Here is a 141,278-nt window from a genome sequence, read left to right on the forward strand (position 1 = left end):
CTTTTTCCGTGAATGAACTTGTTTATCTTTGGGTTTATTCATATGATAATGTGCTGCCGACGGCCATTCGGCCTCAATTACATAGCCAAACTCCGATGTCCGCCAGCGAGCGGAGTATGGCCTACTCTCGAGACATTTTGCTTAGTTACTGTTAAAAAGTATATCTATAAATGTAGGTTGAAAGTGTCCCCGTTAATGTACTACTATCGTATATTGATTCAACGTTACGGTCGATCCGCAAATCAGTGCCCCGACGCCGGCCAACCCTGTCTGTTCAAATTTGACCCATATTTGTCAGTCATTTCTCTTATAAAGCTATCATACCTACCTTGACTTAAACTTGCCAATATTACATCAATATGTAGCCCACTCGTATATTTATGAATCAGAAGTCGACATAGCCATAGCAGCCCTCAAAAAAAGGCCAAGAAAAAACACTATAGTGTTGTTGTTGTTGCGCCAATGAATGTAAAGAAAAACATGGGCTACATTTTGACGTTGATATTTTGTTTCTATGAACTTTAATAGGCAACACATTAGCTGTATTTGAGGATGGATTCCGAAGCAGCGACCCATTCAGCAGGTTAGTTTATAACATGCATGTTTTGTCTGTATGGTTATAACATGCATACTTCCATTGTCTATACGTTATGTATAGCCAGCAGAATAAACTGCCCAGTGCGTGAAAACACTTGTTATGTTATTATGTCATCATTTACAAATATAGTATGAAATGAATGCCTGGGGAAAAAGTCCCAAAACACTTTAAACACTTTGGTGAATATTTGTTCAGGTACAGCCAGCAGCAGCAGACCGTCTGCGGACCCATTGCTGCCCGTGCTGCCCATTCTGGACCCCACTGTGCCCCTGGACAGGCAGCAATGTGTCCTGAAGGCAACCAAGGAGGCCAGGGCCTTTCACAGGCCCAAAGGCTTCCAAGCCAGCGCCGGTCCCAAGGACCTTCAGACGGCTTGTGATGAAGGTAATAAATCTGATTTATTATCCCAGTAGCACGATGGGCATATGAACCATACATATCACTTTACACCTGACCTGACCTGTGTGCTAGAGCTTATAAACTGAATTAGTTAAGAATAACCATTCCAAGAGCCCTTCCTCCGTGTGCAGACAGCCATCAACAGCCTGAAGGGAGCAGCTGGGCTGGATGAGAACCAGGTCCCTCTGTTTAAGGACGCTGCAGCCATCGACCGGGTCCGGGAGAACCAGCAGAAGCACCTGGAGTGCATTCAGGATCCCCCAGGGAGAGACATGTACACTGTCATGAAGGTCGTCACCCGCAACAGTGTGCGCATGCCATACTATACCACAGTGAGAGGAAGCAACAGCCTGGAGGGGATCCACTTCTTCCTGCCCCGGATGATCCCAGGGCCCCACTGTGCTGCCGTCCCCTTCCAGGTATACCTCCTCAGTGGCATCGCACGCTGGAACTCTGACCGGGAGTCAGGAAGCGTTAAAGGCCAGAAGGGCAGAAAAAATCGAGTGTACATGTCTTCCCTGATAGATCGGCTTAACAAGCGGTGCCAAGACCTGTTTGGCGAGGTGGAGGAGATCAACTTCAGGCCTCCAGTTCCTGCTGGTGACGAGCGCATTGGGCTGGAGTACCTCTTTGCCCAATCTTCCCAGCCCTTCAGCGCTTCTGAGCATTACGCTCAAACTAGAGAAACGCTTCAGACTGTGGAGGATGAAGACGATGAAGAGGAGGTTGCTGCCGACACAGAGGAGTCCACGGAAGATGATGTGGGCTACGCCACAGACGCTGAGAGCGACGACCTGGCTCCGCTGAAGAGGAATCTGGTTCTCACGGACCAGGTGGTGGCTTCGGAGCACGACCCGTGTGTGGAGGATGTGTGCGGCCCCAATCATCTCCCTGGGTACCAGCATGTGGAAGAGCTGAGCAGCATTCTCGTTGCAATTGCGTTGGAGGAGGGAAAGCTTGCTCTTAGTGACTCTACACGAGAGAGAGTAGTCAGCGCCTGGAACAAGCTTGACCTCCACGACCGCAGCATCCAACAATTTGACAGCCTCTACTCTGCACGCTGGGGGAACGCTCTGTTTGGCCGCACCAACGGAGATCCGGCCGAGGCCTCTTTGGTGCAGAAGCTGAAATTTAACAAGCGCTTCTCTCCCGCCCACCTGCTTGACTCCAGGAAGAACAGGCTGATGTACTGCATCGTCAAACAGCTCTGGCTTCACCCGGATTGCAGGAAAAAGGCTCGCGGCTCCCCTCTCAAGCACCAGATCACCACACTCTACCAGCGGGTGCAACAGAGAGTGACCGTGGATGACGCTGAACTCAGCAAACTAGGGATTCCCATCCTGAAAATGAACAACAAATCTGTTGCTGAGTTCATAAGGAGACAGGAAGCCTTCTCAGCCACAAACGTGACGGATCGAGGTTTGTCTATCCTCCAGCGTCCGCAGAGCATCACCAGCACCAGCCTACCTCCCGCTGCAGAGCTCCCGGATGAGAGGCCGCACACCAGCCGACCTCAAGTGCATTATGAGGTCACTCCATCTCTGGCTGGCACGCGGAAACGCAAAGTGCCGCAGGACAACCTCACGTCTGCACCCCAACCTCAGCATTCGGCAGCGACAGCGACGGTCACCGAGGCAGCAGGACTCCAGCCCCAGCCCCAGCCCATGTTCGTGTTCCTGCCACTCCGTAGACCAGCTCTTCCCCCCCAGCTGCTGCCGCCACCTGTTTTCCTGCCGCCTCCCGCACTGCCACAAGCCAGATCTTCTCTCTACAAGAGGAAAAAAACAGAGCTGGGCGCTACACGGCCCCAGAGCCCTGTACACCAGCACACATGCACACTTTGTGGCCAGTCCACTCAAGGACACAATAAATACAGGAAAAAAACATACTGTCAGCTATCAAAATCATCCACGTCCAAAGGCCTCACTGGAAAGACTTTTGTCAATATCACAGACTTCCGTATGGCAGTGGACGAGCTTCTGGCCTCTCAGTCCCAGGCCCCTTAGAGCAGCGCTCGAATGCTCTGACACTGGGCTCTTTGTATATATTGTATATATTAATAGTTGACAGACAAAATCATTCGTTTTGTATTATATTTCACTATGCACCTTATTTCTCACTGTTTGAATTTTATATTTTAGAGGTGTTGTTACTGTTGTGCTTGTTGTGTTCTTTGTATATATTTAGCAGATGCAATCATTCTTTTTCCAGTTCATGACATATCTTTATGCACCTTCTTGGAAACTACTTACTTCTAATTACTTCCTTAATTTGCAAATCACAAATGTCACAACTTATCAAAATCTTGTTTTGTGTATATATATATAGATATATGCACTCGTTACCTCTGTCACAGGCATAATAATTCTCTTGCACTACGAGCTTGATGCCTTATACATTGATCTCCAGGACAAGGCTTTATATTCTATAATGTGTATTTCATCTTGATCTTGGTTGTTATTGCTGTTTTAGATTTATATTTTAAGCTAATTTTACAATTATTTATGTTTTTTTACACCTGTGTTTATAAACCTGTGACAACCTATTTTATTATTGAAAATGTGAGTTATTAAAAAACAAAAATTGCACTCCAATAAACCTCTCTGACCTTTATTTTCATACAACAATTAACAGAATATAAAAAATCATAAACATGACAAGATAAGACAGTCAATTCCTCATCCAGAACATTCCCCTATTACAGTAGCAACAAACATAAAGGTGATACGCTGTACTTAAGCTCTGCTAAGGCACTTTTAATGTAAACAGATCCACACCAATGACAGCTTTCCATACAGGTTGTTTTGCCTTTTTTAAACCTTTCAATGTGGAGCTTGCATGAGGGCAAAGGTTAAACTACTTTGTTTGTGTGGTGTTCAGAAAACAATATGGCTTTGAACACCACAAAAACAAAGTAAATCTGTATCTTGCAGGATACAGGTATTACAAAAGACAGGCAATTACACAGTATAATTGCACCCACAATACTAAGTGAGTATACAGAAGATATGTACTTATATACAGGTTTAATAAATAATATACAATATAAATATGAAAACAGATACAGACAGTCGATACAAATACAGCTCACCAGTCACACACAGTCATGATCAGATTCTGCCAATAGAGGGAGGTGTGTGATTGACAGGTGTCCGGTGAACTATCATGGTTTCAGGCCTCAAATTTGTTTTTCTTCTACAATGATTTGTTTAGGGGTTTGCACATCGCCACGGTCCATCGCCGTTCGCAGGGGTCAATACAGCCGAAGTGCAATGGCTATACCTCGCCCTGGGTGAACCACCTTCTTGATCATGGTATCTCCCTTGCCAGGTAAGTATGACTTGTACACGTTTCGTGGAGCGATCCGGTTCAGCCACACACTACTCCCACTGATGGTTGCACGGAAATAAGCAAAGTGGTACAAATCGATGATCGAACTGATTCGATATCAAGAGTCAGTGGTAGGAATACATACATAAAACATTAAAAACTAAACGTTTAATTTGAGCGTTTAGTGAGTTTATATTCTCTCCCACAATGCTTTGCTGTATTGCGGAACAGTATGGTCCAAAAATGTGGGACCACTACCCCGTTCAAGTGAAGGAGGAAGTGGTCTCAGAATTGTGGACGGCGCTGTACGCGTCACGTGGTACGCTACTTCTGGAAACACTGTTTTCACACAAACTACTTCGTTCAGCGGCGCCATAAATTATCTAATATAGAAACTCTACTTTTAATAACTACAAGATAAAGTGGTGACGTTTCCAGGGACAGTTTTACTTTAACCCGTCTACAATAAGAGAAACAACGTAAAGTGACTTCATCTCTATGACAACACAGCAGCAGCTGTGGCCCCATCTGGTGGATGCACACAGTCATTACACAACCATTTAGAAAGTGTGGAAGTCAAAAACAATTTACCAATCTACAAAGGGAGCTAGGTGAGCATTAAGGGGTACATGATACAGAAATGTGAGAACTTATGTTTCTCTTACTCAAAGGTCTCCGAGATGAGAAAAGTCGACCCACCGACTATCTATTGATGTTCTCCTCTGAATGAGGCTTTAATTCGCTGTCAACATTAAATCGTATGTTCTTACACAAACTATTTGGGGGTAAATATTGGCTAAAGAACATTACACAGCAGTTTTAACGCCAGGGTCTGAACAGCCACGAGATGCTAGGCTACAGCTAGCTCCCCTTTACAGTACTCGATGCGACCTTTCGGTCACTTAAAACTAATGTCACAGTCAATAAATGTTCCTGGAAATTTTTCCTCTCACCTGAGAGTTGAAGGTCGACGTGCGCCATTAAAGACATTCCTCCCAACCGCCCCTCCCCCCCATACAAATAAAACGTCAAAGTTTGTCTCCAGCTCATGTTGAGTCCTCCTGTGGTAATAATCGATATATTCTTGAAAGGTTTTCAATAAAAACACTAATGAATTTCCAGATAATAGAGGTAACACGCTGCCGCAAAACACAGACATAGATAATTTTCCAGATACGTACAGGTAACATACAATGAAAACAACAACAAATCCATGTCCATAGTAGCCTAACGGATAAAAATTATGTTGGTGAATTGTGAGAGTGATTTAAGATTTAGCGATTCGATTCATTTTAAAGATGAATACATTTTATTCATAGGAAAATGTGTCATCCTATGTTAACAAAGGCCTGTTGAGTCACTTCCCAGTATTCAAAGCACCTTTATCTTTTAGAAATTGATCTTATGAGTGGAGGTGACAAAACATAACTTGGAGAAATGGAAGCCATGTTTACAGATCACTGCTGTGAGTGATGAAATATTTGTGAATTGATGGAGAGACGGACGAAAATAATGGACATTTGTGGTGTAAGAACCAAAATCAGCCGTGCAAGGTGAAAAGGGCCGATGTGAAGACCAATACAAAAAATGGAGGCTTGTTGGATTTGCCCCAAAATAAAGACAGAAAGTTAAAGTTGGGTTGGAACCCAGTGGGAAATGACTCCTTGAAGGTCAAGTCATGCACACCAGAGCTTCACGTTTTGCTTTCTAATCGTCAGCCCAACACTTAGCCAGGTAATCACCTGTTAAGCCTCTCTGACGGAAGAAGGTCAAGAGAGGAGAGCAGAAAACCGAGTGGACAGGACAGAGTGTAGCCATTCCCAAAGCACGGAGAGGACACGTAGGGCCGGGCTCCTCAATCTCTTGTTTTCTTATCTCACCCTTTAGGAGAGGAAGATAAGGTAAGCAAACTGCACTGAAGTACCTATTTGGACCCATTTGTTAACCCTCCAAAAAACAGATATCAAAATAGTTCTGCTGCCTTGGATACATAGTGTGAGTCCCTGTTCATCCACAGCATGTCCAAGACAGGAGAGAGGACCCCCTCTACAACTTCAGTCAGCTCTGTGGTGTCAAAAGACAGGTACATTTACACTCATGCAAAAGTCTCACTATGCTTTTCTTTATTTGAAACTGGTAACATTCTTTGAAATAAATCTATCCAAGGTGTTTGGTTGACGACCCTGTTAATGTTTGATCCTCCATTTGTATCAAGATAATGCTGGTAACTCTTTTTATACATCTATTCAGAGGCTAATTGTGCGTTAATTCTTTTCTTGATTTTAGCAAAGATGGCGACTCTAAACAAGGCGTGTCTCAAGACTCCCCGACGGGTTCAGTCTCCGATACGCCCAAGAAATCTTCAAAGAAATCCAAAAAAACCACAGAGAGTATGACCAAAGTCTACAACTCCGTGCTCAACAGTGTTTTTGGAGCGGTAAGTAGCTGACTCCCATATTTTGTGAGGCACATGTACTGTATTTATGAAGAGGACACCCTCCCACTGCTGTGACCTTTAACCTTTGACTTCACAATGACTTTAAAGTTAATATGTGGTCGTCTGTTTCATTTTTTACCTTGCTGCCACAGTTAAAACCCTTTCATAAAAGTTTGTTTTTGCACTGATGAAACTTACTGATCGTTACAAGAATAGATTTTTTAAAAAATAACCACACACTGAGAGCAGCTTGCAGATTTATTAAATATCCTTAATTTATATGATTGAGATCTAAAGACATAGATCATTATCTGTACGTCAGACATAGAGAGTCATGCAAAGGTTGAGATGGAAGTCAGGCGATGAACATAGAGCCTTGTTCCTGATCTTTCTGGAGCTGCTAAGCCTGGTGTTGCTACAGCATTAGCAGCTCATTAGTGGGGGATTAAGGTTACATTTCATTAGGGTCATGCAGTTGAAGAGCACCACCAAACAAATTAGTTGCTTCAACTTGTAAATCCACGCACCACGCACGCATGTATCTTTGTGCTGAACGAGGCGATAACAGGATATTCATGATGACCATACTGTGAATGCAACACATTGTTACATATCACCACCTATCCCTGTCATTGTATGCTGTCCTCATATTTAAAGTTGTACAGTGTTTGAAAGTCCAAGACATTGTAGGCCTTACAATTCAATTGTGATATATTCAATTATATTAAATTAAACGTGTTTGAATACTCTTCCTGCAGGAAAGAGAACTGGCTCAGGCTGAGTTGGATGGTACGTCCCTTTGCCACATTACAATTATTAACATGTTAATAAAATAATCCCTCATCTACAGTACTGAAAATATTGCATTAAATAATCATAATGATTATAATCTGTGACGTTATGACCTTTCTCACAGAGCTGCAGGAGGCCTTCAAAGAGTTTGACTATGACCAAGATGGATACCTGAACTACAAGGATGTGGCTGAGTGTATGAGGACGATGGGATACATGCCCACAGAGATGGAGCTGCTGGAGATAGTGCAACAGATCAAGATGAGAAGTGAGCGAATTGTGGTTGTCAAATATTCAGTTGCTCTAGCAAGTTTAAAATGAAAATCTGGTTTTAGACATTTTCTTTGCCCTCTTCCTCTCCGCAGTGGGCGGATTAATGGATTTTGAGGACTTTACTGAATTGATGGGACCCAGGATGATGGGAGAGACTGCTGACATGCTGGGACTCAAGGAGCTGAAATCTGCCTTTCTACAGGTCAGTCGGTCAATGATTCGTGTCGCAATGTTTTATTTTGATTTGATCTGGCAGTGATGTTTAACTCAATTTCCTTTTGTTGAAAGTTTGACCTGGATGGAGATGGAAAGATCAACCAGGACGAGATGAAGGAGGCAGTGAAGACGCTGCTGGGAGAGAAGCTGAAGAAAGGAGAACTGGAGGAGATCCTGAAGGAGCTGGACATTAACTCAGATGGAATCATCGACTTTGAAGGTGGGAATCAGCGGTTGAGACACATTGTGTTTTGAAAAATTGATTATATGTGTTATTTATGTGTGCTATTGAAGATGCATTACAACACAACTTACTGGATGCAGAACTGCCTGAACTCTGCTCTGTCTTCTTTCTCCTTTAGAGTTCATCATGATGCTCTCCATTCGCTAGCAGCTGGAAAGACCGACCACATGGACGCAATACACAAACACGGATAGTAAATTGGAAACCACTCTTTGGTTGCTTAAGTAATGAGTATGATGCATCACAGCATCAAATACACTCCATGCTGTCATCTATTTTTTTGTAGATGCATGCTTTTCATATAAATCATGTAAATAAGACTAACATGTTTTGCTATTTTAATAAAGAAATGTAAATCAATCTTGTTGTCTTTCACTGTAAAACATCCACAACACTGTTTCAATATAATGCAAGAAATAATTCAATTCAGTGATTACATTTAAACCTTTAATACATTTTTTTATTCCAAAAACATCCTCTATTCCCACCAGTCACTGTTAAACAAACTAGAAATGATAAAAATAACTATTATCATCCAGACAATATAAGTTAAGTATAAATTAAATTCATGTCACTTTTAAGCTGTTAACAACAATGCAGCTTTGAGCGTTGTCAAGTTTACTCTCATAGAATTGTAGCAGCTTTGCACATCCAAAATCATGGTGCTTTTGCGTCACATTTCAGAGTAAAATCCCTCATCAGGGCAACATTTGATGGACCAACTATCAGAATATCAAATTATCTTCTATTTGAAAATCTACTGGCATAACACTACCGGTATCTAAATCTTATTATTATAACATCCAACTATATGTGCACACAACTCAGGAACATCTGCAACATGCAGCACATGTATTTGCAGAAATCAAAGAATTGCGGTCATGGAATAAGAGAGGAGAAATGGTTAACCCCTGAAAGTCCCACTGCATTGGTGTCTCAGGTGGAGAGGGTATGGATTAGACCGGTCAGTCAGGACCTGGGTTTTAACACATGCATTTCACTTATATGTTAGTGTTTAGTTTTTTCTTAAAAAATACATTTGAAAAAGTCACATTTATCTTGTTAACAAGCTGTCAGAATGTAGCTTTGATGCCTCTGTCAACCTTCAGCTCTCTCCAATCTTTCAGTTAACTGCAAAATTCACAAACACCACTTATTTACAGTGCATGCAGCGTCAAGATGAACCACTAACAACTGAAAAAACAACAAGCATCTGACATAGTGTACCAGTCCTCTGCAAACCCTGTTAATGTCTGTGTCATGCTTCTCCTGTTCACTCCTGGTATTAACCTCTGACAGATCCAACCACAAGTGGTCAGCTCTAAGTTTGTCAGTCCTAACCTGGCGTTCGAGTGCCTCCTCAATGTGTCTCCTGTGACCACATTTGATCAGATCTCATTTTCAAAAATATTCACTTTGTCTCTGGCTGTGAATAAATTTATCACAAAATAAAATCTTGACTCAGCCACATCTCCTCCCCTTAGGAGAATGTTTGCTCTGTAGCTTTTTTATCCTCTCTGACAACTACACATCTATAAAGCGGCTGTTGTAAACAAATGCATTTAAGTTTTCCCATCATATGAGAGCTTGCACAGTTAATTTGTACATTTTGTCGCTCACATTATTAGGATTCAGTGTGTTCAGGTGTCTGTAGTATAACACACACTAAAAACGCATGAGCTCTCAGTACTTCAGGATGCTGCTTTGAATTTAAAGCCCAAACCAAATGTTAAAATGCAGCTTTGTGAGAATATCATGGATAGATATAACAGTAAATGTATTTGTAGCAAGTTAGTACTTAACCACAACATCATGCGTGGGTGTTTTATCCAATGGTCAAACTGCAGTCACTTAAAATCACATCATAACATCCCTTACTGTCCAGCCCCTACACACAAGCAAGTTGCTTCTACATCTGTACCTCTTGTCTTTCTGTCATTATTAGTCTCCACATACTATAAACCCGCTCAATTTCCTGTTCTTCTTCTTCCCTTCTCTTTCATTTCATTCCTTTCATCTGTTTACTTTTAGTCTCCCTAAATGGTAGATAGGGTTGTTGTCCTCTTGCTCATTGAGCAAGAGGACAACTGCTTGACTAGTAAGACTTGTCGACCATGTTTTGTTTACAACACATTGGTAATCTCATCAGCAAACTCAGCCATGATGTCATGCACCCAGATGTCTCGTTCCTCCTGGGAAGTGTCGACCAGGAAGACTGTCAACTTCCTCTCCCACGGGTTTGTGGCTTCCTGTAGGCTCTCAAGCTGGGCCACGAGTGGTTTCTTCTCCACGTGGTTCCTGAAAACGATAGACGCTTCTTCTGACCACTGCCTCGGCTTCACTCCTGCGGAGAGTAACAGAGAGGAAACAGTCATTTCTCAGATCGACTACACACACACCAATGACACAATATGAACACATCCGTATTTCATAATAGAAACATCTGGCAGGTTATAGCCAGTGTCTTAGAAAAAGAGGGTTCAATAGCGGCTGTGCTGATTGCAGCTTTAATTAGCTAAAAACAAATCTTTACTGTCCCTCTAATTGCTCTTTGCTCTTAAATTTTTTGGCCATTTGTGACTTTATTATCAACCAATCAATCAAAGTTTATTTATACAGCCCATTTTCACAAATCCCAATTTGTCTCATAGAGAACAATTGCATATAGCCCTGTGTAGAGTTTGGATAAGACATGAGCATCAGACTGTATTGTTGCAGAGCTTCCTATGTAGCTGGACTCCACTCACCAGCCAGCTGAGCAGTGCTTCCTTGAAACGGCAGCTGCCTGAACTCCTTGATCAAAGGTCTGAGCTGGGTGCAGCTGACCAGCTCATGTTTACCATAGTCCAGCTCATAGACAGACACCAGGCCATTGGTCAGAACTCCCTTCACCAACACACGATGCCAGCTGAGAGAAGAAAAGGATGAAGATTAGTTACTGGATAATCCACGACACAGAAACAGTTCAGAAGTCTCCACAAATAATCAAATTAATTATTTCTTCGCTTAGCGCCAACTGTTTTTTTATGAAATGAAATGACATTACTTCACTCACTTGTTCTCTACTTTAGCAGCATAAATCTGATTCTTCTCTATACTGAGTGGTTTTTCTTCAATTTTATTGTAGTACAGAATCATCTCTCCCATCAACACCACCAATTTGTACATATCTCTCCAGGGCTGCAGCACAAAGTGGCCCGGATGGCACGCCACGGATACATATACATCTATGTTGTTTCCTGAGGAGAAAAAGATTCAATTAAACCCCTTTAAACTTATTTTTTTCTGATGCAGACTTAGGTGATTCGTCTCTTGGGAATTTTACCTTTAAAGGATACATATTTAGCTTTTTAATTTGTATCTTTCCTCTAGTGTGTTATAACATTAAACACAGGAGGTTAAACCAAGCTTTTCTGACGGAAGTGAAAAGTGGAGTAAAGTGAGGTGTTTTCTGAATATTAGAGCATGTTAACCTTTTTTAGTAATAGTACGAATTTAAATGAAGAACCTGAATATGAGCATAAAATGCATCCTCTAATAACTAACCAATACATAACGACTAAACAACTGTTGTGTTTTATATCATCATTACCAGCTGGAGGCAGCTCTAGTAGTGGTGGCAGCTGGAGAGAGATTGAGGGAGTTGATGGCGTTTCTGGTGGGGTGTTGCTGGTTGTGTTTCCTCCTCCACCTCCTCCGCCTCCTCTTTGACCCGGCAGAGCCCTTCGGATTTGAGGCTTAGCTGGGACAGTAGTTGATCTATTACCGTTAGTGGAGTCGCTGGTACTGGAAGTCTTGGAGGATAATGTGGCTGGTGAGATCTTAGCGGGGCTGTGAAATGAAATTAACAAACAAGTGATTCAGTTTGTAAGGTACTACATAAGATAGACAATGATGCCGAAACAGAGTAAAGAAGAAAGCAGCAGAAACCTGTGACTCGTCAGGAAAACATCTGGTTGATGTTTGAACAGGTCAGACTGCGCCATCTGATGGTTGAGGCTGCGGGCCGGGTCATGGAAGTTCTTATCGGTGAACAGGTAGACGTAGGTGCAGCGCTTGGTTTCGTCTACCTTAGCCACCTTGGGAGCGAATGAAAAGTGAATGACTCAAGGAAGGAAAGTGGTGTAGGCAGGAGGCAACAGGATCGTTTTAAGTCTGAGGTTTGTCAAGCAGACAAATATTTAAAACTTCATTTGTCGGACTTTGTCCTGTACGAATATTGAGTTAGGGTTAGGGTTAGGCTAGGCTATCCGTTCGATTTCAATCGGAAAGGGAATTGCTGGTTGTTGGAACATCTTCAAGCTTATAATAGTAGGAGTGGTCATTATTTTGACAATGGCTGACAGAAACTTACTTTCATGCTGCAGTCAGTGATGTTAAGCACTTTCTCTCGAAGCCACTGGACAGCATCTGGAGTCCAGGACCCAACACTGACAGCCAGGTCAGCTAGAAAGCACTTCACAGCCTACACACAGGTTGTTGTCAGGGCATTCAGATATAATAGTGAGTGACAGATATCTCTGAGTAGTTAGTTTCTATTGGCTGTCTATAACAGACACAGATGCTGACCTGCGGTGGGATAGCCATAAGGTCACGGAGGAATAGTGGGGGGATCTCTCTCAGCTCAAACACCTCCACAGATGCCTGCACGCCCACGTCAATAAACAAGATGTCCAGGACTCTGCTGCCATGCAGATTGGTGATCTAAAGACAGAAATGCATACAGGGAAGGGAGAGCCAGGTAGTGAGATTCATGGCTTTAAAGATATAATGACCTAATATATGTTTATTAATGTTTTGATTTGGAGAACCAGAACATCCAAAGTTACATACTGTTCATTTAAAACTTATTTTATAGTAATCACTACAATAATCAACTGATGAACACTGGATACACTTTGTCAAGTCTTTCTTCTCTGGGCTCATTGAGGCTTCTACAACTGACAATCCTGGGCAATTGTGACCTGATTCCTTTTTCAGGAATAAGCCAAATCAAGCACATATCAACATATTTGATAATGTTTGTTAAAGGTAACAGTCGTATCTTCTCACCTCTACACGGGACCATTTGCCTTTGTAGCGCACCATACATCCTTTCCCACAAAAGGGTCTGGAGACCAGGAACTCTGAAGTGACCTGATATAAAATAAAGAACACAGAACAGAACATTTCCTCATCATGTCATGGAGAAAACAAGAGTTAGTGTCATAGTATGGAACTGATGCTTAAACCTTCGAAAAAATGAAAAGCTCAGACATTGCACCTGTCCAGTCTGCTGCGGTTGTTCTATGCAATCTGACTAGCATATGCAGAATTCCTTTAACGACCTTCTCAACGGCACAGTGTCAACACTGGAGAATAATTAAAAACTTTAAAACTTCTGTTACCATCTTCTAAAGTGGTAACAGACATTGTTACACTAGAGGGGGGAGTACTGTAACAAATAAAGTATGTACCTTTTTCTGGTTTCAACTATTGATGTATTTTGAGCTTTTAACTTTTAACCCTTTCCTCAGATTAGACCCAAGTTATATCCTGCATGCTTGCAGGATATGGCTGTATATGCCCTTTGTTAAAAATAAGAAGGTCAGATCTGTAAAAGACATTACCAGACTCCACGCTGTGTTTTGTACCTTAACACTGACGTAGCTACCAGATAGGACAGCAGTAGCAGATGTAGAAAAAGCACCCGCTCCACCATGCTGCCAATAAATTAAGTGGCTTGGCCATGTCTTAACTCTAGATTATCAACCTAATCTCTATCTGTTCACAACTCCGTCTGAAGGAAGCAACACAGCAAACATTTACACGAGGCTTTCGAAATGAATTAGCATGTTTAGTTTGCTCACACCTGAATAATATGCAGTCTGATTAAAAATGCTCGGCTAAGCTTATTTTCGAACACATACGTAAAAAGAAAGGTATATGCTTTTATCAACACACTTGCATGCACCCCATGTTTTTAAAAGTTTCATCAGATAGAGACGTTGAATGTAGCATGTTATTAACCTGTGAGTGGAAGTATGTCTCTATATTCTCCAGTAACTCATTCAGCTTGGCCAGGCCTCTGGAGGGAAGTTGACAGTAGACGGTTCCATCTGAGCAGACGCTGCTGACGGTTACATTCATATAAGCACTGTTCACCTGAGGAGAGCGACTGATAGAATGTTAGTGCGCTGCATGCTCTCACTCACACACACATTATATACACACATTTGTCTTCTGTACCTGTAACGGGCTTGCTAGCGTCTTTTCATGCAAAGCCTTCATGCAGGCAGCGTTGATGTTGACATCATCATCCTGCGAAGTGTCGTACAGGACGGCCAGAGGGGTCTGCCCTCTCTCTAGGATCTCAGCCAAAAGGATCCTACCACTTGCCATCGTCTCAAACGTCTTCAGCACAGCAGGCTCCTGACAGAATGGCTCCAGACCTGGACGCATATTCAGAAGGTTACATCAGTTTGAACCAGAAACCAGATGATAGTGATGAAGGGAAAACAAGGAGGACTGGGGTGATGAAGTGCTGAATCACACTTACCTGCTAGTTTACACTCGGTTGCCTGGAAAGGCAGTTTGAAAAATTTCTCATGTAGCTCAAACACTTTGGTTTTGCTGATCACCTCGGAGAACCCATGATCCACATAGTAGACCTAGAGAGTCAAAGGCAAAGACCCCGGAGATCTTTAATACCTCTTCTCTCTCATGTATATCATTCATTATCATTATTTTTACACACTGTCTCAAACGTCAAGCTTGACAGGAGTGGTAAAATGAAGTGGAATGAAAAAAAAAGTATATAGCTTTTGTTCTAATCAGATGATTTAAATGATGAAGTCAATTGACAGGAAATCATTGTCCCAAACAAGTCAACCTCAATTTAATTAGTGCACTTTCACTTTAATATTTTCTGTCCTGTATCATTTGCATGGATGTCCATCAACAGTATCATTGGTTATTTTCTTTTTTTGACCTCTCACCTTGACCTTGTCAGCCATGACCTCGCAGACTTGTGCCCTAAGGATCTCCTCTTCCTCCTCAGCTCTGACAGCAACAAGTTGGCCAGAGGATGGAGAGGACAAAGGAGGTGGAGTACTTTGGTTCAGGCCATAAAACTCTCTCATCTCATCCTCCATGGACTCCTGGGCCTGGGAGTAACCCTCACCAATGTACCTGAGAGAGGTTGAGAGACAGTGTTTCAGGAACTGTCAAATCTCACTGCACACTCCCACTTACTGTTTTCTCCTACCTGAGTATAACACTGTTGGTGTTGGTAGCATCCACCACCAGCACAGAGGGGTACTCCTCTTTGGGAATTTGCAGGGAAGGCACCGCCTGGTTACTGAGCCTCCTCCCCAGCTCCTTCCTCACCCTCAGCTCCTCTTCACTGGTCGAAGAGTTCCTCCTATTGCAGTTTTCATCCTCTCCTCCTCCATCTCCTGTGCTGCTCCTCCTGTACAGGATGGCCCTCTTAGGGTTGTCAGGCATCGGGTAGTCAATAGTACAGATGTCGGAAAGGAGATGAAGGTTCTCCAGAACATGTCTAGGCAGTTTTGTCTTGCAAATGAATAAAATAAAACCATTAATGATGTTAATAACATGTACAAGATAGTTTTGTAAAATGATACTGACTTTGTAGGTGTCCTGAAAGAGCTTGGGCAATGCGTGGGCCCATAGACCGTTGGAATACTTCACCAGCAACTCCTCCAGTTTCAGCCTCAGGTCGGGGCTAAGGGAGGCAGGGGAGGAAGGAGGGCTTGGGGACAAGGTGGATGATGGCGGAGACAGAGGAGAGGGAGAACCGGAGCGAGTCAGATGGGTGGTGGGGGGTTTCTGTTGAGCAGGGGAACACAAGGTTTTATCTGTAGGGGGCGTGTTTGATACTGGGACAGGGGCGCTGGTGGAGTTCAGGTTGAGGATTGGTGAAGGGGAGGATGTGGTGGTCTGTTCCTTGGCAGGGTAGAGGAGGAGTTCTGTCGGGTTGCTGCTGCAGGTTTTCTCTACCTAGAACGGGAATGAAAAGGAATATTTATAAACATTCGCACATGACACCAAAGTCATGAAGCAGTTCACAAATATTGTACAATAAAACAATTTTAGACTTCAAATTAATTTGTTGTTGATAACAGAGAGCTCCCGATACAGATCTTTCTCTTTTCCCTCTGAACCAAATTTGTGCCATCCATCCATCATCTATACTGTTTATCCTTTCGAGGGTCACGTGGAGCCGGAGCTAATCTCAGCGCAAGGTACACCCTTGACACTGGCCAGGCCATCAAAGGACCAACATAAGACAAGCAACCATTCACTCTTCCTAACAGAATTATTTGTCACTATTATATAGAGTCAAGTGTAAAAACAAAGATTTAAAGGGTGCATACAGTGCATATGTGTGTCCAGGTCTCCAGGTCTTTGGCAGCCTCAGTGGGCAGGTCTTGTTTGTACAGCTCTCTGTAGATCTGGGGAAGCTTCGATACCCAAAACCCATTGCTGTACTTCCCAAGGATCTCCCTGATGCGCCCCTGGACCTGCTGAGGGTTGTAGGGTTTTCCTTTTCCCGAGCTGAGGCTCTCATTCAGATTCATGGGTGCTGGAGAAAAGAAACACGCAGGAGAGATTACAGACACTCATTTTATAGTATGATGATGCTTTGATTTGTTGCCTCTGAGACTACTGGATTTGTTTTAACAAAGGAAGTTACTAAAAATAGAAGGAAGGGAAAGATTTAAGATAGATAATGAGAAACCCAAGATATTTACATGGAATGGAAATCCTATTTACATTCAAATTAGCTTAATTAAGAGAGGAGATTACAGAATATTTTTAATAGGGACCACATGCTTTTAAACCAGGCAGTGTATCAGCTTTAACTATTTCTGCTGTCTTTCGGAATCTGAAACTTCTGGAAACTTTCAAATATGTGCTTCCAAACTTAACAGCTTATTAGAGGCCAGTGTCTTTCCCCAGGCAAAACAGAACATGACCTTTCCTCAAACAGGCGATGTAACACATCTTTGGTTTAAGTAAAGGCTTGTGGGAGAGAAGTTCACACAGACAGCAAGGACACTCGGGATTGATAACTTTAAACGTGTTTCCATTTATTTCTTTTATACATCACTAAACCATTACAATTGGTAAGAGACGGACGGACACAATTTGATATGATGGACTGATATGATGTTACAGTATGACCACTTGCATTGTTTAAACAGGTTTTGGCAACATTGCTGTTTATTTAGTTGAAGCTTGAGCATAATAAATAAATGGCTTTTCTACTTACGGCCAGTCTGTGGGGGGTTTCTGGAAAGGTGAGCGTGCACCTCTTTATGAAACCGTGAATGCAGGGTCATCCTCTTCTCTGACCTGGACAAAGGAGGACACAACATGGAGGAGGATTACTAGGCGCAGTGGAGAAGAATCTTGCAAATGGAAAACAAGAAAGAAAAGGACAGCAGTCTGATGGAATTAGATTAAAGCTGGCACAAACAGCAGGTTTTCTGGAGCCTTTTACATTGAGGGGTGCACTTTTCTTTAGATCTTGCTTGCAATATTGATAAATGTTATGGCACCTCAGAATTAAGTGTGGACAATGATTTGAACAGTATTTGCTCTTCTTTCCAGGCACAGAAAGGCCTCATCTACTCATGTCCCCTGCGCTGTCATTATAATAGAAGTTAGTTGTTGTAATTCATTCATTCATTATCAAGGCATCCAATAGCACACACACACACACACACACACACACACACACACACACACACACACACACACACACACACACACACACACTGTCCATTGGAAGTTCTAGAGGGATACAGAGAGATGTGCTGATTCACTCTGTGTCGGTTTAGAAGCGCTAATCTACCAGAGAATAGAGCGGGGATTAGATAGGGCTCACATCCCCCCTGCTCCGGGCTTGTGTCCTCTGCCAACACACCAGGCTTCCCACCCTGTTGCCTCATTGTGCTATGGAGAGCCAATTGGCCCACAGGACACCCACAGGACACACAGACAGAGGACTGATGTCAGTTGTTTTCACAGTGGACAGGCGTGCAGAGCCATGGGTGGATGGAAGTGCATTGGAGGACAAGTCAATGAGCTGAATTAATCTTGCATCACTTCAAAGCAAAGAAAATTGATGATATCCAACAATGTTTGACAGATATTTTAACAACAATAAATCAGGTGTTTGACTCAACTTCGTTCAAGGTGCCAATACAAGGTGAAAGGAAGGACGTTGACAGAGGAGGGGAGTTTTTCTGTCCGCAGAGAGAACCAGAATTATCTAGAGAGCACATCAGCAGCCCAGTGCTGAGTAAGCAGCATCAGAGAGGCCGTTTGCTCTCATGAACCAAACACCAAAGGTCAAACAGCCTCCCATTCACCGACAACCTGATTCAGGTCATACCACACAGGTGGGGAGGAGAGGAGACAGGGCTGAAGATAGAGACAGCACTGAGAGACAACACTGTGAGACAGGGAGGGAGGGAAGTAAGCAAAAGAAGAAGAGGTAGAGAGAGAGAGAGACAGAAAGAAAGAAAGAATACAGGTATATTTTTCTTGTATTTTGTGGGTAATCTCGGCGCGCGTCACATTCGGTGTGAGCTCACGATGACAGACTTTGCTTCCCTTTCTATTAGGTCTTTTCACCAACCGAAGTTAGCATGCTACCCAGCTACTCGCTGGCCTGTCTTACTGACAGGGAGTCACTGTATTCAATCTGCCTTGAATAAGCAGCGCTGCTAATAGGGCATATTGTAACATGTTGCACTGTAAATTCAAAGATGGCTGAAGCTCTCGATAAGTGGCCATCCCCACCCTCTTCCGGCTAAAATGGATAAAATAAAATGTGATTTTAAATAAGAAGTCACAAATTAATTTCTTTACTAAATTTGCCCTCTATATCCAGCCTCTTACTCCCATCTTCTTCTAAACCCTCCTCCTCACTCACTTCTCTGCAGGTGGGTTCCCCTTCCTGTTGGGTGTGTTCTGATTGGACATCTTGTTTGGATGCGCCCCAGCCTTGCTCTCTGAATGGCCATCCCTCATATCTCTGGCTTGCCTGGAGTCTCCATGTCCTGCCCCTCGGCCGCCGCCTCCTCCTCTACCCCCACCACGTCCACGGTGGTTCGGCTGCCTCAATGAGGTCTCAGGTTTGGCTGCACATTGAGAGAGGGGAAGCAAACAAGACATGTGAAACTATGGACTCCAAGTAAACAAACAGTGGGACCTGATCCTGAGACAGAGCATTGTATCTATCTAGAAGGAACAGTGTCATTTTTCAGATAATTGATGAATGTACATACAAGAGGTAGTGATGAATTGTGTGGATTCGCGAGCCAGCAGGCAGGAACATCACAATATCTTAAATTACAAATGGCACCTTCCTGATAACTTTGAAAAAAAAAAAAAATATATATATATATATATATCAGCATCATTGTTTTTTATATGCTATAAGATTTGTTAGTTTATTCCAAAGTATATTGTGTGTGGAAGTTAAATTGGTGAATTAAACTACATGAAAAGAGCATATTATCTAATATAGCCTATGATATACATACAGTATGCTGTCAACTAGTTTTGTGTTCTTTTAGCATTACCCTCCTCCATGTCAGACTGGGAAAGTCACTACTAACACTACTGGGAAGAATAAATGTCCATATAACACAGAGCAGGATTACTGTATTTGTTTCATGATTCAAGCACAGCATGACATGACATTTCAGCTGAGTGACATCACCATTAGACCTTGTTCTGCATAGCCCTTAGTCATTTCAACTGCACACTCCTCCTCTACATCGTCCCCCATTCTTCTTCCTACTGTTCCTTTTGTTTTCACTCTTTTCTTCATCTTGCTTTTTCCCAGCAAGGTCTAGAACTTTCTCATGCTTCTAATCGTCTCTCTTTTGGATGAATTTCTTGAAATCTTTCCAGTGAAAGAACAATAACAAGCCAGTTAATCATGGTACACCTTAGAAACTCACTGAGTGGATATACGCTACCCCTATATGTGCTACTAGTGATCAATCAGTAGACAAATCCTCCAATTGATTAAATTACAGAGACCCACAGATGTTACAGAAACTCAGCAGGTAGACACTCAGACAGAAACAAGCTTAATTATAATGCAAATATAAGCAATGGACAAACACACACCCACACACCCTCACAGACATGCATCAGAGCAGACGCCACGTCACCTCACCGGCATGGACACACAATCCTTGGCCTATCTTTGCCTGAATATAAACATCCCCAGACGGTTAAGGAGAGAACAAGAGAGAGTGAGGGAGGGAGAGAGGTTGATTTGCGAATCAGCAGCTTTTCGCGTGCAGCTGAGTCTCAGCAGCTATAGGCTCTATTAGCCTCAAACCTCAACGCTCTACCCCACACTCCCTCTTTCTGACTCCCTCCTTCCCTGTCGTCTGTTCTCCCCCTCCCTTCTCACCAGTTCACCATCCTACTGCCTTTCTTTCCTGCTTGCTGCCACAGCTCCCCTCTCCTTTTCTCCTCCCTCTCGCCTCTCTGCCTCTACCATCTCCTGCATCCTCCTCTGACTCTTTAAAAAGATTCTGCAGCATCACAATCAAATGGAGGTTTATACGCTGCAGTGCATGTATGTGTGTGTGTATGCAGGTGTTTGTATGATTGCAAGTTTGGATATGTGCCTGTCTGGTACTTTTTATGAGTGTGTTTGTGGAGCAGAAATTTAATAAAGGGTTAGACGTGCGTGTGTACATGTAAGTATGTGCGTATGTGTGTGCTGCCATCTTTAAACACATATTAGCCTGATACCTGAGCAGGTTTGAACATAGTGTATTGCTCTGCTTTGGTGAGTGTGTGTTTGTGTGTGTGTGTGTGTGTGTGTGTGTGTGTCTGTGTGTGTGTGTGTTTGTGTATGTTTGTGTGTGTATGTGTGTGTGTGTGTGTGTGTGTGTGTGTGTGTGTGTGAGATATTCTTGGAACTGCAGGTCTCCACAGAGCAACAGTTGAAATAAGCCAGCCAATCACCCACACAAACGTAGAATCACAGTATTTTGCTTATGTTCCATTGTCACAGTACTGATACACACAGGACACTTTGCAATTCTCCTCTGCTGCAGTCCTGGTGCCCTGTAGCTCAAGAGGAGCCAGGGAAAGGTTGGGAAATATTCAAGAACCTAAGTGGTTGTTATGGATGCCAGAGAGGTCACAGGAGAACTAAATATACACAATTCCATGCAAAATCGAATTGCAGATGCACTCGTTTGATCATTCTGATTTGAGATGATTCTGAGCAAAAAAACTTGCAGAAAAGGCAGTTTAGAAACTGTTTAGGCTGACTATTATCTAATAACTTAAAAGTTGTTTCTATTTTCACAAAATCAGGAAAAAGGGAAGTCATGAGGCATTTTTCATTACACCACATACACATCAGTGACAATATTCACTGTGGGTAAAATCAAGAGCTTTCAAAGATGATACATTTGCATATAGGTTTAAGATATAAAATATCAAGTACAAGCTATACTCCTTTGATTTAAGCAGGAACTGCTACATTTAATCTACTACAACTATCCGTCCATTATCTATACTTATCCTAAGAGGGTCATGGAGTCGCTGGAGCTAATAACATTGCGATACCTAACTGATTTACAGCCAACTCGTGACTCTGTACATGTATGTTAAAATGATCTGTATCACTGGAAAGTGCAGTAGGATTGCAGGTGGTGTGTGCAGCTTGTAAACTGGATTACATTCCGGTTGGATAGTGTAATGAAAGTCACATTGAAAATCATATTAGCGCCATTACCTTGCCATTTCTGTTCCTCCCTAAATTACAGTATGCATTAACTTGGCGACGTGATCTGTTTTCAAACCCTCCTCCTAAAGAAATGGCTGTGCAGTAGTGCAACCGCCACCCAATTCTCTGAGTAACTCTCACCATTGAGGGCAAGTGGTGCTGCTGGTTTGACCCTCATCTGTGTGTTGACGAGGTGGGGTCGGCCCGTCTTCTTGGAGCTGCGCTGGCGAGCCACCACCTTGGCTATATGGGACGTCTCATTGGCCCCTGAGGCAAAATAGACCATCTGAAGAGAGAGAGGGTTACACGGATAGATAATATTAGAAACAGATCACAAGGTTGATGAAGCTGTAAACTCCAACAGCAACACATGGTAATTATTTCATGCTACTTAATGGATTGTTTGACCCGACTGGGTAAAGGGGAAACATTCTAACTTATTACTTGGAGATTAAGAAAGTTCGGGTAGTTTGACCGTCCTACATGTTTAATTGAGTTTTGGTTGTGACATACAGTACATGGATACTTTCCTGTATGGGGTGCTCCATCAACACTTAGACACATTTAAAGTGTATCCATATATTGTCAATATCCCACAAGGAATATACCATAATTATTCGGGGGAAGGTCATTACAGTATAGTAGCTCTATATAGCTATCTACATACTACTGATAAGCAAACTGCTGTCATCAGTCTAATTAATTACATCTTTGTTTGGTATGAGCTATATCAAAAACGTTTAGTGGCACTAGTCGAACAAAAGGCGCAAACCTCTCCAGAGCGGTTGCGCTCCATGCGGACAACCGACGGCATGCTAGCTAGCAGTGTGTCCAGTTGGTTGTGTCCCAGTTGTTTGTGTGGTATCTGTTCTCCGTTGAGCTCCTTGTACTCTGACTGTAGACGTGACAGAGACACTCCATTTTTGTTGGCCTGGAGGATGGCCCGCAGCATTTTCTTCACCAGCTCCCCGTCAGCCATCTGAAAAAAGAAGCAGCTGCATAAATAAGCAAACAAAAACTCCATATGAAGCATGTAAAATCCAAATTGAACAACACAACTAAGACAATATGCCATGAATCCAGCTTAAGCTTCCATCACCTTTCATTTGGATTGAACACACCCTATGGGCCACCGGCTTACTCGTTAGACAGGTTCTTTTTATCTGTTCATCAGACTTTCCAAGTAAGTCACATTGAAAATCATATTAGCGCCATTACCTTGCCATTTGTGTTCCTCCCTAAATTACAGTATGCATTAACTTGGCGACGTGCTCTGTTTTCAAACCCTCCTCCTAAAGAAATGGCTGTGCAGTAGTGCAACCGCAAGGAAGGAAAGTAAATTTTCAATTACCATTTCACTCAGCTGTCTTATAAGTAGGCATTTATTTGTGGATTAACTCGTCCAAAGTATCCCTTGTTCTCCAAAAAGTTCAAGATGCTCTGAAATAACTCCAGTTGTGCTGCCAGTTAAACTCCGCCCCTTTAGAAATGAAAAACTTTCAGTTTCTATTCTCGTCACACTCTAGGTGGAATAATAAAACAACAGTGCAAAGTACAAACCAGTAAATATGTTTGATGTAATAAAAATATCTGCAGATTGGAAACCAACCCCGCTCTACAAACAGCTTCAGCTTAACGCAAAGAGTTAGAGGTAGTTGACTCAACGGTCAATATCAGTCTAAAAATAAATTAATTATAAAAAAACGCATAGAAATAAAGAATATCATTTTTTACACTTTATATAACGGTCCTCTATAAGTGTAATGTTGATTCAATTTTATAAATGAATGATGAAAAGTTGTGATGAAACTTTATCTCATCATTAAGTAGCATATTAGGTATGAAATGTCTCCCTTTATAAAAAGCTATGCTTTGAACTAAGGAATACTTAATATAGAGTGAAGAACAATGATAAAGAACAGATTTAAGAATGGGTTGGACTGGAAACAAGTGAACTGTACTTGTCAGATTGACGCTGCCCACTAGCACAGAGTTCCAGCATTGAGGCCACTGATTTGTCCACTTTGTGCACATGAGTCATGACAAATTCAGCACAGCATGAAAGGTCTACCACACCTCACCTCTGTGTCTGACAGAGAACACTCTGGACTCTGTGTTTATCTTTACTATTTGTGTATGTAATGCTTATGCTGCTGCTACAACACAGGAATTCCCCAATTTGGGATCAAGAAAGTACATCTATCTATCTATCTATCTATCTATCTATCTATCTATCTATCTATCTATCTATCTATCAATTTGAAGAATTATAAATATATGGTGATTGAACAGTGATCCAGTTAAAGGAGAATAGTCGCAGTGGGAACCAGTTAGGTGAACTTATTGACACTGTCTACTCAAGCACTGAGGCCACTTGTTGATTTGTTCAGCTCAGCGAAACTACGAGTGACGTAACGCGTCACACTCGGACTCCACACCCTCAGTCGGCACCAAACTATCTGGATGAAGTTTATCTGCCTTTTTTTAGTCCTTCTGACCCAACTTGTTTCTCACTGGTCCGGGCAGAGACAAGTACACACAAACTAAGTTCCGGACTCCACGAAGTGTCGGTGCAGGAAAAAGACACAGCGCGCAACACCGAATTAAATCCTCCACGGCAGCGGCTCATCAAGCTCGCGACCGGATGAGACGAAAATAATGAAGGCACATAAACCTCCTTTTCAAAATAAAACTCTTAGACGCTCACGTGTGGTTGTTGCTATGCATACTAATCACACGCGGTATTATTTTGAAGGTCACGACAAGAAACACATTTTTGTGTCATGGCTAACTTTAACCTTTCCGAGCCATCCTGGCCGGGAGTGTGGGAGAAGGGGAAATAATCACCTTGCAAAACTATGCAAAGTGATTGTTTTTAAAGTCCTAAATACTAATAATGAGGAAAATGTAAGAAAACCCGTCTTACCTTGCTCTGAAGAGCCGGCACGGTGAGGTCAGAACCGGGTCCACTCGCTGTCACCGCCTCGGGGCTGCGGCCGGAGCTCTGTCCCGGTGTGTCTGTCAGCCGGTCCTCTCCGTGCCTCTCCTCCGCATCCTGATTGGTCCGCTGTGGCTGGGCCCCTGTCTGAATACACGTCAACGTGCATCCAGAGACACTTCCCCTGTCCATCACCGAGTGTCGCTGCAGTGTGCTGACATTTTACTTTAATTTCTTTCAGCTCTTACTCACTGCCCTTCAAAGACTTATCCTCATAAAATACATTAGACTATCAAAGTAAAGCAGATTAAACACCAGTAACAGTCATTCCCATTACATATTCATCTGCAGAAAGATGAGATCAGAATAGTTTCTAACTTTGGCCTCTCATTAAAAAAGCTGCAAGCTGGAACTACTTTATTCTATAGTCTATTCTATTTTCGGCAAACTATTAATTGAATATATGATTTTTGGTTGAACACATCTTTGCCACATTCATCTGCCATTGCATTAATAATTTCTGTCACTGACTACGTTTAAACAATGGTTCTGCTCAATTATCTAATGGATAAATAAGTGATAAGACATAGTCTGGTTTAAAAACCTTAGATAATATTGATTAAGCATTTTATTGTGTTACTTTGACCCCTTTCTCACATCAGCGGTCTTGCTTTAGTCACTGTTTTTGCCTAATTATTCTTAACAATGATTAGAATTGAAATCTGACTTAACATACAGCCAGATTAGAGAACAAAAAACTCACAATGTAAACACCCAAGACCCCACATTGATTCCTGTTTTCCTGTATTTTACATTTATAATCTACTCTATAATTTCCCATTTTCTAACTAGATGTTAGCAACAAGAGGACAACAAATAACAATGTTTCCACAGCTTGGGTCCTCGACATTGAAGATGAATGCAAACTGACATGAAGACTTAGTAAAGAAAAAGTAAATCGTTAAAAACTGCGACATAAAGGCAACAATCCCCATCAATGCAGAGGACTGTGTGTCAACAGCTCTGGTTGTTTAATCACGAAGTTCCTGCAGCCACTAGAGGCGCTAGGTTCCTCGTCCCCTTCTTCTTCTATATTATCTGTCTGTCATTTCACCGGAAGTGCCCCGCCAAAACCGGAACTGGCTGGAGGATTTTCCAAGCTAGGTAGCCTAAATAAATAACAACAGGGGCTTATTGATTGTCTGAATGAAAAGCACAAGGAGATTTATTTGAAGTCAGGGATCTCTGTGTATGCCAGGTAAGCCCAGTAACAGCAAGCTGATATTTCATGTTCGCTTTTGAGTTGCTTTCTGAAATTAGCTTCCTTGCTAGCGTTGGCAGCCCAGCTGTCAAGTTGTTTGACGTTGTCAATGCTAACAAAGCTCTTGACTGAAATGCGATGTCCAACTAAAGTGTGTCATGCTTGACTGTCACTGTTATTTTGATAAGGCAAGCTAACATCTGTCCACCGTATTATATCTTTATTGCCATGACTACATGTTTCCTATATCTCCATTTATGGCTCTGCCCTCCTTCCTATGTCACGAAGCGGTCGGCGCCTGTGATGCTTTACCTAACCCATATATTGTTTTATGGCAAACAGAAAACAAGCAATACAAAATATTTCGCTCCAGGCCTTCTAAATAACAACTGTAAGCTAGCCCACGCTAGCCATCGCCACTGACTGTATAATTAAGAGTTCATGGTTGGCATTTGTTAAATCGTTAATCTCACAAGACATGCAATGGCAACAAAGACGTTGTTTAAAAGTAGGGCTAGTTAATTGAGAGCTAATTGAAAGCTAACATCCATGTGTATTCCTGTGGGAGACACAGCAGCTAGATCCCCACCCTCCCTCCTCTTTCAGTGACGTGTTGTGATAGACCTCTAGGATCCCTCCCTAAAATCCTCATGTATTGTCCTTCTCTCCCGGAAAAGAGGAAGGAATATGAAAACAGAGGAAAAGTAGCATTTAAGTCGTATCCTAATTCTGGAGGTAAAATTATACTAATCATTAATCATGGCTATGAACAGGCGACATTCCTATACCCCCAGGGTGAGTAACACGGTCACTTCTCATCAAATAATGTTTTATTTAGTGCATCAATGCTCTTTTGATTTGTGTATTTGAAGTTGAACAATTATAATGTAAAAAGCAAGAGTTTGTGATACTCACCATAAAGTTGTTGTAGGTTTCAGCTTGTGTCATATTGCATCTTCATCAGAGAAAATCTGTACTTTTTTTGGGTAAATCTTGATAATCCTGTACATAAAATGAAAATCCTGTCCTTATGTTCAACCCATTGCTCCTATTTAGTTACTTTTAGTTGTATTTATTTTAGAGGATTCTGTAAAAAACGATCTGTGGTTCTCTTAATCTAACAAAAAACCCTCCCATAGCGTCCACCATAGAGCTATGATAAACCTTTTCTATCCAGTATTCTGCCCTGTAGTTTAAAACTGTTAGTCAGCATGAATTCACATGTCCCTACAGCTCTATTAAAGGATTACACTCAACCACAGTCCTAGTTTGTCCTGAATGAGTATCTTTGTCTGAGCGAGGCAGAGATATGGCTTGTTTATTAGGAGGTCTGCTATTGCCCAGACATATGACTGGGTGTATGAATGTGTTTCTGTGCTCTGTGGCCTTAGGACTCGCTTTTTACTGAACTTTTTTAATTCCTGAAGTTGCTCATAATAGCTTGTACAGGGAGAATTATTGGGCATAATAAACAACGCTATTTATCTGTGAATAGGTCTGTTTGATTACATTAGAAAAATATTATAAGCCAAATCTATTCTATAAAGATTAGTTCACGTAATAAAGATAAGATGTCTGTGGTATTATGGAATTAAAAAAAATAATTCTCAGATATGTAATGACTTCACCTTCCTTCTTTTTTTGCCACGTTCCTCCACCACAACTCATTCGCATTAGTCACCAACCTTCCTCTTCTTTCTCTTTCCCCCCTCAGCTGACCAGCCCACTGATCAGCAAAATGAGCAGTGCAGGAACAGTGGAGAGTGGTAAACCTCCAAAGGTGGGTCACTTCTCAACAAAAATAAATAGAGAAACATAAATGAATAAATGACTATTAACTAGAGCAAAACAACTCAGTCTCTTTTCTTCTTGTCCCTACCTTTCTTCTTCTAGATTGGCTGTACAGTAGAGGTGACAGGGAAGGGTCAACGCGGCACTGTCGCCTACATCGGCGCCACCCTCTTTGCCTCCGGTAAATGGGTGGGTGTTGTACTTGATAAGCCTAATGGCAAGAACGATGGTACCGTGCAGGGGAAACGCTACTTCATCTGTGAGGAAAATCATGGAATATTCGTCAGACAGTCGCAGGTTAGTCAAATAAATATGTTTTGATGTTATGATGTAGTGTTAGTTGCTCTCACAAGGGTTGTGATCATGATGAAACAATGCTGTTTATTTTTGTAAATGTGTTTGTTATATTTCTATAATCAAATTATTTTCGCTTGCAATTTGCTAGTCAAGAATTTGGATTTTAAAAATTGTATATATGACTTGATTTGTTCTTTTAAAACGATAACAGTACCTGGATCTAAATTGGCATTAATACTCATAGTGAAACCCATCCCTAATGCTAGTAGGGAATGTCAGTAGTTTTATAGGATAATATTTTCTAACCCTAACCCTATTTCAGCCTTTACTAATTAAAAAGGAAAATGCTCCTTGATGCTTGTTTGTTGTTTTAATCCCATCCTTGTGTCTGGGTGTGTGTATGCACAGATTCAGGTGGTGGAAGATGGCTCGGGTGCCACCTCACCAGATACTCCTGAGTTTGTGCTTGCCAAGATTCTCAAACAAAAAGGTAAGACTAATCCTCAGTTGCATCTTAAATTCATACCTTAATTAGCATCTCAAAGTGAATAATAATAACAGTAAATAATAACATGCATACTTCATGTGTTTACTCCAGACATTCCAGAGACTCCAAAAACTTCCAAACTGGTAGGCAACGATCTGCTGCTTTTGTTTCATTTCATAATCGACTTATAATTTTTTGTTTTCATAACTCAGCTTTAGAGCATTTTAAGGTAATGCCTGCCCTGTCCAGAGCAGTTATACTGCTTTAAATGTACCGACCTAAATTAATCGGACCTATTAATAGCAAATAAATAAATTTCAAATGAGTGGTGAAATTACCAATCCTCTCTCTGACTTATTCTTTGCATTCTCTTCCTGACCAGAAATGCTTTATGTTAGTTTTTATCTATTTCTCTTCTCTTTTTATTACCTTAGAATTAATTTCTGTTTGACCTCAGCTTTGGGTTGATGTCTCAATTGTGTTTTTCTGAATACTTTTCACAGACACCACTGAATGTGAAGAAGGTAGAACTATTTTAATCTAAAATATATTTGCTTTGGTTGTTGCTATTCATACTAATGTGCCAACTAACATTTTGCATTTAAAATACTCTTTAATGCTTTGCACATCTTATTGATGCCTCATTGTCACAGTTTTCTCTTATTGTTTATGTGCACGAGACGTTTTAGTTTTTTCTCACTTTTACTTTTTTATTGCGTCTGAATCATCCAGCATAAACATCAAGAGAGCAAAACTGTGACCATGTAAAGGTCATCATTGTGGTGTCTTTGTCCACTTGGTCTCACAACTCATTGGAAATTTGCCACAGTTGTGACTTTGTTGCATGACTTCACATGGTCTTGTGATTTGAGTCACGAAGAATAACTTCTTTGAAATGGTGCATGCAGCTATCGAACCTGTGCTCAGTGGATATAAACTAACAGATGTATGCTTACTATCTGCTACTTATCTCTTATCTTGCGTCCCTGCTGGATGTGTGTGTATATCTGTGTGTGTCCATTCCTCTTTCTGCAACTCCCCTCCTCCTCTCCTCCAGTCTTCTTCCCGCCGCTCTGCCAAGGTGAGCTTGTCTACAGTTGACAGGGGAGGTGCATCCAAACAGAATAATTTAAAAACTTCTAAAAAGCTTTATTTCACTTTTTCAACCTTGTGAGGGTGCTCAGTGAGTCGAAAACAGGGATACAGATTTGAATATCTTGAATGCTTCAGAAAGCCAAGGATTTTTTTCTAGTATGATAAGAAGTACGTGTTTTGGAAAAGGCAGCCGGGATTACATTAGTTTAATAAGCACAATATTGAGATTATAATTATGGTTAGAATTTTACAGCATTTTTCCTTTGAATAATGATCCTTTGCATAGTTACATGGCAGATGTTGTTGACATACCTTCCACTCTAGAAATGGATTTATCCGAATTTTGGAAGGCGTAGTGTTCTAGAGGCCCTCCTTTAGCCAATTTCGTACTGCAGAGATAATTGCCATAAATTATATGGTCTTTTATTTTGAGAAAATATAGTGGCAGTCAGATTAGACGTATGCACGTTGTAATAACATTAACCCTTAAATGAATAAACAGTGTTAAAATTACTTGATTTAACAGAAAAAGATACACCGGTATAAGATCCTGTATTTCCTGTTTAATCACCGTTATGTGTACAGAGATAGTGATGATTTCCTGTGACACAAAGCAACATTTTAAGCAATATCATTTGCTTTGCTTGTTTAATGTGCATTTGTAACCATAACATGTATAACATGAGAATAACTAAAACACTGACTCATTAATTTTCCCGTTTAGAATAAATAAACAGTACAAGATTGATTTTGTATTATCAGACTTATTTTGCACTTGAAAAAATAACTGTTTTGATCACACTGGCAGTGGAGCACGCCAGGTCTCACACCTGCCACCTCCCTCCCCTCCCTCTTGGTACGCTCCGCCGGCCGCCCCAGCCTGCCACTGACGGTATGATCTGTCATGTCCGAGTACTCAGGGAGTGGTGACAGGGAGGGGTGAAATGTTTGGTCACAGAAATCGGGTGACTTCTTAGTTTGTCTTTGCACCTACACTGGACTCTACCATTTCACCAAACTCTTACTCGTTTCTTGCTGACCTTCGAGGAAACCTTTTGGGGAAAGGTGAATTGTTTTATCTAGGAATATACATTATCGTATTATCACAAGCTAGTACAGGACGAATACAGAAGAATGGTTTAGTCTACGACATTCCCTTTTCAACTGGGTTCTTTAAAGATGTCTGCTCACTGTGGGAGAAGCACATTTATGTAGCATCATTAATTAATGCCCCTAAATTATAAGTGCATAATTTATAAAATTGCAATGGTTTAACTCGCGCTTTCACTCAGTCCTTCCTTCCTCCTTTTTTTTAACTCTCTTATCCTCCCTCTAGCCACTAACTGACACTTACCGTCCTTTGTCAACAGACGTCTCGTGAGAGTCTGTCATCCTCGTTGTCTGGCGATGTCAGTGAGGCTGGAGTGTCCTCCCACCAGGGTGCACTGGGAGCGCCCATCGTGCCTCAGCCCAGTGGGTCACCTGCGCCAGTCGCATCCGGAGTCCCAGCTACTCCGAGCAAGGTAGGTCACTTACAATGACAATAGCTTATTTTAGTATTTGTGCCATTTTTATATGGGTATTTTTCATTTTCAGTACTTGTCAGTTTTGTCTCCATATTATTTCCTCTATCATATAATAAGTCCCATTTCATCCATGTTGTCATTGTTTGCCCAGGCGGAACCTCCCATTTCCAAACAGGTAGAGTGGCTACATGCATGCTGGTGATACCTGGCATGGGTTTACTAACAAACTCGTAACATAAGTGGGCAAAATGACCCTCAGCGCACCCTTCCAATAATTAATTATGGTTTTGTAATCTCCTCACTGTGGATTTCATGGGGATGCATGTCTTAACTTATGAAACAACGAATGAAAGGCTCAAATTCACCAACGAGGGAATAGATACATATTTCTACATTGTGCATCAATATTTCTAAGTTGTTTTCCTGTTAATTCAGCAGTAGAAAGTCACATTATTGAAGAAAATATAAAACATTTGCATTTAACATCTTCCTCTTTGAAAATAAATGAAGTCCTTTTTACCTTCAGCTCAAGACAGAGCTTTTAAACTGCAGGATCTTTTATCTCACCAGCCTGTTGTGCCCTTCCGTTTCCTGTCTTCTCAGGAGGAGGAATCCCTGCGAGGTCAGGTCAAAGACCTGGAGGAGAAGCTTGAGACGCTGAAGATGAAGAGGACAGAGGACAAGGCCAAACTGAAGGAGCTAGAAAAACACAAGATCCAGCTGGAGCAGCTTCAGGAATGGAAGATAAAAATGCAGGAGCAGCAGACCGAACTCCAGAAACATCTTAAAGAAGCCAAGAAGGTACAAAGAAAATATTAAATACTATTAATAAGTATTACTTAATATAACATAGCTATAAATGAAAGATGCAGCTCCTCAGTTATCAGGAAATCTCTCTGAAGCTACATTTTTTACTTTCAAATTCCAGGAAGCCCGGGATGCACAGGAATCCAAGGACCACTACATGGAGGAGATGTCCGACACGGCCGACGCCATTGAGATGGCAACACTGGACAAAGAGATGGCGGAGGAGAAAGCGGAGTCATTGCAGGTGGAGGTGGATAGTCTGAAAGAGAAAGTGGATGAGCTCTCTATGGACCTGGAGATTCTTAGACATGAGATTTCAGAGAAAGGTTTTTGCACCACTCACTCAATCAAAAAAAGCTTCTCTCTGTACTTCTTTCTGTCTTTGAGTTGAGTATAATACCTTTTCTCTTTTGCAGGATCAGACGGAGCTGCCTCAAGTTACCATGTCAAACAGCTGGAGGAGCAGAACAGCAGACTGAAGGAGGCTCTAGTCCGGTTGGTCAACAAACTCCTTTTGATTTAAGTAGAAAAATTAAAGTATACAGTATTATTTTGTTTGTAAACTGTAGTTATAATTATATAAATACCACATGTTAAGTTAAATTTAGGAACTACTCATCACTAAGTGGATTGAGGGGACAACTAACATTGCCTCACCTTACTGTTGGGTATATAGCATCCCAATAAAACCTTCAGTTTACTGTAGAAGTGAAATATTTGTAGGGCAATCATTTCCATTCAAATCTACATCCACTTTCATGGCATCCTGTAGTTGTAGGTAGTTTGGTCCGCACCTAATAACAAAATGTATTTCAATTTTCCTGTTCCCTCTCAGGATGCGTGACCTGTCTTCCTCAGAGAAACAGGAACATGTGAAGCTGCAGAAGCAGATGGAGAAGAAGAGCATTGAGCTGGACACCCTGAGGACTCAGAAGGAAAAACTGCAGGAAGAAGTCAAGCAAGCAGAGGCCACTATTGATGAACTGAAGGAGCAGGTAAACTCAGGGAGGAAAGATCTGCTTTCATCTGATTCTTAATGTTCATAACACAAAGCTAAATGTAATGGCTGAAATTTCCCCCTCCATTCCTGTGTATGTGTTTTAAAGAAGGGTGGACGGTTTTTGTTTGTTACTCCTCTCAGAATCTAACTGTACATATACTTGCCTGTGTGTGTGGACTTGTTCCAGGTGGATGCTGCTCTGGGCTCAGAGGAGATGGTTGAGACGCTTACAGAGAGGAACCTTGACTTGGAGGAGAAAGTCAGAGAGCTGAGAGAAACAGTCACTGATCTGGTCAGTATTCACATTTCTGATCTACATACATTACTTTGTTTTCATTATGTCAAAGTATTCACAGTTTGGCTCCCATTTGAAGAAAAAAATCCAGAATAAAACATTATTAAGCACAGTTACCAAAAGAAGGGTCTGGTAGTGATGTGTCCTCCCATGTCGAGGCTTTGAAGCTTGTGTTGAGTAATTGAGGATGATTTTTGTGAAGCACGTATCGAGGCTTGGGTAGATGACGTATGTGATGACGTTTGAAGCCTCGCGAGCCGGCCGACCTCGTCACTGATTCAGGAAATGGTTTGCGGGTTTGGTGTGCGATTCAAAACATAAGGGGCCGCGAAACGCAATGGAACCCCCTCGCACTACTTGTCTTGGGACTTTATTGTGCGTTTGCTTGCAATATATTCTAGAGTATTTGGAGGAAAAAAATAATTTATTTCTTAACTTGTACAAACTTGCGGTATCTTTTCTTGTACCCCAGCTTCATCTGTGCGCTGGGAAATGATTGTTTCTAAAGCAGGCGAAATTATTTCTAAAAAAGGAAACACAGCAGTTTTTTTATAAAAATAAATAAACTATTATCCCTATTGTACGTGTTACGTGTATTGGCATCACAAACATCATTAAATCATTTATTCAATTCAAAGCTTCACACACCAAAGCCGTGGTTTCATTATAATTACATTAACATTTAAAGTCCACTTGATGGCGCAGTAGAGCAAATGAAGCATCATGAAGCATCATGAAGCTTCGGCCCATGAGCGAACCAATTGGATGGAAAGCTTCAAAGCTTCATGAAGCTTCATCTCGCCATCACTAGGGTCACCACCTTCAATCTTTACAGAATGTCTGTTTTGTTTTTTTCTTCACCAACAGGAGGCAATCAATGAGATGAATGATGAGCTCCAGGAGAATGGAAGGGAGACTGAAATGGAGCTGAGAGAACAGCTCGACATGGGTGGTGCAAAGGTCAGAGAAGCTGAAAAACGAGTTGAGGCTGCTCAGGAGACTGTGGCTGATTACCAGCAGACCATCACCAAATACAGAGATCTCACTACCAGGCTGCAGGTAGGTGGAAAGAGGGAAATTAACACTTCTGCTGTTGGAAGTGAGTTTGATGTAGACACACTGGCAAGTGGACGTCCTGAAGCCATGTGTCCTTTCTTCCTGCTGCACATAGGATGCCAATAGGGACCTGATCAACCAGCAGAATGCCAACGCTGAACAAGTTCAGCAGCCGCCCGCAGAACTGTTTGACTTCAAGATCAAGTTTGCAGAGACCAAGGCCTATGCCAAGGTAGGAGACCCGCACTAAGACTGATCATGTATGACCAGTTTTAACGAGGTGATATCAGTGTCCTTCATTCTCTCTCTTAAAAACTCCACGTTTGTGTCTCCAGGCCATTGAGATGGAGCTGAGGAAAATGGAAGTGGCTCAGTCCAACAGACAGGTGTCCCTCCTCACCTCCTTCATGCCAGACTCTTTTCTCCGTCATGGTGGAGATCATGACTGTATTCTGGTCCTTCTTCTCATCCCCAGGCTCATCTGCAAGGTATGTAAATGTACAAGACTGTTTTAAAACAAATTAGTTTTGTTGTTCTCTGTCTGTCTATGTAACTGAGCAAGATGTATTTGAATCTTCTATCCTGGCAGGCTGAGCTCCTCAGCAAACAAGCCCAGGAGAAGTTTGATTTGAGTGGGAACCTGGCGCAGGGGACAGGGCTCAGAGGGCCTCCAGGAGAACAGCGCAGCTTTGCCTCAGGGCTGGTGTACTCCCTCAGCCTGCTGCAGGCCACCCTGCACAAATATGAACAGTATGCACTACAGCTTCATCACTTATGTGCCAGAAATAAATAAAGTAGTGTTTCTAAGATGTTGGCCATAAAAGCAGTTGTATATTATATTTGTCTAGAATAATTAGAATCTGTTGCTGAGTTCATGTAACCCTTATTCATTTACAACCTGTGCTCCATCTATTCGTTCCCATTTTCCCTTCTCTTGTTCTAGGGCTCTGAACACCTGTGACGTAGAGGTTTTTAAGCGTATGGGTACACTTTACTCTGAAATGAATTTCCATGAGCGCTCCCTGGATTATTTCATCGACCTGCTGCATAAAGACCAATTAGATGAGACTGTTCAGGTGGAGCCCCTGACCAAGGCCATCAAGTACTACCAGGTAATAAATACAAATCGATTATGTTACCTGAATGATGTATAGGACTTTAATAGTCTGTATCTTTTCAGTGTAAATAGCATTTGCATAAAACATATTAGCTTTGTTGTAGAGGAGTAACTCACTTTTTTGTTTCCCAGCAACTGTACAGTGTCCATCTGGCAGATCACACTGAGGACTGCACAGTGCAGCTGGCTGACCACATCAAGGTACGTGAAGCTTCTTCTATGGTTGACTTATTTCTGTTGAGAAAAGTAGAGCAGAACTGTTTCCTAACTTTGTGTATTTCACAATCTCAACTCCAGTTTACCCAGAATGCATTGGACTCCATGGGAGTGGAGGTGGCTCGTCTGCGGGCGTTCCTGGCTGCGGGTCAGGAGAGCTCTGGCCTTGCTGTGCTTCTGAAGGACCTGGACACTTCAGGCTCGGATATCAGACAGTTCTGTAAGAAGATCCGCCGTCGCATGCCTGGAACAGATGTGGTCGGAGTACCTGCTGCGCTCAATTTTGGACCAGAGGTATGGGTCCAAATGAAAAAAAGGCACATATGCACACAGAAATGTACATACAGAGTTAATTGCTGTATGAAGCTTAATCTGAAATAATTTTAAACATGATTCGTTTCCGTGTTGTACCATTAAACTTTATCTCTTGTACGATTGGCAGGTGGCAGACGCGCTGACAGAGTCTAGGCGTCAGCTGACCCGTGTGGTGGCCGTGCTGCAGGAGGTGGCTGCGGCTGGAGCTCAGATGGTTGCTCCGCTGGCAGAGCAGGAGGGTGTCAACGCTCTCAAGCTGGAGGATATTGCCTGCAACGCTGTGGATCAGGTAATGTGAACACTCATGTGCCCTGTGAGTGATAAGGATATTAAGCTTTAAATTACTGTTTTGAGACAAGTGATTATCTTTTTAATCAAAGAGCTGTTTTCTCCACCAAGGTGTATGGCTCCCATGGCCTGAGTGGCCCAGAGTGTCTGCGTCAGTCCTGCAGCTCTGTCATTGCTACCATGAACAAGATGGCTACGGCCATGCAGGAGGGAGAGTATGATGCTGACAAACCTCAGGGCAAGGTATTTGCAGGCCTTGTGTATCACATAGTTCACTGAAATCAAAGCATATTTATATTCTTTGTCACTTCCTTCACATTCACTCAACTTGTTATTATCATCCCTTCATCTTCAGACCCCTCCTGTGGAAATCAGAGCTGCCACCGTCAGGGCTGAGATGACTGACGCTGAGGGTCTAGGTGTTAAACTAGAAGACAGAGAGACGGTCATCAAGGAGGTCAAGAGGTCTCTTAAGCTCAAGGTAACAGTGAAGAAAACAACCGGTGAAAAAAAAACATCTTTTGTCTGAGAAATCAAGTTTTAATAATAAGCCAATCAGATAGAAATCAGAGAAATTCTTATTCCACCCAGGGTGAGGAGCTGAGTGAGGCCAATGTTCGCCTGAGTCTGCTGGAGAAAAAGCTGGACACCTCCACCAAAGACGCAGATGAGCGGGTGGAGAAGATCCAGACCAAACTCAGCGAGAATCTCGCCCTGCTGAAGAAGAAAGAGAAGTACGAACCATTAGATCCATACACATTTCAGTTTTTATCTTTTTCTTACTTTCCATCGTTTCTCTCTTGCGCTTCCTATTTATCTCCTCATTGGCCTCTTTCTTCCTCGTCTTCAGGGAGTTTGAGGAGACAATGGATGCTCTGCAGGCTGATATCGACCAGCTGGAGGCAGAGAAGGCAGAGCTGAAGCAACGCATCAATAACCAATCGAAGATGACCATTGAAGGCCTTAGAGGCCCGCCTGCCTCTGGAATTGCCTCTATTGTTCAGGGATCTGCAGGAGGTAAATTACTGTGTGGTTATGAGCATTTATTGTACATAGATCGAAATATTATTTACAGGAAAACTGCGTAAGTCAGCTGATAATGAGGTAATATTTTGCTTGTAGTGCTACTGCAACAATGATACAATGACAAATAACAAACATTTTCTTCAAATTCTGTGCGAAAAGTCAATGAAGTGTCAGAGAAGTAGTACAGGGTGTTAGAGATATATCTTTCACTTTGTTCCCTCTGTCGAGCAGGTGTGCCTCTATCCATGGCGGGGCCAGTAGAGGTGGTGGACTCTCCCCTCCTCCGGCAGCAGGTCGAGGCTCAGAGACTGGGGATTAAACACCTCAAGAATGAAAACAACAGACTCAAGGTACACTAGTCTGCCGTTGGTGTCTTTATATTGTGCTCTGCTTGATGTTTGAACCCTGGTAATATTAACCAAAAGTATATTTGACTACAGGCAGAGAAGATGAGAGCCCAGCTGGCCTCCCTGCCTCCACTCCGCCCCCCCAAACTGCCACAATTGTCCAAAGAAAGCTCCATGCCTCCAGAGGGACTGAACACAGGCCTCTATCGCAGGACTGACCAACTGCTGGCGACACTGCTCAAGCTGAGTGCAGAGTCTAAAGTGGTGGACATCACTGGGAAGACAACAGGTGTGAAGCATACATATTTAACCTTTTGAATAAGATGCTTTTTAAAATGTGATTTAGGTCACTTTGCTTTAATTTCTGTCCGTCCCCCTCGCATGTTTTCTTCCAGTTAGTGCCAGTGCCCAGCTGCTGGAGCAAACGTCTCGACTGCAGAACCTCAGTGATGCTCTGGACAAACTCAAGGTGACAACTTCAGAGTCCAAGCTCTTCTCATTAGCGCGTCAATATGCTAACAGGAATGCACAACCAAACATTTGGAAACTTGTGTTTCAGGGAGAAGTAGCTGAACACGTGGTCATGCATCAGCGTGGAGCAAAGGCTTCCTCTGACTTTGCCACCTTCCCGCTGTCATCCTTTGTGAAGGTAAAAGCATACGGCACCAGTTACAAGGCTATGATGTCAGTGAAAGTAATGGATCATGTAAAATTATTTAATGTCCATCTGTTCTTTCGTAGGCCAAGGAAGAAAAGCAGGGGAATACGGTGCTTGTTGGCCGCGTTTCCATTCCATGCAACCGCGGACAAGAACAAGTCCACCGCCTCGTCCTCTCACAGCAGCAGCTGCAGCAAGTGCACAGCCTCCTCATGGTGTAAGAGCTCAGCCAAGATTGAAGGAACATCAAGAAAATCTTTTAATTCTAATTCCATCTTCCACTTGACACCCAATTTCTTTCCTTTGCTTTTCACTCTTCTCAGGAAATTGTATCCAGCATTTTCTAAGTTAAGACAGCACTAATACAAGTAGAGCACAGGTAAAAGTGATTGGTGTTTAATGAAGGGCAAAGTGGATTTAACTCTTTGTTGTAGTCACAGAAAGTTTGTGGGCACCAACCTGCTAACTCTTTGTGGGAATGGGGGAAACTACAGTCATTTTTATTGTGCTCTCACACCTCTTTAGTTTCTTCTTTGTATCTTTTGTCTTTGTAATATGTTATAGAAGTTATTCCCAAACCAGAGCTTGGTATATTGACTAGTATTTGTAGTAATTCCGACAATAAAAGGACGCAATTCACTTCGGAGCATCAATTATGAATGTGTCTGTGTTCATTTTGACTAATGGATTGTAAAGCCTCTTAACTATATGTGTGTTAACAGGCTTTACTGTGTTGTTGACAAAAATGAGCTGCTCAAACATTTACAGCTTAACATAAAGGTCCACTGTCTGGTTTTGAAGATGAACCGACACCTTCCCTCATGTACAGACACATTTTTTTATTCTAATCTCATTATCCTCAATAGATGAACCCTAACCCTGCTTTCAGAGTGACCTGCTACAATGATCTCAGCAGTTAAATCTCTTAAACCGGCTACTGACCCCAGGTTATTGAGTAGAAAGAAGTTCTTCCCTCCAATTTGAGCATTTGATGGTGCCTGGTGTTAGGAACAAATCTCAGTCAAAGCAATTTTCATACCAGAGGGTTTAAATGTTGAAAATTTAGCAGCGTTCCAACAAACGGATCAGATTTCGGAAACAAAATCTTTACATTATGCTTGACCTGATATTTTTTAATAACCCAAAAGCTGTTAGGAAAACTTAGCTTCAACTTTAATAGAACAATTCACCTTATACATTTTAGTGCAGAATGTAAAAAAAATCTGAAATACTTTTAAAAAACATTTTCTTGTCAAGGGAACAAACAAATTCAATCAGAGAAAAGAGAACTAATTTACAATATAATAAAAGATTAAGGAAACTGTATACATACGAGAACACTCGAAGCTGGTTAGATAAAATCAAGGTGTGAAATTGAACACTTCCTCCTGCTTAAAAGCCTGTGTATGGCTTAGAGAACATTGAAGACTTTTGGAATTATGTCCGACAGGATGATTCATGTAACACTTTGAACATTGAGAAACAGCTCAGTAGTAACTGAAATGATTGCCGTATTGATTTGGTCTTTGGTAGGCGTAAGGAGCAACGTGGTGTCTGATGTGTCTGTTCCTCATCACGTACTGATGGGGCTCATTGTAGGGAACGTGGTAAGGGTGAGGTCTGTAGTTGGAACCTGAAATTCATACAGAACATGTCATTTAATGATGATAAAGACCTTCAATAACGAGACCAGATTAACCAAAGAGGTCTTTCGTTTAAACAAATGTGAAAGCATACATGGTTATGAAGTATAACTTGGAAGAGCCAAAGAATGGCTTCCACTGCAGTATTATACACTTACCATTTCCACCCTGTCCATGTTTGTTATACATGCGCCTGTGGACAGGGAGGTGAGGCTGTGGTGGGAGGTGAGGCTGTGGTGGGAGGGCCGGCCTGTGGCGATGTGTTCGTTTCTGCTGATGGTTGTCCTCAAAGTTGAAGCATTGTAAAGGGAGGGGATCATTGCTGAACTCCTCCCTGTAGCCGTTTTCATATCCCTCTGTTGGAGACAAATGGAAAATATATACATGTATACACAACGCAAAGTTGATGACTAGAGCATGATGTGAAAGGAGAGACTCAGTTTATGTTACTCCTTCCTTTACTTAAGCACCTGTGGATGCTTCCCTTTCCATACATGCAGCACAAACTATTATCTTTGTGCCACGCACTGTAACATTTTTATGTTTTAAGAGAAGGGCGATGCCTGGGAAGAGCAAGAAACCTCATCACACCCACTCACTCATTATGAGTTCAAAAGGACAACCTGCTCTATTCACACATTGGCTCAATCGGATATGAAACTGAATTTGTACTAGGGAGTAGACGTCTTAAGTCAAGCGATGTGTGGTTCAACTGAAGGGCGATTGCCTGGGTAATGTCAAGAAAAGGTCAGGGTAGAAGTGCATGTGTAAAAGCTCCTAGTAGTCACATCACTACATGTAAACCTTTCCCTGTAAAAACACAGAAAGTGTTTGGCTGCAACATGTTCCTGTCTTTAGAAATCCTCACTAGAAACCGACATTTGTAGTCTGAAATCACACTACATTACAAAGGAGCTAGAATATTTGTCCGTCACATCAATATTTTAGATGTATCAGCACGTATGAATTAAGTTGTGTTTTCCCCTGACACAGATGAAGCAAAAACCTTGTTGTGTATGTTTTAAACCTCACCCTTGTTGGAAAAATAGTTGGTGGGAAGAGGGCAGTAGAAGTTAGGGGCACAGTCTACTTGACGCAGTCCTGAAAGAGCAGAAATACATGCATCAGAAAACCAATATTATGTTCTCACACCTTCTGCAATTCACCTTTCCAAAGGATGGCAAAAATATCATGATAATTTATGAGACCTCCAACTTGGGTGTTTTGCTCTGTTGCTGCATTATAAAGCTGCGGCTCAGCAAAGTATTGTCCATTAAGTTTTTAGCATCCTTGAGCATAGTCATAGTGAAGACCTCGCAGTTTCAGCGGTAATTGTCCACATACGGTACCTGCAAGTAGTATGCAATGTTGTTACCTGTCTCATGTGAGAACTTGTCTTTCATTATTTTGTCTGTTTACCCGTCACCCGGATCTGTGATGTTTTTGAGTGTGCAGCACGCTACTGTCATAGACATTCTGAGGTAAACTGATTCAGAACATTATGAACCATGAAAGACCTGCCTGATTATAGACTAAATCCTCCCCAGCTCTTTCTGAAGAAATTCCAATAATTACAATGTGATTACACACGCAAGTAGTTTTTCCAAACCTTAAGTACGCTCTGGTATTTATAATTTTCATATGGTCTAATGTTTATTGTGATGCATCACCAACGGTGCTTTGTCCTATACTAATAAAATCAACAGAAAATGCTTTTAAACACATCATTCCCACCTGATGTATGCCCTGCAGGGTTGGAAAAATTGCCATAGACTGGCTGCGGAAGAGCATTTTCAGAATGTTCTAAAAAGAAAAAAGTAATGTTAATATCAAATTATTGAAATTAAATACATTTCCTCTCATATACATGTCTGTCTAGGCACATAAAATATATAGCTTGAAGGCTTTGATTAAAGTGTATTTGATCACAGTTCTTCCTTGAGTTCAAGTGTTAGCTTAATTCCCTCTGAGCAATCCTGATGTATTGTGTTCAAGGTCATTGAAAAAAACGCATGTGTAATAGTTGCCAGAGTAAGGTTCATGTCTGTTTAAAAAACGGCATGTAGAAAAATGCAGTGTAGCTCCTCACCGACAGGGCTCAGTTCACAGGGCATGTTGACGCCCCAGGCCTGTGCAGCGTGGTGTAACAGCAGGGAGGTTATCCTGCGGTGGGCAAGTGCATTCCAGTGGACTCCATCCTTCGTACGATGTTGCAGAGAAAAGCGGAACTGGAAGTGTAGGTCCAACACGTCTAACCCGTAGGCGTCAGCCAGGGTCCCGCTATAGAAGTTAGCTTCGATCACATCATAACGCAGATGGGAGACCTTGTGCTCAATCTGAGGTGAAAGAAGGAGAGGCGACACATGGTGTAGTTAAGGCTGGGTAATAAAACAATATCAATAATGGATGCAACATAATTTTCATCAATGGCGATATAACTAAGGTTCAGTATACATCAATATATTCCTTATGCACAGTGAGGAGGTATAGCACATAAGTGATCTACCTCAGATTGTAAAATGTTTTGTTGTATCAAGTGTTTGTCGTTTTCTGCTCATTAAAAAGATTAAAACCACCACCTCCACTCAGGACCGAAAGCCTTAACAATGTGATATTTACTGTGATAATGATCAATATCAACTAATATGAAATATGAAATGACTAATATGTATTCTTCTTGAATAGTTTTGGCCCTAACGTACGGCCCTAAATGCAGAGATACAAAAATTCTACCTGGAAACATATTTGCATGGTGTGAACAAAAGCAGGAGGGGGCAGTAAAGAGCTTAGGTAGGATTGGAAATACTATAACGTGCAGGAGTTAGCCACAATAGAGGGTTTTCAACAGCAGTTCACGAAAGGTATAACAATTATAAACTGATGTCCTTCCAGCTCTTGCCGACACAACGGCCTGTGTGCCATATTTCCATGTCTACTTACGATAGAGTTGTTTGGTGATGACATACCTCAGGTACCAGGAAACCACCTTTGATTCTCTCTGCTAAAGGCATAGTGAGGCTCCACATGACCAAGGTTTCCTTGGGCAGGATCCCAATCATCTTGTCAAAGAAACTACGCAAGTTCTCTTTGTAGTCATCAATCCAACCGGACCTGTATCTACAAACCCCAACACAGATACAGACATAAATCAAGGAAATCTAAGTTTACAACAACCAGCTAAACAGGTGCTTATCATGGTTGGGGGTTCATGATTGAGGTGAAGCTTGTTTTTACAATTCCAAAAACAAATTTGTTGAACTTGTTCTGTTAGCCCACCAAGCACAATAAAACATAAAAACTATCATTATTTCTACTGGAACTATAGTTATTCTTTTGTGTTACCACCTTGAGATATCCCAAACGCAGGAGTTGACGATGATTATGTCTGGTTTCAAGCCATTGCGGAAGTCATCTATGATGCTCTGCATGTAGATAGAGAAGATGCGCGTCACAAAGTAGAAGCGGACCAGGTGGTGGGCGGACTGGAACTGCCGGACCTCTCTGTATCCTGTTCCGTTGTGCAATGGGCTTAGACAGCCCCCTTCTATCAGGCAGTCCATTTCAAAGCTCATCTCACCCTGACAAAAGAAAGATGTAAGAGTGAGGACAAGATTAACAAATCAGGAAAAGGTCTCATGCTAAAGAAGGGTTGCTACTTCTAGATTACAGCTTATAATGACGACTACATTAAACCAATAAAGTCATGCTTTTAAAATCAGTACATAAACCTGGTAAATATTAGTCCTTGCCTTGCTCCTGAGTTGTTGTAAGGTGAGATACTTATCCTTCTGTAGCAGCAGAACAAGGTCCTTGTACACAGATCTCTGAACTGAGGAGAAAATACAGTGGAAAGATTGGCAGTGTGATGAATTGATCCGTTGGTAAAATTTAAATTTAATTAAAAACATTGTCTGTAAACTTTTCATTTCAGATAAACCAGGTAGGAACGAACACAAAGTTTTCTAACTTCACTCTGGACCATGAACTGCTGATAAAAAGCTCGGCAAGCAACGTCCAGCACACAAACAATAAGACAAAGTGACAGTAGAATGGAGGGTTGAGTTTTAACTTACTGGAGTCTCCCAGCACCACGATGAACTTGTTGTGGAGCAGCTGACGGGCCTGCAGGTGGCTCACACACCTCGTCGGCTCCCTCTGTTCACCATCACACAGAAAATGTTAATTTAACCACGAGATAGAAAAGTTAACACGAAGTGAGTCAGGGCTTTTGAAATGCTGAAAACTAAGCTAGTTAAGCCATCATTAAAACTTGCATTGCCCAGTTAGCACTTTAGCATCTTTATGAACTTCCGACAGGAAAAATAAGCTTAGTTTATTGACTCAAGAGGCAAATATCAGATTTAATTAACAGATACACTATTTAGTTGTTTAGAAATAATTTAGCTGTAATTTTTCAAGCTAGCTAACGTCTGAAAGTTTGGGGTTTCAGCTCCTGCATTGTCCTCACCAACAGGCCCCTGGTTCTACAGCTGTTTATCGTCGAGCAGGTTAAAGATCATGGAAAAAACATTCACTTTGTCGCTAAAAACAAATCATGGAAGAAACTTGTGACTCACAGTTCTCTTCGAATCCGCCATCATCCCGTTACACACAGGTGCCCACAATCAGACGACCCCTTCGCTGACCGTGGGAAATGTCACAGTTTTCAAGAGGCCTCTCCGCCAGGCTGGCCGGGTCTGTTTGGAAAGACATGAACGAACAAACAGCCTAAAATTCTAATCAATGAAACGTAACGTGCCTCTGTCACACGGTATCCCTATCACCATGCCTCTGAGGCCATGATTGTACCAGTTTGTATATAAACGTTCACTGTGACTGATCCGTTTTTATTGGTTGAGGGTTGAAGGTCAAGCTCACGTGACCTCTATATATCAAGAACAAAGAGAGGGAATTTCTTCAATCAACAGATTCAATTTGGGTGCTTGCACATCAACAGAAAAGGCCGTGGGGACATCATTTACTTGTGAACTGGATATGACCATGAGAACCTTTTGGAATTTCTCGACATCTGGCGCAAACGTTCACTTGGACTAAAGGATGACCTGATGGGAATTTGGAGGTCAAAGGTCAAGGTTACAGCGTAATCATAAGATCGCCTCTAATACAATTATGTATATAGATATTATCAAGAAGATGATGTACAAAATGATTTGGAAGATGGAAATAACTGTTCGTTAAATGTTAAAATCCCCGAAAAGAAAAAGGACAGCCTCAAATGACTTTCAAGAATGATTCTTTATTTCATTGCTATTGCTACAAACAAGGAAAGGTCAGCTCTTTCACACGCTAAAAACAGTTTCATAGAGAAAACAACTTTTTTACTTTCTTTAGAAATCACTGTCCTCATCATAATCTAGCACTTGTATCTGATCTTTTTTCTTCCCTTCCTCTTGCTCCACTTCTTTCTTCTCCGATTCTTCTTTTTCTTCTTCTTCTTCTTCTTCATCTGTCTCGTCTTCTTTCTTGGTCTCATCTTCCTTGTGAAACTCCTGGTATATCCCGGTCAGAGCTTTTGCTGCCTCAAGGGACACTTTCAGATTTCCTATCACCTCCTTGTCTTCATCTAGACTCAAGACTGGAGGAAACAGAAACACAGAGCATGTTTTTACAAATTATCAATAAAGGAATATGAAAGAGCATGCCCCAAAACCTGGAGGCTGGAAATGAGAATAAAAACATTTGGTAAAATAATTAACATTTTTTGGAGAGCTTCAGAGGGTGGGGGCTGTCCCACTGAACGCCCTGGCCATATCACTGGGTCACCAGGATGGAGTATAAGGGTGGAGGAGGTCAGAGAGGTAACAAGGGGCCAGGGGATGAAACCTATCACACACTACCAATACCTACTGTCAATCTCTTGTTCAAGGACATCATTTCCTGTGAGCAGCAGTTCTTGTAGGTCGAGAGACGCGTGTCCCACTTCCACACACTCCTCCTCATCATCATCATCCATCGGCTCACTGACGACTGTGAACTTTAACCTGCCGCGAGTCAGGCGGACAAACATTGTTAAATACTGTGATTTGGTTGTACAAGTAAAAGGAGAAGACGTAATGAGCTGAACAAAAAAAAAACAGATGGTTTTACCTGCCCTGGTTGGGGTCAGTGCCCTCCAGCATGGTGTAGAGATACTGTCTGAGTGGAGCCGACCGCGATCCGTCCACGTAGATCACTGAGAGAGACCATGACAGAGCTTTGTAAAGGAGCGGTGAAAAGAAAAACTGCACAGAAACACGAAAAGATCACCAGCTCTCACCTCGTGTGAAGTTGTAGTGAATCTCCTCTCCCTTTGTGGGTTTGCGGAGGGACATAGGCGTTTCTGTCGTTTCTATGGGGACGCCCAGCAGCCGGTATTCCACATACACACGCTGCACCGACTTGTCCAGTGCCACATGTGAGGACGGTTCAAAGGTCAAGGACAGGATCTCGACTCTCAACTTTTCTCTCTGAAAAGCACAAAAATTCAGTTGATAAATTCATTGGAAGCAGAGGAAAAACTAACATCTGACTGACACATTTATATTCATATTTGTGGCTTTATTTATTTTATAAATTTTGACCAAACCTACAACATATCTGAAGATGGACAAACAACAATAATAAGAAAGCTTAAGATTCCTACTTTGTTAATTCATTTTCTCTCTCTCTCACTGATTTAAATGTACCTTTCTTATTTTCCGTTTAGGAGGAATGATGATCATGTCACTTTGTGAGGAGCTTGACTCTGAAGACTTAGCGACATCACTGTCTCCTGCAGCAGCTGTGTCATGAAAAAAAAAAGAAGATTTATTTCATTTTAATTTCCATGGTCTGGGATACAAATTAAAGCTTCATATATATGGAATAGGTCATTTTCTAAGATGAATCTCTATATTTTGTAAGAGTTTCGAGGTCAAATTATTTGCGATGAGATGTTTTTTCTTCTCGGTTTCAAATTACTGAGAGAAACTCAAGGCAGGTGCGTGTGTATGTGAATAGTTACCACTCTCACTCCTTCCCTCCTCTTCATCCTCTGACACCTGATCCACAGAGATGAGGTCCTGAGAAAGAGAAATGAACCCACACACTCTTGATTCTCTTTTCACAACAGTTAGTTAACTGGTATTTCTTCTACAAGGAAAGAAAGGTGTTTTGAAGAGGCAGTGAGTTCCAACCTGAGTCCTGACATCGCTGGCGGAGCTTTCCCTCGACAGAGTGGCAGGTGATTGCCTGGGAGACCTTCCCTCTGAGGAGCTAAAAAGAAATGTTTCAACATATTCTTATTATTTAATCTTAATTCATCCAGAAAACATTTAAGAAAGTACAGATGGTATACCACATTTGTTCATATGACATTGATTGATTGATATAGGTTGCATTGTTTTTAGCTAATGGCTGTATGGGGATCTTATTCACTTATTTGCCCTTCTATATAAGAATGTGACACTTGAAAAAAAATCAAGCCTTACAATATCAAAAATATGGAATGGATTTTTGCATCACCCAGCACTACTTTAGAACAATCAACAACTTACGTCCGAGATGGCAAATGAGACTCAGGTGTAGGATGGGTTGTGCCCTGGTAAAGGTCAGTTGACCTCTTGGTGGATCTCTTCCTGTCTGTGGACTGACGAGTGTCCAGAGGTTTCACAGAGATAGTTGGCTCAGGTCGTGTGTTCTTTGAGCTTTTCAGTTTGACAGCTGTAGGCTTAGGCTGCAAACAGATGAACATACAAGTAAACAAAATGATCACAATAGCACTCAGCAGTCGAACCTTTGTAGGTGTTTAAATCTCACCCAGGTTTTTGTCTCCCTTTGCACTGCTTTGGTTTCTCTTGCAGCAAGTGGCTGAGTCTGGATCAAAAGTAAAAAAAAAAAAATCAAGCTGGTGAATTGGGGTATATTTAAACATCCATTTTAGCTTTTACCATAGACTTAATATAAAGTTTTACTTCAATGATGCCAGATATGAATGCTGCCATCTTGCGGATTGGGATTGGGATTCAAATTTTCATTGATTTGACTCGCTTCATACATCAATTAAACAAATGAACATAAGATACATGTCTAGTTCCTGGGAGCATTGCGATTCCTAAACTTTTTTAGAGCAAAATAAATAAAATTTAGAGCAAAATAAGAATGACCTTCACTCTGGGCTTGGCTATGGGCTTCTGTGACTCCTCCTCTTCTCTCCTCCTCTCCTCCCTCCCAGTGCTTTCTGTCGCTCTGTTCTGTCTTCCCTGTTTAACCAGTGAGTCGTCGGCCGTTGGCAGGAAGGGGTACTTCCATTTTATCATGATCCTGACCATGCCCCGAGGTCCTCCAGCTGGATCCCTCAGAACATAGTCACCTGGCAGGGCAGAGAGAAAAAAAGAGATGAAAACAGTAATCATTTAACGTTAAGTATTTATTCTTCTTTTGTCTCCCTCACCTCTGATCTCCCTGCCTTTAGCCAGGGCTCGCAGTGGGATGGGGGTCTTGGCCAGATAAGTTGGTGGCACTTGGTCATCACCATCATCAAACACGTACACCCAAAGACTGCTAGACCTGGGCAGAGGTGAAGTTCAATCTTTTTAGTACATTACCAAAACACGGGTTCTACAGTATCAAAAAATAATTGGTGTGTTCTAATATTTTGTAACTTCTACTCAAATACATATTCACCATACCTCAAGTAGTGCAACACATCAGCTGTTACTGCAAGCGGGTAGCTGGTTGTGTCATTGAACACCGGGTCAGCAGCGCACTGGACCGTTTGAGAGACGTGAGGTGGCAGGTCGTAGAACCTGTAAGTCGCGTAGGCGTCAGGAAGTAGTCCTGGCCAACGAGTATTGAGGCCCATGCAGCTCTCCAGCATCACCACCAACTCATTGGGGATCCCTCCGCCATAGTCGTGTATCTCCTGTAGCAATTAACCAATCATGTAAGAAACACAATCCCATACATGCTGAAAATGTGGCAGAGCAATGACTTTGTTGAGTCTTGTAGACACCATGAGGTTATAGACCAACAGAGACTCACAAAGTCACTGTTTTAATTAAACTTAGTCAAGGTCAGATTTCCGCTTTGCAAGATGGGGCGTATTTTCTCTGTCTTACCTCGGAACATGTCTCTTGCCAGCCATACGAGTAATGCACAGGACTCCTCTGTGATGCTGTTCTCCTTTCACCTTGTTTCTCTACTTCAATGCAAATGGGCTCTGCAGGAGGGAACAGACGCACCCAGAAATCAACCACGCCCACAATTTCAGCTTCAGAGCCTTAGAGAGAGACAGAGAAAAGTAACGGTTTTGACATGAGTTGATGCATGTATTTTAAAAGAAAGAGATGATCAGACACAGGTAATAAGTGGGATATTAAGGTATAGAACATCTTCTAAAATTCCTTACCTGTGATATTGAAACGTCCACTGACACGCTGCCCTCTCCTCTCCATGGTTCCCATGAGCGACATCTGCCCACTTCCATGAGTCACAAACTTGACCCCTCCTATCGCCTGGTGGAGCTCCACTCTGACCCTTGACCCCTGACCTCCCAGCCTGCCCAGATCCCGGGCTGTCAGAGCGTACCGGGACGTGAAGCCGTAGTTGGGCTGACAGCCTGACACGAGGGGAGTGGAGTGCACCTCGAAGTCCAAGAGGCCGTAGGTGCAGAAGGTCACAATGTCCTCGCTGATGCCCGTTCCTACGCTGAGCCTGCTCATCGTCCGCTGCCCAGCAGGTGTGTAAGTGGCAGCCTGGAGGTGCAAAAACAGCAGACATCAGTATCTTGGGAAACCTGAGTGGAATTAGTCGAGATAAAAACCACCTAGTTCAGATAAAAGGTCTGAGTTTTCACCTTAAGGTGGATCTCTAGTAGTGACTCCCCTGCTCTCAGCTGAGAAAAACCCATGTCGTCTTCAATGGGCTGTACCACCTCCTGGTCTCCAGCTGGCCAGGTGTACTGCATTGGTATGGTCCTTGTATAGTTCCTGGGGCTGTATACTAGCTCTTTCAACTGGGCTTTAGAGGACAAAGAAGAGCTGATAAGTTCACTTTTTTCTCTAATGGAAATTACTAATCCAAACTGACATTCATTCTAGTTAATTCTAACCTTTATTTTTTTTACTGCCGCCAAGGGGGTTATGTTTCTGTTTTGTCTATAAGTAGTAGCAGGATTACACAAAAATTAGATTATCATGAAATTTGGTGGAATGATGGGTCAGGGCAGATGCCATTACATTTTGAAGCAGATCGCAATCAGGGGGTGGATCCAGGGATTTGTTTTTCACCTTCTTTGAGGTTGATTTTCAACACTTTAGTTGATATCCATAAGAATAATTCATGGATCTTTATGGAAGAAAATCCGGCATGTTTAGGACAAATACAAATCCCAATCTGGTGAATTTAAATGCGATTTCATTAGCGATCTGTTGGACCTTGGCAGAGAGGTATTTGCTCTGTGAATGCTCTTTTGATTTATGCTATGGGATTATCGGCTTTCCATACCTTGCAGAGTGTTGATCTGAATGGCTCGTTTAGCTAAAAGCTTGTCTTTCGCTGCCATCCTACTCCTGCTCTCCCCCCTTTCTCTCTCCATCTTCTGGCCAACTGTTTGTAACTCTTCCTTGGGATTGAAATAGAAAAGAGAAAAATCAGAAACAAAAGATCACAAAACTGTCTGTGCTGACTGTCAATTCAGTCTTGTTCGCATTTGCGCTATATCCACGTTAACTTTGATGTGTATGTGGATGTACCTTCAGGTCGTTACTGATTTGATGCTCCAGCAGTAGCATGTTCCTGGTTTTCTGGAGCTCCAGCACAGTCTCAGCATGTATCGCCTGGATATTTACCATTTCACGGGGCAAATCCTCTACCTTCCCATCAGGCCAGAGGAAACGCAGACTCTCCCTGCTCTCCTGCTGCATCCGGAATGTCTGTAATTAGAAGGAGACCAAGACACAAGATTTGAAAGAGATTTGGTTCAGTCTTTTCAAGCAGCAAAGTAAAAGAGAGGACAAACCTTGATCTGCAAAAGAGTGTCACTGAGCTCCTCGACACTCATGTCAAACACCTAGAAGAGAGGATGAGCTGTGTCAAGATAACACACAGAAAGCAGATCAGAAGCAGATGTTGTATAACAGCTTTAGGAGTGATTTATTCAGTTCATCATCTCTGACCTTAGTAACAGAGTCCAGTTTGTCCTGCAGAGCAGAGACCCGCTCTCTGTACTGGAGAAGCTCCCGCTCTAGATGCTCACGTTTGTCTCCCGTCATCACTGAAAACTCTAAAAGGAAACATCACAGGATATATGCTTTTTCCAGGGAATTCATTTGCTTTTTTAGCAAATGACAGATGTTTCAGATGCTGTCAAAATTGATGCTCAATGGTGAATTACCATTGATTATCTCAAAATTGATTTGTTTCATCAAGCTGCAGCAACATACTGAGACTCCTACCTCTGTCCCGCTCTCTGTGCTCCTCTAACATCTTCATCTCTTGCCTCAGTTTCTCTTTCTCCAGCTCCAGTCTGCCTCTCTCCTCCCTCTCTGCTCCCAGTGCCTCCTCCAGCCTCTGGATATCCAGCCTGCACACGTTTGGCCCCACGTCCTGACTCTTGTGGTCCACTACACTATGCACTTCCACGCGGCCGTCGTGGTTGGTTTGGGTATACAAAGTACTAGGGAAGAGAAGATACATGTTGTATGCTCTATTGTAAAGTATTCATTGCACTCAGAGTAAACCAAACCATTTCAGAAGTCTCATATATATATATACGCACGCATATTCATCTCAATTTCCCAAAACAAAGGTTTCATCCTAACAGCCTTCTGATTAATGTGGTGTATTATATCTGAGCGACTCTTACCTCTTTAGTAGAGTGTCGTAGCTTTCTTTTATCATGTCCCTCTCCCCTTCCAGGTCTGTTATCCTCTCCTGTAGCTGAAAAAAAAAAAGAGTTAAAATCTTTTGAAGATGTTACAGGATCTTGAGCTACCTTCTTGTTACTATTGATACATGCAGATACAGATACAGTTACAGATGCAGTACCTTGTCCAGGTTCTGTAGAGACAGGCTAGATGTGTTAAACTGTCCCTGCAGTGCCAGCGCTCTTTGTTTCTCCTGCTTCAGCTCTTCTGTCAGCTCCTCCACTTTCTCCAGCAGAGCTCCCTGGCTTTCCCTCAGCGACCTGTGACTCTGGGGTGGAAACATTACACACTCAATATAAATCCAACCAGTAATGAATCGACTCTGAGTCCCTGCTCATGTTGTAAAATATTCAATGATCTTTTGTATTTGGCAAGGTTTGTACCTCATCTAGCTGATTCTCATATGCCTGGAAAGAAAGACATAAAACCGTTTATCTTTTGAGGTGGAATAAATTAAGTGCTGAAAAGAGAAAACAACTGAATTGATAACTGAAGAACAAACGACAAATGTGCTCAATGAATGACTGACAGGACGGCCATCGTACTTCTTGCAGGTCGTTGAACTTCTCCTGTGAAACTCGCAGAGCAGTGCTTTTGTTTGAGAGCTGATTTTGGAGACGAATCAGATCCACATTCTCTCTGATAGTTATTCTGACAGAAAAACAAGACATAACAACAATAAAGTAACATTTCATTTACAACGTTGTAACACAAAACACTATAGGTAGCACATTTCACCATACATATTCTCAAACTGTAGATATTTAGTTTACATTGTATATATTCGTTTTATATTTCTTTAGCACCTGTGTCTGTCGGCCTGCTGCATCCTCATCTCTTTTACGGTTCCCTCGATCTCCTTCTCCTTCTCTCTCAGTGTGTCTCTGAGGGACTGGGCAGTCATCTCCATCTCGGCCACCCTCATCTGCTCTGTCACACTGGACCTGCTGGATGGGAGAGGTGCTGATGAGGTCAAAGTCGAGGCATGGGAGGGAGAGTGATGATTTTTTTTTCTGTATTTAAATTGACAAGTGTGTAGTTAGAAGTAAAACAGTGAGAGGCTTTGGCAGGACTTTGGTGATATAGGAAATTGCGCTCTCTGTAATGTATGTAGCTGTTATAACGATCCACAGGTGGATGTTCACACAGACCTCAGCAGAGGACGTAATCTTGAGAATTGTGAATAAATGGTTTTCCTGTTGACACTTACAATCTCTCCACCTCCGCCCTGCTGTCATCCATCATGGGGCCATAGCGGGCCGGGGCTGTCTGGGCTGCCCTCCTGACTGTGCCCTCCACTTCCATATTTTTACCTGTAATAAAGAGGATGAGGATGATGACACTAGAGGAAGGTCAGTGATAGAGGAGGAGGCAATCAGGCTTGTGTGTGCTTATAATCTTCACCTTTGTTGAACTTGTATGGGGTGCGTCCCCCCAGGTCCATAATGTGCTGCTTAGCCAAGCTGAGTTTGTTCTGCAGCAACCCTTTCTGGCTCTCCAGCATAGCAACATGTGCCTCCAGCTCCTGTATGGTGTCCTCCATGTCTCTCTCCTTCACACCGGTGGACCCAGGACGGCCCTGACGGAGACGCATTAGCCTGGTGGACATCCTGGGACCGGGAGGAGGAATTACATGAGCCTCATTTGTGCGCTTGTCTTCATCATTTATCTCTTGTAATAACATTCTAGTGCAGTGACATAGAAAAGCAACCTTGACAAATGAGATGCCCCAGATATCTGGCATTATATTCATTAGCTCCACCAATGACGTTTTCATGTGTCTGTGTGTTCGTTCATTTGCAACAAAAATAACACTAAAACAACTGAACAGATTTTGAGGAAACTTGGTCAAAGGCTGAAAACAGAAGAAATCATTCAATTTATGTGCAGAACCGGATTAGGGGGCAGTTCCAGGAATATTTGTCTCTTTCTTTAACATTCTGAGATTTTAAAACCTATTTAAGAAACTGAAAACTTTGAGTGTGTATAATTAGGCACAGCTTGATCAAATTTGATGTGCTATTCTAGTTATGGTACGTATACATTTTTATGTTTGAATGTGTGTTACCTGCGCAGCCTCTGTTCCTGTGTTCGTGTGTGTTGCCTCAGCACACTGTTCTCCTCCTGCAGCCGCAGACACAGGTCCTCCAGGTGCTCTCTGGGAAACCGAAACAGGCGTTGATGGTCTTAGAGAGAGGGAGAGAGAGAGAGAGAGAGAGAGAGAGAGAGAGAGAGAGAGAGAGAGAGAGATTCCTTTATTAATAGGAAGAATTATTTTGTATTCCTTTCATTGAAGATCACTTGAAAAGTGATGAGTTTTGTAAGGAGTTTTTACCTTTTGTCTTCATAACATGATGCTTCTTCCACAGTTTCACATCACGAAGAGTATCTAGGGGGGGGAAATGTCAGGAAGGTGACATTTACAAAAGTTGGATTAAGGCCCACAAAGGTACACTAAGAACTTCTTGTGCAGAATTCTCAAAGACCTACAATAATTACCCCTTGTCCTTCATCCACTTTCATCATTCATGTCTATTCTTAATCTTATCCCCGCAGCCAAAGCTAATTGCAATTTTAACTTTCAAATATACACTCGAGCTTTGATGAGAAGGTAGAGATGACCCCAGTTCAACATCAGCTCTGTTGCTCTGTGCTGGAACATCTGCATTATCTATGCTGATGAATATCAAAATACTTTTTATGGATGATATTGACAAATTCTCCAAATTATAAAATTGTAGAGAATGCTGTAGAGAACATGAACATTGAATAATTGTTACTAAACTAAACACATACAGAGACCATTGCACACAAACCTGGGACAGTTGGCATGAGCCGCCCCCTGATTAGCCCCACATCTCTGACTGGGAGATCCTCTGCCGTCTCGTCCATGACAGGTGACATCACGCCTCTCCAGTGGGACTCAGCCAATCGGACAGGTCCAGTCTTCCAGGATCACCGCCGCAAATTTGTCACATTGATATCAACTGCTGGTTCACTGGCTTCCATGCAGGAGAAGTTACAGACTGCCAAGTGGAAGGAGAAAAATTATGTTAAAATCTATACGAAAATAAACAGGCAACCAGTGTAGGGGCCAGTGTTTCTCTCCTTTCTGTCCTATTCAGCACTCGTGCAGCAGAATTTTGAAGCAACTGGCTGATTTGTTGTAATTATTGGTAGACCAGAAAGAAGAAATGGGCTCACTTTGGAAAATGTATCATCCCCAACAGTATTATCTTGACTATACATCTTAATGACACTCTTCAGCAAATTGTGACAATCCCCTGGGCTTCTCTGACTGACAGTTCTGCTGTGTGAACAGTGGGCAGCATACTGGTAGAACAGGAGCACATTTAGCTTTCCCTCCATATACAACATCACTGAAACCTATAGTCACTAAACATTTGACTTACCCTTGTTTGCTGACTCTCCAATGTAGTTTACCTTCAGTAAAGAAATGTGTTGTGTTCCTGCTCCAGCCTGGTGTCCATTGTAATCTGCTTCTACATGTAGTGTCCCCGTCCTGTGCTTGGATGATATCAGATTTAATCCCTCTTCATCCCTTCCTCCCTTCTTCTTTCACAGCCTCTATTAGCTTCGTCTTTAATGACACATGTCCTGGAGGAAATGTGTTCACCAATTCACACCAGTGTTAACTGATATCTTGCAGTGATCTTATGTTTATGTGAATGCATGCATACCTGTGAGTGAAGACTGGTGGGCATAATTCCTTATCGCAACACTCAGTCTTGAAGTCTGTCTCAGTGCTCCATCTGCCCAGAGGATAATCTCGTCTCTGCGCTAATCTGATTAGCACCACTCAGGTTCTAGTTTGTGGCCTGTAATAACTACAAATAGGTATAATTTGAATAGTGTGTGCTGAGCTTTTTAATAGAGCACAAGCAAAAGGAATATGAATAAGGAGATGGAGGTCATATACAATAGCACACTTTAAAGTTTATTGTTAGAGGGAAAGAGAGAAGATAGAAATAGGACATGTATGAACCAAGTGTGAAAGTTGTACTTTATGTTAATGAAACATCAAATGTCAATGAAGAGCATGAGTTATCGTATCTCTGTACAAAAGATTTAAGAAATGGAAGCAAAAATGTGCAAGATTTTTTTTTTTAAAACAGAAAATCCTGGCCTCCGTTGACTCCACTGACAGGACGGATGATAAGTGGTGATTTGTTGTCGGCACTGTCACTCATTTCTGGGTTAAAAAAGGGAAACATGGCGTCTGTGAATTGAATGTGTGTAAAGGAATAGATGTGTGACTGGGCCTCTGCATCATAAAATGACAGTGTCCCATCCTCATAGTCCAAAAACATGCCGATGACCCGCGGCCTCTCAGAGACAACCAGCATCTCTGCCTGTTCTGCACATGCTCGGTACTCGCTGCCCTTCCTCAGACAAACAGTCCAGTAGCCGTCCTCCGGGCAGAGTGTAACCACACCTTTCCTGTTGACTGACTTCTGAGCTACACCCAAGTCCCACGCTGTCTTAACTCCAACATCCACCTCCCAGTAGTGCCTCCCTGTGGTGAAACCCTGCGTAGCAAGAGGGTATCAAGTCAATATCTCAGTGTGAAACAGTAAGACATAACGTTCCTACAGGGAGAAATATATCCAAACAACCATCTTATTCACCTGAGAGGCGAGGACACATGGTGCTGTGTCAAAACGCTCTGGAATGTCCACCAGGTTCTGTTCAACATCTCCATCCCACACCTGTCTCCCATCCTGCGATAGTACCAGCCAAGTGTTGGCTGTCCTAGGGTCCAGGTGAACATCAGCTGCAGACATACACAGTTTACATGTTCTTCTCACTGTGTTAAGAAAGCAGGTTATATCCTGACTTGCCAATTAAGAGTTCTTAATTACACTGGCTTTTCTGTGAAATGCAACGATGACAGGTATTAAAATGTGTTTGAGACTCTCTCTGACTTTGCTTTATTTTCTATGTCAAAATGTACCTGCATACTGCTGCATCTTCTGGTGCTCTGGAAGTAAATAAGAATATATCAGCCAAAATTAGACAAACGTTTGTTTATTCTGATTTTGGTGCTGTTGCGCAGAAGAACTATTCATCTTTCGAGAAGGCCGACCTTGAATGGAAAGCTTTTTCAAAGCCAAACGAAGATGCTCCTCAGTGTTGGCCACAGCTCTCCTCAGATCCCCCAAACATGTGTGTGAATGGACAATGATGTCGGAGCAGGATTTGGTGAGGTGTGGAGGACTCAGAGCTGGAAACCTCTGACATTATGAGTCAAATAGGAAAGAACTGGCTTTAAACCAGTGATTTGACTGGGAAATATGACAGGAAATATTGATCCAATAAAACAGCCCTTTAGTTTGTCTTCATGCTGCTATCTGCTAACTGTTTCTGCAGCTTTCTGCTATATTGCTCCCTGTATCACATTTAACACTAGTGTAAAGTAAATTGCCTAAACATTTGTCACAAGAACTGAAAGCAAAACTATGACAAATTATCTTTCACCAATTCAACTTCTAATCTCTCCAAAAATGTTTTCAGGCGAACGTTGATCAAACTGCTGTGAGTCGACTCCTGACCTGCAGAAGACGGAGGTGGTCCTCTGAATGAGAAAGCTGCTCCATCTCACTTCTCCTCCTCTCCAGCTGAGTGATTTCCAGCTCCAGCTCTGTGATGAGCCTGGCTGCCCTCTGCTCTGCTGCCGTCTGCTTCTTCTGGATCACGTCCACCAGCTCAGCCTGGCTTCTTTTCATTAAGCGGAACAGAACAGAGAAGAGCTCCGTACTATCCTCGATATCCCTGTTTGAATTTTCCTGCAGACAATAAATAAGGACAAAGGGTTAGGCTAATTTAACTGCTGCTATAACTGCCCTAATGAAAACATCGAATGAATCCGTTTCATCCTCTGATGTCAACTCACTTTGCTGAGCTCCACACAGTGTTTGAGCTCCTCCACTTTCTGCAGCCGGTCCTGGATCATCTGCTGAACATCAACCTCGTTCCTTTTCATCTGAGCCTGAATATCACAACAACAGGAATCAAAATTAAATCTGGAATCAGCCGAGGATCAGAATGAGGAGTTCAGGGCCTCACCTTCTTCTCCCGACTCTCTCGCTCTACTGGGACGGTGTCATGACAGCGGTGGTCCGTCTCGGTGCAAAGGACGCACACACACCTCTGGTCACTCCTGCAGTACAGCTCTAGGAGCCTTCTGTGACTTTTACACATCCTGTTCTCCAGCAGTGCAACAGGTTCAATCAGTTTGTGAATCTTCAAGGTGGCGACTCTCAGGTGGGGCTCCAGGTGACTCTCACAGTATGAGGTCAGACACACAAGGCAGGACTTCAAGGCCTTTGTTTGCTTCCCGACGCACACATCACAATGTATGGTTTTCCCCACCGCTGACATGATGCCGTTCTGCCTTCTTGCTCGAATCTGCTCGGACATTTCCTTGGCGAAATAGTTCTCACAAAGCTCTGGACGGCCCTCGAAGGCCGTCTGACATTTGGGACAGCTGATGGTAACGCTGCCGTCCCACTGGGACGTGATGCAGGTGAAGCAGAAGCTGTGACCACAGGGGATGGAGACTGGCTCTGAGAAAACATCCTGACAGATGCAGCACTGAAACTGAACATCTGACAGGTGGATGATGGGGGAATCCATGACCTGAGAGACTAAGACAGGTGTGTATTAACTTAGGAAATTAGATCTGGTAATATTATCAATCCCCTTTAAAAAAAATTACATTTATAAATGATACATTACAGGGCACAGAATCTTTCAGAGCTTTTGTTCTCTGTTGTTAATGCAGCCATTAAATGTAATTTTGTTCCAGCTAGAAAAATCTCTACTTCCTTATAATTTACTTTAAACAATTCATAACTGCTCTGTGGCCAAAGTCCAGTGGAACAGTAATGAGTCAGCTTCTCCCTCTCAGTTTCAACCAAGGACTGAAAACCTCCATTGAAACTAAAATGCAGGCTTTTTTCCATCTATGCATCCTGCATCTCGTAAATGTAACATGTTACCACGATTCAAAACACGCCCTGCAAATATGCAAACATATTCAAATATGATTCCCTCCTTAAATAATCATCATATTATACCTGCTTTAGGGTTAGGGATAGACACAAGGCCTGACACAAGACATAGCATAAACATGAATATGACTTTTTTAAACATTTCTTGATTTTTCTTGATCTTACCTTATTGATCGAGGTGAAAGTTAAGTTCTGAGAAAGCACTGGTAAACACTGGGACAAAGCCGAAGTCCTCCTCGCTTTGCTGTTACCACTCCCTCTGGGACTTCGCCCCCCTCCGGAGCTGTAAAACCCCCACACTGCTCCAATGTGGGAGGAGAGAAGCTTCAGCTTTACTGGGTTTGTATTGCCCAGCATTTCTGTGTGGCATTTGTGCTGTTTAGGAATGCATTGAGCGAAAAGAAGGAAGTACCTGGATAAAGGTCAGTCACCTTCACAATTTCACCACTCCTTTTTTTCCAACATGCAGGAAAAAAAATCACACAAATAGTGTAACATAAACAGAAATTCACACAGCTATAAACCCTTTTTATACAGCAATATATTGACGTCCTAAAATCTGCATACTAGTTTTAAGAATGATCACTGCAATGATAACACCTACATGAAGTGTGTAAAGTAAAACACAGTTAAAAAAAAAAAAAAACTCTGACCTAATTCATCAACCATCACAGCATTTCTAAAATCCTAAAAAAACCTAAATAAAATTACTTTAAGCTTTTACATTGAAGAACCATCCTCCATCTTTTCCATTCTCCACTTGGTCTCATGCTTCAAAATGCCGCCAAACCTTCAAGGACAACGACTCTGGCAATTTTTTTCAGCATTACTTACTGGCAGCAGACCTTTCATTTCCTATTCATTGTCAGGTGGGCAAACAGGTGACCGGGGGAAATAGTTTAGATGGGAACATCCAGTCAAAATCAATCATTAGTCCTCTGGTAAGAACACTAATCTACATTGTATTAGATAAGATAATCTAATGAATAAGTAATAAAATACAAATTTGATGAAATATAAAGAATACCACAAATAATGTTGAAAAGAATATATGCAGTGTGAACAGGATTGGTGATTTATATATTATTGAAACGTCACATATATTGAAATTCCACAAAAATTACTGCACAATTATGGAAGTTACAGCTGAGTACACGAATTTCAGTCCCAGAATGTGGAGTATGTGGTAGATTATAAGTGAGCAAGCACACCGTTCACTAGATCCTCACACTGCAAGTATAGAAGTAAAGTGTAACACTGCTATTTTTATAGTAATTCACTGTTGGCTTTCTTGCCTGGTGTTGTATGTGCCTGATACCTTTCTTCTGTAATCATGAAATGTTTATGCAGAATGTTTACAACCTTAAATTAAAAATATACTTGTGTTATTTGTATATTTTAAGGAAATATCTTCTGCACAGATGTCTGATGGATGATGTTGATGATGGCCAAATAAAATAATTACATCCAAGTATTACTAAATGAGCCTCAGTTGTCCTTTATGGAACATATGAATAGAATAGTGCACAAACAGTATGTGAACACATATTCAGGCTCGTTGTTTTTTCTCCCTCTGATGATGCACCACCTGCTGGAATTAATTCCAGCAGGGGCTGCTCACAGTTAGATTTATAAAGTGGCCAATTACAATATTCGCAATGACACCAGAGGAAATATAAAAAAGATAGCCAATTATACCTCACATTAAATGCTAGGCTACAAACACAAAAATTACAAATCAGTAATATTAGAGGCACACAACAGTGGGTCAAAAAGTGAGTCACAGAGTTCTATAATGAAAAGGACAGAGAGAAGAACTGAATATTGGCAAAATAGCATAAGACAAGTAAAAAATCAGATCCTTTTCACAAAAATATCATGGAAAGCAATTTGCACATAGCAGTGTACTCTGTAATAAGTGATTCAAATGTGACACATCAGGCTACAATGAAATGGCAACTGAGTGTAACACACACACACACACACACACACACACGCACACACACACACACACGCACACGCACTTTGCTCATCTTCTTTGCGCCTGTGCAACATGCTGCCTTCAAGGCTTAAGGAAAAACAAGTATCTGAGTTACTTCATATAAAATCTGAAATCCTCAACAGATTGGAAAATAAATAGCCAGCACCTTTTTCCCGTGTCTTTCAGAATTACGGACAGATATTGTAAAGAAGTTGTCTTTAAAATACAATTTCCCTCAAAATCTATTTGATATGTATTTTGATAATGTGTCTAAATTGTGAACATGCTGAAATGCTGCATGGAATTCATTTGTAGAAAATATATGTAGATTTTGGTTTAATTGTAAAACTGCAACTGTACTTGAAATCTTTTATTGAATTTAAATGTTTGGTTATAAAGTAAAAAACCTGTCTGCGGCTATTCTCCCTGTGGTGTAGTTTTTCCCTTTGTTTTGCTTTAGACTTCATGTAACTTCCTGTTAATGATTTAAGCTACAATCTGAAAATGTTTAATACAAGTTTCACCACAACCATTAAATCCGAAACACTGCATAAACCTTTATGGAGAAAACCTTTATTTGGACACCTCACCGATGGCCTCCGTCTGTTAACCCAGAAAGGAACGATTTACTTCATGAAACAGTAGAAGAGATAAACCAACTTTACACTAGTGTTACCCTCACGGTGCCAAAGGGCTGACAAAGCTAGCAACAGAATGTTCAGCTAACTGATGAAAACAATTAGCTTACCGTTAGCTAGTGAGTTTGTCAGCACCATACCGGGCACAGTGTTGTTATTGTTTATCTTTCCACATGTCCCTCAACCAGGATAAGTCATGTGGTTCGGTGCTCATTAGTAGGACTCTCCGCTGAGCTCCTGAACGCACCACGACAACTCCAGAGGAGGAGAGTAAGAGGAGGAGGAGGTGGAGGCAGACCGAGGGGAAGCATGAAGAACATCCCCGGTATCTGAGCTGACAGACGGGGAGAGCATCTCGTCCTCCCTCGCTCGTACCGGAGGCGGCGGGAGTGCTGGCGACAGGATGGAGGAGAAGAGTCCGTTTCTCTGTGGGGTGGTGGAAGGTAAGAGCATCCGACTAAATAACTGACCTCCAGCCACATCATGTGCTTTCTTCTCTTCTTCCTCCTTCACCTCCGATAGTTGATTGTGAACAGACCAACGTTTGACCTACATTCGCAACCCGATGTTTTGTCACCGACTGCCAGGGGGGCGTGGGAGTCGGGATCTGTGAATGGAGCCTGACGTAGGTGGAGGATGTAAAGGTCTTTATGAGATGATGTGCTGGTGATCAGTCAGGCGTGAAGTGGAGATCAGGCGGCGAAAAGCGTTCAGTCATGTCTGGTTCGAATTGGCTGCAGCCTGAAGGGAAGAAAGACTATGATGAAGAAGATGAGGATGATAACAACCATCAGGGTGAGGATGGTGATTAAGATAGTGATGATGAGGAGAATGATAACAACAAACAAGGTGAAGATGGTAGTGGTGATGATGATGATGTTGAAAATGATAACAATCAAGGTAAACGTGGGGATGAAGACGATGATGATAATGACTGCAGACGTTTTTGGGGATGACAGGACAGAAACATGATGATGATGGTGGAAAGAGCTACTCAGGATGTGAGTATGAAGGTGGATAGAAAGATGATGAAACAAGGAAGAAGAAGAAGACAATCTGATGGCCCCAATCAATATAATCCGAGTGTTTTCACATATAAGATGACCATGGTGGACGTGATGGGGATAATGGTGATGAAGATAATAATAATGTGAAATGTAATTTGTCAAGTTAACAAATTCGTCCTTAAATATTTTGCTGTCTGACCAAAACAAAACCCACTAATATCCTAATAAATCATAAATCAATGAAAAGCAGCAAACTTTCACAGAGACGGTGGAACTGATTGTTTGTCATTATTGTTTTTTAAACCCTAACCCTAACCAGGATTGATTATTCAAATAAATTCACTAGGGTCACCATGACCCACTTACAGTACACACACATGTGAACAAACAAAAACACATTGGAAATTCAAAAGCAGAAAGGTGGGAGAAGGACCCTGGGGATGCTCCCATTTCTGAGAGTGCAGCTGGAGATGAATTATATCTCTGTCAAACACAGAGGTCAGAAGTAAACTCTGCAGAGAATTTTATAATCTATTATTAACTCCAACATATGGTGTTTGTATTTTTTTCATGTCCCTGGTGCATCCTCAGTGAACCTTTTTTTTAAATCTGTCTCAACACGAATAGTAATATTTCAGCAAAGATGACATTCCTAGTCTAAATCTGATTCCAGGCTTACACACACATCAACCTAGGACAGTGTGTGAGTGTACACACAGAACTATAGGAGCAGATCCCCTGTATGACTTTGTAGAACTAATTAGAGTTAGAGTTTAGGTATCAATTATATGTGAAGGATTTACAGCTTCACTCTCTGCATCAGTAATGTGTTTATACACGTGTCACTTTTATGTTTTTAACTTCAGGATTCTATGGGAGGCCTTGGTCTATGGATCAGAGGAAAGTTCTCTTCCAGTGGTAAGTGTGTCAACATGCACTGTCATCAGCTGTTAATTAACCTGCCGTGGGTTCAGTGTGTGATCACAGGTGTGGCATACGCTCTGGGGCCACTGATCTGACGCCTCAGGGCTAAACGCAGAGTCACATGTTCATTCCAGCCCCAGGCAGTCCAGAGAGGAATCACTGACACAGAATGACACCATAGCAAAGGGCAGACTCATCCTCCGTCCTGAGGCCCAGCCATGGAGGACAGGAGGGGGCGAGGGAGGGAGCAGATAATAAATTCGATATTGCTTTAAGCCTCGCAGCTGTAAGGATGGTACTGTCAGTCTAACACTTTGAGTGATTGAAGAGTGAAGTGATAAACCACCTAGAACTGCATTCAGTAGATCGCTTATCTCTGCCAAGGCCCAACAAGTCCCTTTAAATTCAAGCAAGCTGCATATTTCCACAAATGCATAAATATTAGCTCCCTAAATATGACAGTTTTTCCATGAAATTTTCCCTGAAAGAACGATGAAAATGTTGATAAACGTGATATCTCACATTAAAGGGAAAAAAGACATTCCTGGATCCACCACTGATCCAGATCTGCGCAATAATCCAAAGGGATCTTCTTTAACCAAAACCACATTCTTCCATCAAGATTCATGGTAATCCATTCAGCTGTTTTTGTGTAAATCTTGCATACAAACCAACTAACAAAAACACAGACAAGGGTGAAAACATAACCACCTTGGCGGAGGTAAAGGAGACTCTTCATCATGTCAGCCTCCAACCTCCACCCGGACTCAAGGATGACCTGATGCGTAGATACTGTGGCAAAATCAAACAAAGCAACTTTACAGTCGAATTTGATCAAATAATGAAGTGACGACATTTCATATCCAAAAGGTCAGAGGTCACTGTGACATTATATCATGAAAAAGTACTTTTCAGTAACTGGTTGGTGGAAGCAAGCAAGGCAGTATTTATATTCTATCTATATTCATTGATACAGTACATAGAGAATTATTGTTCTCTTAACCTTGACTGAGTTAAGGCTGCTGAGTTCCAAGCTCTCTATATAGCAACAGCTTTGTTCTTTCCATGCAGCGACCTTCCCACCAGGGAGCTGCAGGGAGTCTCCACCCATTCAGCGCCTGACTCTTTCTTCTGAAAATCACAACAACATAAAAAACGTGGACAAAAGCCATATAAAGCAGATGAAATCAACACTCAAGATAATCAAATGTCGCCCGCAGTATGAGTGCTACACGAATCAGCAATTAATCCGACATGAAGGAAACAGGGTCATGCGTCGAGTCTCCTTTTGACTCAACCACACAAAGGCAGCTCTTCACTTAGCCCCCGCAGCAGCATTTTATATTAAAGGTTCATCATCAGCTCACAAAGAAAGACACACATTTCAGCATGAATCAGCTGAATCAGCCATTTCCATGCCATAAATGATTATTTCAGTCAAAGAGCGATTTGAAGCACCTGCAGGCATTACAATAAGTCATGTGTATACGTTGTTGCTATAAGATAACCAATACATTTTTGACGATACACTAATCTATGAGATATATTATGAGTGGAACTGGATAAATCTCTGATGGGAGCTGTGACACACTTTTATAGTTCAACAGCCAATAGTCACAGTCGACTGTTTCCCCAGAGATCTGCTGTTCCCTCTGCTGGCTGCTTTCCCTATGCTCTTAAATAAACAGAGAAACCATTATACTGCAGCAATTCTTTTCCTATTTTTAGGATTTGATAAGATATAATCCGATAAGATATGATATGATATATGGATATAGTTTCATTTTCAAATATTTGGAATAAAAACATATAATCCGATCAAGTTTGATCTACGTTACGTACGCATGGTGTGTGTTGTGTATACAGATGCAGCGACACTGTTGCACAGACCATCACTGTTTTTAAAAAGATGCTGTGAGGATGAATGTGACTTCCAAACTTTGTTGGTGTGGCAGGAGCTGAGCGTGTGGGCTCCAGGTTTATTTTTAGATTTGCTTTTTTAGACTCAAGTGTGGGGTGCCGGCAAAATTCACTGAGTATTGCATAAGTTCGGCAAAGCAGGCTGTGGATTGCTATAGGACAGTTAATATACAGTATGTGTGTGTGTGTGTGTGTGTGTGTGTGTGTTCATGTGTGTGTGTTTGAGAGAGGTGGGTTGCTGCTTTGTGGAGGCGACTTACAGTATGTACCATCTGTCCAGGAAATGAAGCACAGGGAGAGAAAGGGAGAGAACACAGCCCTCCCACAAATGACTCGGAAGACAAGAGCTGGTCCATGTCCAGCGAGAGAGAGAGAGAGAGAGAGAGTGAGAGAGAGAGAGAGAGAGAGAGAGAGAGAGAGAGAGAGAGAGAGAGAGAGAGAGAGAGAGAGAGAGCAAGATTCATGTTTTTGTACACGCGCATGTGTTTGTGTGTGAATGCACGCTGGTGTCGATGTTGTTTCACTCCTAGTACTATGCTCTATTTATAATTCAGGTGGTCATTTCCTGTAACTGAGGTGGCCATGGAGCACTGCGATCGATATACTGTATCTATTTTCTTGCTGTTTGTTGTTGGTTTCCTGTTTTTTGTCCCTCCTCCTCTTCTCCTTCCCTCATTCATTCACTCTCAGCTCTTCTCTGTCTCTACAGGAGTCTCATCCCCTAGTATGTAGAATAATAAGAAAATGTAATAGAAAAATAATAAACTCTATTACTAATACAATTATTGTAAATTGGTTTGATCTGGATGAAGATATTATTTAGTGAGAGTGAGCAAATTGTGTGACACTTGAGACTGACACTTGTTTTCTCCTGACGCTGTGGTTCTTTGTCCACCAGGATGCAACACTGGGGGCTGAACACCTACCTGTATGGTCCGAAAGATGACCTTAAACACAGACTGCTGTGGAGAGAAGTCTATTCCCCCGAGGAGGAGGGTAAGGACACCCCATTTACTCATCTGTCAGTCTGCGTAGCTGAGCAGTCATCCACCCCAGTGTGCAAACAATTTATGCGGCTGAGATATGAATCTTATTGATTTCAGTGTGTTTGTTGTGAGTCTGACATTGTGACAGACGTGCAATTGTAAATCAGTGGGGTACCTCAGCACTACAGTAGTAATGCTGGTGGGATATTTTTGTGGGATATTTTGTTATATTATTATATTATACACTGTCTCAAATATGATACAGCCCTTTTGAAATTACCTTTACGTTTAGTTTTAATTGCAATAATCAAAGCATCAACAGTTTTATGTTGTCAATTATAGTATTTTTATCTCTGCCAAGAAAGTTAGGTTTTCCCTTTTATTATGCAAAAACTACTAAATGGATCAACATTCTGACTTGAAATGTCAAATTCAAGATCTCTTTTCTCTTCTCTCAGGTCAGTTGCGTACTCTCATAGTAGAGGCCGAGTCGAGAGGCCTGAGGTTCGTTTACTCCCTCTCTCCTGGTCAGGACATCGTCTTTTCTTCTTCCTGTGACCTGACCCTGCTCAAACGCAAGTTGAGACAGGTACACGTGTATAACATGCAATAAGATACTCAATACAACTGAAATGTAATTGTTGCATGGTTTGACCTATAACCTCTGTTTCTTAAATATCTCATTTATAACCTCATCTCTCTCTAGGTCTCAGACCTGGGTTGCCAGGCCTTTGCCATTCTGTTTGATGACATCGATCACTCCATGTGTCAGGCCGACAGCGAGGCCTTCTCTTCATTCGCCCATGCTCAGGTCAATGTAACCAATGACATTTATCGGTTCCTGGGGAAACCACCCGTCTTCCTCTTTTGCCCAACAGGTAGGACTTGACATTGAGATGTGTGCGATACAGAATGTAAAAAAAAAAGTTATTTAATAAACATCTCTCTCTCTCTCTCTCTCTCTCTCTCTCTCTCTCTCTCTCTCTCTCTCTCTCTCTCTCTCTCTTCCTTTAGAATACTGTGGTTCTCTGTGTTCTCCCAGTGTATCCAAGTCTCCCTACCTGCAGACTGTTGGAGAGGACCTACTGCCCAACATAACAGTGATATGGACAGGTGATAAACAAACACAAAGCTGTATTCTGCAGGCACACAACAGGGACTTTAAGTAGAGTTGTGTTGTTTGGTTTTCTGATTTTTATGACCTAATTAGTTGACCTGTACTTCCATTGCCAATAACAGCACAAATCCACATACAACCTCCTCAGCCTAAAAAACAGCAGTAGAAAGACATGCGTCAAAATTTAGGCAGAATGACTAAATGCACATTTAGTGACCTAGCTTGCAAACTTTAAACTCCCTGGGCAATGTCTTCAGAGTGAATGGTAGATTTGGGATCTGCAACCGTTTTTTAATTTCTTTCCAACTTTCTGATAAGGAAATTGAATTAGGAAATTACAGCCAGGCTGTGGAGATTTGTGTGTTTCTCAGAACATTTCCCTTCTTCCTGCCAACAGGCAATAAGGTAATCTCTAGGAAACTGTCAGTAGACTGCCTGGCAGAGGTGGAGTCCGTCCTGCAGCGTCCCCCGCTCATCTGGGACAACCTGCATGCGAATGACTACGACTCCAGACGTCTCTTCCTGGGGCCTTTCAAGGGTCGAGAGACCGGGTTGAGGAGCCACCTTAGGGGCCTATTGCTGAACCCGAACTGCGAGTTTGAGGCCAACTACATTCCACTGCACACGCTGGGGAGCTGGTACAGAGCTGGGGAAGAGGAGAGGAAAGGTGAGGGGCGAAAAATGATACAGGAAATGTCTTGAGTTAATGAATGAATGAATGAATGAATGAATTGGTTCTGCCAGACAACAGCCATGTGCAGTTAGTCTCCTTGCTTCAGCAGACACGTCTAATAGGCCTGTGTTGCTTGGCAACAAACACAATTTGATCCAGCATAAAATAACATTTGTCTTATATTACTAAATTGTATACTAAGAATGAATTGCTCCATCTGTTATCCTGGAGAATGACGCTTACTGTGCTTTCAGCTAGAGTTTCACAGAAAATATAAAGAATATTCCCCAAATACTGTAATGGTGGAGTTGTAATACCCTTGCATCACCTTAATTAGACCATTGGTTCATATTTATTGTACTTAATTTACACTGACAGTAAAAAAACAGCTAGCACAAGAAAGAGGGAACAAAGGAGATGGAAGGGAACTTGCAGGAGAGAAACCACTGTGGCGTGCAAAATGTTCTGAGTACTAAGTGGAGGGAGAGACAGTGATGGAGAGTAATTGCATTGTGTGATGAAGGAAGAAATGAGATGAAGAAGGAGAAACAAGGCACAGGCTTTAAGGGAAAAGAAACGAAGGGCAGCCCTGTGATGAGGATGGACATTTTTGAGGGAGGAATATAGGCTGCTGGTTGTATGTGACCTTATTACTGGTTGTAGTATTTTATATTATTACTATTATAGTTAGGATCCAAATTTGAGAAAAATAAGTAACAAAACAAGACAAATGTCTAGTCAAGATCAGTAATGGTGTTTTTATCTTTAGTATTTAGACATCGACATGATGTGTATCTTATTTATTTTTTTATTTTTTAGTTTAGACGATGTTTTAGACAATAAATCTGGGGGAAAAGTGTAATGTTAAACAACAATCCAGGGCACAGATGTAAAAAATGCTTCCACAGCTCAGCCTATCCAGTAGCTTTAACAGACCTTCAAACACAAAATAAGTTGTGTTCTGAGAAAGTGGTAAATCTTCTTTTGTGCTGTCTTGTGTATTGTGCACTGTATGAATGTATGTAATGTAGTATCCTCTAATATAATGACACCATGTTGTTCATACTCTAGATGAGGAGTGTGAGTACTGTCCTGATAGAGCTCTGTCTGCTGCATTACAAGATTGGATGGAGGAACTCAACCAGCCACTACAAGCAGGTAACAGAATATAACTTAGTGTCTGTGTGTAACTTTCATGATTTTTTATTTTGACCACAGGGTTAAATTAATGCACACTATGTTTTTTTAAATCATGATAGGTCGTCAGTGCTCACGAGCAGACCAGCGTTCCGCTACTCCGACGTCTCGCAGTAAAACTCCTGACAGATCTGAAGGCCCCTCTGGATTCAGAGGATCCCCTGCTGTGGCCAAACTCCCGGTCTTCCCCCTGAACTCCGGCTCACCACCAACATCACCCACTAAGGTTAATGGGGAGAGGGAGGGGCAAGACGTGGATAAACTGAGAGCAAACCCGCCTTGTCAACCCAATCACCAGCCTCCAGGATCCAGACCTGGTGCACCCTCAGGGGGAAACCGAGGGCAGAAGGCCCAGGGAAGGGGGCTCTGTCTTGGGAAGGGCCTGCTAAGTGAGTCCCAGGTGCGGCTGCTGGTTGGTCTTCACTATCTCCCCCACGAACATGGACCATCTGCCCAGAAACTGCTACAGGATCTGACCTGGCTTAAATCCAACTGTGACCTGGTCAGCTCGAACAGCAAAAAGGCACCTCTGAAGGTTGGTGTCTCTTCAGGGTGGATTTCTTTTGGTGATATGAACTTGAATAATTAATAATATTACCTTCTTCTTACGGTCTTCGTGTACGTGCATATCCTCAGGTTGATGAGTGGCGTGGTCGGGCCTCTAGGTTCCTGTCGCTGTGTGAAGACATCGCTCAGCTCCACTGCAGCGTGGTGGGCGGGGCCAACAGGGCTGTGCTCTATGACCTTTACCCTTATGTGTGGGATCTGAGGAACACGGCTCTGGTGGCAAAGGCCTTCATATGCTGGCTAGGTAGGGATAATCGAATATAGAGTAAGAAATGTGTTTTACTCTACTGTACTACTGAATGCTATGTTGTGGTATAGTATAGTATAATATACTATAGTATAGTGCTGTATAGCATAGTGTAGTGTAGAGGTGTGGTATAGTATAGTACAGGATAGCATATTGTAGTATATTATATAATAATTAAGTGTAGCATAGAAAAGTCTATAGTGTATAATATAGTATCGTTTATTGTAGAAGTCTAGTATAGTATAACATAGTGTAGTGTAGTAAAGAATCGTGTAGTTCAGTACCTAGTGTGGTAGAGTAGTATAGTATTACATAGTATAAAGGAATGTAAGATAGTATAATACAGTAGAGTTTGTGTAGTATAGTATAGCTAACCAGTAGTACTCTACTATCTATACTTTTCTACTAGTATACAATAGTAAAGTATGTTATAATTAATGTATTCTATAATCTTTCAAAAGACAAGACTATAAGTGTATTACTATAAGAGAGAGAAGACGTGATAATGGAAAATTGATGTGTAGATTAGTGTAGATTAGTGTGCTGTATCTGTCTCATCTTAATTACTGTGTCTGTTGCCTTACACTCCATCCCATCCACTACCTCTCCTCACTTAGATGGGCGAGTGTTGGGTGACAGCTCCACCCTGGGCTCCTGGAGAAACTGTTTCCACTGTGAGTAGTTGTAACCTTTAAACTCTTTGTCTTTCTGCCTGTGCCTGAAATAACTAACCACAGGTAGCCCGGGCTGCACAAGTCATTCTTACCTAAAGTAAATCCTACCTGACAAATTACCACCCAACAAAACTGCCTTTGGCAACTCTGCTGATAACTGTCCTGGCCTTTTACTGACCCTGACCACATGACCACCTGACATTCAGTTCTTGCCTCTGGCAGTGTGTGGGAAGACCACTGGGGTGGACCTACCAGGAGTGGAATCCGAGCCGTGGGCGTTCAAAGGGGGCGTGTCTGGGGAGGTGCAGGTAGGACGTATGTTTGTATAATGTCATTTTAAAGGGATTTGGTCAACTCCTCCTGTTTTAAACGGTATTTATTCTTTTGCCTCTGCTGTTTCTGTTTGGCGTGTAGATGCTTCTCCCGATAGGAAGCAGCAGTGAACTCTTCAGTCATCCTCCTCCTCTCTTCCCCACCTCTCGTCTCTATAACGTCAGGCCCTACCACAGCAAGGACAAGGTGTGTAGTCAAACCTAAACCCATCATTATTTCAAACCTAATGATCTATGAAATATCATGGAAGTCACAGAGTTGCATTCAGGATTGAGACAGACAGGGAATAGTTGTGTAACTTGTAAACAATCCATGGCCACTGAAGATTTTTCAGTAAATCTGCTTTGGAAAAAGAAGCTGGAAGCAAACCAGGATGTAAGAACATTTTAGGTCATGCAGAGGTTTTGACTTAGTGATGGAAAGTCATGGATACAGCAAATGTCTTAATTTCATTATTGCTTATTCTGACTATGACCTTACTCAGGTTTCGGTAATCAGAAATTGATGTTTATATGTCTTTTTCAGACTATTGTCTTAATCAATATCGGAATAATGGTGTCCATGTAAACAAAGACACTGATTTAGTCACTCACTAACTCACTCACAGGTGTGGGAAAACAGAAATAGCCATCTCTCAAACTGATTATTTGTGTATGTTTTTGTGTGTGTGTGTGTGTGTGTATGTGCATAGGTGGAGTTGTATCGGATGGTCCGGCAGCTTCACCTGAGGACTCAGGGTGGCCAAGAGTCTACTTGTGCTCACCCAGATATCATAGGAGACAGGTTTGTGTTTGTAAGAGAAGAGAGGAGGCATTTACACGACAGACATTAAACAGTAGACTGTATTGCACACATTTTCATGCCAGAGCTGAAGGTATAGTGTGTTTTTGGTTGTCTATTCATCCGTTCCGCACTTGTGAACACAATATCTCAGGTATAATGTAAGGTAATTTGAACTGATCAGATTTTGTTGCTCAATGGTCAAGGCCACTCTAACCTTGCAACACAGAGTTTCAGCCATAACTCAGAAATACACAGCCATGAATTCATTAACTATACCACGTATTATTTTCATGGGTTGATGGGGGAGCTGGAGCAAATCCCAGCTGACATCAGGCGTGTGATACGACCTGGATAGGCATTCATTCTCAGGATGAATTTAGAGACTTTAATCGACCACACCCTAATCTGTATGTCTTTGGGCTGTGTGAGGAAGCCAGAGTACCCGAAGAAAACCCACACAAACATGGGAACAACATCAAATCTAATAATCGAATCATATATTATATTAAATATTATTATTAAATATTAAATGAGTCTGAAAGACATGGATAAACTCAACCTTGACCGTGGAGACATCTACTAAAACAGAAATTATTTAATTTTGAAATTCATGTTTCTTAATTTCAACAGATGTCTCGGACCTTGCCTGGCGCTGTGCCCCGAATACAGCTTCATCCTGGAGGATGAGCTAGGTGTATGTGGCTGTGTGTTGGGTATCCAAGATGTCCGGTCCTTTGCCAAGCGCTGCCAAGCTACCTGGCTGCCTGCCATGAGGGACAAATACCCAATCAAAGGAGGCAACACACACCCCAACGTGCAGGTGAATTTGTGGAGACGTCCCCTTTTTTTTATCCATAACGTTTCTGTCATTCTTAAGAGAACACAAGTCCGACCATTTTACAGAAACTCACCTGTAAAGTTAACAAATGTTTAGATATATCAGTATCTGCAGTCCCATCATCTGATCCCTCTCTGACAGATTAATATCCCACTGAGAGATGGATGGCATACATAAACAAATAACAAAGTAGACACACATAGACATGGTTTAGACATGTACTTTGACTAAAACATGTCAAACTACATGTCAAATAATTCTCTGTCATATTAGGCAGTTCCTGTCACTCTGATGCATGTTCTAGTGCTCATCAAAAACAAGGTGAAACATAATGATTGACAGCTGAGACTGACTTACAATTGGTTGAGGATGTGTATTGGTGGTACCTCACTACTGTGGCCCTGTCTCCTAATCGCTACTGCCTCCAAATGTGTAAAATGGCAGTGTTCGTATCCAGGATGTTTTGACTTTATTTCTGAATATTGAGAGGAGGGAATCTATATATTAGTTAAGGTTCTGATTTTTTCACTATGCAATATTAAACTTTTTGCTAATTACACACTTGTGAATATTCAGCACTTTACCTCAAAGTATTTTTGTTGAAAGTATGAGGATATAACACACAGTGCTGGTGAGAGTGTAGCCAACGTGACAAACGGTCCAGTGATCTCAGGCAAAGAGCCAAAAAGTACCGGTGGTGAGCAACTGAAACAGTCACTCCCAGACATCTGTGGAGGATTTATCTGCCTGCTCAGTGTGTCACAGTGCACATAGACACACCCACTTAGGATGACTGTGGTGCTGACGCAGTTGTATTGACTGTTTATCAAAGCTGAACTGGTCAGACACACCGAATGATTATTGGAAAGCATCTGTTCCTGCTATATATAATATATGCAAATCTAAGTGTTACTCATTCATACAGTTGCCTTAATATATAATGTAATGCCTAAAAACTCTTGGAAAACATAATTACCAGCTTCTCAGATGGGAAATTCATCAGACAACCACAGAGGTTGGGGTCTACAAAAATAAAGCTGATGCAGCAGCAGGTGGCAAAGCGTTTAATGTATACTGAAAACTAATATGGAGAAAGTGTCCCATATGGCTCATTAGTATCATCTTGTGGCAACTGTGTGAAACTGCAACAACATAGCAATGTCCGTTCCGAAACCTCTGACAAACTTTCCATGAGGAAAACTGTTCATCACCCACCAATCAATTATGCTGGAAAGGACAAAGATATCTTATAGGAAATGTAAGGATCATTTAGCACAGTGAGAGCGCCAATGATTCTTTGCTCTCCTCTAGGACCTGATCCAGATGATGGAGGAGGACCAGGGCGAGTACCCAGACTCCCTCCTCTATCACTTCCCCTCCCAGCTGCGCCTGGACGCTCTGCCTGAGCTGGTGGACGTCAGCGTCAGCCGAACGCTGCTCACTGCCCTCCTCACCGCCCTCAAGGCAAACGGTAAAGACAGAGCCCTGAGAACTGTATATAAGCGTGTGTTTAACCCTCTTGCTGACAAGTCTAAACAGATGATAATAATCTCTTTCAAACCTTTTTCTATGTGTAGGTTCTCAGGGTGTGTTCTGTGAAGTGCAGCCGACAGACCGCCAGAGGCTGGAGTTCTTGACCAAAATGGGCTTCCTGGAGATCCTCAGAGGAGAGGCCAGGAGCAGAGAGGGAGTGGTGCTGGGGAGGCTGCTCTGAACATAGAACACGCACAACAACACACACAAGGTCACACACATAAACAACACCACACACACGTGAAGGCACTTGCACCCAGATGCAGTTACAGACACAAATGAGTTTTCATTTTATTTTCAAGAGAGAGAACATTTCTTATGGGACGATGCTGGATTTCTTAGATTCTGAGTGGCAGTAAAGAGGGTGAACCCACTTATTTCTGAGGGATTTACAAAATATAAAATAAGCCTTTAATGTAAACCCTCAGCGGATCTTTGCTAATCTGTCTGGGATTCTCCCCCTGGCTGAGGATTGTGAGTCTAGCTTGACATGAGAGCAGAGAGCTGGAAAACAGCAGCAACGAACTTCTCTTGTGAGGGACATGAGTCATTCAATCATATTCATATTTTGTTTAATGGCTATAAACAATATGGCTGTTTGATGACGGTGAATCCACAGTGAAAAAGGTTTGTTTGCAGTCCTCCTCGGCTCTTTGGAGCCATTTTAGCCAATTATTTCGTTTTTCTAGGCTCCATCTTGTGTGATGCATTTTTTCATTTCATTCAGGCCTCCCGTTAGTTTTGTTTCCAGATAGGTTAAGTTTCAAGCTCCTATCCTGCTGTTTGAATAGTTTGCAGACTCAAGACCAGACCAACAACCTCACTGTTTACACTCGCTTCGTTTGGATGAATGTTAACATGCATGATAAATAAATCATTGTGTGGCTTTTCACAAAGTGGAATTACATGCACTGACACTGGCACAGACATCATTTCAATGGAATGATCCAACATGGCAATATTAATGAATATGTTCATAGCTATAAGGTTTTAGGAGAAAAAAGCAATTGCATGCACGCTAGAACTCATCAGAAAACCCCATAAACAATCATCAGATTTCTGTGCATGAAAACTATCATTCAGACATGAAAACGATCATTCAGAAAGATAAGATACACAAAACACACACACAAAGACAGACACACGTACACAATTATCTAAAGTTTACACTCGGTTCTGTTGGCTATAAAAATAGATACCTCTCCCTCATTCAACACCATTTACACTTGTCAGATACATTTCCTGTGTGTATTTATGACTTTGTATGAGGTGTGTGTGTGTGTGTGTGTGTGTGTGTGTGTGTGTGTGTGTGTGTGTGTGTGTTTGTGTGTGTCAAATATACAAACTAATAAACAAATCATTCTGCCTTTATTCCAAAACATAAAGAACACACACACACACACAGTCATAATAAAAGAAGCACAACAGCATTCACAATCAGATCCTAAACTTAAAGTATGTAGAACTACGAATGTTAATTTTTTGTAAACACAAAAGACATTTAAAGTATTTATACTTCTACTTTTGATTTTTGTTCTTTTTTATTATTATGCTCGATCAATCACAGACTGAAAAGGCACTTTTATATGTCTCGTCTCATCGTCAACCTCATCACCATCTTCTGTGAGAGTCTAGTCCCAGAACTTAAAACAATGTAAACATCTACACACAAAAAAAGTCTTAAAGCACTGAGATAGAAATGCATGATGTAAAGAAACCTTTTTGAAAATACGTCATTGTTTGTTGCAGAGGGTAGTACACAACACGAGGTATCGTCTACTTAAAAAATGTCTGTGAATGTGGGCATGTGTGGTTTGGTAATGGGCAATAAACTTAATTTTACACAGGCATTATGAAGCACTGTGAAAAAAAATTGAATTAACCTATGACCTAAACACACATTTTGTGTCGGAATAATAATAAAAAAGGCTAATATTAATAGTTGCCATCAAACTCCTGGATTAAGTGGCCGACCACTCACATGACCCGGTGTCTACGTGTACTCATTGTCTCAATGTCTGCCTGCACTGACATGTACAGTTTGTTGTACAGTGAGTTCCAGTAGAGTGCTATTTAGTATGTCTATGCAGAGTAATGAAGGTTCAAACTAATTACTTTAGAATTCATTGTGTTTTTATTGATAAGATTAAAACTGTCATTTTAACAGTGAATTACTTCATTGATCTGATGAGTTGATTTAATGCCGAATTAAAAGATCCTTTCTTTCCCCTTTAACTTGGTTGTTTTTTTGTCCTACGCATTTGTTTTATAGTAGTAGGGAATACAATACTGATAAAAGACATACTGTTATAACTCAGGTGGCCAAAACATGGTGGAAAACTTGACACATTTAATAGAAGTTGTTTTTGTTTGAATACGGAGGTGCAACAACTTTAAAATACTTCATAAACATTTTATTCCTTGCACTGTACTGCCACCATGTGAACAGAAGAGTGAGGGATTCCTCATAGTGTTGACATATGTTATGGTGTCTTTCCTTATCATTTAGAGAATTGGAACAGCTCTTTTTTTCGATTGCTTAAGCACGATTTTCAAAAGAGGTCCCGGTGTTTCAAACACTAAATACAATCAGCACAACCACACACCCAATCAGCAGAACACCTCAGATCCTTTGTGAAACACTCTTGTAAAAACTATACGCTTATTTAGCAGTTAGACACTGCTGTTGCTAACCTTAAACACTTTTAGCAATTCCAGTTCTCAGTGATTAGACTACTGTAAATGAAGTACTCTGAGAAAGTGCAAATATACAATAAATTCAAGTCCCATGAAAATTGAATTTATTTCTCAAAATGTCCCCAAATCTGTCAACATGTCAACATGGACTATCAAATAAAACATGTCCCCGTTTTCATGCTACTACAGGAGTGTGCCTTACAGTGTAAGCTCGACAAATATCAGACAAGCAGAAAATTCTGTATTCAGTACAGGTTTCAATGAGGGGTACCTGAGCTTGGGGCCGGAGATCGTAAACCCTCCACCGCCATGCCAAGAAAAACTCTTGGATTTTCTTTAGAGATGGAGAGTATGGTGGAAGGTATGGTACTGTAAACTGTGGATGGTGTTGAAACCAGTTCTTGACCAGAGCAGAGCGGTGGAATGACACATTGTCCCAGATGACAATGGATTGCATCTGGTGCATGTGGTTTACTGCTGTGACGATGTTGTGTAATCGGTCCAAACATTTGAGAATGTGAGGTGTGTTGTAAGGGCCCATGTTGACTTGACGGAAGTGGACCCCATTCTGTGTAGTGGCAGCACAAAAGGTGATGTTGCCCCCAAGTTGCCCTGGGACATTGATTATAGCCCCGTGGCCAATGATATTTCTGCCTCTCCTTTTTGATTTTGTCCTATGAACCCTGCCTCATCTATGTATATGAATTCATGCGATTTCCTCAGCATCCATCTGTAAAACTCACAGTGAAAGACAAGATTGTGTAGTTAAGCATAGGTCTGGAATACAGTACATTTACATTATGAAAGTTGTGTTTGCAGTATGCAACATCACACACAACATCATTACTCATGCCGCAGCCGCAGCCTTCTCCTCTTGTGTTTGAACACCTGATGGCTGTGTTTAACCAATTGGCCCATGGGGTGGTCATTTGATAGGCAGTGCTTAGGAATTGCAAGGAAGTGACATCTTGATATACTTCTGTGTTTAATGTATACACGTGTGTTTAGCGTTTTGCAAATCACTGTGTGTATTGTTTTACAAAAAGTGTGAAGCTGACATTGTGCTTATAGTGGTGCAGATCTGGGCCCATGTTTTGCTCCTTATATGTCAGGTTGGATAATTGTGTTATACTTTTGATTTTAGTGTTTATGCAATTGAAAAAAACTGTAATATGGCGGCTGCTGAAATACTTTTGAGTCATTTCACTCAGTTGGAACAAAATGTTTCTTTTTGAAATTCAGCCATAATGTCGCTATTACTTCTTGTACATTTTTGGGAACAAATTCTGTAAAACTAATGTGTTAAGTTTGGGTTTGTGTGCGTGTGTGTGTGTGTGTGTGTGTGTGTGTGTGTGCACGGTGTGTTTGTACGATGTGTGTGTGTGTTCTCACACTACACAATGCTGTCTCTTTCTAGGGTGTTCCCGGCTGTCCACTGGCGGTGGCCAGACTTCAGGTTGTGTTCAGGGGCCTTGACCTTTCCGATAGGGATGCTGTATGCTGCTAAACTGCCAGTCAGCAGCAACATCAATGTAGCTGTCAGAGTAGCTGCCCAACTGCATGCTGGAAGACCCACCTAGGCAGCGAGAGAGGGGAATGAATGAAGTGACACAAATGGCTCAAGGAGACTATATGTCTTGAGATATCAGGTTCACAAGAGTAAGACGGGCAGTCTAATAACATGAAAACCCTCCAGCCACTGGGCATCGCCGGCACAGAGGCATACAAATATTCCACTTGGACATCACAGTCAAAGTCGCAGCAAACATTCAGCTCAGAGGGCATCACCCACTAAGTTGTCATTGTTCTGCAAGATTGCTTTTCTACTGAGTATACAAAACCCAATAAAATATCAATCTACAACTGAGAATATCCAAGGCCTCCCAGTGGCAGCTTTGTGTGTGAGGTTTGTGTACTTACAGTTCCCATCAGGTTTCCCAGAGCGATGTCAGCATATGCAGAGAGGAAGGCTGAAGGCAGAAGATATTTCATTTACACCTAATTTATTCTTCACACACTTCCCCAAATAAAAAAACTCTTCCCTCCTTTAAAAGAGAAATCTGAGAGTCTGATTGATAAAGGAGATCTGATCTGAAGTATCTGAAGTAGTTTGCCTTGTGATCCAGCAGAGGGCGCTCACTGTCAGCTTTACCTCTAAGTCAGTAACGTTACATTAGCTGCGTGTCTTTACTCAGGGGCTGCATCCTTCAATGGCTCCATTTGATGACCTACTGCGTCACAGCAGGTTGACTGATGACAAAGTCTCATTTTGGTTTGGCCTTGGTGGCCCTCAGGAGTAGACCGCGTCCTCAGAAGGACGCAACCCCTGATTTAAGAACCAGCCATTGTTTTGCTATCAAAATGGAAGACACACATAATACTCTATGGAGTTGAAGTAGGGTCACTAACACTGATGTTAAGTGCTTGAAACAATATATAATAGCAACTGTGTGTGGGTATGTTTGTGTCAGTTTTTTTTTTTTGTGTCACCGCTGGCAATGGAGAAGAGGTTGGTCGTCCAGCTGAAGGTGAAGAATCCTCCAACGGCCATGCAGCCCAGAGCTCCATTAAACCCAGACAGACCCGAGTACAGAGAAGCATGACTCACCGCCATGGATAAACCTGCCAAACACAGACACACATCATAATCATGTCCTGCTGAATCTGCAGTACTAGAATCACCCTAGCGGTGGTGGTAGACACATCCTGTTATATGGGATCCTTTAGTGGTGCATTTCATTTGTTTGTAGCCTAATAAGGACATTTCTTGATTTTCTTTGTCTATTGCACCATTTTACCATAGAGGAGATACAAATCCAAACATCAAAACAAAGCATCATTCTGTTACTTCCAGGTCCTTGGCGTTCTGATTAACAGTGTTTACAGAATACCATGTACCATTGTTAAAATGTCTGCTTTACTTCATGATTTTTTCCAGTTTGGAATAGACGTGGTGTGTTCATCCAGTAGCCACATTATGATGGTAAGTGGCGCTGGACCGAGAGTAAGTAATAATAAAGACCTTGCAAGTCCCCAGTGAAATAAATGATTTTATGTTCTAATAACACCATCTCAAAAATAAATCCTGAGTAGGTGGATGAACACGGGGTCAGTGCCCCCTCAAACCACCAACACAACACCACACAGTGAGGCTGAAGACTGCACAGGAGCCATAATGACCCACATAAATCTCTGCAAGGCCTGAGGCACTTACCCTTTCTCTGCTGGCCTTCAGCAGCAGCTGCACTGTGCCCAAACCCACATTTCCCAGACCATAACCATTAAGTCTCAACTACATCAGGAGGACAAAGCTTCAGTTCAGCTGAAAATGCCAACGAACTTAATTGGAACTAAAATCAGAATGGTAACACACATATATATATATATTTATCTTTAACAGGAATCCGTGGAGTGAGGACCTCCAACATATCTGGATCGGCATCAAAATTCTTTAAAAGCTCTTACATGTGCTACATGTCAAAGAAGGTTAAGACATTACTGCATCCCCATCATCTCAGCTACAAACTTGAAGCAGTTGTAGGTTTCCAGCCCTAACTTGTACCATTCAGTGGGGACATTGAAAACATATTTTCATTGGGGGGAATATATTTAGTTTTTGTTATATGGGATTTCATTAACTTCTAAATATGCCTTTTTATTTTTTCAATTCAGAAACAAACAAAGATAGAAACCAACAAACTGACAACCTCTTGCGTCAAGGTAAATATACATATTTTGTTTTGTGTACTGAGTTTTAGTTGAATTCATCTTTTAACGTTTCGTTGCCAGTGATGCTGTTTTGAAGTTATATAACATTATATGAACAATGTATTCACTAGCCCTTATGTACACTTTGTGCAGCTTCATTCAGCAATGCCGCTCCACAACAATTTTAAACATATGCAGCACACGAAGCCACAAGGGACAAACCTGCATGTGTGCGTGTGTGTGTCTATGCATAGGCCATCACCCCTGTAGCCACACCCATGTTCAAAATCGATTCCCACTATTCATCTGAGAGGATATTTTTTTATTTTAAACCTGCTACTGACTGTTTCATTGATATACAGCGTACTTGTGTTTGTAGGAGCAAGGACCTTGCAGCAGAAATGTTATATTTTACTTTCTTGAGTGAGAGCAACATCATAAAAAATTACTGAACACTGCCTGACTGCAAAGAACAGTGACCTCCCCTTGCTCTGGCTGTGTACTGTATTATTTAAATGCAGAGAGCTGAATGTGCTAATGGGCGTATTAGAGGGGATTATCATTTACTCCCTGTGCTTTCTCATTTTCAATTTGTTGACAATCACCAAATTTTGTGTTACAATGCTGCAGCCGCTCTACCCTGAGTCTCCCGCTGCAGGAATTTCCTCTGGGTTCATCTGCATTAGCTGTAAATTCTGGGAGCTCTTCTGCAGTTACCTGATCCTCAGGCGGTGCTGTGATTGATTTCCTTATTACCAGATATTGTGGGCTGCAGTTTAGCAGTCTGGTCCTGAAGCAGACTGACCACACCCCAAGGCTGCCTCCTCCCTCCGTGTGTCTGCTGGACTACTCTGCCATCCACTCTCTTTTTATTCGTCCCTCAGTCACAGCTCCCCACTCCTGCAGTTGGTTTTTAAACGCCCAGGCTCCCACTACACTCGTCTTTTCTCTTCCTAATTCCTCACCTGATTATCTTCCTCGCCACCTTTGTTTCTCCCTCACAGCACTTCCCTCGTTCCATTCCTTTCTTCAACCCCCCCCCCCCCCCCCCCGGTCTCCTCGTTACTTCCACACATTAAAATGTCACTGAAGGCTGAATGCAATTTAGGAGGGAGGCCCAAAAGGATATTAAAAAAGGTTTGTTTCAACGTTTTTTCGACTCTGTGTATGAGTCTCATTACCAGTGTGTTGTTGTCTATGCTGCTTACAGAATGAGTCAGAGAGCTCTTATCATGTCAAACAGAATCTCTCCTTTCCCATCTGACCAAAATGACTGGCTGCAGACTAAATTAAGGAAACTGAAATGAACTCTGGTTTCAGTGTAACGGTCGTCCTTCTCTCTCTGTGTGTGTGTGTGTGTGTGGGTGTATTAATAGCAACATCTCTTTTACTGTCAGCCTTATCTCAGATGTCGTATTAGACTCTTTCTTTGTCAACACTTAAAATGGCTTTAGTAACATCCTGTGCTATAAATTATATGTTTGTATTTTATCCGTCTATCGTTTAAGTTCTATCAATAAGATCACTGCTCTTTTTAAAAAGTTAAATCCTTTCTTAGGTGCTTAAGTGTACTAACATGCATGCAGTAATAATAGAACCAGGACATTTTAACATATTGTGTGTTGGCATAGTAACATTTGCTGATTATAACATGAACTTAAGTCAATCTACGAGTCACAGTAACGTCATTAATTTGAATTTTTTTTCATAAATTGAACAGTGAAACCCAGCTGACTTCTCAGACATGTCTTTCTTCCTCTCAGCCCACTTTGAAGCGTTTCTACAGTTATTCTCCTGCAACATGTACGCAGCAGAGGGAGGAGGCTCTGGCCTACATACAGCCTGCGATCCCCCTCCTACACAAACCCCCTCATGGGAATACGTTAACACCACAAAAGGTATGAGTGGCAGCTCTAAATGTGGCTTCACACTTCTCTAAGACCGACCCATGCCGCTTCATCTCTCCTTCATAGCTGTTCCTTCTCACAAGCAAAGTATGCCTTATGGTGATGAAGGCGACCGACCACCCACAGAGAGCTACAGAGGTTTCCACTGTCGTTTGACGGGGATACACACATCACACATTTGCCGTGCCCCTGCTAACAGATGGTAAACAGTGAAAACTCTGCTGATGTTTTAATGTTTAATGCCGATTTGTTTATGAGGCTCGTTAGCTTATTAGCCAAATATTAGTTTACATTATTATGACAAAAATACTGTACATTTTATAAACTTTGACGTGAGAAGGTAACGACCAAAGACATCCTTCAAAAGATTAGAGCCACATGCAAATCCTTACAACATGTGAAGAAATCCAAGGCTACAACATGCCTGGTTACAGTTGCTTAGCTGATTGGACAATCACTGATTGAGGGTGGGGTTTAGTCCACAGTGATTAATTCGTGTCAGTTATCAACACGCACACTAGCCTTCTCTTTCCTGAAAGAGAAACAAGTATCTCGTTATCCTGAGCATTCCAGGAGCATCAAAGGAGAAACTGGAGAGACTGATGAAAGTATAAAGACTGATGAGGAGTATTGAAGGATGATACCAATGGAAGGATTAAAGAAGAGAGAGAGAGAGAGAGAGAGAGAGAGAGAGAGAGAGATGTAGAAAGAAGGGCTGTTCATCAGAGTTGGGGGACAATAAATGCGGCGCCAGAGCAGGAGTTGTCTTAAGTGTTAAAGAATATGGTGTCTTTTCGGGATTTACTGCCCACCTGTGGTTCAAGTAGGTCATTGTCACTGTAAGCTAGCTTCACCACTAACCTATGCAACTCATTGCTTCTGTCAAATTCCTGGGTGTGACTAGGTCTTATTTGACACTTTGCATGGACGGCAATATTCCTCTGTCTATTAATAAAATAGTCTCTAGTAGTGATTGACTACTATACTCTGGGCTTGCGTGTAATGTCTTAATCAGACTATGCTTTGTAACATGTAAAAAGGAATATAAATGGACTACTCTATAATATTAGCAAATCATGAAAACATCATCGAAGTGAAGTCTTTTGTGTGCAACTGTGGCACTTATTAATGCACAATTTTTAGACAATGCACATTTTAAAGGTGCAAATCATTTGGTATTATTATGGAATCTTTTGAGAGAAATAAAAATACAGCCCATTACCAGCCTTATGCTTAAGACATCCAAAGTCCCTGTAAAATCCTAAAATTAATTCTTAAACTCTAAGGTAACTACAAAAGAGGAATAAGACTGTGGCTAATGTGCTCTCATCCCTTGGAATTAGTTAAAAAGGATAACAGCTGAATATGAAATGGAAAATTGCTTCTGGTGGAACCCTGATTCACATGCACCCAGATGTAAGAAATTAAAAAGAATCTTTAGCTCAATGTACGCTACAAAAGATTTTGCTTAAGTTAAACCATGTGTTGAAGAAAACTTGCTGGAAGGTTAAATAGGGATGAATGGATGCGATGTAATGTTGGCAACAAGACAATGCACAAATGGCAGCTACGGAGACTCTATTTGGTATATTTGTTCATATGCAAATTGATTCCTTCGAGCTCTGTTGCCTACACAATCTCATTCCAGCCGAATCCCTTTGATCACTTTGTCACACTGTTCATTATTAGAGCAGTAGTGTGTGTCTGGGCGTATGTGTGTGTCTGTTACTGTCCCTTATAGCATTGGTCTAAGGTTTTGTGCAAGTTTGTGTTTATGTACAAACTTTTCTCCATTTTATTTACAGTATGTCTCAAAACTACACACACACACACACCAGACACACAAAGTTGTTTGGGACACTGCATTGTACTTGTAGCAGCAGATGTAAGCATTGTGTCTCTCTCTCTGTATACATAACGCGGATGCAGTTGTAAAAGATACACATGGCCACAGGGCTGTGTGTTTCAGAAGCACCCTGGCTAAATAGTGTGTTTTTTGGAGCAGCTTGTTTTCAGTTTGATATTTAGCATTGCTGGTGCAGTTTGGTCTTATGGCCAGTCTGATTCTTAAACCTTAAACGATTTTAACCTCAACACAATCTCCTGCTCCTCCCGGGCGTACTGATGACATTTCTAACACACAACATGCACAAAAAATGAAAGAAAAGTAATATTTCTGCCTGAAAAAAGGATGCTACACGCGTAGAGAACACAGATCAAGATGTTCAGAGAGATTTTGGCGATAAGAGCCTCAGGGACACTATTGTGACAGTTTGAGTAGTGGTCAACATGACTAGATAGTTCTCATTTAAGTAATGACACCTCAAACCGAGTGTTACACAGAGCAATGCTGACACTGAATGTGTGAGGCAAATAGACAATGATTTAACCTCAGTGTTTATTTTCAGCCCTGATTTGTTAAACACACATAGCCAGGTTTAGAGGTTAACAATCTTTGTAAAACTGTGTGAAAATGTGAAAATGTAAACAGGCTTGTGCTACATTATGACCTAAAAATGACTTCAGTAACATTCCACCACTTTACTAGCTCGCACTCCCACACAGAGATTGAGACTCACCAGCCAGCGTGCCGACTGCTGATCCCAGCAGAGCATGGGCGGCCAGCAGCGGGGAGTAGAGCACAACGGCTCCCAGGATGAGAAGGGAGGGTCCCATCGCGTCACAGGCAAAGATCTGACCCACACCAAGAGGGATGCCATACAACACCTGTGTGGACAAAAGAGGCAGTTAGAAGATGGGGTGATTTGTTTACACTATTATGAGGAATATTGCACAGTTGATACAAAGAAATGTTCTGAAGCTGATTGCGCTGCATTCAACAAATGACTGTCGACCAAGGCTCTCGTGGACTCCTCGACTAGCTGACACTGTTCACAGTTGTAGACTTTTTGTTCATTTACGGTTTTAGCAGCATTGTCTATGTGCAGTCGTCTTTTCTATCATGCATCACCCACTAGGAGCTGACAAGGGCGATTCAGGGTTCAGCCAAGCACGGGCAGCATGGGATCGAACCACCCTCTAGTTAGTGGACGACCCACTCTACCTACTGGGCCACAGCAACCCCAAAATGTATATAGAATATGCAACAAAAAGATGCACGCACGTGTCATTCTATGTGGGTACATGTGCGCATCTGTGGAGTATAGTTGCTGTGGCGGTGCAGCCAGAGCCCCCTCCTCAGCAGAGAGAAAGCTGAAGACATTAAATATAAATAGGACTGACGTCATCACCATCTCCGGAGAGAAGCATAGAAAAGACGAGAGGAGGAGAGAGGAAAGGAACAAATGAAGATGGGTGGAGGAAGGAGTGCAATTGAAAAGAAAAAATGGGATTTGAGAGGGAAAAAATAAAGACTAAATATAACAAATATGGAATGAAAGACAGAGGTGAACAATGGGGAGAGATTGTTTCACAAGGACTAAGAAAAGACCTATCATGTCCTAGAAAATGTGATTATATGGTTATGTATTGTCAATTGAGCTACGAGGAAGGAGAAGAACGAAATAAAAAAGACAGATGAAGGAAGATGGAGAAAGTGGGCGAAGGAGAAGGAGATTAGCATAGAGCAAAGAAATTTACTGAGAATGGAGAGAGGGAAATCTGGGAGAGAAAAAGCAGGATTTGGAAGTTTTAAATCTCCCAAGTCACAACTGAGAGTAAATTAATAACATGACAGAAACCTCATTTACAGGGCGGGAGACAGACAGATGGAGGGTAACAGGAAGGAGAATGTGAGGAATATTAAAAAGAGACCCTGAAATAGAGGAAGAGGGCTGCAAGTTGAGGAATGTAATTACTGAGCTTAGAAAATGTTTGTTAAAAACTAGAATGGGCCTCAGTAGAGTGGACAGCTCCACCAAGGCCCAACATCATTTGCCTTGCATCTTCAAAACAGTAAAAACATGGTTAAGAAATTTAAAAAAAATTAAAGAATTCAGTTCACTTCCACGTCTGAGCAGCAGTTTTTTGCGAGCCAGTGCCTTTAATGATCCTTTACTAACCGCTAAAGTTCTGCGGGAGCTTCCCAAGTAACCCACGTCGAAAAAAGGGGGGGGAAATAAGCACACAAACAGAATCAATCTCTGTTATTCATTCACTTGCTCTCCGAGCAGTGGCAAAGTGCACATGTCACTATGGAATACAATCCTAGTGTATCCCTGCATCAGAGAGTGTGGTTTTGTTTTGTTCCATGTCATCAGCTGTCAGAACAACCAAAATACAAATGGGAAATATTTCTGTAAACGTGCATTTGGTGGAAGCTTTTCCTGATTCAGACCACATAACTCGTTCTGCCTGTTTCAAGACAAAAGAGCGAAGAATAAAAATTCTGTTGCTGTGAAAACACTGAAACGCCAGCTGGCTCGCAGAGATCAAAAGCCAGCTGCAGCGGGTGGTGGGAGTCAGGATCCATGAGAAGCAGCTCAAGGCAAGAGCATTTCACAAGTCACGACTATCTTTTCGAGGCGCACTCTGCAACAGCTTGCATTGCAATCATCTAGACTATTAGTAGCATATGATAATAGGCCCCGAGGTCTTATGGCTATTCTTTGTTGTTTTTTGATCCACTTGTTTCGATGCCTATGAAAAACGATTCCCTTTCACTTTATCCTTCCTGGAAATCGGACCGACGCTCATGATGTTTAAATCGGAGCTACCACGTCCGTCACAGTTCTACAAAATCTCAGTCCGCAGCAAGTGAACGAAATGTAACAAACACAGAGTCTCAAAAGAGAAAGCTGCAGCTTGACGAACAGTTTCAATCAACAGAAGGATTGTTAATTAAAACAGTTTTCCGCTGATTATAATTTCATAACAGGAGCTCCAACAGTGACTGTTGCTAAGTAACTGGTGAGTCATAGCAGGCTGATCTTATGCAGACTGTGCACCGATCAGTTGTGTGTTCACTCTGGAGACTGGGCTGCAACATGGCAGGATGAGTCTGGCCTTGCTCCAGCTTGGTTTTTCTCTGTATTCCTGCTTCACTATATTGTCTGTGACGGCTAACATTTCGCTTCGAGACGACTGATGAACCGCAAGTGCTGCTCTCTTCACGTGACATGACGGGTCGCCGCTGTGTAAATATCACTGCAAATGTCCCTCTGACAGGTGCCCTCCTGTTGGAATGCTGATTGGGAAATAATGCAAAGTGTGTTTTCCCTTCAGCCTGATCAGATACTTCGAAAAGTAAAGAGGATAAAATAGAGAGAACACATCAATTAAAGACAGAGGCTCTCAAGCTGTTGAAGCCATCATCTGACAAAATACTGTTTTGTTTATACTTTAAATATGATGCTTAATGATAGAATGTAAAGTGAATATGAATGTTGCAGTTTCAATCCAAACATTATCTTATGAAGAATAGTTATACTGTCATTCACAGAAGAACCTGGATTTGGTTCAATGTGACGACCTTTGTTGAAGTGACTTCTATCACATCAGATAAAAAATGGGAGCAATCTGCAAAAAAATACTGATTATTTTAATTCAATTTAAAGCACCACATTTGGTATTTATTGGTGCAAATGGGTCACAGCGAGTGGGTTTTTGTGGAAATTGTGCATCTTTGCCCCCTGAAAGTGAAACCTCAACTAACAAATCACGAATTCATAAAAATGATGTGCCCTTGGCTGCATGTTTCAGCTGCTTCCTATTGGCTCCTGGAGTTTCCTGATGGCTCAGAATCATGGCACTATTAAACTGTCACTGTGCGGAAGGTATACTGCATTTTAAGAGCTATTCAAATCTGTCTGGCCTTGATCTGCACTGAATCCCAACAACCCAGACATGGCCACAAGTATCATAACAAAGTTCTCAGTGCTCTGGTTCCATATGTGCACGGTTTAACTGCACTTTGAATCAAGAGATTAAAAGTGTCTGAAAGTTTGAACCTGTCTCTTCTGCAGTCTGCTGTATATTACATACATGTTTATCAACAGGATATCTGATGCTTGAGTATCAGGCTGTTAATCTACGGCTCACTGGTTGAAAAACCAAAGGGGCATTCAAACTTTCCCGTTGTGTCCAACTGCAGCTCTGTTGCTAGGTGACAGGAGCAATGGACAACCATCATAAAATTATAAAAATCCAGAAAAAGCTGAATTTAACAAAAAGGATGTGCAGAAACATCCTGATGCAGTGTTTTGTATTTCAAAGATATTTTTGGTTACTTAAACGTGAAAGGTGGAGAGAGAGGGGAAACATGCAGCAAAGGGCCGCATGACGCACTTGTTTTCTGAGAAAGGCTTCTAGAGGGATGACGTCACACAAGGAACCGTTGATATCGCTCAGCAAAGCGTTCCAGTAGCTCATCCTCCACGGATCCAAGTGAAGTCGCTCCCTTACCTCGACTGCAATGACATTGGTTCCATTCGGTTGCAGCACCCCTGGTGGCACAGCTGGGTGGTGCGGAAAATAGGGATTGTTCGGGCCCGTACAAAGGAGGTAGAGGATGATGACAATGTTGAATGGAAACACAGCCACAGGTAAGTCCCAGTGGACCAACAGTGATGTGAGACCACTGTACAGAAAGACACTGAGGAAAGGGAAGGAAGACAAAAGTGTGGGGACACTGATCACAGTCTTGCAATAGAATTTTCTGACTATTAAATATTAGCCTTTACATTAGCAGTTGTGTATTTTGGTTTCCTTAGAGGAGAGAGTGATTCTTAATTGTATTATTCTTGATAAAGCTTACAGTTGGAGCTAATTAGTGCGCCAGAACTTTACTTGTTCTATTTTATGACACATGACACACGGAGCTTCTCTTTCCAGCTTCTCCTTCCTCTTCTCCATCCCTATCCCCTTCCCCGGAATCCCTTTGCTTTATCACCCGCAGATCCAGGGCCTCTGTGGCCGCACCATGGATTGCGGTTTGTGGATCGCGCACCGGGGGTCGCGGTGTTGGATCCAGTGTGGTGGATTCTGAACCATGTGGGCTGATCATGGTGCTGGTGGCGGACCCTGTGTCGCGTTGGCATTGGGCACGGGCGGTGGACCAGGACTGCAGTGGTGTCTTGTGATGGGTCCTGGTGGGCGGCGGTGGGCGGTGACTGAGGACTGGAGTGGCGTCTGGTCTGGATGGTGGATCTTGGTCTAGATGGTTGCTGAGCATGGACTGTGCTTGCAGCGGGACTGCTTGGCATGTCATGTTGAGGTTGTCCTTCGGGATGTCTACCCTCATCAAATGCTGCTAGAGACTTTGATTATTGATGATGTTCTTCTGCACGTGGCATCTATTACACTTCTGTCCGTCCTGGGAGAGGGATCCCTCACATGTGGCTCTCTCTGAGGTTTCTACATATTTTTACCCTGTTAAAAGGGTTTTTAGTAGTTTTTCCTTACTCTTGCTGAGGGTTAAGGACAGAGGATGTCACACCCTGTTAAAGCCCTATGAGATGAATTGTAATTTGTGAATATGGGCTATACAAATTAAATTTGATTGATTTGATTGAATTTGATTATTCATATCATACTGCCTGTTAAATTTTATAATGAAAAAAGAAAAACTACACTGTTTCTTACACAGACACTCATTTGCAGATATGCCACGGCAGAGGTATAGCAGAGACATTGAGTAAAGCGACAGCCAGTTGCATTAGTGAGTTATAACTGATGACTTTTCTGTATTTACAGCAAAACAGAGAGTGTTCAGTCACAGATATCACGTAACACATTTGGAAATCTGATTACGTGCAGACAGATTTTGATCACAAATTATTTGTGGATTCCTGTACACATTAAAAATCTCAAGATGCATTTGTGGACAAATTTACACATATTTAGATACAGTTACAAAACACTACACACAACACATACAAATTGTATTGCTACAATGTTGGCCCCATAGAGACGACCAGGACTGCATTGTACTCTCTGTGTTTGTTTGTATGTGTGTGTGTGTGTGTGTGTGTGTGGTGCGTCTCACCAGGTCACTGAACACAAGCAGACAGGCAGCAGAAGCCACCAGTACCAGTCTCCAGCCGAGCTAAACACTCCCATCAGCAGAGACACCAACATGCCGTTAAAGCCATGGAGACCTCCTGACACCTCAGCACTACACATTAAACACACACGTCACAAATACATCTTGCATTTAAAGACAAAAGAATGCAACAATAAAAGAAGAATAGTTGTCATGATCCAAACATTACCACTTAATTTTTATGAGCCCTCTTTGTACCAACTGTTCAGTTTTATCAGGAAAGGGTCCTACGGTCACATTTAAAACATTCAACTTGTCAGACGTAAAACATTAACGGCCCCTGTACGGGTGCAATTATTTTTTTAAAGATTTTTAAAGGTTTCAAACTAGCATATAGTTATTTTGGGACCGGTCCTGAATTAAGACTTGCTGTTTGGTGGGTGTGGGTGAACACAGTGCTGTCCATCATTGAGCTGTTATTCTCATTAATTTTAAGTAGGGGTCCCAATCAACGTTAGTCGTAAATTATTGTCTTGTGTTACAGGGCACGATTCCAAGCAACAGACAAGTAATGTCCATTACCTATGTACATACAGAATAACCAACTAATTTCTGAGCTTATGTATCATTTCTGTGCGGTTGTTCATATGCCTCCACCTGTCTTGTCCCATGATAACAGCTGTTAGCGTTGAGGCCAGTATACCCAGAGTTCCCAGCAGGCCCTGCCAGGGGGAAGCCCAGTATAGTGCAGCCAGGATGAGAGCACCGCTCAGCGGGTTGTTGGCCAGAATCACTCGGGCCACCCCTCTCAGGCCCCACACGGCCAGCTGCAGCACAAATGACTTTTCTAAAGGACAGGAGGAACATATTTAGTTTTTTACTGTTTCGATTTTTTACGTTATTATTTACTATAAGGCACTAAACTAGTCTCTCAGTCAGATTTCCTGATGCCTGGTCAGGGTTTTTTAAAACGGTTTACTGATGATATTTTACATGCATAAGCATTCACTGTGGGAGCTGTTCGAATAGTGCGTCTGCATATCTTAATGGAAGTAATCTATTCCTGTAAATATAGCACTTTGATGCATTTCCAGTGTTTTCAAAAAAGTTCTGTGACATCAGTCATATTATGGAAATCAATTATGCATTTCTAAAAAAAACTTTCTATTATAAACATACTATTCATTATATAAAATATATTAAAATAAATATTTCAATATAAGAAGAAAGCTAAACTTTCAGGATGCAGGAGTTTTTTACCCTTCATTTGCTCATCCACGTGCTCCATATCCCCAGTGCATAACAGCAGAGCATCCAACACACGACGGCAGGGTCTGGCCCGTCTCCTGCTGGCCTCCTCTACCTCGGTTTTGGTTTGCATCCTAATCATATCAGGCGCTGCACCACACCGCTGTAAACGTTATAAATATGTTGTAGTAATGCTGCAAAAACAAAGCTTTTCTTCACTTTGTCGGCTCTTCATGTTCTCTTCACTCCCCCCTATGCTCTGCTCCCGTTTCTTTCTCCCCTTCCTCTTCAGTCATCTCTTGTCCCCTTTCCCCCACTCCTTCTCTCCTCCGCTGGTGAGGTTTAAGGGAGGTGGTGTATTAACTGTGGAACCCGGTAACATATTTACATTTTGACCGGCCTTTGACAGAAGGAAAAAAAGTCCAGCCCTGTCAGGACTGGTCAAAGAGAGGAAGATTGGTCCGTCCCTCGTCTGTTTCTACATTTCTCAATCACCTTGAAATCCCTGTTCAGTCTTTCTGTGTTTTCTCATCTCATTAACCAATGTTTGGCCATTTAAGAGCACAGGTATTTGTCTTTCCTTTATTTGTAAAGCCATTAGCCTTTTTTTATGTTTTTCTCTGAAAGCATTGTCGAAACAAATGGTTTTATAACTTTTTTTATGTTAAACTAGTTGATGATCCATATAAAATATAATGTCACTTACTCTTGGAAAAGTGCATTTCTTCAAATGAGTGTAGTTTAGTTAGGGAGCACATGCATTAGCAGGCTCAATGTGCAGCAGGTGAAGACAACAGTCGGATAACATCACAGGGAGAAACTTTTTCACTCTGAGCCGGTGCAGCAGGGGTTCAAAAGCCTTGTTTTTGCAGGTGGCAATTGCTCTCCCATTCAAGAACCCCCCCTCTCCACCTCTCACTTCCTCTTTCCCTCTCATTCTATTCATCTTTTATATGCTTCAATAAACACATCCACCTCCCTCTGTCTGTCACTGCTCCTTGGCTCCTTCCATCAGTCTCACACTGTGCAACCGGGCTGTGATGGGGAGAAGAGATGCAGGTAAATGTTGAACAGTTACTTTACATCTAGTTTTGTTCAGGCAAAATCCACAGACTCACGCCTCGTCTCGTCTTATCGTTCCATTCCAGAATGATTGGAACGCTGGGGGAAGGTCAGTGGAAGCATAAACACGACCCAATTAGAGGCTGGAACCGTAGAGTGCAGTGCACAGCATGTTTCACCTGTGTGTCACTGAATCCTGACACCACTTATATCAATTTGCTCAGAGGGAAAACAAATGTCACCACTGTCAGTTAGACAGTTTTGCATCAAGATTGCACAATCGCAAAAACTACACATGTAGCTACACTCCCACGGGTAACAATCTCAATGTCTTTTAGTGATATGCTGGAGGAGTTTAGGCAATAAAGATTAGAGGAATTTGCAAGTGTTCAAGGCAGTTCACAGGAAGTCTGAAAAGCTACTAAAAATATCCAATTACTCAACTGCCTGAATAAAATCCAATCTCCAGAGTAAATGAAGCATGAGGCCATGATCACATCACAAAACGAGGTGCAGAAATTACAGCCCATCTGGACTCTACATCACGGTGCTCGGCCTCAGAGTTTTCCCACAAGTCAACGCTAAATGGCTAATTGATCTGTAATACCCTGCATTTCTGTGTAAACGGAGCTTTAGTCAAACTCCACAGAGGACAGTCGAGGTGCGAGAGAGGTGCACCCATGACACACACTGATAAGGCAGAATATGGGATTACCGTGTTATCAGCAATTGGAGAGTCTAAGCGATAATCTCCCCTTGTTGCCATGGTGATAAACATTTCTCTCATTGTTCTTTTTCTACCTCTTTTTCAGTTTCTCTCTCAAAAACATGCTGGTTTCAGGAAATCTGTGACATGCACACTCACTTACTATCATGGTTCTTGGAATTATAAAACACCGAAACATTAGAAGTCATGACTGAAACTTAAACAGATTAAACTTTGCACTTAAACATACACAGACTAGTGAGTATAAGCTGACCGTTATTCCCCCAGCCATTAGGTTACTAACTAGCCAGGAAGTGAAGTCTAAACTGTGTAAATAGATGGATTACGCCTCTTCACTTCTGGACACTGGCTAGACATTAAAACTAAATATCCCAGATACAAACACTGCTTACTTTTGCATTTGGAGCCAGTTTCTGGGCAGCTGTGATCAGAGGATGGAGCCGTGGTAGCAAAGTCTCACCAATATACACGTTCGACCAATCAGGAGTCAGTCTTAGCTATAAAACACAAAATTTCACACAGTTTTAAAGGAATTGAATAACTAAATTACAACAAAACTTGGCGGGACATTCATCAGTGTCATAAGAAAATCAAAAGACAGAAAGCATCTTTGAAAAAGTTTGACGTTTTAGTTTGGTCCATGTCCCTTTCACTAACAGGGCAACACGCTTTGGCTTCTCTTTAAGGGAGCAATCTTATCGCTAATCATTATAAACAATCTATGCCAATGACTCAAATGTTTTTCCCACAATTTTTCTATATAAGGGCATCAAATCATAATTTTGTGTAGAGCATAATCAAGAGTACACACACACACACACATACTGTGACCTCTGTAGGTATAAACATCATTTCAATGGGCTGTCTATCCTCACAGTCCATTAGGAAAAGCAATGGAGAGTGGAAAAGGGGAGAGGAGGGAGGACGACTGATGGACGGATCATCCATGCTGCTCCAGTGGAGAGCCCTCTGGGTGATGAGTGGTACTCCAGTCTCCTGTGTGACCTTCTCACCATTCCTTCAAAACACATGCCTCAGTTCCCCCTCATTTTCTCACATACCTTTTCATTTCTCGCATATACCTCAGCAAGTCACTATATACTTACAGGCAAGACAGCCAGAGATGATCAGGAAATGTTTATCTGTGCTATTACTTGGGGCTCCATGTTCTGGAACAACACTGGTATGAATCATTCCAATGACTTGAGAGTTAAAAGCATCAAATATTTACATCATGACAGCTTGCATCTAACAGCTTTGTACCAATGATGTTCTCTCTTTTCTCCCACTTACATACACAGAAGTCATCTCAAATACATATTCAGAGTAAACTGCTCGTCAATAGCAAGACAATTCCCTGCATAGTTTCCGTTTAATCTTGCAGTAGAAGCCCAGAACAATCCACAGCCACAGTCAATGGATCCGTTTTGGACAATATGGGGAGGGTTCTGAATGACGCTGCCCCCTCGCTCTGGACTTCTCCCTCCACGCTTGTTTCCTTGTTTGGCTCGTGCAGAATTGAGGACAACCGAACCTAATCCAATCAAATGAATATACGACATGAGGGAAAGAGAACAGACAACATGGAGGTGGTGAGTGACTGCTGTGTGCTGGTGACTCACCACCTGAGACTATCGAGCTCCTCAGCAGGATGTGATGCAGCAGAAACACAAAACTGCATGGATTAGCCGGCTGTTTTATATGGGCATGAATCATATTTAACAATAACAATGATTCTCAAAATAAAATGCTTTAGGTTACTTATTATGCCTCAAAAGGAGCTGTTACTTTCATAAATGCAGTTTCCAAACACCTTTATTCCATATTGTTTTTCTTTCAACTGTTTGCATACAATGGAGGAACGGCCTCTCAAAAGAAAATAACTTCAGTTATCATTTAACATCAACTAAACGCTCCAATTCAATTCCCCAGACTAAATTCACAACCGGCGAATTCAACCAGATATACTTTTCACAAAAATAGGATCACAAAGTCATACCCAACGAAGAGCTGACGCTAACCGGGGCGATCAAGGGCTGTTTGATCTTTGCAATGAAAGCAGGATGAATATAAACTGTACTGTTCTGGTCCAGATCAGAGGATCTATCAGTTTGGACATTTGAAGAAGAGCCAGCAAAGTAATCTGGTGGATCTTGCTGCATTCCCCTACAAGGGAAGCCCAGAGTAGATTCAGTTTCCTTATCTTTTAACATGTCCTTGAAAATGGCACCAATCAAAGTTTCTCCGACCAACATAAATGTTTAATGCTCTGCATAATAGATCACATATTTAATTTGTTGGTGTCCAGCATACTAAGGAGGGAGAACTCCTGCAGCGGCCATGGGTTCGGTTCCGACCCAGCCCTTTGCTGTGTATCTTTACCATTCTCTCTCCCCATTTCCTGCCAATGAAGGCGAAATGCACCAAGGCCACTAGACGTCTTATAACAATTAAATGCCTTTTTTAATTTATTTTTTATAGGACAGATTCGCAATCTGAGCCATTTTGAAATTCCACAGCTCAATTTAAGCTCTTCATGCTGTGTGAAAAATAACCAGCCAATTTATATGCGCCATCAAAAGCTCAGCGTCCTGACATGAAGTCCTTGATCTCAAAATGCTTTCTTTTTTTGAGAGTTTATGTCAGCTGTTTGATGTTGGGCTGTGAAAAAAGCAGTTTTCACTGAGAGCTTGAGTTTGGAATGCTTCGCCCCAAAAGCCTTTGCATTAGATCAGCATTTTATCTCCTTTCCTCAGAGCTGCTGCTGAAAAATCAAGCTAAATGGAAACAAATTAATAGAGTGAAGCCTGGCTGGAGAGAAAAATTACATTTCTTGTTTGGATTTTATTGGTGGTGGAAATGAGTCCTTAGCCCAAGTGAAGGAGTTTAAGTACCTCGGGGTCTTGTTCGTGAGTGAGGGTACTATGGAGCGTGAGATTGGCCGGAGAATCGGAGCAGCGGGGGCGGTATTGCGTTCGCTTTACCGCACCGTTGTAACGAAAAGAGAGCTGAGCCGCAAGGCAAAGCTCTCGATCTACCGGTCGATCTTCGTTCCTATCCTCACCTATGGTCATGAGGGCTGGGTGATGACTGAAAGGACGAGATCGCGGGTACAAGCGGCCGAGATGAGTTTTCTCAGAAGGGTGGCTGGCGTCTCCCTTAGGGATAGGGTGAGAAGCTCAGTCATCCGTGAGGAACTCGGATTAGAGCCGCTGCTCCTTTACTTAGAAAGGAGTCAGCTGAGGTGGTTCGGGCATCTGGTAAGGATGCCCACTGGGCGCCTCCCTTGGGAGGTTTTTCAGGCACGTCCAGTGGGGAGGAGACCTCGGGGAAGACCCAGGACTAGGTGGAGAGATTATATCTCAACACTGGCCTGGGAACGCCTCGGGATCCCCCCGTCAGAGCTGGTCAATGTGGCCCGGGAAAGGGTTAGGCCCCCTGCTTGAGCTGCTCCCCCCGCGACCCGACCCCGGATAAGCGGATGACGATGAGTGAGAGATGAGTGAGTGGTGGTGGTTACTGAAGTTTACTGCCACATACAGATGGAAAGACTAATGGAGGCTCTACATTTAAAGTAGGGATGCTCTAATATAAATAATCAAACTAAACTGCAGTTAACATTAAACTGTAGCAACAGCTACACAACAAACATCCTGATAGTCTTATGTGTAATTCAGGTAATGTTTTAAACTCCTGTTTCCAACGCATCTTCAGTCTTTATATTTTAGCATCTATACCTATTGAGAGTTAAAACTGCCTTGAAGTAAATCCTTTTCTTGTTCTAATCCGATGACACGTTTGATTGACCCCAGCTTCTGTTACCCACGTATCCCCATTACAAAAGCAACACGCTCTCCGGAGGCATGTCATTCTCCTGTTCATGCCCATCACAAAGTATGACTTAGTTTATAAAAGCGTGATCAAATCATAAAATAGCTTTATGGTAGATAATAGATAGTGAGTTTCTTCGGAACACCATGACCCAACCTCGTTTCCGTGTTCGCTTAGAGAGTTGTGTGAGTGGGATGAGGGACAGCGTTTTGTCAGGTCGCTCGATAACGTTCCATCTTTCCCTCCGGCGGCTGAGCAATTAACCAGAAGCAGCAGATGAAGACGAGAGATCATTACGGAGGCTAACCGCTAACGATCAAATCTGCCTGTGTGTGTGTGTGTGTGTGTGTGTGTGTGCGTATGTTCTTGAGTGTCTGTGTGCTTGCTGTTTGTGGCTCTTTTCCCATGTAAGGAAACATGGAGGTAATACTGCAGTCGACAGAGAAAATCATTAACGCTCGCTTTGCCTTCCTGACTCGAAACCTCAGCCCTTATGCTCACCATCCATCCTCCCCCTCTCATTAGATATGACTGAATCCAATGCAAAGTCAAGCTGGAAAGTGCAGACTTTAAAGTTTCATATATAATATAATATAATAAGAAAACCTATTTTGTAGTTGAAGAGTCCAAGACGTATGACCTGGAAAACCTATATGACCTTTCTATATACAATGTGTGACCTTTCTTTTACTTATTGACTGTCCAAGAACCTAATGGAAACAAATGCAAATCATTTATTCCTGTGTCTTAATTCTTGTGTCAAACTGCGCCTACAGAACCAGTCTGAACTGGCTCAGACAAACAGCCTTAGTTCTCCTATATAAGATCCTTGTATTTGACTGTTCATCATCTTCACTCTGAGATCACTGTGACTCTCTGTGTTGATCCTTTCTGCAGAAAGCCCCAATCAAATACACACAGACAAATTCGGTGTTCCAGCCTCTTTTCAGATTTCCATCAATATGGCTTGCCTCTGTATCCTCATGGTTCATTCCACAGCCTTTCCATGTAGCAGGGAAATGCAAATTTGTGTCTTTTCAACAGCTCCCGGTTGCACCATCAGCACATTCACAGAAGTACAATGTGTCAGCCTGAATCATGTCTACACTCTCAAAGTCATGTGCACCCCAGACGAACAAGTGCTGACCCTCCCTTAAGCCCACAGCGCAGTTTACATGTTGGCTTATATTTACCTCCAGGTTTTCCTTTTGCCAAAACTGAAGGACAGGAAGTGGAGGAGGATGGATTTGGTGGGGTCAAAGTAAGAGTTGCTCTGGTGTCGTTGCGTGCCTCTGCTGCTTGAGCTGAAAGTAGACCATCTTGTTGGCCGTGACTTTTTTGCAAATTAAGTAGCGGCACAGACAGGACCCTGCAAGCAAACAGCCTCTTTAACACCAACTCAGCTGCAACAGCGTGCTTCAGCTGCTAATCCACTGGCACCTGTGAACCCTCCAGAGCCTTTTTCAACAAAGTGTTCTGTGATCTGATCTCCACAATGTCCGACCTCAAAGAAATCAGTGGGACAAAATATAACCAGGAGCAATGGCACAGCTGCATGCTGGGAAGTTTCAACACAAACATACACTGGTACAAGCAAAAAACTAATTTAATGCTATTGTTAAAATGTGTATTACAGTAGACAGTAAGTATTTAACCTTTCAATATTTAGCACACACACACACACACACACACACACACACACACACACAAGAGGACAGCATGAGTGATGGTGAGTCAGCAAAAGGTTAAGCATGTGATCATACCGAGCTTAACCTTGAACATGGTCAGAATATAATTTGTACAAGAAGTGTAAGAGAGTGTGTGTGTGCGTATCTCGACATGATTGTGTGTGCGTGTCTACGTTGTCACTTGCCGTGCAGGGGCAGGGCTTCAGTATGTGAGTCATGTTAAAGGTTGTAATGTCAGTGTCGTCAGTATTTCCCTCATCAGACTCAAGTAGAGATTCAGATGGAAAACACGATGAAAAGACTGAGGAGGGACAGAAGACAGAGAATTGAGTGGCAATCGATGGAGGACCTATTATTTCTGGTTTTTTTTACAGGTGACTGGGGTTAGAGGTCAAGGGTGTGTGTAAGTGTGTGTTTGTGTGTGTGTGACTGACGGCTCTTCACAGCAGGCTACTACCCAGCACAAGTAATGTGGTGAGGGGGAGCGCGGTTGGTAATAAGAGCTGCCTCTGAAAGATGATGTTTTGAAGCAGAGGAGAGGATGTGTTCTGAGAATTGCACAGAGAGGGGCTGAATGAGAGCGATAATTTAAAAAAACGTAGACAAGTGGACGTGAAAGAGGAGGAGGAGGAGGAGGAGGGGGGTGAGGATAGATGGAGGAAAAGCAGGAAGTGAGGGAGAGGTTGTTTGAGGAGAGATGAAAAAGGAGTTTTTCGCCACCTTCGTATCTCGCCTCAGGCTGTAAAAAAACAGTCACAGCGAATCACACCAGCCTCACACGGTCCTATGTGTTCAGATTCAGCTGCTGTCTTGATCCTCCTCTTCCTCTCCGCAGACCATTAGCCATATAGCTGCCCTCTGTCTCTGCAACAGCTGAGGAGAGACAAGACAATGAAGAGGAAAAAGGTCTATCAGAGTGGAGATTCAGCTTTATTTTGAAGGCAATGGATGTTTTGTATATGATCCATTTTAACCAAGGAGGAGGGCCAACCAGGAAGATGATACATATTTCTTCGTCAGTTTATTTGTTCACAACGTATTGTGGCACATAAAACACAAAACAAGACACAAAACAATACAACTTAATTTCATATTATAAAATTATGATTATTATGATCACTTTAAGGAAAACATTTAATTTGATTAGGAGAATAAAGTCATTATTTTAAACACACACAAAAAAAGTTTAACCTTTCACTGTATGTGGTCATCATCACCTCATAACTTACTGGAATTTAAGTAATCTTGTGCAGAACAGAAACCTGAGCTGATACTCTATTGATTGGATAAATATTCTGTAGCGAGGTTCTGAGACTACAGCTAAAATGTTGTGGATAAAACGGCATCAGCATCTTCACAATGTAACACAAATATGCAACTTTTCTTTTCCAATTCCATTTTAGTAAACTTTCCTTCATCACCCTTAAGGCCAAAAGAACTGAAATTAAATCCAAATCAAGATGCCTGCAGGTGCATGTATCTGCTCAAAGCATTCCTGCAAATGGTTTGCTCATATTACTATCTACAGAAGAAACAGGATACATTTGAAGGGCCATTATCTAGATGTCATGAATGTGCCTCGTGTGATAAGATGACATATCACAACAAATATAGCTTTGAATTTAGTGTGATGAAACATTTTGGTTGAGATATAAATGTTAGTGACTGATGTGTCAATTACTCAAAGATGGTAGATTAGTCCTCTTTTTAATAAACATGCGTTTTTATAGCAAATGCTAATACATTTGCCATAATTCATTCTCTTGCAAAGGGATTATTATAACGCTAAATGACAAGTCGCAGCATTTAAACCTGCATCTACCCAGCAGCTGCTCCATATGTCCCATGTTGCAGGTGATGAATGTGCAGCCTTTAATGGTAATGAGCCATCCGAGCTTTTGCCATGTGATCGGATTGAGATGTGAAAGTGATAATACACCTCCTCTTTCTCTCTATGAGACACCAGCTGTTGTGTGGTTTAATCCCACCACTTTTATCTCATCCATTTTTTTCGGACTTCCCTCTCACCTCTCCTGTCCTATTGTACACATATTTTTTGTTTTGTGTGTTTTTCAGACGTCAACATCAACTCTTTATTGTTAAAAACAAGGGATGGGTCTTCAGCGCTGGGAATTGTCACTGAAAGGAAGAACTTATCAGTGCAGTCATGCCAACCCTCTTCCTTTCATGCCCATTATCTCAGGCTGCCTCCTGTTTTTTTCCTCTGCCTTCCTCGCCAGGCCAACAGAGCTAGACTGCTCGGGCTGGTCAAGCTACCCTCCACACCCCCCCCCCCCCCCCCACACCCCAACCGCAGTCTCTCCTTCCCACCTCCGTTTCCCTGTCCCATCAATCTTTTGCCTCACGCGCGACATTCCACCTGCTTCTCTTCCAACTTCTCCCCCCCCCTTCCCTTTGTTTTCCTCTCCCTTGGTAGCTCAGGCTCCCACCGCCCTCCTACCTCGGAGCCACTACAGCGCTCTGTTGCCATGACAGCAAAGGTGATGTTGAAGGGAGAGATCACCGAACCGGTTTTTCACCTTTTGTGTTTGTGCGTAAGCAAAATAACAAGCGCACACACACACACACACACACACACACACACACACACACACACACACACACAGAGTGTCCTCAGGTGTCTGAAGGACCTTGTCTGACTTGTTTTTCGTTTTTCTCAATAATCAACACCTCTCGCTTCATACCGTTGCTATGGCAACTCATAGGAGCCTTTACTTGATCTGTCATTGGTTGCAAAGCCGCAGATTGTGTCTATGAGGGGTGGAAGGTACAATTTGAACATTTGTCTGTTTTTCAGCATACATACAATGCAACACAACAGCTTTGCAACAACAGGACACTGATTAACCCAATGACTAAAAATCCAGCCTTGGAAAAGAGACTTACTAGAAAATTATGATGTGTGAGTCCATGGTTGAGTCCAGTGACTGTGGCTGGTCCAGACAAGTCTGTAGTTGCAGATGGTAGAGACATGTTAGACAGCATAGACTCCAGCTGTAACTTAAGAAGGGACAATGTTGGTGAATGTAATGGATATGAATAAAACTAAATATGATTGTATAAATGTGCACGCTGCTGCAAAATCAGTTTGAGAATTAAAATAGTAAATGCAGCAATGGGTCTCGTAGAACACAAAATGGACAGTAAATGTGAGGACTATGGAAAATGAAAGTAATGATCATGCTATAAAATGTAAAAAGTGACAGCCTGCTGGTTGGTACCAGGTGGCTGCTCGGCCTGTATAGATGACATTTTTATGCCCCTTTAAGAATGACCAAGTTACATTTGTATAGTTTTTAAGTACTACAATCGTCCAGGTGAGGGATGGTGCAGCAGTACGTAACGTATAATAATGTTTATAGCACATCAGCACAAACTCTATTGACATGTTCGTCAGGGTCTTCTTTTTGTAATTTTTGAAATTGTTGCATCTGTTGCATGTTGGAAAAGTCATCGACACCCCTCCGGGAGGATCTCCTGCTTTGTTCTCACATGGACTCCTGTGAAGTTCCTGCAGACGTAAGGGGGCCAGATGGAGAAAGTCCACAGAACTCTGGAGGCTCTCACTCTGACAAGTGTGTGTGTGTGTGTGTGTGTGTGTGTGTGTGTGTGTGTGTGTGTGTGTTTGTGTGTGTGTGTGCCTAACGTGAAACTTGTCTAATTGTCTCAGCGTGAAGGTCACTTCCACGATGACTCATCCCCTCTTTCCCAAAGTGCACTGGGGACATATCTTTCCACAGACAGACCGTTTTAATCAGGAGATAAATGACAGACTACAAATGGCACACAGTAGTCACTGTGACCTCAGGGCAAAACATTCAACTCATTCACTATTTATAATGTAGACCCGAAAGGATTTTTAACAAACTGTTGCCACAATTCTACATTACACCTGCGGCCTATATGAGGAAAAACAGAAGGATCTACCTGACACTGGGACATTGTTGGGGTCTTGAGGATGTAGCGAAGCCTCAGATGTATCTCCCATATCATATTGGAGCTGATGGTAGTGTGTGCACAACTGTAGGTCTGATAGACAGAAAAAATCAAGTCAAACTGAAAGAAAAAACGTCCTTATTAAAAGCATCATATCAAGTACGGTAGGATTGATCATTTTCATACTTATGCAATGCGGAATTCGGAGGTAGAAAAAGATGTACATTTAAAATATGTTTAAAATGTGATATCAAAATTCAACTTTCTGCTTCAGCCTTCTTTCACTTTTCTACTTAGGTAAAATCGAATCGCACCTCTTCCAGACAAATACAATAGAATAATAGGAATCATATAGACAGACAACAGTATTGGTGGTTTGCATTTTTAACTCACAAGTTGATATCAGGTCTTCAACCTGCATGAATTTCTTCCAGACACGTGGATCAGGTGCAGCTCAAGTGATTCAGTGCCTCTGATGCTTGTCCTTTTCTATGCATCAGCCTCAGACAGAGTGATTCATCAGCGGGTAACCTCAAAAGGATGGCAAAAGCTCTGGTGCCCCATGACCTTGAGCAGAAAAAGGCAAAGATAATGAATGAACCAACAGAAATATATGAATGTCATTAAATCGTTCTTTACCATGAAATAAACTTCAGGTTTACTTCTTAATCATTTTTCTCATTTCAGCTTCTTCTCTTCCGTTTCCTGCTCATTTTTTAATCTGTAAATGTCCGATACCCGATCAGGTGGCTGTTTGCAAACCCACATACATCAGCTATTCGCTGACTCATCTCACCGAGCCCTACAATAACTTTCCCCCGCTCATCTTTTACAATTCAGTCCTCTCTTACACATCTACTTCATATCTCATGTCATTCCTCTCAACCACCTCCCTCCACTCCTATCAGTCTGTCCCACACTTGTCTCACCTCATCCTCCCTCCAGCCATCTATCGACTTCCCCCTCTCCTCCTCCTCTGGCTCACTATTAATACTTTCCTCTTCCTCCCCATTCCCTCTGCACATCAACTGTGTGCTTCAGAGGTAATAAGTAGTAGGGTAAAATATGATATGCTACAGCTCAGACATACCAGTGGCTGCAGGCTCATAAGAAAAGAGGACACCGAATATATGTAACTGAGCCAACGTAAACTTGCTAAGGTTAAAACTAAAGAGGAAGAGGCGCTTTTACTAGTTTTTGTTAACAATGAATGGCTTTACCCATCTTACCTGGCAGACATGGATAAAACACATGTGCTCGGTCCCTGAGATCCTCTGTTCCAAAGCTTGTGACTGTTCCAGACGTCAGAAGTAAAAGAGACTGAGAAGCAGCCTTTGCAAATAATACCTACATTTTACCTGATGGCTGTTTTATCCAGTCCAATTCCCACTTAACCTGCTATTTAAATAAATTCTTCTTATTTCATCAGATGTTTTTTTTTTATTGTTTTTACATAAAGCACTTTGTGATGCAAATCATGATTTGTGCTATACAAGTAAAGTTATGGCTTGATTTAAAGAGACTGTTTCACAATGTTAACCACTTCCTTACAGAAAGCCATGTGCCAAACAGCCCAGCAGACATGTTGTAAGATTAGCCTTGATTTAAAGTCCTGTTTCTGTCTTGACAGTTAATTTAAATACAAAATTAATTGTAGATCAGATACAATTGTAGACAATGGGCATGTACATTTAATCAGAATAACATGCTTACAGTCTGTGGGAGGCAAGTGAGCAGGCAAAAGAATTCCCAAAAACTTTAAATTAAGGCAGCAAACGTGCTGGAAGGGAATGAGATGCAAAGAGAAACTCAGAGGAAGAAGCTGACAGAAAAACAGGCAAAGTGAAAATGAATGAATCTACAAAGTGACACAGGAGTGACAGGACTAAATACACACACAGGAAGTGATTGAACACAGTTTAAACCCATCAGTGTCTGGACTCAGACAAAGAAGCAAAAAAATCAAAGACGCTGAAGGAAATAAATTTCCAAATAAAACAGGAAACTTAAAGAAATCAAGCAACTGAAAAAGGCCTGTGAATCCCCCCCCCCCCCCCCCCCCAAAAAAAAAAACAAAATTAATCTTAATCTACAAATCCAAACTGGTTTAGCTGGAGGAGATGAGGAGAAGGTGGATGGGAGGGCTGATACGCGTGGTCCACGTTTATTTGATAGCTTCACAGGATGACAGCCAAAATCATAGAGAAAGAACAGAGCGAGAGAACCTCCTGCTTCTCCAGAGGCTCCACCTCCAATCACATGACGCAACTCGGTGTAAGACTGCAGGCTGGAGGAGAGATGGAAAGTGGGGCGACTGAGGCAGGATGCAGAGAGAGGTGAGAAAAATATGTTCTGGATGTATGAGAGAGAGAAAGGGGGGAGTAAGCAACCTGAGCCAGCTGTCCTCCCCCCATCTCCCCCTCCCCCCTTCACGGGACCACTTAGCTGATATCAAATTCAGATACGATGACTTCATCCTGAGCACTTAGCAATTTAGCAGACATGACATCATCAGACTTGGAGAGGAGCCCGATACAGGATTGCTCTGTCTGAGGCCTGCACCTCAGACAGAGCAATCTTGTAAGACATTTTCTGCAGAGTGGAGCTGCTGCTGAGATCTTACAATATCCAAAACATTCTGCCAAGCTTTAAGGAACAAAATGAGTTTTTTCCTGATAGTTGTTTTGCAAATATGCTTCAAAACTAATATCTTAATGTGTGGAGGTGCTGTCAAAGGCTTTTGTGACCCAAAGTCATTGAACAGCCCGGCAGCACTGCAGATAGATTTTGAGTTTTTGGGTGTCCACACCTTGCATTTTGTGGCTTCAACTCTTCTCCTGTATAAACATGTTCTCAATACACACACACAATATAGCTGGGGCCCCATCATTCACAGGGGCCTCAGTAGAAAGAGAAGTCTGGTCTTCGAATTTCCGTCTTGTGTCCCCAGCTCATGATAAGCAGTGATAAGCCCGAGATGGATTCACCCGCTGCAGTAATAGGACGTCTCTGTTGACCTTTGACAACCCTGTCGCGTGACGCAACCAGTCTTCAAATGCAGCCTCTGAAGAAAGTGGCCCCTGAATTGGGACACAGTGTATATGTCACATGTAGTCATGTGAAATAAAGACTGCAAATTCAGTTTACTTTTCTCAGAACTTGCCATATTTTATAGTAAGGTACATACATTTACATTTCAGCTGTCTTTGTGCTCACAGTAAAGGGGACAAAACACCTACAGTAAACATGATGTGGCTCTCGTGTTTCCAAAGCTAACACGCACACCCACACACTCACAGTCGCGCCAGCACAATCACTCTCATTCCGAAACACACACAGAAATGCGTCCACAGTTACAGTCCCCGGATGCACTCAGTCTGTCCCGGGCTTTTCTCAAACCACCTAATTTAGGCTTTCCTGTAATGATCTATGAAATACCACTTATACTTACAAAACATGTTCAATAAATCAACCAGAAGATAACAAAACAAAGACCGTAAATAAAAACAATCTACATCCTTATGAGGAAAACATTGTCATTACAAAATAAACTTTAATTGTCAACATTTTTTACAGCATCGTCGGGTGTGGTTTTCATACGATGGACTAGGTTACTATGCATGGAAGGAAGAGCAGCAGAAAGAGAAGAAGAAGAATCAGAAGAAGAAGAAAAGAAGAAGAGTAATAGTGACATTTAAGACATTCTGCACAGCACATGGTTACCGTGACAATTGCTTGTTGCCATGGAGATGGTGATGCATGTTACCAGGTGGTTTTCGGTGACAGTCTTTGGGATCGTTTAAAGCTATTGGGTCCCCTTCGTCATGCCCCGCCTTCCCCAGTGAACCCCAACAACTTCAAAGATAAGCAACTGAATGATCGATTGAATGATGACATCTCTTAAATGACCCTCTCCACAACATCAAAGTCCCCTCCCCCTTATTTCACACCCGCCCTCTCTGAAAGTCCAATGGGTACTGGCGAGCAAGACAAATCCTGCACATCCTCATTCCATCCCTCTCGTAGATGGACCTGATAGGATATCGACACCAGAATCCGGGGGTTCTAATCCTCCGACAGGGCATGCCACTTGGCGATCTGGCGGCGCGGGTGGTCACAGATCTCCCTCCAGTGCTCGCCAGAAGTGCTGGCCGCAGACGTGCCCAGCACCAGGCGCCCGAGGACGCTGTTGGGGCTGCGTGAGTTGCCTGTGTCTGAGTCCATCAGCAGCAGTTCCACGCTGGTGTCCCTGAGACCCTCGTCGGAGGGCAGGTCAAAGACAAAAAGCTCATTGAAGACGGGGTTGGGGGAGCACTTCTTCACGTGGGTCTTCTTCTTGCACACGCGCTTCTTTCCGTGGTACATGTTCACCTTGACGTACGGATCTAGAGAGGAAGAAGCACAAGCACGGATGAAGAAAGTACACACAGAAGAAAACGGGAATGGTGGATATCCATCCCTGCAGTGTTTGCAGAGTGGCAGATTATTCCTACGCCAGATCAATACAGTGATCGATGGAGCGGAAGTGATGGATGATAGAAACAAGGACAAATGAGGCTGGTTGTGCAAACACTTTGTGTACGTGTGTGTGTATATGTGTGTGTGTTGAGCTGTCTCTTAAGTGCTCTCTATCACATCCTGATCAGATTACTTATTTGCGGTGGCGTCATTATAGCAACTATCACAGCTTCCCAAGTGGTCTGGGGACAGGAAGGGCAGAATAAACTCATTCACAAAAATGTGAGAGTTTTATTTGAAAGGAAATGTACCTGTGGGTCCATTGTTTTCAGTCTTCGGCAGGTGGCGAGCCTTGAGGACGACCACAGTCAGAGTGTTGGTGGTGGACTGGTAACACAGGGAGAGCAGTAGCTCACCGCGGCCCGAGGACTTCTGTGGAAAGACGGACACAGAGTGGTGAAAACCTAATGTTCAAACCCCGTGAGTTTTCTACATCATAATTACAGTATAACAGTAGACACGGGTTGGACCACACCCATCTTTTAACTGATCTCAACTAAAACGTTTTGTGACTGCATCTTGAAAGTTTGCTACACTGTTTGAAACGTGCTGGGCACTCAACTCACAGACACACACAGGCATGGCAGGTGTGAAAGGAGACAGAAGTGAAGAGACCTTCAGACATCAGAGCAAAATGAAGAATCAGACCGTCAAGATTTCAAAATATCAAAAATATGTTTTAATCCTTTTAGCACAATGAAATTAATTAGGAAACAATGCAGTACTGGGAAGTAGTGGTTCCCAGTACTTTTTACATTTACATTTTCTGTTTAATATTGCAGAAGTTATAAATTAAGAAATGAATGCAAAATGTGTATAATAAAAAAAAAGCACTATATAATATGTTGTTATTGAAATTGTTGTGATGACAAATGCAGCTATGCTAAAAATGGCATCAGGGCCTATGATGAACGACATAATCAGCCCCTGCCTATGGGGCATATTCTCATTTCTTCCCAAGCCACTAAGAGGCTCCCTCATCTTACTCTGCATCAGAGCCGTCCCTGTGTTATTGTTCTACTCTGCACACACCCGAGAGACTCGATGCTGTGATCACATCTAACGGGACATCACGCCTCGGCTCACGGTTGCCATGGTAATGAGGAGTAAAAGTACACCGGCGACGAGTGACTTCCACCCCTGACCCATTGTCCCGCTCTCTGAAAATACATAATGTGTGAACGCTAGCTGTGTTTCTCTGTTCCGCTCCCTTGGGGATGCTGAAGAATAAGTGCTTGTATTTTATTCTGGTGTCATCATGCAGTAAACTGGGCAATGTACACAGCGCCTGTAACATGTCGTATCAATTCCAGGGAGCGCTATGGCTCACAGGCACAAACACACACACACACAAACACAAAAGCATTAGGACAAAATCTTGCCATGCAGACAAAGAGAGCCACCACCCCAGTTTTCAAAGAGGTGCCTCTGATCACGAGTACAAAGGGGATGTCACATAAGCTGAACAAACAACTAATAATCATCTTAGAAAACATCTCACTGTATATCATAAACATAACCACAATTTAAACATCAGATGTAATACTCTGTGAAGTATTCTGTCTATTCATTAGTTTAAGTGTGTAACACATCAGGGTGTGGCAGGGCTGTGCACCATCAACACTCAATACGTGCACTGCACAATGCACCAGATTCACAGCAATTCAATTAAAGAGGTCAAGCATTTTTTCTTCGCACCTGCCAACATCAAACCTCTTGCAAGTAAGATTCTCTATTGTTTGCACAAAATGTTCAACTAGGACGAACTCCTCCCTACAGCTGAGGTTTATTAGATGTGTCTCTCGCGGGACCCAAATGATAAAATAGAATTTAAGCCAGCAGAACATAGTTTAAGACATATTGTCCTCTTGTTGATGAAAGTACAGAGGTAGCTCTGCAGAGAGGGAATAGGGCTTTTATATTCCTCTGAATTGAGCCATGTTTCCCAGCACTGTTAAAGATATTACAGGTATCTACTTTTCCTCTGGGGAAGCTGAAATGTGCAAGAACATATCCGTTTCATCCTGTTAGGCACAGAGCTGCTGTTTTAGCAGAGCTCTGCAAAGTACCACATCAACCCAAGTATTTATAATTACATTGATATCAAATGCTCAAGCACAGCCAAATCTAAAAAACAGGATGTAGATATCACCTTTCACTCCATCCTTTAAATTCAACAAATGTAATGCAACCCTATCTGTTCCCATAATCCTAGTTCCGTGCATTTATACTGTTTCTGTACACGTGGGCAGGGAAAACATACTACAGTGCATGACATTCCTCTGAAACAGGAAATGAGCTATCGTACATTAGTGGCCCTCACGGTTGCCAGGAACAGCTCGGTTGGAGCAGAAGATTACTGACAAGCAGCCCACAGATCCATAATAGTGTGGTGTGGATATCATTCCATTTACTCTACGAGGAGTGTAAATGTCCATGTGAGTCTATTCACTTTCAAACTGGACCTTGTGTTACTTCTCTGATGCTGTTTGGATATGAAAATGATCACTAATTAAACAGGAAATTAACTTGATCAAGATGATTCAATTGTCTAAACCTTGTTTGCTAAGAGGAATGTGTTTGTGTCTGAAAGGGAATGTTCCACGTCATGTTAGATCTGGCATCTTGGGTTGTAAAAAAAAAACAGGATGATAAACTGAAACAAAATGCATAACCCCTGGCCTCAGTATCAGCTCGTAAATCCATAATGGTGCAACACATAAAGTCAATATGTGTCCCCACAGAGACACAAACTTCTCGTCTGTTTTCTCAATTGGCTTAATTTAATAATGACTTTTCTACCCTAACCAGATAGAGACACAATGAAGTGGATTCCTTCTTATGTATTTGCCAAGAAAATGTTACCTTTTATTCAAGATGCAGATTTTGTGTGAATATTTTAGTTTTCATATCTTTATCAAAACTGCCTTGTTGCAGTGTTCTTAGCAACTGGCGACGCAGGAAGTGATGTACCATTGAAAATAATCAATATTGGATAGAACTGGATTATTGACTAATTTTGGAGCTGCTGCAAAATCAGCTAACTTACTGTGAATGTGAATTTTGTCCGAATTATTCCACTGAAATGAAATCCTCAATGGATTGAGGATATCAATGGTGATATCAGATCAATTCAAGTATAAGGTTGAAGTTGAAGATTTAAACAGAACAACACTAATCAATCTCCTCACATCTTACCTTTACATTCCTCTTGATGATCTCTCGGCTCATCAGAACACGCCCCTCGGACAAGTCGATCCCAGACAGGGGGACGAGGGTCTCCCCGATGACCTCATCGCGGGAGAACCTGTCAAAGCTGAGCACCATGAAGTGAAGGGCCAGCTCTGACACTCGTGCCAGTGGGATCCCGTAGAAGCTGAAGGTCTCGTCAAAGGCGGGGTCCAGAGTCTTTCTCAGGACTCTGGTCTTCACCCGGTACTTTTTCTCCGGCAGCAGGGTCAGCTTGATGTAGGGGTCAGAGGTCATTGACTGTTCGTCAGTCGGGGTCAGGCCATGGGCTTCCTGGATGAAAAAGTCAATTCAAACAATCAATTATTTAAGATTTGGTATCTTTTTCAGGGTTATAAATAAACTCGTTGTGAGGACACACACTAAAACACAAACAGCACCTTGATATGGACGATGAATGCCTTCCTCTCTGGCTGGTACTCCAGGGAGAAGTGCAGTGTTCCCAACCCACTCTCCATCTCCTCTCCGTGGGGCTTGTCCACAGCTGGGGTGGGCGCCTGGCTGGAGAGGGTGCTCGATGGTGAAGGGAGGTCACGGCGGTCCATTATCCCGGGCTGGGTAAACCCTGCATGGGGAGACGGCAGCTCCAGGTCTGGGGAGCTCCGCACCTTATGGTGGTGGTGGTGAAATGGTTTGGTGGTGAAGTTGCCATTCAGATCCCGGTTCTCCAGATCCAGATGCAATGCCGGTCGGGAGCCATTTGGACTTGACGCCAGTTTGCTGGTGCCAGTCGGACTAATTGGCGCCATGGTGTGGCAGTTTCCGTTGACATCGGTTTTACCAGTGTCGTTTGTCGTATTGGCGGCAGCCGTGCCGAACTTCTTCTTGCCACTGAGGCTCTCCGGGTAGATGTCGACCCCTTTGAGCATGTGCACAAACTTGTAAGGAGGAGTCTTCTGTGATTTGGTGTTTTTACGCTGGCAACAGATCCACGCAAAGGCTGAAACCGTGAAGACGAGGCCAAAGACACTCACCATGGCCACACCTACTGGCACTGCCACTGCAAAGGAGAACAGGAGGGTGGAGGGAAGGAGAGTAAAAATTAGATTAATATAACAAATTAATGAAAAAAAAAAAAAAAAAAGCAGCAGTGCAGTAACAGATGTTACTGTACTGTTCCTGACTGGCAGAGGCGACTGTCCTGAATCAGATGGAGATGAAAACAACCATCAATCTGTTCAGCCCTGATTAAGAATCATCATCACGGTGTTCGGATATTAGACAGGGCCACAACAGTTCATTAGGAGACAGATGGTGGAAGTAATGAACTGCTGTAAAAACTGCGTGCCGTCCTGATGGCAGATTTATTAATGGCTGAATGCAGATGCACAAATGGAGAAACAAATAAGCTCATTCTGATAATTCAATACTATCTCCATAATCAGTCCATCATATTCAGAACTACAGTGTAACAAGTAAGGGAAGATTTTTTGCCGGAAATACTACAACCAACATCACAGTACTACGCAGATTATTTTTCGTGCGGAGCATCATCACAGAACAGTACAGGAGGGAGGAATTTGCCCAAAGCCCTTTTCTTTTCAAAAGTGTTGGGACTTTAATTCTTTGAATGGCAAAGTCGTATCCTCTAGTATCACTTGAGCGTTGTTATGGAGACACATTAGAGGGATTTTTTGCCACTGAACACTCTAGTTCTTTGTTTCATGGTGCTGAACTGTGACTCGACAAAAACAGTAAAAGAGCTGCCTTCCCATGCAATTGAATAGGTCTATATTAGAGGAGGAAAGGCCCGGACCATATTTCCTGCAGATAGGAGGGTGGCTCAGTGGAAAAGCACTGAGGTTAACACCCTTTCAGAGGGAGAGGGATGGAGCTGGGGTGGGGTGGGTGTATTTCACAACAGATAATCAATATCGCAACATCTTGATTATATATTTACAGATTTATCATACAAAAGCCTGGTTGCCTGGCTGCATTAAAATACATGTAAACAATATGTATTTTTCTTTACAAGTAAAAAGTGATGTTAAATAACAGCCTGACGTCTTTGCTGGCATTTCTGACCATTTGAATTCATATTCTGCATGGCATTTACTGACTTTCTCTAAGCCTGATTTGCTGTGATATTTGAAGGTGTGGCATCTCTCTGACATGCATTACTCATCTGATCTCATTCAGACTCATCCACTGGCACAGAGGAGAGGCAGTCAAATCACATCCTTCTTACAAGCCTGTTTTCTCCCTTTCCCTTCATCAATATTTCAGTCTTTCAAGACAATAACAACAACAGACAGCAGCAGGATATCAGGGGAGGGGGGGAAGACTCCTCTAGCGCTTCGGTAACTCCTACTCAATTCCAGATACAAGTAATATAAATACCAAAAAAAAACTTGTTTATATTGTACATGTAAAATACTTCCACCCTGCTGGTTCTTTTTCCTGATCTTCAGCTGGAGCTATAGCCGCAAAATGGAGGCTGAAAGTCTCCACAGACACAATAGCCAGCAAAATAAGCGCTCAAGTAGTTTCTTGAGTATTATTACTCCAGTACTTTTTGAGTATTAATCCATATTTTTTAAACAAAAATCTAAATTCCACAGCCTGGAAAAAAGGTTTTTGCGGTTGAATCAAATATTATTATTATTGTTATTAACGAGCACCATGAACCCCCCACACTGTCCAACCCGCAGCCCCCCGGGCAGGTGAAGCAGAGATCGGACTCACCGAGCTGGGCCGCCTCCTCCACCACTGGCGCCATGGTCGCTGTCCGAGGTGCTGAACTGCTCCGGCGCTCCGCTTCCACACCGAGCTCCCTCTCTGCTCTCCGGCGGGGTCGCTCTCCCGATGTGCGCGTTTCTTTCTTACTGTGCGCGCGTGTGTGTCTATCTCCGCAAACTATTCAGCTCCGACGAGGTTTAATAATTTAAAAATGTTTCAATGATTCAAACACAAACAGGAGGAGACGCGGAGGGACGCCCTGTTCTCACCGCGCTGCTTGTTCCTCTGTGATGCGTGAGTGTGTCTCAGAGGCGGCAACACCCTGCTCCCTCTTCTTTCTCTCTCTCTCTTTCCTTCTCTCCGTCTCAATCCATCTCTTCCTCTCTCACCCACACCACCTCCTCCTCCTCCTCCCCCCGACCCCCTCCCTGACAGTAACGCTGAGCTCATCGGTGCTGACGCAGTTGTGACGGAGGCTGGCTGTGAAATCAGGACCCCCGGTGAAGCATCACAACAAGGCTGCCAATCCCACAGATTGATGGTGGGGGGACTGAACGGGTTGATAGTCTGCGTCTCTCACCTCCTGTGTGTGCCACCTCTGTTGGACCTTTTCCAGGACCAATAGACCTCAAGGGGACCAAACCCTGGTCCACAATGGGGCAACAATGTTTGTTTAAGTCTATGGATAACATTTGAATTGTGGTAAGGTTATGGGTTATAGGTATGAAGTTGTCATGGATTGTCATTGGTTGAGATAATTTTTTTTTTTTGGCTATCGATGAAGCAAATGCAAAGTCCCAGTAAGGATAGCTTTGTAAACCTGTGTGTGTGTGTGTTTGTGTTGTTGAGGGTTAAAGGGATAGGTCACTGAATAATGAAAATGTATTCATTATCTACTCACCACTATGTCGATGAAGGGGTGGGTGAAGTGTTTGAGTCCACAACACACTTCTGGAATCTCAGAAGAAAACTTTGTTGCAGCCGAATCAGATATAATTGAAGTAAATATTGACAGAGACTTCATTGGACTGATTCATTTAATAGTCTGAAGTGTTGTATATAGTATACACTTTATCTGTAATGTACAGGTTATAATAAACCTTCCAAAACACTTAAGTAGTGTTTAAGAGCCACCTGCCCTTTCAATGATGTTCTAGGCCTATGCCATGCGGAACACTATGTATTTTATTACAAATAAAATATTTTACATAATACAAGGAGAGACAGAAAAACTAAGACAACAAATCAAAGGAAAATAAAATAGATAAGTTTGAAATATTTTGGACAATAGGGGGGGGGGGGACAAATGCTTTTTATTTTATTTTTAGGATGTGTGAGGGCAAACAGGACTTTGCCATTGGAAAACAATTTGTACACTCTTCATGTTGCCCAATGATACTGTGGTGTGTGGTCTGAGTCATCTTGTTAAATGTAATGTAGTTTGTCCAAGTAAAATAACCAATATGATATAAATCATTTTATCTGTGCAGATATTGTGTCTGTTCTGGATTATCCACTGCTGTAGCCTTTATTATGATCAAACACTGACCCCTGGTGGCCACAGTAAAGAAAATAATTTTGCAGCATAGGCTCTTGGACAATTGCCACTGTTTCTGGCTTTTAAACGAAGAGGTTGGAGCCTGAGGGTGTTGCATGTTTGCACAGTTTTACAGATTTACGTGTTATACATATCTCATAGATTTTGTTGGTGTTTGAAATGCAGAGGCTCCAAAGAGTTAAGAAACTTGGCTATGATCTTGGATGTGCCATATTTCATTTTGGGACTGTTTAATATGAATAGAAATGAGAATTACACTCTTAAATTTGCATTTGCAGTAAATTAAACATATTTGCATATGATCTTAAGAAAATGTTGGGGCAAGTTATGCCCAAATATGAGTTGTACAATTATGGTTGCGAGATTTTTTCAAACATCAAAATGTAATTGCAATGACCTTGGCTCAGCCCATAATGGTCAGCCACCACAGTGGAAAAGCCAGATTGTATACATTTTCCAATATAAAACATAATCTATTTCAGCTTCATATTCGTAAAATTGTATTTTACATAGTTGTACAGTTTGCATCTCATATTTTTAAGTCTTATACCGAGTTTGAAAGATATGAAGAAATATCAGAGTCCCAGAAAAAAAGGCCACCAAAACCTTTCTAAAAAAACGAAGTTACATTAAATGAACGTTTCCATAATAAAGAACTACTGAAACACAATTTAAGACCTTTATATAATATTTGAGCCTTTATATGGTGTAAAATTCAGATTATTTACAACAGACTGACCCTCCTGAGATACAAGGTTCTTTTACCTATGTACATGGGTCGTGATATGTACATTCAGCTTTGGGAAAATATAAAAACCTCAGTGTATTCTAGTCATACAGCTTTCGAAGGATTGAGGAAACACCTTGAACTGTGGTTTTCCGTTAACGCCATCAGTACAGGTTCAGACCAGTCTGAGGGTCGCATCTATTTTGGAAACCCTGCCAACCCTGTGATAAAAATTAACATCAATTCTAAACAATGAATTATATTTACAAAGTGTCTGAAGGGAAGATAAAGTCTGTTCCTGAGCTGAAGGCCCATTTTTTAAAACACGACCTCCCGAGACTGGAGTCTTGGTCCATGATATCTTGATGGCCTTGGTTGCTATGGCAACTGCCACTGGGGAATGGGCTAGCTGGATGCTACTGGTGTGTTCTCAGCTGACAAACGATAAACTATTTCTTCCACCATGTGGACTCTGCTACTAAATATGATCTAAATGTCTAAGAAAGAAATGTGCTGAAGGAGGAAAAAGCAAATCACTATTCCTTCACAATAATCAAAACACAAAATGTTGTCACTTCATCATGTAAACTATAATGTATGTTAACTAATGTAATGGAAATTGACTTAATAACTTCTTAGTTTATGCTTACAGCCGACATTTCCATCTAGGGTAAAGCTCGACATAAACTTTATGATGCACCAACTGTAGCATGTGAGGCCATTGTCTATTCATGTCTTGCAAAAGTTGAGGTCACCTGAATTCTATAGTGAGCCTTGCTTTACTTTGTGGTTGGATTGGGTTTGTCCTTTATTCAAATAACTCAGCTGACCGAAACAACACCCTAACCTTTCATGATGCTATCTCCTCGCCAACACATTTCGGATGCAGCCGTTAAGTCACATTTCTTCATTGCATCTGCATAAAAAGCACATGCCTGAAACCTTCATTGCAAGGAATAAAATACTCTTATTCTCAAATCTCTTTATTTCAAAAGTCTCAACAGGTCAAATTTCTATCAGAGAAACAATAAGGTGTGATGGAAATTCATCTTGAGATTTGAAATAATGAAATTCTCAGAATGGAGTTGCCATTGAGTCTTTATAATAGTAAGCTCTGCAGAGTTTACATAACAAGCACGGGTGCTCAGGATGGACCAACTGGCTGCAAGTGTGAAAAAGCCAGGACTTATACAGAGAGGCGTTTCACAAGACAATATGAAAAACAAAAGACATGCCAGAACTAATACAAAGAGGTGCTTCATAAAACGTAATAAGAAAAAAGATATGAAATCCTCCCCTGTGTCTATCTGCTGTTTCCGTCCGCTTCAGCAAACTCCCTGTTTGCCAAGGCCACAGCAGTGAGAAACCTGGTCAGTTGAATTTTCCCTTACAAAGGGAACATTAGCTTTATTGTAGCTCTACAATTCAATAAAAGTCCCTGTTATGGAATTTTAGAGTAAAAACATCTTTTAATTGCTCTAATATTGTGTGTGACCTATACTTTCATATATATTACACATGTGGTCAACCTGAGGCCTCAGGGCCCTCGAGATTATTAGGTTTTATGTGTTAGGAGTTGCCGGACCCACAACACATCACATGAGATGCAACAATGACCAATGTGGAGAGGGAACATCAGATGATTTATACCCGTTAGCTGGATCACATTTAAGTCAATGCTGAGTCATGCATCATCATCACTATGAGTAAAGCAAATAGTTGGAAAATAGATCACTGCAGCAGCCGGCAGAGAAGAGACCCAATGCATCGTGAAAGTCAGCTTTTACATGGTCTCAGATTGAGGAAGTTGTCCACCTGATGTTTGTATGCACAACAGACTGCCCCTCCTGAGATACAAGGCTCTTGTTACCTATGTACATGGGTCATGGTCTACACATACAGCAGTGGAAAAATATAAAGAAACTCAGTGTATTCTACTCATACAACTGTCGTCGGATAACCTTGATTTACCCATTGGATTTACTTATTGCAAGAGTTTGCTGCACACTTGCTTTAGTTTGGCTGAGAAACTGTAGAAAATAGATAAGAGAATTGTTGTCCATAATCCTTGTAATGGAAAATTCCACTGATCAATGTCTTACTGTTATGACTGTGCAGCTGGGTGCTGGGGGGGGATTCCCCTTTCTGTAGCAGCAATAGCAGCTGTTTCCTGTCGTTTTTCTGATATTCGTTTGCTGTTTACCACAAATGTATAAAAACCTTCTACTATAACCATTCAAGGTTTCACTCTGAGTATGAAAGGGCTGGTTCCCTCAGTTGACTGTCCGACTTTAGCAACACATGCTTTCTTAAATGGAACAGAGAAATGAAACCAGAGAGGGGATAAACAAATGTCTCCCACATTAAGTAAGCGTATGATAAAGTTCAAGAAAAACAAAGATACAATTGTAGATAAAATTTGTCACTGCATCAGTAGAAGACGCAGACAAAAATTAGTCTTAGTTAGACTACTGTATTACACTTTTCTATGTGATTTCATTGTCAGCATTTGTTTTTCTTTTTGTATTTTTTGGCTCATCAGTCAATTGTGTAGCTATTTGGACAGCACTAGCCTGTATGAACGCTTCCAGTCATAGAAAATTGGATTGATCCATTTATTTTACCTACAAGTAGATTTTTTTCTCTAACAGTAATTCATGACCGCTCAGGCATTTCTGAGAAAATACTTTACACTACTAGCTAGCACTGGAAATGTATATCAAATGAATGTATATCAAAGTCTGGCCTTTCAGTTCATACAATATACCCTGTACCACAAATGTATCTAGTGTGGTAATGTATATAATCCCTATTGGTGTCTAAGGCAAGCCTACTTCTGTAGTAGATCGCCTCAAAAGGCCCAATAGGGTGATACATTATTTATCTATTATCTTATCTATTAAGTTTAACCTAAAAAGGAGGATGAGAGACCCACCTGTTTGACATACACAAATAGGAGGTGAGTTTGGGCTGTATAAAAAGGAGTACCGAGGTTTAGTCTTCAGTTTGGTTCTGGAGCCTCAGGTTTATCTCTTGTGAAAGATAAACTCTATTGGGATGAACTCTGATCGTCTCCCCTGAATTACTTTGAACAATATTCCATATATTATATACAATATATTCTATTTTAACCCCTCCAGGATTTGTGCCCAGTAAAATAACCAATATGATATAAATCATTTTATCTGTGCGGATATTGTGTCTGTTCTGGATTATCCACTACTGTAGCCTTTATTATGATCAAACACTGACCCCTGGTGGCCACAGTGAAGAAAATATTTTTGCATCATGTACACTCTTGGACAATTGCCACTGTTTCTGGCTTTTAAACGAAGAGAGTGGAGCCAGAGGGTGTTGCATCATGGCACAGTTTACCTCTTGTTTCTTGTCTTGAGACCCTATTTACTTGTTATACATATCTCATAGATTTAGTTGGTGTTTGAAATGCAGAGGTTCCAAAGAGTTGAGAAACTTGGCTCTGATCTTGGATGGGGCATAATTAATTTTGGGTCTATTTAACGGGAATAAAAAAGTGATTTACACTTTTAAAATTGCATTAACAGTAAATACAATATATTTGTATATGATTTTAAGACAATTTTGGGGCAAGTTATGTCCAAATGTGAGTTGTTCAATCATGGTTGCGAGATTTTGGCAAACATCAAAATGTAATGGTCACATTTGCAATGACCATGGCTCAGCCCCTAATTGTCAGCCACCTCAGTTGAAAAGCCAAATTGTGTCAATTTTCCACTATAAAACATAATCTATTTCAGCTTCATATTCATAACATTATATTTAACATAGCTGTACAGTTTGCATCTCATATGTTTAAGAATGTTAAGTCTTATATCGAGTTTGCAAAGATATGAAGAAATATCAGAGTCCCAGAAAAAAAGTTTTATTACCTTGACCTAATAACTGTATTGTTATACATAAAACCACAAAACACATAGACATTAAAATCCATCAAGGCCAACAAAACCTTTCTAAAAAATGTTATTATAAAGCATGACAGAAGTAACATTAAATTAACGTTAACATAATTAAGAACTATTGAAACACAATTAAGACCTTGTATATAATATTTTAACATATTTGAGCCTTTATATGGTCTAAAATTCTGATTATTTACAACAGACTTCCCCTCCTGAGATACAAGGCTCTTGTTACCTATGTACATGGGTCATGATCTACACATAGAGCTGTGGGAAAATACAAAAAACTCAGTGTATTCTAGTCATACAGCTTTCGAAGGATTGAGGAAACACCTTGAACTGTGGTTTTCCGTTAATGCCATCAGTACTGGTTCAGACCAGGTCTGAGGGTCGCATCTGTTCATCACAATAGAATGCTCCCACACTAGAATGTTTCGTGCTCAAGGTGAAGGAAAGTTCATGGAATAGAAGGACATTAGGTACAAGGTTAAAATTTCCATCAAACTCAGCAATGCATACTTGAATACAGAAATAAACATTTGTTCTCACAATGATCAAATATCTATTTTTCCTCTATGGTACATTTTGATAACTTGGAAACAAGAGACAATCATCAATGTTGATAGCGTGTTAACTCTGTTGGATATATATGTATATATATATATAATAAAACTTTTTTTCTGGGACTCTGATATTTCTTCATATCTTTGCAAACTCGATATAAGACTTAACATTCTTAAACATATTAGATGCAAACTGTACAGCTATGTTAAATATAATGTTATGAATATGAAGCTGAAATAGATTATGTTTTATAGTGGAAAATTGACACAATTTGGCTTTTCAACTGAGGTGGCTGACAATTAGGGGCTGAGCCATGGTCATTGCAAATGTGACCATTACATTTTGATGTTTGCCAAAATCTCGCAACCATGATTGAACAACTCACATTTGGACATAACTTGCCCCAAAATTTATATATATATATATATGTAATTATTATTGTGCACTTATAATAAACTGCTGCAGTTGCTCTGTAATGGTCAGGCAGTTGGGAGACTACAGGGGGAGGGATGTACCACCCGCTCGGATAGTCGAACCAATCAGAGAGCTCAAAACATCCCTTGGACCAATCCCAGTTAACTGTACTCTGCCTGGTCACAGCGATTATATTTATAAATGTTCATGAGCAACAGGATGTAAGTGTATCTCACTTCTCTGTGCCGTCAGAAGTTCACTTGTGAAAGCATCCACCGCATAAACGGCTGATTTCTTCATCGCAACGACTCAGGTGAGGCTACGATGCAGAAACAATGTCAGATTTCATGTGCCAACGCACTTGACTTTCGGTATCTCCTGTGTTTGTGATGTGCAAATGTTTCCTTCCTGTTTGAGCTGGAGACTAAACTTCAGCATCAGACACAAACTGCTTCTATTTCACTACTGCTCCTCATCTTTGTTACTTCAAACGAGCATCTATTTGTGATCTTGAATTAACTACAAAAACTCTAGTTGTAACGGGATGTCGTTGCACTGTAAATACAGTGACTTATTACTTTACGGAGGTGCTCTTTTCATCTCACTTCCAACACTGAGGTTATTGATCTTACAGATATTTATCATTGCCTTATAATTAATTGCCGTATTGCTCATTACTACATTTACCCACTTGATTTATTCACTGCAAGAGTTTTGCTGCACACTTGCTTTAGCTGGGCTGAGAAACTGTAGAATATACATACGAGAATTGTTGTGGATAACTCCTGTAATGGGAAGTTCCACTAATCAAGGTCTTGCTGTTATGACTGTTGCTCTGCACTTTGCTGATGCAATGTCAGAGTTCATGCCCATGCAACGGCAGCTGTTGAAATGTAGAAGACGCAGACAAAAGTTAGGTTTAGTTAGACTACAATATTACACTTTTCTATGTGATTTCATTGTCAGCATTTGTATGTCTTTTTGTATTTCTTGGCTCATCAGTCAATTCTGTAGCTATTTGGATTGCACTAGCCTATATTAACGCTCCCACACGCATAAAATTGGATTGATCCATTTTTTTTGACCTGTTCAGGCATTCCTAGCTAGCACTGGAAATGTATATCAAATTAATGCATATCAAAGTGTGGCCTTTCAGTTCATACAATGAACACTACCACAAATGTATCTAGGTTGGTAACATATATAATCACTATTGGTGTCTAAGGCAAGCCTTGACATCTGATACCAATAAATTTGGCTCATAAGGACCAATAGGGGGATACATTATTTATCTATTATCTTATCGATTAAGTTTAAACTAAAAAGGAGGATGAGAGACCCACCTGATTGATACATACAAATAGGAGGTGAGTTTGGGCTATATTGTGAAAGAATAAACTCTATTGGGATGAACTCTGATCGTCTCCCCTGAATTACTTTGAACACTATTGGGACTCCAGTAATTGTGAAGTTTACGTGTCAGAAGTCCGGACTTAGAATCTGTCCCTGTGCTGGACTTTTATCATCCAACAGGCGGTGCCCCTGCTCTCCGTAATTACAAGCCGCCGCTGGACTTAGACCGATCGGTTTGAAGTTGTTTGCTTCCAGAAACTCTGTATAAGAAATATGTAACCTTTGTTCTATGAGACTCTTTACTGACTTAATTGTGGTAAAGCTTGTCTCCATACATTATATACAACATATTCTACTTTGACCACTCCGGGATTTGTGCCCATTTGTGTATGCATTCATCAAGAGGTTCAGATCCATTTCCAGTACACTGCTGTTGCTGCGTTTGCTTATGTAGAGCAGACCAACAGTATGGCTAAAAATGTACTATTTAGCAGAAATGTGGAGGCTGCAGTCTATTTAATAATAATATAAATAATCATTATAAAACTTTACTTCTATAGCACTTATCTAAACAAAGTTACAAAGCGTATCGTATATCTTGGGCAGCCAAGAGGTCGATGATGGTGAAGTTGATGCTGAAGGAAGAATTCTCCGCAGACCCAGAACTTGCTTGTATAGTTAAAGTTTATTACACAGAAGTCTTCACAGGTCAGGGCGGACTCTAGAATCCGGAGACATTCACACGCCAATAGTGAAGCCTGCTTTGCAGGCGTCAAACATACAATATATATAGGGGTTGCCTACGCCCATGGCAACATCCCACATCCCATGGTTGAGAGGTGCATGACTACATCTGTTTGAACACATAAAATGTGAATGTAAGGATGAATTCATAACATCATGCCTCGTGCTTAATAGAAGAAAACCCATTTTCTACACTCATCCCTTAAGGGGTCAAAGATCATACCCTAGGGGAGAGAACTAACAAGAAATGCATAGAAGAACTACTGAGAGTGTAAAGATGGGGCCTCATGCTTAAACATGTGATTTCTGGTTCATACTAAGGTTAAAACTAGCAGAATATTCTACAAGCGCTTTGATAAGGAAGAAAAGAACACTTAATGCCCTTAATATCAGTTGCAAAGGGTCTGATGGTTTATGGTTTACGGGTTAATCACACACCTTTAGCTGATGTAATGCTTCAGTTAAATGAGAGAAATTGATGGAAACATGATTATTAGACCTATTCGCTCACTGTGACTTTTCTGTTTCCCTACAGTTGAATTTAGGCCTCCAAACAAAACAGTGATGGCAGCAGCAACCTTAACCAGAAGCACCAGAGTCATGGGCCTAATGCTCGCCACGATGAGTTTAGTTTGCTTTGCAAACTTACTGGTGGTGGAGGAGAAACTGGTAAATATATTATTGGTTACCTTTTATGAAATGTGTGAGTGGCTAGAAAATGTCAAAGTGAGCGCATGTGAGAATACAGAAGGAAAATGCCTGGAAAATTACGTTTCTAAGTCTAATATTGTAATTCAGCTAAAAGACAGTGATCATACACATGGGTGTATTCAGGAGATCTTACATATAACATCACGTATATTTTTACCAAGATGCAGCTGTTTGTGTCCCTCAGGGTACCTTTTCCCCTAAACTGCGGTTCCACTCTTTGATCTTAGCAACAACTGCTTTCTTAAATGAAAACAGGAAATGAAACCAGACAGTATATGCTAAAGTGCGGAGAAAAGACAATTATTCTCAGATCTCTTTGTTTCAGAAGTCTCGCCAGGTCATAATTCCACTGAATATAGGCCATTTTGAAATGTAGTGTAAGATCGCAGCACAAACAGAACGGACAGAAGCCGATTTTAGTCAATTTTGTGTGCATGAGGATGTGAAACAATTGGCCTTATGCCAGCATGCTACAGAGTATAACAGTGTATCTATTGTGACCCCTGAATTACAGGAGATAATAAGGGCACAGTTCAGGAACAATGAGAAATTCCTACAATCTGAAAAGGTGAGTCGTTAAATCCCTTTTATTGAAGTATTAAGCCACTATATAACTTGATCACCCTTTTTAATTCTCTACCCTACAGGCTAAATTTGAGTCAGAGCGTAAAAGAATCTTGGAGATGGCGGACTGCAACATGGCCAAATTGAACATTTTGAGAAAGCTTCCGAATTTGTCGGCGTCTGAGTTGAAAGATATAGAGAACCTCACTCTCACCACCGACGCTTATGTGAGAAACAGGTTCAGAGATATGGATAAGGTGGTGGAAAACCTTGAATCAAAGTCGGAGGAAATGAGAGAGATGATAGAATATACAGAGTTGATGACTCAACTGCAGCCTGACTATTGAGTGGCCTACATGTAACCTGCATGTAAAACCTGCACTTCCTGATGTCAGGTTATTGTGCTACATCCTCATTTACCTGTGCTCTGTTGATTTCTCCTCCGTAACAAAACCCTAGTAACACAGCACAGCATTTCTTTTATTATATGATACAACTGTGTGTGTGTGTTGTGGTGGACTTTTCTTCTAGTGCTCTTCTTTTAATTTTGTCTGCACTGTTAACTTTGAAATAGTCAACTTTCATAGCTATTACTTCTGTTTGGAATTCGAGGTTATACTTATCACACATTTTGTTGAGACTTCTATGTTAAGATTTTCTTAATTTGGGGCTTACAGTGTTTCTATGTGATTAGATTTTCAGTATTTATATTCATTTGTGACATCAGTCTATTGTGAAACTTTTTGAACTGCACTAGCCTGTATGGACGCTTCCAGAGACAATAAAGTTCGATTGATTCATTTATTTTACCTACAAGTGCATTTTCTTTCCCTCACAGTATTTCAGGACCCATTTCTGAAGTGTGGTATTTCAGAACTCAAATGCAAACCAGTATTACCCGTCTTTTGCTGTGATAATATCAAATGTCATTTCCTTGTACGCTCATATCGCCATGGCAATAAACAAAACAGCACACATAGTCATGAAACACCCACTTTGTGTATTAACAAATCATGGAGTTAGCGCATATGTACAAACACTCCCCCTTCATTATTGACCAATCAAATTATACCTACTGTTATACCTACTGTTATAATTCTGTTTGATGCGACTCGTGACTCTCCAGTGCTGCTAGAGTGCCGGGACTGTGCTATGGGTGCCCATTGCTTAGCTATAACTTTTCATAGCTTTCATTGCTTCTAAATAAATGCTTGATTGAACCAAACCGAGACCAGCTCTTCTCATATTCAGGATAAACGAACACGCAACGACATTCATTAGCGTAGACTGACATACAATAAATCCAGCTGCCATGGCACTATGCAGAAGAATGCTGTGGACCCTTGGATTTCTTGGATCGATTTTTCTCATCATGTCCGTTTACGGATGGGACAGGTTCCACCGAAAAATAGGTAAAATGTGTGTTTGTTAGTTTCTCACTGTTCCTGCTGCATCCTGCTCTTGGTTTAAAACGCATTTTGTTCATTTTATTCATTGTTTGCATTATGCTCTCCACTGCTATTGAAATGGGTATTAGTAAATGCAGGCACGTGCACAGACATTTTGGGGGGCAGGTGCTCAAACCCCAAAAAAAGGGCACCCATCGCCAACATTATTTATGCCATATTGAATAACCAAATAATATGTTAGGTTTAGGGTTAGAGTTGGTGATGTGATGGGCTCCCCTGGACAGGTTAGGGTTACTGATTCTCCCTCATCTGTTTAACTAGTTGACAGCCTGATCAAAGATAAAAGAGAGCTGCTACCCTGAGCTGCTTGCTGCAGTTCCCTGTCCTTCTGCTTTTAGAGATCCTCTTTTCTTGACATTAAGCTGCAAATTTTGTAAATGAGATAAATCAATGTTGTGCATAATTATCAAGAGTGACTTACATAATCTCTATAAAGCTGACAACACAGTACACAATTTTTTTACTGTTTTCTATCAGAGTTGAAGCATAAGAAGCATCACACTAATAATATTTAACCACAATTTACCTCACCAGACTGTCATGTAGCTCATCTTAAGACCTACCTTTCATTTTAATAATTACGATTTTAAATGAAACAAAACTAGTGAACTTGTCTAATTTGTAGAACAGTAAAGCTGCCCTTCTCTGCCTGCCTGTCTGTCTGCCTGCCTGTCTGTCTGTCTGTCTGTCTGCCTTCCTGCCTGTCTGTCTGTATATATCTCCCTCTCTCTCTTCATTAAACATGACAAACATCAGTAAACAGCTGGACAAGACTTTGAAATCACGGATTTCGAGAGTTTTTTGTTTGTTTATTATTTAGGAAACGTCGGACCAGTTGCGACGTAATGTTTTCAGCGGCACTAATGTTGTGGTTCATTAATCACCAAACAACGTTGGGGGATTGCACAATCACCGTCATAACCTGGTTGTCTTATGCTGCGGGTCAGAGAGGAAGTAGCTGCAACCGTTTGGCGCTCAGCTGCATGAGGAGGAGAAGGAGGAGGTAGAGGCGCTGGGGGGGGGGGGGGGGGGGGGCTTGTGAGAGCCGCGGAGCATATCAGGGCGAAATTCTCACAAGAAATCAAATAAATGCCCGTCAGATATCAAAACACATTAAGGGGGAATTGATGACAGAGAGAGTAATTTTTATTCTTAAATATTTATGAATGAAGAAAAAATTGGTCTCCAGCAGAGGGCACTTTTCTCATCCAGGGCAGAAGGGCCAATGCTTGAGCACCACTTGGGGTCTATCTGTGCACGTGCCTGAATACATGGACTGGTAGATGGTGCACATGTGACCTCAGCTCTGATTACTTTTGGATTATCATGTATTACATTTCTTTACCTGACTGAGGCTTTCCCCAAGAGAGATATTTTCCTTCTGGTTTTGTTTTGGCCGAACCTATTTTCTCTTTGAGTAACAATTCAATGCTAAAGCTATTGTTAGCACTAAACACTTTGGATGACTGAATGTATCTTCTGCTTCTCCTTGTCAAAGCTGAAAGGATGCATAAATTACAGGAAGGGAGAAAACAGCTGCTAAAAGAAATCTGTGAAAATGACAAAGAGGCCATTTCTAAGCAGAAACGCAGTCTTGAAGACTTGAGTGACAGTGAGCTGGAGAACCTCATTGTGGATGACAAGCAGGGCATCATCTACTGTTACATTCCCAAGGTGACACGGACATGAACACACAGCACACAAGATTGTTTAGGAACATACTTTATAGCTAAATACCCCGCTGGCTGCACACTCTGTCTCTCAGGTTGGATGTACCAACTGGAAGAGGGTGATGTATGTACTGAAACACGGGGAGTCATATCAGGAAACTAGTTCCATATATGATCAGTACGTTCATGGCCTTGACACCTTACGTCTTTTAAGCAGCTACCCAAGAATAGAGAGGAAGGTGAGTCCATATGGTGACCTCAGAAGTATGTTTAAACTTACAAACCAAAAGTTTGTCTGGCTATGAGTTGATTCAGTTTCAACACAGTCAGTATGACAGAGTGTTCATCTCATCATCATCACATCTCATTTTCGTCCGCTTATCCGGGGTCGGGTCGCGGGGGGAGCAGCACAAGCAGGGGGCCCCAGACTTCCCTTTCCCGGGCCACATTGACCAACTCTGACAGGGGGATCCCGAGGCGTTCCCAGGCCAGTGTTGAGATATAATCACTCCACCTAGTCCTGGGTCTTCCCCGAGGTCTCCTCCCCACTGGACATGCCTGAAACACCTCCCAAGGAAGACGCCCAGCCACCCTTCTGAGAAAACTCATCTCGGCCGCTTGTACCCGCGATCTCGTCCTTTCGGTCATCACCCAGCCCTCATGACCATAGGTGAGGATAGGAACGAAGATCGACCGGTAGATCGAGAGCTTTGCCTTGCGGCTCAGCTCTCTTTTCGTTACAACGGTGCGGTAAAGCAAACGCAATACCGCCCCCGCTGCTCCGATTCTCCGGCCAATCTCACGCTCCATAGTACCCTCACTCGCGAACAAGACCCCAAGGTACTTGAACTCCTTCACTTGGGCTAAGGACTCATTTCCTACCCGGAGTAAGCAATCCATCGGTTTCCTGCTAAGAGTCATGGCCTCAGATTTAGCGGTGCTGATCCTCATCCCAGCCGCTTCACACTCGGCCGCCAGCCGATCCAGTGAGTGCTGAAGGTCACAGGCCGATGATCCAATGAGGACCACGTCATCTGCAAAAAGCAGTGACGAGATCCTCAGACCACTGAACTGCAACCCCTCCCCACCACGACTACGCCTCGGACTATGCCCGACCGGGCTCCGTGGCAAACCCGGCCACCAGGCGCTCGCCATCGAGCCCTCCTTCTGGGCCTATCTCCTCGTTTTTCGCTATTCATTGAGGCTTTTTGAACCATTCTTAGTCTGGCCCCTCACCTGAGACCACTCTGCCATGAGAGACCCTACCAGGAGCACAAGGCTCCAGACAACACAGCCCTCAGGTTCACAGGGACACGCAAACCTCTCCACCACGATAAGGTGACGGTTCCAGGAGAGGAGAGTGTTCATGTGTATCCTATTTGTTAACCACAGGCAAAGCTGAAGCACTACACCAAATTCCTGTTTGTAAGGGACCCGTTCGTCCGTCTCATCTCCGCCTTCCGAGACAAATTCGAAGATTCGAAGAACAACCACTACTATAACCCCCTCAGCCAACACATCCAGCGTCTCTACAGCAGCCAGCCTTATCCGCCATTGCTTACTGGAGGCAAATGCATCGTCTTTGCCACCCCTGCCTCATACAGTAAGGACATTTTGAATGCTACAATGATCCTGTCCTCTGCGTTGTTGATGGAAATTTACCTAAAGGTTGATACTGGTTGGTTTTATTTCTCAGGTATGATTTAATTGGCCATGTGGAGACTCTACAGGAGGATGCTGAACAGCTACTGAACACCTTAAAGCTGCAGAACGACATTAAGTTCCCTCCTTCCTATGTCAACCTTACAACTGCTGAGTCTGTGTCAGGCTGGTTCAGAAAAGTGCCTCTAGTGGAAAGGATGAAGCTGTACAAGCTCTATGAAATTGACTTTAAGCTTTTTGGCTACAGAAAGCCAGATGAATTGCTTGATGGTTGAGAGGAGGTCATGAGAACTTCACTCCTCTCTATGAAACCAATAAGCACAGAAACCACAGCAGTCACTGCTCAGCCAAGAGCAGACAATCGCTTTTGTTATGAAGCGACAACCATTCAATAAATGTAACTTAATAAAAGAAGCAAAACAAAAGACTGTTTAATTAATGAAAAAGAATTGCAGAGAAAATCTTTCCCAGCTGGAGAAGATTAGAGCTCTCATACCTGGAGTGTATCAGGAGGTCTGACTGCAAACATACAAAGATAATACATCAGAACATTAAGTCATCTGTATAATATTCCTGTGAGTAACTGATGGTGAAATGTTCGCTCTGCTTGAAGTGAAAACCTCTTTTCTCAGAGTGTCATTCTGTTTTAGACAGGAATCTGAACTAGGCGCACAGAGTACCGTACAGTCTGTGTATCTACTACAATAAATAAAGTTGGTGGAAAGAGAACACTGAATGTGAGTGGAGTCAGATTTTCTCTGAACCATGGTTCTCCTTTCCTAACTCCTTTCCTAACTCCTCATGGCTTCTCCCTCAATGCTTTCCTTGACCTTGTGAAGTTTCCCATCAGGGTCAAGCAGCAGTGGTTGAGAAATTAGTTTATTTAGATTTTCCGAACGTTCTCCATGTAAGATAGTTCTCTCTTTGTAACAGCTCTCTGCCACCTCTTAAATACAGGACAAAATGTATTCATGTAATGTGGGTCTAGACACAGCATTAAAGTAATGAAGTTATTCTGAGAAGTGATGGCCTATTTCAATGGCAAGACAAAAAAAATCTACAGAAGAATGAGGAAGTGTAGTGCATTCACTTGAAAAAACACTATATTATCAAGTCCAAATACCGTTCAAGAATGACATTCTTTTACATGTACATTCCTGTTTGAGAACAACACTGAGTCATTCAGTTTAGATTAAGATTAAGATTAAGATGCATTTACTAGTCCCAAACACATGCACAGACATGCACAGGCACACTCATGCAGGTAGGGAAATTTAACCTCTGCTTTTGACCCATCTGTTGCAGGACACAAAGAGCAGTGAGCGACCATGTATGGCCCCCGGGGAGCATATGCTGGGGGAGTAAGGTGCCTTGCTCAGGGGCACTAGACAGGGTAGGGAGAATCCACTTGGTTTTTTGGACAGATCAATCCAGGTTTGTCTTTTTGTTGTTTCTCCGTGGAGTCAAACCAGAGACGAACCAGAGACCTTTTCTGCCCATAGTCCAAGTTTCTGTCACTAGTCCACCGCCTCTCCGCAACCTAAAGCACTTTATCTTTGTCTTTTAGGATGTCACATCTTTGATGGTTAAAAGGCCTATGTGAAAACTCATGTTTGTCCAGAATAGGCATTGTAATTTTGCCAGTTGGTGTTTGATTTTATATTGTTAAAAAAACAACCTTTTGCAATAAAAATGTCAATTAAGATGATTTAGTCAGAGCCCATATTTGTATGTCTCGAATAATCCGAACCCCAGAAGGGGAGGAGGGTTGATGTCTGGACCTCTTGCATTTTAGTTGAAGACCCCTGGACTAGAGTGCGAGAGTGCAGCCGTGCTTGTGAACTGTATGTGCAATCATTAAAAACTACGCAACTGGTTTACATGCGGAGTGGGACACGACCAAAGGAAGAAGACATTCAATTTGGGTGTAGATACATATGGGTCCAGTGATACCAGGTAAAGGGCAACTTTTGTGTCTTTATTACAAAACAACACATTTTTACGTTGAAATCCAAACACAAGGTGATTGTGGCTCAGAGTCCATTATGCAGATTACTTCCATATCCTTGTGGAAAATCATTTGCCTTCTGATTAACGTTACAGGTGAACAGTGACATTTCTGGGCAGCTGTAGACTCTCTTGCTGATGGGTGAACTTGAACCTATCATCCACTTGCCCTCTGTGGCAGTTTAGGCCGGAACAGCCCCGTCGCGATTCTTTAGTCTCTGACATCTATTTGTCTGAAGCCCAGGGGTGGGCAGTCCGTGGCTCAGCAGTCCTTTGGTGCCTTTGGCCCCTCGAAAGATTTGAGTGGTGTGTCAGAGAGAGAAATAGAAATACAGAGACAGAGAGAGGTGCCCAAGGATGCAACGTGCACTCTTCTGCGGTGCCATTACGAGAAGAGGACGAGAGTGCAAACGACAACAGACGCTAAGGACAAAGACAAAATGGCTTTTGGTCACACACGTGGCCTTTGATTCATTGTGACATCTGAAATGCCCAGCGTCAGGCTCACTGTCCTGTCCACAGCTTATATTTACAGTTTTATTTATTTACATCTGATACATTTATGTAGCTGTGACAGTTCAACACTCGCAGCTCTCTCTATACGTCTCTCATACTCACATATTTTCCTCACGTCTCAGTAGTCTCTCTTCGAGCCACAGCTCCCTTTCAAAGGCATTTGGCAGTAGCCATTTTGCATCCCTCCCAGCAGTACTAAGTTTATTTGGAGGAAGCAAAAATGGTGCAATTAATAATATTTTTGTATCACTTTGTCATATTGAGCTTTCCTCACACTGAGCCAGTGGTGCTGGTGATTTAAACATGGGAAAGCTGGCAAGCTCCTCCTCTATTTCTTTTATTCCTTCCCCTAACACGTCCCCCAGCCCTTCATCCACCTCGTCCCCCTCCCCTGAGTCCCTCTGTACCACCTTAGGCCTCACTCTCTCCCCTGTCCTTGCGTCCAACATGTCTGCAGCTAGAATTTCGGAGGTAAGCTTCAGCCCACTCGTCTTGCAGTTGGTGTACAAGGCGTTCCCGTGGCCATTGCTTGGGTTGCTGACAGGGGTGGACTGGGACAAAAATTCAGCCCTGGCATTGTCTGTCCAGACCAGCCCACTACATTATCAGCGGACACCACATAGAAGTCCACAAATCTCGCCGCGTCTTCTTTCATGCATACTACTGTTACCACCTAGCTCAAAGACGGCAACAAGAAGGGAGGCTACACACAAACCTCTCAAGCCAAAAGTAAATTTATTTAACTCCAAATCAAGATAGCTCTAACTACGTAGTGGGATGTGTAAAATATGTTACGTGTCAGTGGTGTTAACAGTGTTTGGATGTGTGAAAATAAGGTGTGATGTATGTTGTAAGGTGCAGAAGCAAAGAAAAACAAAGGCTGAGGGCCCCATGCCCCTGGAGGCAGCCTTTATATCTGCAGCTGAAGCCCAGCCCAAAAGGGCAGGCCCAAGGTGACGCCCCTGCCAGCTCTACCTGTGTCTGGAAAACAACTCCTCAGGCCCTCACATGTCAAGTGGTCAACCTGAGAAGGACATGGATACATTATAATGTCTGAAAAATCAAGAAAATGTTTTCCTCTGTGCTGCACCTAGAGTTGGAACTTTTTGGATGTGTGTTTCTTTTAAAACCTTTTGAAAATTATAATAATTATGAAGTATGAATTTATACATAAAAAAATACATGATAAACTTACCAAATTCTAACAGTGGTCCCAAATGTCCACATATAAAACAGAGGGAGAACGACAAATATATCACAACAACCTGTAATGGAGAATAATTGATCATTTAGTGTACATGATCACACCATTAAGGATCAAATAAAACTTCTGAAAAGAATTATTAAAATGACAAATAATAAAATACTACATCCATAATGATTATAAATGATTAAGAATGACAATGTGTGATAGCCACTGCTAGCCCTCTATAGCCAATTGGCCGGCCCAATTGGAGGGAATTTAGAGAGGACCAGACCGGCCCACATTGGGTCAACGGCTCACCGGGTCGATGCCCGGTAGGCCGGATGGTCAGTCCAGCCCTGGTTGCTGTGGATCAGGGTCCCGCTGTAGCTGTTACCATGGTGGCCACCATTCCCCTGGTTGCTGAGGAGGGTGGTTGACGTGGTTGTGGTCGCGGTCCCGTTTCGTTTCTCCGTTAGCCGAAATCCCTCCGACAGCAAGCTGGCGCTGCTCGGGGACTGCAGAGTGGCAGAGGAGCCGAGTAGTCCTGCCCCTTTCCAGACGACAGCGAATTATTTGGCAGCTGGTGGCCCTGGCGTCCAATGTTGTGTCGCCTGGTCAAGAAGTACAGGACACACATACGAATGCTACACCCGCGCAGAAGAAAAGGATGTAGACAGCCAGGACGTGACGCCCACCGGCTGTGGCTACTGCTCCTCCAGCTTTAGGGCCTTTTAGTGTGAGGTGATAGGCTGCTCTACGACAGGGAGAGTGGTCTCTGCTACCTGGTCTCACCTCCTGGAACCAAGATGAAAAGAGCGAGAGTGTGAATTGACCTGTACGTGGCGTGAAAATGTAAGTATAATGAAGCATGAAGCAACAGTTAAAACAAAATAAAGAACTTGCGGTTGACATCAGTGCAGTAGTATCTGGCATGTGCAGATGTATTTCCCCAGGCTCTCCCCTGTGACGGTCACCTCCAGGTCAGAGTGATGTTGCCGGGTGTGTCTGTGGAGAGGATGTTCCCAGCTGCAGGGCCTGGGAGTCAGCTGGACGCACGGCAACAGGAGGCAGGCTGATGGAAACTTGCAGCTCCCTGGTGGAAGGAGAGCAATGCCCTGGAAGAGAGAGAGCAAGCGGCGAGACAGCAGAGAGGTGAATAACAGGAGACGGGGGTATATGATACTACCAGTTGATGCTTTACTTAATTTGCATTGTGTGTGATCACCACATGAAAGTGGAGTACACGTACCCTCCTTTAAATCACATTTCCTCAAGGCCTCCTCTACCGAATCACCTGGACAAGGCCTGGACACACACACACACAAAATGTAGTCAAACCTTTGCATCAAAGGTTTAAGAAGGAACAGAAGTCTTTCCTTTTCCTTTGCATTTAAAAACAGATCCACAAATAGTAAAAACAATCTATTAATGATGTATCAAGTGTGATATGATTAGTGAAGGTTGCATCTCTTGTTTTCTGGTATCTACCCAACATCATAATTAGACGTTTTACTTCAGCTCTGCTCATCTGTTTTTTAACAAAAAATTACTTTAGTGTTTCCACTATCAACTAATGTAAAATAATAAACACACTGATCAGAAATATCTACATTTTTACACTTAACTCAGCTTTTCTAAATCAATACAGTTGCTGCCTGCCTGTGATTTTCATTCCTGGAAGCCTTCCGGTTCTCTGTGTGTAGAGTAGTACTCACTTTGCTGACGTGCTCCTGCAGGCTGCTTCCTTCTCGCTCCACACACAGCCCAGTCCTCTGGCTCTGGCACACAGCTCACAGTTGGGATACAGCGTGCAGCCTTCAGCCTGGACACGAGCCAGAGACAGAGGGCTGCCCACCAGAGCCTGGCCCTGGAAACAAAAGATGAAAGCTGATATGTCCTGGAACTGCAGGTTACTTTGTTTGTCAAGGGTGTGTACGGATGCATGTAGTTTTACCTTGTGTAGTAATATATTGTTGACAGGTTAAGTTGAGGCGAACAGAGGAATCTCCTGCAGAAGGGTGGTGTTCTGGCCCACTACCTCCACCTGGTGGAGCTCCCCACGGTCTGCAACATACACGATCACATGGTGAACTTTTACATATCATCTTTTAACAAACTATTTGAACTATTTTTCTGTGATTAATTCCCAAAGTATTAAATATGTCTAGAAAGATGCTGTTAGCAACATTAAGGTCCTTATATCTCCTCACCTGTTCCGAGGTGCAGCACCACTCCTGATGGCTCCGCTCCTGTTTTGGTTACAGCCAGCTTGGTGTATCTTGTCCCCTTGCGGACCAGCAGGGGTGCTGCGTTGACGCTGTTCTCCGTCAGAGGGTGGTCCCTCACGAATGTCAGCACCTTGTCTGGGAGATTTAGAGATGATCAAATCCTTCGGCCTTTAATGCGTTATTTAAACACTTAAAAAAGTGTGGAGGGGAGAAGATATACATTAAGAACGTTGAAGGAGGCATTGTATAAGAGATTGATAGAAAGATATGGGATAGTAAAGCTCAGTACCTGGCCAGACCGGGGTGTGGGGACATGATTCCAGCCCTCACCGGTCTTCTTCAGCTCTTTAAAGGGGGCGTCCATCACTTTGATGATGTCAGACTGAAAACACACACTGCAGACAGCTCCTCACGTTCCCTGTGAACAACAAGTAATAAGAGTTAATTTCTCATGTCATCAAATATAAATTTAAAAAGTTTTAGGGGAAAAGCCTATTAAATTTGTTACTGAGAGTGTTTTTAACTTCTTTCCAAGAGTGTCAAAAAACATGTGCACGGTTCTGCTTGTTCCTCATCTTACCACTGGGTGGTGAAGAGTCCATAGAAGTGCGTGCTGCTGGGTTGCCTGGCGTGTGCCGCATGGTGAAAACAACGGTCAAGATGTTGTAGCGCTGATCACATGGGTTTGGGGTTGCTTCAGTTACACAACATCTAGATTCATCGTACATTATAATAAAATCTGGGTAAATGAGAGAAATACATGGAAACATGATTATTAGACTTATTGACTCACTGTGACTTTTCTGTGTCCCTTCAGTTGAATTTAAGCCTCCAAACAAACTGATTTTCCTGGCGACTTTTTACTTTTACTCGCTACATTCTTACACAAATTTCTTTCTACCTCATATATTCTCAAAACTGGCTCGTAACTTGAGCGAGAGAGAGGCTACGCACGGCGCACCTCTCTCTCGCTCACTCTCGTGCCCGCTGCCTCGGGAGACGTGCAGGTCCGGCGGTGCAAATAGGGTACTGTTAAAAATATGTTCTTACTGTTTGTATAACAGAACACGACAAGGATATCCGGAAGAAGACAAACACATTTGAGGCATAACCAAATATACATAAGGCGTTTAAGCTGGGCCTGTGACAGGTACTCACTCTAGTCATTTCTGCGAGTCCTCTTTTCAGTTTTATGTGCCTAGAACTTGTTTCCCTTTGCTGAGTTATCATAAGGGGAATTGTGTATCACTCCTGCTACTGATGAAAGGTCCATGTTTAGTGATATTTACCGAATTATGTAGTGGTTATACTGTGGTCTATTAGTGGTTTTAGGTTGAGGCAAGAGGCACTTGTTTATTCTGTTTTGTTGATTATTTGTTATCCCTAGAAGTTCAAATTTACTAGTCCAATAATATTTGAACCTCAGCATCTGGGGTTCCAAATTTGTAAAATTATACATTATATGTATATTGTTGTTGAAGAAAAAAAAAGTAGAAAACCAGTATATATTTACTCACTGTTTACTTCTTATTTACTCACTTTTTTCCAAAATGTATACAAAGTAGCCTTTATTTTTGACATAAACATTTCTGAATAAAAATATATGAAAGATTAAAGATATGAAAAGTGAAGTAAAAAGAGAAATGCAAAATGCAAAACAGTAAACAGTGTCCGATTGCAATATGCAATGTAATGCAGTATAATATAATATGAGATAATGTGTTAATTTAACACATCCTTGAGGTGTGGGGGCGGATAAAAGTCAGAGTCAGGTGGGGGTCCCGGGCCTTGTTGATGAGGCCATCCGATCTTGTGGCGGGCGGTTTTGATGGACCAAAACCACCCGCCTACAGATATTTGTACTTTCACTCAAGTATGACTTTCAAGTACTTTATACACCACTGCTTTTTTGTGTCCCTCAGGGTACCTTTTCCCCTAAACTGCTGTGATAGAAAATTTAACTAAGAATGGTTGACAAACTATTTTGAATTTAGATAGTAAGCATTTTGAAGACTTGTAAAGAGACTTTATGATTTGAGCTGTTTTATGGTCGGCACTGTTTGTGTTGAAATACGGTTAGACCATTTGTGACTTAATTACCCATCAAAGGAAGTAGTGAATGTCTTCTTATCACCTTAGGAAACACATGTGAATCAGCTGCTAATGTTTAGATTCCTCTCCTTCCCCCACCATGGAACCAGTCTGGATTGGTTCAGAGGGACAGCCCTCAGTCCTCCTATATAAGATCTGTGTTTTGGACTGTTCTGCATCCTCATTCTCAGACCCTTGTGGTTCTGAGAACCACAACGGTCGTGATCCGTCCCATGCGTTAACTTTGCATAATGAGGAAACAGATATTTTGGCAGACAAGGTTTCTCCCCAGGGCCCACCCACACCCCGTGTCTGTATGTGTGCAACCACTTCTCCTCCAAAGTCCACGCTCATCCGACGTTGCTCTAAGTTGAAGTTCTTGCAGGTCAGCCTGGGGTTGGTGGGGTCGACCTGTAAGAGAATGTGTGAAGCAGATCGACCAGCTGCTTTCGCTGCTGCATCCAGCGGGCATTTCCCCGGGCCGCATCCGGCCTTTTGGCTGTCTGTGACCGGCCCGCGTGAGGTCAACGGAATATTAGGAATCATACGTAAATAAGTGAACATCATGCAAAGAATACAACAACATTTATTTTATTTTGAAGGTGCCTTTTTAACATTTACCTGACGTACATCCTGAATGTACGAGCGAATGATGTGTTGGCGAACGGAGTTAAGAAGAGATGTGAGTTAGCTATTAGTCCGCAAAAATGTCAGCCCACGTTATTAGACAATAGACAAGAAAGATAGAGTTTTTAACGAGACATGGACAGCTTAGTATTTATTTACCGAAGTCAAAGGGAAAGCCGTCTGCTTAGTTTGCCGAGAAAAGATCGCTGTTTTTAAAGATTACAATTTGAACCAGCATTATGAGACAAAGCACGGAGAGACTTTTACGGACGAAACGTCCAAGATAAATTGAGGGAAATTAATCAACGGCCATGAAAAACCTGGAAAAGTCATGAAATTGTTAAATGTTTATTTTCAGTCCTGGAAAAGTGCTTGAAGAAAATTAAATACCCTAACCCAAAAGTTTTGGAGAAGTCATGGAAATTTGTTATATTCATATTGTCATATCGTTCATTTACGCTGAGTTTTAATTAATTAAAATGCTTATAAAAGAAATGCGCTTTAAATATAAGCAGGCATACCATCTCATACTAATTGAAATGTTCGGTGGGGAAGCAGGTGAGATAATGCACTATGCCAGGGAAGGTTAGATTTAACCGTGCTTGGCTACAAATTGAAAAGTACATGCCATGGGTTACAACAGACATCAATCAAACTATTGTCTCATTCATTTGTGTAATTCAAGGTATACTGTATGCTTTGAAATTCTCATTGTTAGCTTAAATACAACATGTATTCTCTTCTGCATGTGTATACACTGAGATCTCACAAAATGTTTGGTCATGGAAAGTTGGTTAAAAGCTTTTGAAAGTCATGGAAAAGTCATGGAAATCCATGGGTCAAAATGTGTATGAACCCTGTGTATTATAAATTAGGTATTGTGTAAGTCAATGCTAAAAATTAATAATGTTACTGATGTTGTAACTAAATTTGTTAACTTTATCAGGGCAAGAGGTGAATCACAGACAGTTTTTGCACTTTTGGAGGAGCATGAGAGTGAACATGGGGACATAGGCTACCAGACAGCTGTTGATGTCACTGCATTAATGAGATAAATACCTATTTGCACATGCAATATACAGTGAGACTTTCATGAGAAAGTTGCAGTTTCTTTCAAGCCAGTTCAACCACATGCCAACACTGAAAGCCACTGGTGGTGTTCGCTCTACGAATTAGCTCCACTTCTAAATCACCGGTCTGTAGTTAAACACTTGCACATACCAACCCTAACTCTATCGTGCTTAGTGATTCTGTGTTAGCTCACCCTCGTAGCTCTATAGCAGCGATGTCTTCTCTCTCTCCCTGTTGCTCCACTGCTCTCTCTTGCGCCGTGTGTCTAATGTTTACCTACTCCTCTGCCTCCCTTAACAGTAGCGGTATTACATTACATGTAATGTCGTTTAGCTGACGCTTTTGTCCAAAGCGACTTACATTTTTAGTACACTCAACATTTATGAGGGGCCATTTTAGGGGTGCAGTATCTTACCAAAGTCACTTAGGCATGCAGATGGGAAAGAGTGGGATTCGAACCAGCCAGTGGCGAAACTACCGGGGTGGCAAGGGGTGGCAGCTGCCACCCCCCAAAAAATGCTTTCCACCCCACTTGCCACCCAGGTTGTTAGAAGTGTCTCCAATATACATTTATTGAATGGTATTATATTTTTTGCTACTGAAGCTGTTGATCTCATTGGTTACTTGTTTAAGTTTAAGAACTAAAATCTTTATGTCCCCCCTCCCCTGTAAAATGGTTGAGTCCATGAATCCTATTTGCTCTCTTCTCACCATGCGCATCTGCCGCTTCATTCAAATGAAGACAGAAACGGTTTGAAAGCCAAAGAACTGGAGACAAGCCAACTGTACGCTTGCAGTGATGAAAAAAGGTACAGTACAGCTGAAACTTGAATCAAGAAAATGTGATGGGTGGTCATATGTGATAGACAATTCCGTTGTAATTTCAATCGTTTATTTAATTGCTAGCTTGCAAAAGTCGATAGGACTAGTAGCTAGCTCGCTATACAGCTGCATTAAAATGTGAGAGGATGACTCGGTTATATGCTATAGACCCTATTGTGTATGTGGTATAAAGGCTGGGACGAATTTCGAATTATAAATATGTTAAAATTAATGTTGAAATTACGGAGAGTCGCGATTCCCATTGAAACGGATGGCGCCGCGGTTAGCATTCACAACGAGTGAATCTTTTGGTAGCTAGTTAGTTTAGCTTTGGTAAACATGATTTTGTATGTAATAACCTAATACATAATACATATGTACATGTGTATGTAATAACCTAATACATTAGAAATTCAATTGGCAGTTTAGAAAAGTATTTGTCATTATGAAGGGAAATATGTCATGAACATTTTGTGCTGTGGGTTCTGAATGCAGTTATCTTTTCTTTTTAGAGACTTGGACTTGGACTTGGACTTGAAAAAAATAAAATAAAAATGTAAGTGTTAACACACATCTAATGGGCTCCATTACACCATAGCCTATTTAACTCACCATCCAAATGCCAGTAAGCACTAAATCAGTTGTAAATCATACTGATGGCACTGTTCAGATATCAGATCCTCTTTAAAACTAAACTGCATCAGGTTAAGAGACTGTTTGATAGAACAGCAAAAAAGGAGAGACAGACTAGTCTCATGGAACTATTACTTTTTTTGGATCCCATTAAGACTGTTTTCTTTGATCTACATCGTTTATGTAAAATAGCTGTAGTTTTACCCGTTAGCAGTGCTTCATGTGAGCGGAGTTTCTCAACTCTAAAGCTGGTCAAGAACCACTTACGTTCTACCATGGCTGAGAATAGGTTGTCAAGCCTAGCTACACTTAGTATAGAGTCAGCACGTGCTAAGGGTCTTGATCTAGATGAGTTTGTGAGACGATTTGCTGTCGAACATGGCAACCGCCGTATTGTTCTTTTTTAGCTCCCTGACCTGCTGTTTAGAATTTAATATAGGCTACATTAATTGTTTGTGAAATTAAATAAAACTGAATTGTTTTGCTGCTGGATATGTAAATATGTTAACTTTTTCATTAGCGATTGGTATAAATAAAGACATATAGACACCAGGCATGTGTGTTTCCAACATTAAAAAGACTTGACTTGACTTGACTTTGTGTGTGTGAATTGCCACCCTTGAAGTTAACTTGCCACCCTTCTGCCACCCCATGTAAAATTTTCTAGAATCGCCACTGGAACCAGCAACCCTCTTGATGCAGAACACCCGCTCTATCCCCTAGGCCACGCTCTCCCCTTACATGTAGGTACATGTAATAAATGTAGTGTGTTGATAGCGATGGAGGCAAGGCTTAGCGGCTTAGAAGCTCGGCTACGCAGCCTAGAAACTCCGTTAGCTGTAGTTAGCCGGTGTTCCAGTTTAACTGGCGCGCATGGCAAATGGTGACATTCCAGATGTTGAGGCTGTTTTTCAGCG

General features: G+C 42.0%; 9 protein-coding genes and 3 pseudogenes across 15 annotated transcripts; 4 read left to right on the top strand and 8 right to left on the bottom strand.

Moving 5' to 3' along the window:
* Positions 1–4,211: 4,211 nt before the first annotated feature.
* LOC133950379 (U1 spliceosomal RNA) lies at positions 4,212–4,335 on the bottom strand (annotated as a pseudogene).
* Positions 4,336–6,090: 1,755 nt separating this feature from the next.
* Positions 6,091–8,649, top strand: si:cabz01076231.1 (calcium-binding protein 2). Its single transcript, XM_062384505.1, has 8 exons — positions 6,091–6,228; positions 6,345–6,410; positions 6,614–6,764; positions 7,523–7,553; positions 7,681–7,824; positions 7,922–8,031; positions 8,118–8,265; positions 8,408–8,649. The coding sequence occupies exons 2-8, from the start codon at positions 6,346–6,348 to the stop codon at positions 8,434–8,436; spliced, it is 678 nt and encodes a 225-aa protein (XP_062240489.1). The 5' UTR covers positions 6,091–6,228; position 6,345; the 3' UTR covers positions 8,437–8,649.
* A 73-nt stretch (positions 8,650–8,722) lies between these two features.
* tdrd7b (tudor domain containing 7 b) lies at positions 8,723–25,132 on the bottom strand. The gene is made up of 20 exons (XM_062384506.1): positions 24,999–25,132; positions 22,845–23,051; positions 22,214–22,358; positions 19,238–19,445; positions 17,567–17,649; positions 16,668–16,876; positions 15,919–16,290; positions 15,536–15,843; positions 15,267–15,459; positions 14,828–14,939; positions 14,518–14,720; positions 14,299–14,433; positions 13,342–13,425; positions 12,859–12,993; positions 12,644–12,754; positions 12,220–12,368; positions 11,882–12,120; positions 11,345–11,528; positions 11,037–11,197; positions 8,723–10,633 (listed from the first exon to the last, which is right to left on the bottom strand). Exons 2-20 carry the CDS (start codon positions 23,049–23,051, stop codon positions 10,413–10,415), a joined length of 3,459 nt encoding a protein of 1,152 aa, XP_062240490.1. The 5' UTR covers positions 24,999–25,132; the 3' UTR covers positions 8,723–10,412.
* Positions 25,133–26,128: 996 nt separating this feature from the next.
* Positions 26,129–39,245, top strand: LOC133949819 (dynactin subunit 1-like). 6 transcript variants are annotated; one of them, XM_062383820.1, is made up of 32 exons: positions 26,129–26,268; positions 27,986–28,051; positions 28,165–28,359; positions 28,768–28,849; positions 28,958–28,989; positions 29,350–29,370; positions 29,904–29,927; positions 30,750–30,833; positions 31,312–31,464; positions 31,619–31,642; positions 32,071–32,268; positions 32,396–32,600; positions 32,691–32,769; positions 33,110–33,269; positions 33,462–33,566; positions 34,437–34,628; positions 34,741–34,857; positions 34,961–35,113; positions 35,215–35,375; positions 35,569–35,737; positions 35,875–35,943; positions 36,040–36,252; positions 36,401–36,562; positions 36,673–36,804; positions 36,917–37,042; positions 37,153–37,295; positions 37,412–37,578; positions 37,819–37,937; positions 38,028–38,223; positions 38,330–38,403; positions 38,494–38,583; positions 38,676–39,245. In XM_062383820.1, exons 2-32 carry the CDS (start codon positions 28,010–28,012, stop codon positions 38,811–38,813), a joined length of 3,825 nt encoding a protein of 1,274 aa, XP_062239804.1. In that variant the 5' UTR covers positions 26,129–26,268; positions 27,986–28,009; the 3' UTR covers positions 38,814–39,245. The 6 variants fall into 6 exon arrangements, with proteins under 6 accessions (XP_062239804.1, XP_062239805.1, XP_062239806.1 ...); XM_062383821.1 differs by lacking the exon at positions 31,619–31,642; XM_062383822.1 differs by lacking the exon at positions 29,904–29,927.
* Positions 39,246–39,391: 146 nt separating this feature from the next.
* fam113 (family with sequence similarity 113) lies at positions 39,392–44,945 on the bottom strand. The gene is made up of 10 exons (XM_062383826.1): positions 44,813–44,945; positions 44,309–44,390; positions 43,985–44,064; positions 43,581–43,813; positions 43,202–43,352; positions 42,325–42,571; positions 41,970–42,038; positions 41,268–41,336; positions 40,394–40,591; positions 39,392–40,225 (listed from the first exon to the last, which is right to left on the bottom strand). Exons 1-10 carry the CDS (start codon positions 44,834–44,836, stop codon positions 40,080–40,082), a joined length of 1,299 nt encoding a protein of 432 aa, XP_062239810.1. The 5' UTR covers positions 44,837–44,945; the 3' UTR covers positions 39,392–40,079.
* A 527-nt stretch (positions 44,946–45,472) lies between these two features.
* rpgrip1 (RPGR interacting protein 1) lies at positions 45,473–55,671 on the bottom strand. The gene is made up of 31 exons (XM_062384337.1): positions 55,555–55,671; positions 54,958–55,167; positions 54,477–54,530; positions 54,210–54,327; positions 53,546–53,751; positions 53,352–53,454; positions 52,948–53,088; positions 52,687–52,792; positions 52,525–52,548; positions 52,263–52,409; positions 52,081–52,154; positions 51,671–51,891; positions 51,392–51,498; positions 51,235–51,285; positions 50,969–51,148; positions 50,721–50,838; positions 50,071–50,234; positions 49,624–49,969; positions 49,334–49,494; positions 48,905–49,137; positions 48,667–48,782; positions 48,380–48,585; positions 48,033–48,089; positions 47,771–47,949; positions 47,411–47,489; positions 47,239–47,296; positions 46,922–47,016; positions 46,513–46,702; positions 46,344–46,428; positions 46,104–46,237; positions 45,473–45,831 (listed from the first exon to the last, which is right to left on the bottom strand). Exons 2-31 carry the CDS (start codon positions 55,043–55,045, stop codon positions 45,584–45,586), a joined length of 4,089 nt encoding a protein of 1,362 aa, XP_062240321.1. The 5' UTR covers positions 55,046–55,167; positions 55,555–55,671; the 3' UTR covers positions 45,473–45,583.
* A 407-nt stretch (positions 55,672–56,078) lies between these two features.
* Positions 56,079–59,554, bottom strand: btr33 (bloodthirsty-related gene family, member 33). 2 transcript variants are annotated; one of them, XM_062384339.1, is made up of 8 exons: positions 59,341–59,554; positions 58,229–58,801; positions 58,056–58,151; positions 57,715–57,948; positions 57,249–57,396; positions 57,117–57,143; positions 56,791–56,936; positions 56,079–56,691 (listed from the first exon to the last, which is right to left on the bottom strand). In XM_062384339.1, the coding sequence occupies exons 1-8, from the start codon at positions 59,530–59,532 to the stop codon at positions 56,269–56,271; spliced, it is 1,839 nt and encodes a 612-aa protein (XP_062240323.1). In that variant the 5' UTR covers positions 59,533–59,554; the 3' UTR covers positions 56,079–56,268. The 2 variants fall into 2 exon arrangements, with proteins under 2 accessions (XP_062240323.1, XP_062240322.1); XM_062384338.1 differs by having other exon boundaries at positions 58,229–58,809; positions 59,341–59,549.
* A 2,551-nt stretch (positions 59,555–62,105) lies between these two features.
* On the top strand, positions 62,106–75,914 carry si:dkey-183c6.8 (protein O-GlcNAcase). Its single transcript, XM_062384494.1, has 17 exons — positions 62,106–62,237; positions 63,668–63,719; positions 66,544–66,641; positions 67,090–67,220; positions 67,338–67,509; positions 67,646–67,744; positions 68,146–68,415; positions 69,493–69,579; positions 69,681–70,153; positions 70,255–70,429; positions 71,050–71,106; positions 71,329–71,414; positions 71,521–71,625; positions 72,131–72,222; positions 72,853–73,042; positions 74,372–74,531; positions 74,638–75,914. Exons 1-17 carry the CDS (start codon positions 62,198–62,200, stop codon positions 74,772–74,774), a joined length of 2,424 nt encoding a protein of 807 aa, XP_062240478.1. The 5' UTR covers positions 62,106–62,197; the 3' UTR covers positions 74,775–75,914.
* A 753-nt stretch (positions 75,915–76,667) lies between these two features.
* On the bottom strand, positions 76,668–92,353 carry si:dkey-183c6.7 (urea transporter 1). Its single transcript, XM_062384495.1, has 8 exons — positions 92,108–92,353; positions 91,505–91,694; positions 90,851–90,979; positions 89,269–89,458; positions 85,485–85,632; positions 79,781–79,912; positions 79,211–79,260; positions 76,668–78,866 (listed from the first exon to the last, which is right to left on the bottom strand). Exons 1-8 carry the CDS (start codon positions 92,235–92,237, stop codon positions 78,684–78,686), a joined length of 1,152 nt encoding a protein of 383 aa, XP_062240479.1. The 5' UTR covers positions 92,238–92,353; the 3' UTR covers positions 76,668–78,683.
* A 13,123-nt stretch (positions 92,354–105,476) lies between these two features.
* Positions 105,477–114,135, bottom strand: syt4 (synaptotagmin IV). The gene is made up of 5 exons (XM_062383467.1): positions 113,813–114,135; positions 111,508–112,127; positions 111,077–111,400; positions 108,130–108,250; positions 105,477–107,745 (listed from the first exon to the last, which is right to left on the bottom strand). Exons 1-5 carry the CDS (start codon positions 113,844–113,846, stop codon positions 107,426–107,428), a joined length of 1,419 nt encoding a protein of 472 aa, XP_062239451.1. The 5' UTR covers positions 113,847–114,135; the 3' UTR covers positions 105,477–107,425.
* A 7,065-nt stretch (positions 114,136–121,200) lies between these two features.
* Positions 121,201–130,835, top strand: LOC133950222 (carbohydrate sulfotransferase 12-like; annotated as a pseudogene).
* Positions 130,836–132,421: 1,586 nt separating this feature from the next.
* On the bottom strand, positions 132,422–136,272 carry LOC133949579 (semaphorin-4F-like; annotated as a pseudogene).
* Positions 136,273–141,278: the final 5,006 nt, after the last annotated feature.

Source organism: Platichthys flesus, chromosome 24 (assembly GCF_949316205.1).
Source record: "Platichthys flesus chromosome 24, fPlaFle2.1, whole genome shotgun sequence".
NCBI classification, from domain to species: domain Eukaryota; kingdom Metazoa; phylum Chordata; class Actinopteri; order Pleuronectiformes; family Pleuronectidae; genus Platichthys; species Platichthys flesus.

Excerpts from the sequence above, each read along its gene's own strand:
- btr33 (XM_062384339.1), bottom strand. The coding sequence starts at position 59,532 with ATGCTGGGCAATACAAACCCAGTAAAGCTGAAGCTTCTCTCCTCCCAC. Across the intron at positions 57,397-57,714 it reads ACCACCTCCGTCTTCTGCAG|AGGTTTCCAGCTCTGAGTCC; the intron begins GTCAGGAGTCGA and ends TCATAATGTCAG. Across the intron at positions 56,937-57,116 it reads GAAGATGCAGCAGTATGCAG|CTGATGTTCACCTGGACCCT; the intron begins GTACATTTTGAC and ends GTATGTCTGCAG.
- fam113 (XM_062383826.1), bottom strand. The coding sequence starts at position 44,836 with ATGATGGCGGATTCGAAGAGAACT. Across the intron at positions 44,065-44,308 it reads CGTGGTGCTGGGAGACTCCA|TTCAGAGATCTGTGTACAAG; the intron begins GTAAGTTAAAAC and ends TTTTCTCCTCAG. Across the intron at positions 42,039-42,324 it reads CTGTGAACTGAGCCCTGTCG|AACATTCTGAAAATGCTCTT; the intron begins GTGAGGAGCTAC and ends TTTTCTTTTTAG.
- si:cabz01076231.1 (XM_062384505.1), top strand. The coding sequence starts at position 6,346 with ATGTCCAAGACAGGAGAGAGGACCCCCTCTACAACTTCAGTCAGCTCT. Across the intron at positions 6,765-7,522 it reads TCAACAGTGTTTTTGGAGCG|GAAAGAGAACTGGCTCAGGC; the intron begins GTAAGTAGCTGA and ends CTCTTCCTGCAG. Across the intron at positions 7,825-7,921 it reads GCAACAGATCAAGATGAGAA|TGGGCGGATTAATGGATTTT; the intron begins GTGAGCGAATTG and ends TCCTCTCCGCAG.
- si:dkey-183c6.8 (XM_062384494.1), top strand. The coding sequence starts at position 62,198 with ATGGAGGAGAAGAGTCCGTTTCTCTGTGGGGTGGTGGAAG. Across the intron at positions 71,107-71,328 it reads CTGGAGAAACTGTTTCCACT|TGTGTGGGAAGACCACTGGG; the intron begins GTGAGTAGTTGT and ends TGCCTCTGGCAG. Across the intron at positions 72,223-72,852 it reads CCAGATATCATAGGAGACAG|ATGTCTCGGACCTTGCCTGG; the intron begins GTTTGTGTTTGT and ends TAATTTCAACAG.
- rpgrip1 (XM_062384337.1), bottom strand. The coding sequence starts at position 55,045 with ATGTCACCTGTCATGGACGAGACGGCAGAGGATCTCCCAGTCAGAGAT. Across the intron at positions 51,499-51,670 it reads GCACAGAGAGCGGGACAGAG|AGTTTTCAGTGATGACGGGA; the intron begins GTAGGAGTCTCA and ends GTTTCCTTTTAG. Across the intron at positions 51,286-51,391 it reads AACTGGACTCTGTTACTAAG|GTGTTTGACATGAGTGTCGA; the intron begins GTCAGAGATGAT and ends CCTCTCTTCTAG.
- syt4 (XM_062383467.1), bottom strand. The coding sequence starts at position 113,846 with ATGGCGCCAGTGGTGGAGGAGGCGGCCCAGCTCG. Across the intron at positions 112,128-113,812 it reads GGAGGAGGCGGCCCAGCTCG|TGGCAGTGCCAGTAGGTGTG; the intron begins GTGAGTCCGATC and ends TCTCCTTTGCAG. Across the intron at positions 107,746-108,129 it reads TGAAAACAATGGACCCACAG|ATCCGTACGTCAAGGTGAAC; the intron begins GTACATTTCCTT and ends CTTCCTCTCTAG.
- LOC133949819 (XM_062383820.1), top strand. The coding sequence starts at position 28,010 with ATGAGCAGTGCAGGAACAGTGGAGAGTGGTAAACCTCCAAAG. Across the intron at positions 30,834-31,311 it reads GCCCCAGCCTGCCACTGACG|ACGTCTCGTGAGAGTCTGTC; the intron begins GTATGATCTGTC and ends CTTTGTCAACAG. Across the intron at positions 34,629-34,740 it reads ATCTCACTACCAGGCTGCAG|GATGCCAATAGGGACCTGAT; the intron begins GTAGGTGGAAAG and ends TGCTGCACATAG.
- tdrd7b (XM_062384506.1), bottom strand. The coding sequence starts at position 23,051 with ATGGCTGACGGGGAGCTGGTGAAGAAAATGCTGCGGGCCATCCTCCAG. Across the intron at positions 16,877-17,566 it reads AAACCCCCCACAGACTGGCC|CACCCATGAATCTGAATGAG; the intron begins GTAAGTAGAAAA and ends TCTTTTCTCCAG. Across the intron at positions 12,121-12,219 it reads GTTTTCCTGACGAGTCACAG|CCCCGCTAAGATCTCACCAG; the intron begins GTTTCTGCTGCT and ends TTCATTTCACAG.
- si:dkey-183c6.7 (XM_062384495.1), bottom strand. The coding sequence starts at position 92,237 with ATGATTAGGATGCAAACCAAAACCGAGGTAGAGGAGGCCAGCAGGAGA. Across the intron at positions 91,695-92,107 it reads CGTGGATGAGCAAATGAAGG|AAAAGTCATTTGTGCTGCAG; the intron begins GTAAAAAACTCC and ends CCTGTCCTTTAG. Across the intron at positions 85,633-89,268 it reads CCAATGTCATTGCAGTCGAG|GTGTTGTATGGCATCCCTCT; the intron begins GTAAGGGAGCGA and ends TTGTCCACACAG.